The sequence below is a fragment of the Lepidochelys kempii genome, chromosome 7, assembly GCF_965140285.1.
Source record: "Lepidochelys kempii isolate rLepKem1 chromosome 7, rLepKem1.hap1, whole genome shotgun sequence".
Classification (NCBI taxonomy): domain Eukaryota; kingdom Metazoa; phylum Chordata; order Testudines; family Cheloniidae; genus Lepidochelys; species Lepidochelys kempii.
Window position 1 is genome coordinate 106,476,415 of NC_136386.1, and position 106,702 is coordinate 106,583,116.

The 106,702-nt window shown below is 40.8% G+C and overlaps 1 protein-coding gene across 11 annotated transcripts; it reads right to left on the bottom strand.

Annotated features, from left to right (window-relative positions):
* Window positions 1–12,307: 12,307 nt before the first annotated feature.
* On the bottom strand, window positions 12,308–94,792 carry PLEKHA1 (pleckstrin homology domain containing A1). Of its 11 annotated transcripts, none has more exons than XM_073354164.2 (15): window positions 94,543–94,790; window positions 92,699–92,788; window positions 72,980–73,140; window positions 68,765–68,821; window positions 66,806–66,851; window positions 60,670–60,767; window positions 40,309–40,440; window positions 39,152–39,295; window positions 35,105–35,173; window positions 31,507–31,695; window positions 28,249–28,313; window positions 21,774–21,837; window positions 18,250–18,339; window positions 17,006–17,046; window positions 14,531–14,843 (listed from the first exon to the last, which is right to left on the bottom strand). In XM_073354164.2, the coding sequence occupies exons 3-15, from the start codon at window positions 73,118–73,120 to the stop codon at window positions 14,621–14,623; spliced, it is 1,359 nt and encodes a 452-aa protein (XP_073210265.1). In that variant the 5' UTR covers window positions 73,121–73,140; window positions 92,699–92,788; window positions 94,543–94,790; the 3' UTR covers window positions 14,531–14,620. The 11 variants fall into 11 exon arrangements, with proteins under 11 accessions (XP_073210260.1, XP_073210262.1, XP_073210263.1 ...); XM_073354163.2 differs by having other exon boundaries at window positions 16,976–17,046; XM_073354165.2 differs by having other exon boundaries at window positions 14,639–14,843; window positions 16,989–17,046; window positions 94,543–94,792.
* Between the last annotated feature and the right edge of the window lie 11,910 nt (window positions 94,793–106,702).

Consider the following 106,702-nt stretch of genomic DNA (forward strand, 5'->3'; position numbering starts at 1 on the left):
GACCTTGGGGGTTCCCTTGTAGCCAGCTGAGAGCTTGGGGTTTCCCCATGACCCACAGCAGCTGGGAGCAGTAGGGTACGCCACTGGTGGTGGCTGGGAGCTGTAGGGTACCCAACCGCTTAAGAGGTTGCCGGAAGTCACCGATTCTGTGACTTGCACGATCTCAGTGACTAAATCGTAGCCTTAACCATCACAAATCTCACCACCTTCCGCTCCAAGGGCAAAGGGCTGGCGTCTTTGACCTTGCCTTCCCTAATATAAACACACAGCAAAATATGCAACAAAAGACTGCACACACACACAGAGTCCAAACCCATCTGAAACAAAACACTCCACTCTGTATGTAATTCTCCCGCTGGGGACAGGATGAGAAAGAACAAACCATAAGTGACAGATGTTAGTTATGTCAGTGCAATATTGAAAGGTGCTCAGATACCACCCCAATCACCATAGTATCAGGAATGGAATAGAAAAGACAAGGTGCTAAATTTTGTAAAGGATCGATTTAAAATTAATTTTAACTCATGCTAATTAATGGATTTCCTTACAAATTCTTAAAAAATTCATTCTGTATTCAAGGTGTTATAATTTTGGGGAAAGGTATGCTGTATTTTTCATACTTAAAGATATTTTAAGTGCAAAACTAGTGCAATTTAACTATAGAGTCATGACTGGTACCGTCATAATAAAGGATACATTATGCAATTGCCATACCATTACATGATACCTTCACCCATCAATACCAGACAGTTTCGGTCTCCAGATTCAGAAGAGATTGCTTAACATGTCTAAAGTAAGAAATTGAGCCAAACATTTAGGCCTCAATCCAGCAAAACAGTGGAGCTTGTGCTTAACTTTTAAGTATGAGAGTAGTCTCATTGACTTCAAATAGGATTACTCATACAACAAAACTAACACATGCTCCAGTGTTTTGCTAGATGGGAGCCTTAGATAGTTGTAAATAGATAGTGTTATAATACATATGAGTATTAAGGTATTAAATGTAGCTGGAAAGAGTCAAGGCACAAACAAAAGACTGCAATCCATAGCATCCTGTCTGGCAAGAACTCATTTATCAATAGCTGGGATGTGAAATCCTCATTTCTGTGTTGTTCTATCACTGTAGTCCCCATTTCCCTATTGTTTGTCTGTGTAATCTGTCTGGTTTTGTGATTGTTTCTGTCTGCTGTATAAGTTTGCTGGGTATAAACTAATTAAGGTGGTGGGATATAATTGGTTAAATAAGCATGTTACAATATGTTAGGATTGGTTAGTTAAATATCAGGAAAATGATTGGTTAAGGTATAGTTAAGCAGAACTCAAGTTTTACTATATAGTCTGCAGTCAATCAGGAAGTAAGGGAGGAATGGGAACAGGGAATGGGGGTGGGGAAATTGGAATAATGTTTTGCTAAGGGGGGGTGGAAATGGGAACAGGGACACAGTTAAGGCTCTGTGGTCTCAGAGCTGGGAAGGGGGGGACACTAAAGAAGGAAACTGGAATCATGCTTGCTGGAAGTTCACCCCAATAAACATCAAATTGTTTGCACCTTTGGACTTCGGGTATTGTTGCTCTCTGTTCATGCAAGAAGGACCAGGGAAGTAGATGGGTGAAGGAATAAGCCCCCTAACACCAAGGAAGACCGGAATTTATTTATTTATTAAATCTCATTTTCAGTTTTAGAAATACTACACAAAAATTTATGAATTTTTCTAGGGAATGGGATTTGCCAAAAATTACAATATAGAGAACTATTTAGCTAAGTATCACCAGAATTCCATTCCTCTCCCGCTCCCCCCACGCATGCGCACACACAAAGCAGTCCATAGGAGTAACTCTCTCTCTCTACCGCCCCCTAAAAGTCAGTCTCTTTAAAAAGACCTATCTTTCCATTGGAAAGTGAATATTTCCAGGTTGAATTCTGCTCAGGTATTTGCAGTGTTTTGGTTTTGACCTGGTTTAGAAACAAAGAATAGCCAGTTAGTTGAAGCAGTGTTTTTTTGTTTTTTGAAAGAGGTATTTATTATCTCTTGGGAGGTGAAAGAAGATAGTAGTGGTTGTATTTTAAACAAAACTCTGTTCTGGCTGCTGCTTTTTTGTAACTGCCTTCCAGAGTCTGCATTAGCTTCCTTTTCTGATACCCTTTCAGGCCATGTATATACTAGCAAAATTAATACCCATATTTACAGTAACTGCATAGTGTCACTAGTGGTGTAAACCCACTGCTATAATCATAGCTTGGGCATTTTTACCATCTTGTGTGGGATAATTATGTATTTTAGATTGTATAGAAAGTTGACAGCTAACTTTCAAATGCGAGTGGCAGATTAGCCACTGGGCCCATGGGGCCCCAGCTTCTGCTGCCTGGTGGGGGAAGTCCCTGAGCCCCCTGACCCCATCAGAAGCCATGGGACAGGGGAAGCCCATGTGGACCCCTGCCCCATCCCCATCAGAAGCCCTTGTGGCCCACCCAATCCCATCCCTGGCAGAAGCCGCAGAACAGGAGAAACCCCCTCAGCAACACTCCCATCCCCGTCTCAAGCCACGCGATGAGGGAAGCCCCCTCAGCAACCTCCTGATTCCATCCTGGCAGAAGCCACTGGGACAGGGGAAGCACCCCCAGCAACCCACCAACCCCAACAAAAGCCGCGGGATTGGGGGAAAGCCCCCACAGCAGTAGCCCCCGGGTGGCTCCTGACCCCATCCCTGGCAGAAGCTGCAGGGCAGCAGGGAAAGCCCCCATGCCTGACCCCGCTCTCCAGCAGAAGTGCTGGGTGGGAGAAACCCCGGCACCCCAACCCTGGTCCCCCACATAAGCGCGGGGGGTGGCAGGGGAAGCGCAAGCACCTAGACCCCTACTACAGCCCTGGGACTGCGCTATGCTGGGACAGAGCTTCTCCAGTCTGGGGGCTGCCGGAGTGGGGAGGGGTAGAAAGGAACAAATGGATTGTGGGGTGGGCGGAATGGGGGGAGCGACCCTGGATAGAACAGGGGTGGGTCACAGGGAAGGGGCAGAAAGGGGTGGGGCTGTGGGCGGAGCCACGGGCAGAAGGGGTGGAACTGCAGGTGGAAGGGGTGGGAAGGCCCCTTGCTTCCCCCCCACACACACACGCTGTGGCCCCGGGAAACCTTAATCTGCCTCTGTCAAACTTATCTTGAGTTGCTCAGTGATTTCACATGAAAGTATGGTGCTGTGAAGGATATTTGTTGCAGGATTGCAGTTTAACTAGCTGAGATGAGAGTAAATGTTTTAATTTTGCATATTTTTTAAACAGTTAGTGTGTGAAATCAGGGTAGTGCGAAGATCTGGGTGTTCCACACAGTCAATACTAAGGTTTCTTCAGAGAACCCTCTACCCAACAGTGTATTAGAAAAAAGATATATCCCAGTAGGTTATACTTCCCACTACCTAGGGACCACTGCATTTGCCAGTTATCTGAGTATTTGGGTTTAGTGTTTGACAGCTGAACTTAAAACCACAACAGTTGCAATTATCAAGATACGGCTAATTTGCACCAATGTAATCAAGAGCATATTTTGGTCCTTAGTTTGGAAAAGGTGTATCACCAAATATTCACTAAATGAAAATGAATAAATCCACAGACATTTGTAAAGGAGCTAAGACAAAGTATCTGAATCATGGAATGACAACAGATGTGACCTCAGAGGTCTGGAAGAGGTCAAGATTATTTTTAAGAAAAGCACAAGAAGGATAAAATAAGGGTGTTACCATACATACTGGAAGGAGAGTGATCACTTTAAGAAAGCTGAACTGATAGTATCTTTGGAATTTCTTAAATGTGCAGCAAGTTTATTCTTTCAAATGGCTAACGAAGCAATTACTGAACATCTATTGAGCTAGAAAAGCTGGATGAAGGGGAAGATTTTTGTGGTTTCCGTGCGGAACGCATTCATAGGTTCCATAAGACAAATTTGGTAATGAAGAATCAAACCGGTAAAAAAAATTTCATTCTGTTCAGTTTGTTATGCAGAAGGGCATAACATTGGCCCTTAAAGAGTAGAGGGGGGAGTCTCAGTTTAATTTTCTGTTTTTTTCTGGCCTTAGATTTAAGTGCTAAGAAGTTGTTGCACTTTTGAAGGATGTGTATTTCCCTAAGGCAATAGACCTACTGGGACAGCCTCCCAGCATGTGAGGCAGGATTTGAGCCCCACTGAACTAGGCATACCCTCCCAGTGAGGTAAACCTCCCTGGAGAGAGAATAAAATAAAGGGGACAAAAACAGCCCTCAGATAAACCAGCTACTAGCAAACACTAACTAAACTAAGAACTAGGATAAGAAACATCAAAGAGGCAAGCTCAAAGCAGACATTACTGAAGCTCCATCTCAGACAGGTAAGGAGGATCTCGGGGCAATTCACCTGCACAGCCCTCTATAACCTCAGTGCAGGGCACAAGGTTATGTAGAGCGCATGTGCAGGCTGAATGGGCACTGCTACTGAAAACCTCATTTCCTGGACCATTTAGAGGAATAAGAAGGTTAGTTTTCTCCTCTAAAGAGAGAAAATGCACAGTCTATAACTTTAACTGGAGTTAACTACTTCAAGTCAAACAACTATGGTTTGGTTTAGATTAAAACAAGCTTATTAACAAATGGAGATAGTATTTTGAGTTAAAGTATAAAAGAATAGAGTTATAAGCAAATAAAAGTGAAAAACACTTTCTATAATCTAAGACTTAACAAAACTACAATCTTGGGTCTATGTAAGATTCTTGCCATACTACCTTCCAACAAGATGGCGGACTATCCCCTGGGTCAGGATTTCCCACAAAGTCCTAAATGCTTAGTTTCTTTGTCTTCTTAGGTGAAAAATAACTTGGTTCTTTACCTCTCTCTTTTATAGTCCAGTGAACCTTTGAAATCAATTCTTCTGAAAGCTATTCCTCAAAGTAAATTTCATTCCACTATGAGGAAGGAGGTGGAGTCTAGTGATGAAAGAAGTTCCATGCTTGGTTTCTTCCTGTGCTGGTGTTTGCTAAAATGCAAAATTTTATCTGTTCCTGCAATCTCCTCCCTTGTTAGCATGATGGTTTTGTTTACCTTTTATGTAAATGCATTCCTTTTGTCTCTTAATTTACCTTGGAACCTTCCAGGTGGCAAAGCCACATTCCTTTTTGAGGATAAGGTAACTTCAGCCCTGCCTGGCAGACACACTTTAAGAACATAATTTCTGATATGTTTGTCATTTTGCATTTGTCCTCCATTCATACACCATACAGTAATATCAATGATCAGTATGTTATTAGCTTTCTGTTTTCATCCTGCATGACACCCTTTAGAGCAGGGATCGGCAGCCTTTCAGAAGTGGTGTGCTGAGTCTTCATTTATTCACTCTAATTTAAGGTTTCGCATGCCAGTAATACATTTTAACAAGGTCTCTTTCTATAAGTCCATTATATATAACTAAACTATTGTTGTATGTAAAGTTAATAAGGTTTTTAAAATGTTTAAGAAGCTTCATTTAAAATTCAATTAAAATGCAGAGGCCCCCGGACCGGTGGCCAGGACCCGGGCAATGTGAGTGCCACTGAAAATCAGCTCACGTGTCGCCTATGACATTTTTGACATTAGTGAGGTGGAGTACACAGAACTGGCTTTTTTTTTTTTTTTTTTTTTTTTTTTTTAACAAAAGGACCTTGTTTACTAAGTTGCCCAGGATGCAAAAATAAAGGATGTAAGACACCATTTGCTGATACCCCAGCCAGTCATGAGAGAGCTCCTGCAGCTGGCCTGCACACTCCACGTGCAGGGTGGCTTGGACAGGAAGAAACCCTGGAACACCTGTTGTGGTATGGTTCTTTTGGCCAAGCATTTAGAAAAAGAGATGGCTACCTTCTGCAGGTCTTGTCCAGAGTGCAAACAAGTGGCATCTAAAGAGAATGATAGGGGTCCTTTAGTGATACCTATTTGAAAAAGAGTAGACAGGGACATTGTGAGGCCACTGGAAAAGACTGCTAGGGGCCAAAAGTGTATCCTGGTCTTTGATTATGCAACGCGGTAGCCACAGACCATTCCCCTCCACTCCATAACTGCCCGATGGTTGCTAGGGAATAAGTACAGTTGTCATCTCGGGTAGGTGTGACCAGGGTCCTAGTGGGGGCTAACTGTGGTCACTCAATTAGGGTGAACTGCAAAGAATGGGGCAGCCAAACCCCCAACAGCTAGTGGATATTCCAATACTTAGATTCACCAAGCCAGCATAAAACAGCTTTTTTGTTACATTACTGGTTACTCAGAAGTCCAAACAACACCGTTCCCTTAAAGTGATCCAGCCTCAGGCCTCCATCCAGGTACCCACGTCAAATATGATGAAATTTTTTGTAAATCTTATTTCATCGTATAAAAGAAAAGGTTCTACCAATCCCAAAGGATTGGACACATTACCTCCCAGGTTAACGAATGTTTCAGATCTTGCAGCCAATTCTTATTAACTAAAATATATTAAAAACCAAGAGTATGGTTGAAAGATCAATATACATACAGACATGAGTTCAGTCCACTGAGGTTCAGATTCACAGCAGAGATGGTGAGCTTTGTAGTTGCAAAGAGTTCCTTTAGAATTCAGTTCATAGGTGATAGTTCAATGTCCAAATCTCATATTCAGGGCATACCAGCATAACTGGGACCTCAGTCTTGCAACTCAAACTTCCTCTGATGAAGTCTAAGCAGATCCGAGATAACAGAATCAGGACCCAAGGATCTTTTATACAATTTCATGTCCTCTTTGACAAGTTGACATTTCCTCAGGGAACAAAAGGTAATTAGGATGACTTTGAAGGAGGTCCATCATTGGTACTTAACTATACGAATTAACATAAGGCCATTTGCTTGTTCCTCCACCATTCATAGTACATTTCAAAGAGAGATTAATACTAAATACAACATAGACAGGGACTGTTGGTTAGACTGTCCACCCTACTCATGCATATGTAAACAAAAAACACAAACATTATCTCCCTACATGTCTTCTGTGGGCTATTTATTTTGCAGGAGGTTTAACCCCTTATAGCCATGCGTCACAGTAGGCTTTCCTACCAAGAGTCTAACGGACCATGGAACTAATGTTATGTCCGTCCTCCTAAAAGAAGTTTGGCAGTTTTTGAAACTGGTTTGTACTTCTGGCCACATCTACATTCCAAACTTTAGTCAATGCGAGTTACGTTTGCATAAAGTTACCATTAGTATATTGCTCGTTGTCAAGACTGATTCCCCACTCTGGGGCTTCGAGTGCAGAACGTGGGGGCTCGCAAGGATTCTAAAAATTAATACTGGCTACTACAGGCTGGTATTAAACTCCCAAGGTCACAGCTTCTCTCTTACCTTGGATGGGTAGATGCTGCCACCACCAAAATGCAAAGCCCCTTGGAATCCAAGAAGGTGCACTTGGGAATTCCTTTCTGTGGGCTATCCTCAAGCCCTTTCACACACCCCTCCGGGGAAGAGCTGAGAAAGGAAAACAAATTAGCTGTTGCCACCAGTTAACTAAAAAAACATGTGCACAAACCTCTTAAGAATCTTATCTACTTACATATCTGGGTTTCCAAATAAGCAATTCTAGGTATGATTCTGATGATTTTCATACCTGGCCTTCAGCTTCTCACAGCATAACTGCTGCCTTGTTCCCCTCTTCTCCGGAGAACCACAACACATAGACAATGGGAGTCTTTTTTTCAATTTTAAAAAGTTCTAGCCCTCCCATTGGCTCTTTTGGTTAGGTGCCCACTCACTTCCTTTTACCTGTGGACTTAACTCCTTACAGGTACAGGTAAAGCAAGTAGAGAACAGCTACTAGCAGGGATTTGTAGCTAACTGGCTGGCTGGCTGTCCATAAAAGGGAACTACCCCCCTCATTTATCACACTTTTATACGTGCATATTGACTCTCTGCCTTGGATCTGCATGTACTCACCAGGAGTGCTTGTATTGATGCACAGTGCAGGGCACCACAGATAAGTATTCAACATGCAAGCTGCCACCATCCAATGCACTGTCTTTTGGGAAGTTTTGCAATGCATGGTGCAGTGGAAACTAGTTGCAGAGGGGTGACTGGGAGCAAGGGGTCAATTTCCAAGCATTCAACTGTCTCTGCCCCATAATGTCATCTGTATCCCATAATTTTCATGCCTTATTTAAAAACCCCATTAAGCTGTGCGGTCCCACTTGCCGACTTCCATCTCTGACAGAAACACAGAGCCTGTACAGCTCCGCACTATTGTCATAAGCGTTGCAAACACAGGATGCACAGATTGCTGTGGGACATAGCAAGAACCAATTCAAGGTTGGTGGTGGTGGTGTTCAGGGAGCAGCTGCAAATGGGGGAGTACCACTTTTAGGCCCAAGAAACAAACACAGATTGTAATGAATGCTTGGGATGATGAGCAGTGGCTGCAGAACTTTTGGATGCACAAGAACACATTCCTGGATCCGTGTTAAGGCTGCCAACTCTGACTGAAGTTTATTCCGGAAGACTCTCCCCCCACCCCCGCCGGAAGTAATTTCATTTTCTTAAAATATCTCTTAACATCTCCCAGATTGCTTTCAGTAGTCACCGGGCGATGGCTGCCAATTCCGGGAGACTCAAGGCCAATCCTGGAGGGTTGGCAACCCTAATCTGTGTGCTGAGCACATCCTAATTCTCCAGTGCAGGTACAACAGAATGAGAGCTGCACTGACAGTGGAGAAGCAAGAGGTGCCTGCACTGTGGAAACCTGCAATGCCAGATTGCTACCAGGCAGTGGGAAATTGTTTTGGAGTTGGAAAGTCTACCGTGGGAGCCATTGTCATGCAAGTGTGCAGGGCCATTAATTGCCTCCTGCTACAAAGGACCACAGCCCTTGGCAATGTGCAGGACACAGTGGGTGGATTTGCAGCAATGGGCAAGGGACCGCAGCCCTTGGCAATGTGCAGGACACAGTGGGTGGATTTGCAGCAATGGGCAAGGGACCGCAGCCCTTGGCAATGTGCAGGACACAGTGGGTGGATTTGCAGCAATGAGGTTTCAAACTGCAGTGGAGCAACCAACAGCACACGTATCCCTATTTTGGTACCACACCACTCTGACACAGAGTACATCAACAGAAAAGGCTACTTTCCTACGTTTATGGAAGCACTGGTGGATTACCAGGGACGTGCCACCAACATCAACGTGGGCTGATCAGGGAAAGTCGTATCTTTAAGAACGAGGGATTGTTCACAAAGCTACAGGCAGGGACTTTCTTTCTCATCCAGCAGATTACCATTAGCTTTGTTGAAATGCCAATAGTGATCTTGAGGGACCCAGCCTATCCTTTGCTCCCCTGGCTCATGAAGCCATACACTGGCCAACTCAACAGCACCAAGAAAAGATTCAACTACCAGCCCAGCAGGTGCAGACAGATAGTTGAATGCACTTTTGGTAGAATGAAGGGACACTTGTGATTTTTTATTCACAAGATTAGATCTCAGTGGCAAAAAATCCCAGTGTTTATAGCTGCCTGCTTCATCTGGCATATTATCTGTGAAGCAAAAGGGGAAAAGTTGCCACCAGGATGGAGGTGGAGCAGCTCTCTGCTGAGTTTGAACAGCCGGACACAAGGGCTATTAGACAGTCTCAATTGGAGTAATACGTTTCAGGGAGGCTTTGGAAGAGCACTTTAACAGTGAACCACAGTAATATCTATCAGCCCCAGCTAATTTGGGGCCTGTTAGGAATTGTGTAGTGATTGGTGTACATCTATGATTAAAAGTCAATGTACCTATTAATTTTACAGTGCTTGCTATACATTTGTCACTGACCCTATACATTGTGTCACACTGTACAGTAACAAGTAGGTGGTTGCTTTCAGAACTGTTGTCAAAAATATTTTCCAAATAATTTTATTCAGTAACAAAACCAGTGCAAGAAAAATTGTGCAATTTAAAAGCAAATACATGAAAAACTTAAGTTAATGGAACAGAACTCAAAGAGAAAGGACATTCATATCAATTTTACCTTCAAATACAGCAACTGTGGCTTTCAGAGGTCAGCGTATGTAAAGCTGGGGTTATCCTTAATGTACCCTGGACTGGCATGGCAGAGGTAGGATGTGACCCCTGATGCCACATGGAATGTTGAGGAGGGGGTGTGACGGAGTTTTCTATGGACTGCAAAGGGAGGCAAGCCAGTGATTGTTAAACCTGGAGTTCCACAAGAGTCTGCAGCAACTGTCTGCGCTGCCAGAGAAGCCCCATTATGTCCTGCTGCATCTCTCTCTCCTTTTCCTGCTGGGATTTTATCCTGTCCGCTCTTTCCTTCTCCAGTCTGTTCACAATGTTCACCTTCCAGGTTCTTTGCTCTTGGTCTGATGCAGCACTGGCTTGCAGGATCCCATTGAACATGTCATTGAGTCCTCTTCTTTCTCCTCCTTATATGGCTCACATGGTCCACGGCTGTGGAGGGGGAACTCCTCAAGGCTGCAACAGCAGCAGATGAAACACACAAAGGTGCCATTGTCAATATAGTCACAATGGAAAGCAAAAGTTAAGATCAGAACTCCCTTCCCTTGCTTCACTGAAATTTTAACCAAGACATGCTTATTGACACTTCTGCTTATGAACAGTGCCACTCCCAGCACCAGCCATGGTGAGTATGGACTGCCAAAGGTGAGGGAAATAAGGAGGGAATTGCTCAGTTGGACCAAACTTGAGTATCAGACAACAGCACTGAATACTGGCCCCATTTTTCACAGGTGGTTATTTTAGCGGATAACTCATTCCAGAGGGTAACAAAGGGGGAGAGCACAGCTGTTGCTGGTGCACCGAAGCCTGTGTAATGCAGTGGTGCCAGCCAAAGTTATCACCAACTGGCATAGGAAAGCATCCTACCATGGAGAAGGAAACAGCTCACATCCCTAGAAACCTTTGGGAAAGGATTTCAGAGTACCTCCATGGAAGTTTCCTTGAAATCTCGCAGGAGGGAAGAGACATACTTGTGTTCATACAATGCTCCACATGGCCCCCTTGCCTAACTCTGCCGGGGATTATAAAGCCAATAACACTGCATCTTTGTTGTACTGCTACCTCTTCTAATAAGAATAAATTAATGAAAAAAAAGGCAATGGCTGTGTCCTGCTAAATTGGAGGCATCATTACTGTAATGGGAAATGTACACACTTACCCAAGGATCCTTTCCTTCCATCAAGCTTGCCCATGCTCAGTGGCTGGGACTGACTGGACTGAGGTGGAATTTCAAAACAGTCCTGGGTCATGGCATCACTAAGCCCCCTGGTCACATGTCCCCCCATCCTCTTCCTCATCTTCCTTGCTGTTCAAGCCAGGGGCCTGTGACCCAGACTCCTTTATGTATCCACAGTGGTCCGCAGGGTGATGGTAGAATCCCCAACAAGTCTGACATGCAGCTTTTTGTAAAAGTAGCAGGTCTGCGGCTCAGCACAGGATTGGCTACTGGTCTCTCCAGTCTTCTGATACACCTGATGTGGTTCCGTCACTTTCACATGGCGCTATTGCTGGTCCCTGTCCTTCCCCTTCTCCTGCATCCCCCGTGCACATACATGTCCACATTTCTACAGCTGGTCTGCAGCTGTGCTTGCAAACCGCCTCTTCCCACAAGCCCAGGAGATCCAATATTCTGTCCACTCCAAACTAGAGCATGTCTGGAGTGTGCAGTTGCACACAATGGAGAGCTGCTAGTTTGCTCACCAAACTGGACAATCAGGAAAAGTCATTTCAAAACTTTGTGAGGCTTTAAAGGGGTGTGTGACCTTCCAGTCTCTGACCCCTGGACAGTGAAGTTCACAGTTGCGACCAGAGTGTCGGTCATTGTGGGACAGCTGCTGGAGGATTGTTCGGGTTGACGTAAGTAACAGTGTCTACCCAGGCGTATCAACCTGAGTACACTGACTGTGGCTCAACGCCACTCAGGGAGGTGGTGTTACTGTATTGCAGTAACGGAGCATTTACATCAGTAGGAAACAAATTTAAGCACAGAAACATGCACAACTATGTCAACGCAATGTGGCTTATGTCGACCTAACTTTATAGTGTAGACAAGGCCTCAGTCTACCACCTACAAACTGATGGGTTAATAGAGTGATTTAACTGTACCTTGAAGTCAGTGCTCCAGCAATTCGTTAAGACAGGTGCTAAAGATTTGGGGCCAGTATACCCTATTACGTGAAGCCATTAGAGTGCTCAATCAATTAAACGTGGAAGAATGAAACAGAAGATGCAATGTACCAAAGGACAAGAAATCACTTTACTCGTATGCTAAGATGTATCCTTTTCTGGTAAATGGTCCAATAAAAAATGTCAACAGTTCTTTTAAGTTATCCAAACTCATTTATTGACAATTTAAATGTGACATATTTACAGGAAATAGCACTGGTTCTAAAATAATTTAACAATTTTTATAGATTTATAAAAGTACTGATAAATAGGAGACCCTGACAATTACCAACCACAAATATATTTTCCTATGCTACTGAACCACAAGAGTAGTTCTAATTTTAATAAGTCCCATAATGGAGCTGCTTTACCTCCACCTAATACATAAAACTGCCAATACCAAAATATAGTAAAATGAACATGCAGTGCCAAAGCTGTACCAGAGCAAGTGATTTTAAATGTGAGAACGATAGTAAAAATATTTCAATTCAAAGTGTCTCCCACACAGTGCGTACTTGTGAAAAATAAGCTTTCAAAGTACTGTTGTCTTATTTTGGTACAAGTTAAAAACTACACTACTTGTTTAGACTGCCACAATAATTTCAACCCTGCACTAGCTTTCACGTGATGTTGAAGAGTAAAATGAAAAAGTGTAATTTCCAAATACTATTGCCTAAAAACAGTGGTTAGTTTATGGATTAATAAGTTGAAGATGCTGACGTAATGGTTTTGAAACTAGATAATATTTAATTCTCACATTACACCAATTACTCTATCCTCGGATCAACAAGTTACTGTGGAAAAACCCTCTCTCTCTCAGGTCAGAAGTCAGTTTGGAAGCTGGAGCAAAGATGGACTTTTCTGATATGTACTTGTTAAGTTCCAGAAGACTAACAGTATTGCAACAGTGGGAAATGTGAATCACAATAAGCAGCAGCATATGGAATTTGTGGGGTTGGTTGGTTTTTTTTTTTTTTGGTTACAGCAAACATTTTTAAAACCTAACTATGAAACCAGTACATGCTCAAGCTAATCAAATATTTGAAATGTAAAAGTTCTTATATCTTTTGTTTGCATCACTGAACCCATAACAATGCACACATGTAACAAATATTCAGTTTTATAAAAATCACATATTGCACAGCTAGTAGATGCAATACCAGCATGCTGGTATCCCTAGCATAAGATTTTCTATTTTAAATAATTGTTTTGAACTACGTTACTCAAAATAATTTCACCCCAAGGTTCAAAACCATGTAAATAAGGTCCGTGTACACATAGTCTCAAAATGTTTAACAAGATGAGAAAAAACACAGGCACTTTAATAGATTATTAGTGCACCAAAATTACAGGCCACAATTGCATGACTATAAACAGTTCAGTACCAGTTTTGACATCAAACTAAATAAATGAGGTCTTTCACTGATCCAAATATAGAAACAAGAACTGTTCACAAAGTACTGATAAGAAAAAAATCTCTCAAAAAAGTAATCCTAAACAGTATATGTTTAGACACTTAATACAAAGTAATTGCAGCAAAGCTTAATGTAATGCAATATAAAACTGGTTTACTTCAAAGGCGTAAGATGTAGTAGTCTGATTTCCCACCCCCCATCCAAAACACCATTGTAGGTGGTCCATTAAAATCAAATGTGCAAAAAAATTACAATTCATCTTTAGGAGAGCATCAAAAATAGGCTTAATGTTCAAAATAGCATTATTATTCTAATGTGAATTTTACAGCACCATATACTTAGAATTCTAAGAGCTTAGAATTCTTAGTCTGGTAATATTTCAGTTAACAATATTGATCTGATAGGAACGCAAGAGACTTTTTGTGCATATCCCAGTATCTGAAAAAGTCATAACATTTTCAAAAGAGGAGAGAAATAATTCTCACATATGCATAAAGTCTTAATCTGGTTTATAATGAAATTAAATAATCACATTTGTAGGCATTACATTTTCTATAGTATAGCATTAAAATATTGAATGTAATTTTAGGTTTGCCAAATTGAGGATAAAGAGTTGCTGGTACCTTATTTACTGACAGCAGTACATATCTTAACCATGTAGTTTGGCCCCTTCCTATTAGAAAGTGATTTATTATCAGGCTGTGAGAAAAAAGCAGAAGGTCCATTTCTGACCCTAATTTGAAGGCAGTATATAATTATTTAATATATATAATTATATATGCATGTACTTGTGTATACACATACCTATGTTTATACACACATACATAAAATCAGTGTTCCATTCTCTTTGTTCTTTCTTCCTAAAATCTTCTTTGGCTACAAGTCTGACCAAGGAAATCAGAGGACCAAACAGATGGATCATTCTCCAAACACTTCCATTATTACACGTCACTGACTGGAAGGCTTGCATCATCCAGATCCACTGGGCTAGGATCCTGTTCCTGAGTGCCATTTTTACTTTGAGGTTCCAATAGGCTCTGTACAGTCACTTTGGAAGCTGGTTCTCTTGGAGGGACAGCCTGGACCTTGAAGTTCCCTGGCTTGGCCTTGGTAAAAGATTCGTGAAATCCTCGCTTCTCCAAGGCAAGGCGTTTGGCGTTAAGGTTTGAGACCAGAGCGTTGTTGTGAGAGGCTGTGGAATGTGAGGTGGCTGCGGTGTTGGCAAAACAGAAAGCATAGCTGGATTCTGAAGAAAAGCTGGAATGCTCCTGTAAAAGGATAAGTGTTTGTCAAATGGAGTCAGTTATTAATGGCATGTTAGTAACTCAGTTCCAGACTTTACTCTGTAAACTAAGAGAACAGAAAAACAAAGCAAAGCATCAGCCATGGCAGCAGGAAGTGGGTGCCTTCCCAAGGCAATGCATTTTTAAATGTGAGCTTACTGCTGTATGTGATAGCAAACATCCACTGCAGCGGAAGAAACTAAGTTAGGTTCCTGAAGTCAAGCTTGGCAGCTCTTTACATTTTGATACAAGAGATTAGCAAGCCCAAACTGATTTTTTACTAATATGTTTAATGGCAATTAAATTGTGTTCGTTTTCAATACATGTTAAAGCTCACATCTTCAATGTCATAGATGGAAAAACTAATTGCAAGAGAAAAGTGTTTTCAAATGATATTTGGTATACAAATACATATATTATATATATTCACATTCCAAAATCTGAAGCACTGTGGAACTCTCACTGCTCCCTCCCCTTAGAATACTCTGCTGAATCAAGTTAAAGCACGTTACACTTTTGTTCACTGACAACTGTTGATCTATTTCCTATTTTTGTTCCATTTTATTCTACTAAGCCACAGATCAAAATATGATGAATTAACTACTGTAAGAAGTTAAAGAATCCCTTTCTGGAATCCTAATTGTTGAAATCTTAGAAAATATACTTAAAATAATGCTTTTGAATCTAGATAAACAGCCTTTTTTTAAACTGCAAGAACAATACTGAATTTTTTTTTTTTTTTCAGAACAACTCAAGCTACAAATTGTACAGAAGTCATTTTCAAGTGCTTATTATGGATACTTGCCATTCCGTTGAATGAGAATTTTGGAAGAGTCAAATTCAGGCAATAAATCTACCACTATTTAAATACCTTCTTGTCAGAAAGGGGGCAATCAAACTATCCTTATCTATTACATTATGATTCAGGTAGGCTAGCGCATACTTATGCCATTTTTGACTTTAATATAATTACTTTGATAAATCACCATAATAGGTCTGTCAAAGAAAGAGAGATCCTCTATGTCAACGATCTGAAAACATTTTCATATCAATTGTCAGTTTAATTTAGCATGGTATTGGATAGATTTATAGATATAATTAAGTTTGCAGGGTTGATTTGGCCACATCAACAATATTACCCATATATTAAATAGCTAATATTTATATTTTCAGAGCTATTATGCATTTGTACATGCATCATAATAGGATATGTGTTAAGAATTTAATTTGTTGGCCTTTCACATTGTTTTTAGGAGCAATTCCAGGGAAAGTATTTTACATTATTTTGTCATGTTTTTATGGTCAATAGCCCACTTGCCACACCACTTATTTCTAATAGCAAACAATGTTTATAAAAAAGCAATTGTGCTATATGGTTCAGTGATATATCTGGCATTCCGATCTATTTTCATCGGTAACTTCAGTTACACAAATGGGAAAGCTGAATCATTATGCCAAGTTTTCTAATAAACTACTTTTGTTCAGATTTTGCTACCTCCTCTGATAAATTCCTAGTTTAAGACATTAAGCTGCTTTACTTTTTAAAATATTTAACATAATGTACAAGTTACAAGTAACAACCCCTTCTATATTCTGGCTAATAATTTCATGCATATGAGTTTTAAAAGCCATGCAAATCAGGCTGCAATATTATCCTTCCAATTATTGCAGTTATAAGATGCTTGTGTATGTGCACACATCTGTATTAGTTGGGGATAGCTTTTATTTGTATTTTTGCTGTTACAAGGTGTCAAATTTGTAAGGTAAAAAACGGAAATATGAACTCTCATGCAAATTAATCAAAGTTTTAATACTTTGCTCTTTAAATTGCATTTTATGTATTTTAAGGTAGTACATTTGTACTTTGAATGTGAAAAATGACTTAGCATCATTGTTTTTGCCATTACTAATTTAAAAAATCAAATTTATTTTAGAAATCAATAGGTAATACTTAACTGCAAACCTAATGAGTGGTGTGAAGTAGTTTATGAGTTAGTTTTCAATAACGGGAACTGAAAAAAGCAGTGGGATTAAGAGTTAATTTTACATAGTGTATATTAGCGTTTTAAATCCTAGCCCTCTGTTAAGAAGGCAAGTTTACATGAGAGCCCACATACGTGCTGCATTCACCAGTTCTTGATGTATACCTCTGTATACAAGGATTCGACAGCCTTCTGGCCTGCCGCATCTGGAACACAGTGCAAAGCTAAGATTAGAGTAACCCATACTTCAAGAAGGGAATAGAGGGAGGAAAGAGAGAGGAAGTGTTGCCAATAGTTATAGCTAGGTTGCTTAGTCAGCCCCACCACAAAGCATACACACACTAAGAAAATACCCATCTCCCTCTTTTCCTCTCCCCCAGAAAACTTTTAAACTGAGTCTATTTTGTGATAGCAACTTTTACTTAAAACATGAAGCAGCTATAAAATTACTAGCTGCAAATACTAGTGTTTCGATCAATTGATAGCAATCACACTAGCACACCATCTATGTGACTGCTGCACATTTAATAGCCAGATTTCAAAATGTAGATTTCCAATGTATTATGGGGGTAGATATACTCAGTTTATTACAAAATATCACATAGCAAAAAAGTGAAAACCATACCTTGCAGCATCTGAACTGTGAAGTATTCCATGATAATTTTGGACATACTTGATGACACGGACACTATTACAATCTTTAGCATGAAATACAATAATCTGTAAAAAAAATCTGAGCATTTCTAATGTAGGTCCTAATGGAAAAATATACATGAATGCTGCCATCCACATGCTTAACAACTTATGATTTAGGTCACAGTTGTACACACACAGTTCAGTAATGCTAGATGGTGTTCACACTGGGTCTCCAACAGCAAAACTTCTAATTCATACGAGGTATTTGCAATCCCCTTCTGGCCCAAAATGCATTCAGTTTGGAACCACAGCTACTAACGTGACATATGGCCAATAGTTAATCCCGAGGATGTGCAAATTGAGGACCCAAGATAATTTTTAATCAATCTTTTATATAATTTGATTGCAAAATTTGTAATTAGCAAAAAATCTCGCCAGAATTAGCGAAGTTTCACTGTAGTTCTTCAACTAGTAAAAGCTTAGTAGTAAGAGCTCATACTGAACTCAAAAATCTTCACACTCAGCACTTGCATTGTCTTTACGTTTAAGACAATGCAATGCGTACAAAGCTCCATACAGATAACTCTAAATGAGCACTCAATTAGAAATGCAAAATATTTTATGCAAATTTAATATGCATGAAAGTTCATGCAAAGGAGATATGTTACTACAGGACTGGGAGAAAGGGAGATGAAAGAGGAACAAAATAGAATTTCTTGTACTAGATTGACACCTCTTAGAGGCCATATATTATCTACATATCAAACACATACAGAAGCTGCTGATCTTCCCGGTCCCCGTTGTGCCACTATGGCCCCAGAGATCGCTTTTATCCAGCTGTGCATGTCCTCCGGGCTGTCTGCCTAAATCAAAATAAAAATTTTAAATTAACATTAGATGGCTATTTAAGCTGGGTGAAGATGCTGTTTGTTTATATGGGTAGTCTGGGAATACAATGACCAGCCTAGCTTTCTTTCCCATTGGCAAGCAGGGGTAGGATTTTTCTAACTACCTATGATGTTGGAGCACAAGTGTCCATGGTTTTCAGTGGAATTTATACTCCTAAATCACTCAGACACTTGTGAAAATCATCCAAGATTATTACATCATATTTGTAATATTCCTCCAGGTCAATACTCTGATAACATTTCCATCAGAACTGGATTTACATGTTGGTTTATTTTTTAAAGGTGATCATTGTAATTCTCACAGGATTTTCAGTGATGTATATAAAGGGGACTTGTCCAATACCACACCCTCATATTTCTTCTTCACTATGCTGTTTCCTATGAAACAGAAACTAACGTGGTCGGGTGAGGGATCTGGTGAAATACCGCACAAAGTAACTGATATGATTTATTGCTGGTGACATGCTATATATACACACACACACACACCCACAGAGTGAGTGAAAAGGTCTGATGTTTAAGTTAGGGATCAGCCAAATTTGCAGATAATGAAAATTGTTCATCTACCTTCTCAAAACACTACATAGAACACATGCCAACACACTGTACAAAAAAGTCTGTATTACACACACTTCAGATGATACAGAAAATAAATTGTGTTCTTACTTTGATTAAATTAACATACTATTTAGAAGAATCAACCCCCTAACTCCTTACAACCACCTTATTGGTGCACACACACAGCAACCAATTGATTGTTATCTCAATCCATACATTATAGGATAGGAAACAACTGGAATAATTAAAACAAGTACTATATTTTCCAGTTAACCACACTGGGACAAATCATTGCTTCTCAAACTCCACTATCTCTTCTTATTGAAAAGGGGTGGGTGGGTGGGTGGGTGTGTGTGTGTGTGTGTGTGGGTGTGTGTGTGTGAGAGAGAATTTGTAATTTTTTCTTTGCTTTTGTTGTCTGTCACTTGTTTTTAGTCATCAGTGAACCAGTATGGATTGATGAAGCTGTCAATTTCTGTTTTGCTCAGGGCACGTATTAATAGGTTAAAATTAAGGGCTTTGTGGGGGAGGGTAACTCAAACTACCCATTTCCATACTTTCACATGTATGGGGTTCTTTTAAATATAACTTAACTCTTAATTTCTTGGGTCTTAGCAGTTGAAATTTTTTAAAAAATTCTTGACAATATTTTAATTCTCATCACTAATTCCATCTTAAAGCTGTGTGTCTGGGATATAAACACAAGATCCCCATTCATCAATTTGCTTTCATAGGAATATTTCAAAATATATCTGAAATTGCAGAGTTTGGTACACTTTCTTTGCACATATGCTGACTACATTAGACTGAAATGCTATACAAATAGCTGCTGTAGCCTAAAAACAAATCTAAATTCAGTGTTCAATGATTCAACAAGGAGTCAAAATATGGCAGTAGTAGTGACTGAAGTAATATTACTGAAACAAGCACTGCACTAATCGCATTTTTGAGGTATCTGGTCTAGGGCTTTCACTATTACCAGGAATGTGAAATATGTATTTCAATTAGGATACTTAATTCATAGCAGCCCAATATTCACTGAACCATTTTAAAATGTGATGCCAGAATAAATATTCAGCAATAAACAAAAGAAAACCTTGCTAAAGCATACAGTGGGTTGACAAGAACATATTAAAACCTTCTAACCAAATCAGTCATAAAATAGTGTCTGGGAACTTGCACATTGCAGCGAGACAAGATACCAAGTTAGGAGTTGTTCTTAGAGCTACACTAATTCATTAAAAGAAAAAGAGTACTTGTGGCACCTTAGAGACTAACAAATTTGAGTATAAGCTTTCGTGAGCTACAGCTCACTTGGTATATGCTCAAATAAATTTGTTAGTCTCTAAGGTGCCACAAGTACTCCTTTTCTTTTTGCAGATACAGACTAACAGGGCTGCTACTCTGAAACTAATTCATTAGTATCTCTTGACAGCTGAAAGCCCAGATTCTATCTGGGTAAAATTAAATGAAGCTGGTATATGGTAAATATGTTCTCCACTACATTTAGCATGTCTTCACTAAAGAATTCTAAAAAGGCCTATGGTCTGCAGAACTCACAGTAAGCAGAAAAATGGTAAAAAGAAACAACTGCTCCATTATGTTCATTATCCTATTAAATAATTATTTAACCCTGAACTAAAAAGGACAGATGTACACAATGTGCCAAACAACTTTTTCTTCTTTAGAAATTCATTAATGTGATAAGACATCCAACTTCTGCATTAGCAAATCGACCAAGTTATTATAAAACAGCAGTTGACAATACCTCATATAAGAACAACAGTATCTTGCATAAAGGGAACAAATAAATAGTCATCATAATACCTTACTCTGGAGATTTTTATGTCAAGAACTTGCAAGGAAGAACCCCAATAGTGACAAGTTCCTACCAATGGTTTCACAAACAAATGATCTGGGGACAAATTTTTGCGAACTCTTTGGTTTCACCTCTATTTCCGAAATGTAACTTCCTCATTCGGGCATATGGGAAGAATGCTCTAACATATCATCATTAAAGCTACCTTGCTAAAGTCTACTTTCACACATCTGGACAGAGATTGTAAATTTGGTGGGTTTTGTTTGATTTTTAAAACAAGTAAAGTATGTATAGTTCTTAAAATCAGCCTGGTAAGGATATGTGAGCAGATTGTTTTGTGCATGTACTGTTAAGTGTTCAGTAAGATATGGCAAGAATCACTGAAGTATTTTCTGGTTGTGAAAGCACCACATACAGCCAACAAATCAAAGAACATTCAAAGTGAAAGTTCATTTTTAGAGATATTACAAACAAAGGCTATTGGCGCTACACTGCAGTAGTTCACATTCATCAGTTAAGGTTACTAGTTTGAATCTTTGACCATTAATCTCCTAGATCTCTGTAGTTTAAATCCACAGTGAGTTGAAAAACTAATTTTCTATAAATAAAAATGTAATAATTTAATTAAAAATACAAATTTTGTAAGTGTATTGACCTCACACTACAGAATTTAAATAACTTCATGCCAAATGTCAACTCAAAAAAGTATTTAAGTTAATAAATGACAGGCTGTTTAGGACTTTCATAAACTTCAATAGTAATTCATTCTTGCTTGCAAATCGGACATTTCTCATATGGATTTCAGAACAAAATTGCAAAGAAGAAAACCTACACTAACATGAAAAGACAGTTGGAGAAAGGTCTAGACTATACTATAGTATTTCACAACCAATGTATGTGCAACTGAGAGGAAGACTGAAGACTACTTTCTCAAGAAACAATTTTAACAGTAAAGTATTTATGCTTAATTTTCTTGCAGAATGATCTAGTTTTACCCAGAGTGAAAGATTACCTGTACATAAAAGGTTCGAGAAGTTGTTACAATTTCAAAGAGATTGTCTCTCATCATTATATCACTGCAAAGACAAAACAAAACAAATACTTAATAGGAATTTAGATTTTTAAACTGCTCTACTTAAAAACAATGTTATAACTAGAAAATCAGAGTATGCAGAACTCTGTATCTATCACCCTTCAAATTAAACTTTCATCTTTCCTGATGAGTTGGTAGTCACTATCAATGTAATCAAAGTAACTGAAATCAAGCAGTTATTAGAGGAAAAGTTATATGACTGATTGTGATGGGATGTATCAACCCTGCACTAGCCCAGCAAGGGTTAATCACTCACTGCAGGCTCAGGAGGCCTCACCCCTTCGCCCTTGCTGGGCATGCTCCAGCTGGGTATAAAAGAAAGCAATTTAGCTCAATCTGGGCTGATTGAGAAGGAGAGCAGACACATGGTACAGGTTCCTGCCAGGAAGCCACTTGAGCCCCAGACAGCGGAGGCCAAACACTCCGAGTCCACTGAGGACCCCCAGTCACCCGCAGAGATAGAGGGAGACAGACAGCAGCTGCTGCCCTGGAGGACTGCCAGAGCTGGAATCACAGGTAGAAAGCAGCTCAGGGAATGTGTTTGTGGAGGCTGGAACCTGAAACCAGGACTACTGATTTCACAGGGCACTGGGTTAGGACCTGGTGAAGTAGGGTGGGACCAGGTCCACCTACCCAGCCTACTGCTGGGTGCAGCAACTGCCCAAGGTATTAGGCACCACAGCCCAGAACTGTGAAAGTTAAGTATGACTGCCTGGAGATCAAGGACTTAGCCGCTAGGCCTCACTGACCTGAGGAAAAGGGAGGCCTCAGACTCTGGCTGCTAGGCCTCGTTCCCCTGAATGCGAGGGGTCACAGTCACCAAAGGTGGTAAGTTCTCTCTCCTCCACCCCCTTTTTCACCTCGACTCACATCCCGCAACAGGGTACATTACCCCCACGACATTGATGGAATGCATTTTACTTTTATTGGCAAATTCTTAACTTTGAATTTAATCTCAAATACAAAGAATAGTTACTTACCCTGTAGTAAATGTGGTTCCTCAAGATGTTGCAGTCAGTGTGTATCTGACATGAGATCAGTTTTCTGAATAGCCATGTCCATCAGGGCTGTGCATGAACACTGTGCCTCTTAACAGCATAAGGGAGGAGTGGCCAGAACCCTCCCTCAGAATTCAAATCCTACTTTTTCTGAGGACTCCAAAAAGTGGGGATGGAAGGTGAGTCACAGGATCCACACTGACTACAACATCTTAAGGGAAGGTAACTTTTTTCTTCAACTGTTTTTCAAGATGTGATGCAGACATATATTCTACTTACATGTGTGCCCAGCTCACTGGAACCGAAGAAATTTGCTGAGCAGTACCTCTCGGGGTGACAGTCACCCTGCAGCCCTACCCCAACCCCAGCCAGATACGGGCTGCACTGCCCTGACCCCCACAGTTCCTTTGCACTGAATGTCAGATGTACAGACTCCTAAAGAGGATGGATGATGGGTCATGGAATACACATCTGCATCACATCTCGAACAACAGATACAGATAGGTAACCATTTTTCTTTTGAGTGGATGCAGCCATGTATTCTACTACAGTGATTCACAAGTGATACTCATAGGAAGTGGGGCAGGAAGTCTATTTAAAGAAGGACTGCAGGATTGCCTTCCCAAAGTTTGCATGCGATCTCGATGCAGCAGTAATTACATGGTGTTTTATAAAAGTAAGCACAGAGGATCAAGTGGCAGCCCTGAAAATATCCAATACTAGAATGTCACTTAGAAATGCGGTCAATGTTTCCAGTGCTCTTGTGGAATAGCACAATATAGTGCTCCCTTTGAGAAGGTATAGCCTGAGCTACTTCATACACTGTTATGATACAGGAAGTTCTCCACCTGAAGATGGTCTAAGAGACTGCTTGACCCTTCATTTGGTCTGCATATGAAACAAACAAACAAAAACAAGATGAGGAGCTGAAAGCTTTGGTGCTATCTAGATAAAAAGCCTAAAATCCAATGTAAAAAGACACTGTTCCTATGGGAATGAATGTAGCTTAGGGAAGAACCAAAGCTTGGTTCAAATGAAAAGAAGGAAAACCACTTTGGATAAAGACTTTGGGTGTTGCTACAGGGCTACTTTGTCTTTAGAAAAGTCTGCAAGGGGGCATTGCCAATTAAAGCCTACAGCTCACCCACCCTCCTGGCAAATGTTATTGCCACAAGAAAGGCAGTTTTCTGACACAGAAAGGAGAAAGAGGCTGGAGTGGAAGCCCCACGAGAGCTACTAAGACAGTGTTAAGATCCCACAAAGGAATTGGTTCTTTAACCAGGAAATGGAGATGAGCAACTCCTTTCAAGAACCTCATTGTCAGAGTTTGAAAACACCCACGTCCCATGTATGGACTGGTGAAAAGCCGAAATCGCCTCCAGAGGAATTCACAATGAACTAAGTGCAAGACCAGAAGACTGAAGGTATAACAAGTACTCAGGGATATCCTGGATACAAGCCAGCTTCAGATGAACTCCCCAGGCTAGCTCCTGTATTGAAAAATACTCCCACTTTACCAAATGAGCTTGACACGGTCCAAATTCAGCTTGGGAATGACTTGTGGGATGATCAGAATTGGAAGAAAAAAGAATTGCTGATTCCCAGTGTAGGTGAAAAGCATTGGTGAAGAAGCCACAACTGAGATACCCTAAGCAGCAGAACAGCTGCCATTTCTTGTTGTCCCTTGTGGTGAGCAGATCAATTGTCAAGATGCCCCAAACTACAAAATTGGACCACAAGAGGCTGGTCTTCAGGGACTATTTATGATTCTGGGAGAAATTTCTGCTGAGGTGATCCATTACATGATTCTGGATCCCAGGCAAGTGATTGGCCACGAGGGTAATGTTTTTCCTGATGCAAAACTGCCAGAGCCTGATCATCTCTTGACACAGCATGCTTGGAGTGTGTGCTTCCCCTCCCCCACCACATCTATTCACAGATTGCATTGAGGTGGTATTGTTGGTAAGGAAGTGCACTGAAGCAATCTTGAAGGGCCGGACAGCCATGATGGATCGCACAAAACTCCTGGACAGAGATATGCAGAGAAACTTCTTGTTCTGACCACAGGCCTTGAACTTTCACAACTCCAGATGCACTCTGCAAACTTTTAAAGAATCATCAGTGACAACAGTCCTGGCCAGTGGGAAGCGAGCAAAGCGAACACCTGGCACACATTGCCCTGAACCGTTTACCACCGTAAGGAGTTCAGGATCAGCAGAGGAAGTCTGAACCGTCTGTCCAAGGAATGACTATTTGTATGACAGGCCAACTTCAGACACATCTGAAGAGGACATAGGCGCAGTCTGGCATACTGGATTACCTGTGTGCACGCAGCCATATGGCATAGCAATCTCAGGCATACATGGGCCAGGCCTAAGACTCCACCTCCAGACATAGGTGGTGAATTTCCTGGAGACAATCAGTTGGCAGAAACTCTCTCAAACTCAGTCTATCAGGGCCTGAGTGAACTCAATTCTTTGAGGTGGAATCATTGTTGACTTCCCGCTGTTTAGGATGAGATCTCGACAACTGAATAGGTGCAGTATGAAGTGCACATGACTGAGGACTTCCGCTCTGGACCTGCCCCTCAGTAACCAATCATCCAGATACAAGACAGGAACTCCTCTCTTCTTGAGGTATGCTGTTACTACTACCAGACACTTGTATTCAGAAAAAAACCAGCATGCTGAAGATAGGCTGAAAGGCAGCATGGTGTATTGGTGGTGCCGGACAGTCACAACAAACCTAAGGAACCTCCTGTGACTCAGAAGGATTGTTACATGGAAATAAGCACACTGAAGGTCCAGGGTAGCAAGCCAGTCATTATGATTTAAGGTGGAGAGGACAGTTTCTAGTGTGACCATACGGAATCTCATGTACATGATGTATTTGTTAAGATTGCAAAGGTCAAGTATAGGTTTCATCCCTCCCTTGGACTTGAGAACCAGAGATACGAGGAGCAGAAACCTTGCCCCTAATGATGCAGGCAGACCTTCTCTACAGCCCCCAGATGCAGTGTCTCTTCAGGGACCCCTCTCAAAAGAGATAGGGTGGGGAGGCGGTATGGAAAGTAACTGTATGGAATAACCTGATCTGACAGTGCTTAGGCCTAGTTGTCCAAGGTAATCAAATCCCAAACACTGTAAAAACCAAGGCCAATGGGGGTGAGGAGCCAGCTGGTTAAACCCAGAACTGGCAAGCCCCTGACCTGTCCCCTGATTTTTACTAAAATACCCTGGGGCTGGGGGACTAAGTCAGGCTGACCGCCACTCCTCCAGCCCCAGGGGGGGCTGGCCCACTGCTCCGGCGTCCCTGGGGCTCACTGCCAGCCCGCTGCTCCATCACCGCCGCTGCTCCTGCATCAGGGGTGAAATACCATTGCTCCAGCCCCACTGCTGTTCCTGTGACAGTGGCTGACTGCCACTACTCTTCAACCCCAGGGGGGCTGACCCAATCCCAGCTGCTGTTTCAGCCCTGGGGCCACTGCTCTGGCGGCCCCAGGGCTGATAGCTTCTCCAGCCCTGCTGCTGTGGAAGAAGTCACGGAGGTCCCAGAAAGTTACGCAAGCTATGACCTCAGTGACAGAATCCTCTAATTAAAAAGCCTGACCTTTCAAACACAGCTATGTCTACAAATAACCAGAGAGTCTGCATAGTTTGGTTCTGTCAAGTAATAAAATAAGGATCTGGAGACATCCAGAGTCTGAAGCTTCTTCTACTCTCAGCACTATCTGTTCCTTGTGAAACAATGTAGGGTGGCTCAGCCATGAGTGCTTGAAGCTCTCTAATCCTTCTAGTTGAGGTGACCGCAACCAGAAAGGGTGAGGGTAATCTGGTGCAAAGAGCATACTGAAAGAGGTTCAAAGATGGGCTCCCTAAGATTCAGGATGACAATATCAAGATCCCATGCCAGAAAAGGGTCCCTAATGTCGCTGAGGACTGGTCTGACAGGAGCAATTAACTTCTGGAGTGAGGCGTCATTTCTTGTAGGATAGAATTAGGGAGGTAAACACATCATGAGGCTGAAAACAGAACATTTGTGCTAAGTAAGTTAACAGGTCAGTAATCTGAAAGACAGAATGTCTGAGCCTGCTAAGATAAGAGGGAGAACACTCAGGAAACCATTTACCAACAATTGGCAAGAGGAGTTAGGAATGTAGAGATGATGTAAAGATCAGATTCTACGTGAACAGAACGGGATGTACATGGATTAGTTTCTGACAAGTAACCAAGCCAATCATGAGGCACATAATTCAATAATGTGTAAATGTATGTAAAGGAAGAGGTTTTCTATGTAACTTTGGATGTATGGTAGGCCCTATACCCATGCCCTATGTTTGAGTCCGATCCACTCAAGTGTAGCTTTGCTGTGTGCCAAACAAAATAACCTGAGTGACGAAATCTGGAGTCGAACCGAGCATTTTGGACCCAGAGAATTGGATGAAGTCTTCTCCCAGAACTGGGCAAGGTGTTCTGGATAAACAGAGTTGGAACAGCCTTGGAGGGAATCCTAGTGCATGCCTGGCAGTAAGCATGCAACGGGCTCGTGAGGAACCTGGGCACAGATGAGTCAGAGAAGATAAAGCACGACTGCACTAGAGGGTAACAAGTCGAGACTGTCGTAAGGTGGACACTGACAGAGCTGAACAAGAGGCTATTTTTAAATGCAGCAAGTAGTAAAGGATCTTTGGCAACAGAAACTGCAACGGGTCTAGACTGTGTTGGGAAGCTCCTCCGTTTTGAGGCGCAAATCTTTCAGATGTTTTCCGTTCTGTAGAAGAAAATCTCCTGAATCTGCAAGGAGCAGTCTCTTTCAGTGGTACTCTGCTTGCCAGCATCCATGGAATCAGGAACAGAGACTCTGCGGTCTGCCACGAGTGGTAAGAAGGAACTGAGGCAGGGTCACATTATTGCTATCACAAGGAGGCACAGGGCACACGCATGACCCTGACACATGCTGCTATTCAGAAAGACTCCAATCTCATGTATGTGAGGTGCAAGCACACCTACAGCAGAATCTTCACCAACACATACCCGAAGTAGACATTTCGGTTCCAGCCTCACTTCAAAATATACTGATATTAGTGGTTTAATTGTTTCCTTGATTTTGTCGTTTATGGTTCATTCTGACCTTAACTCACTGCTAGGGATCACGCAGTGCAAGCCTCAATATCGAGATCTCATATTATACATCATACATTGCACTGTTTAGATACAACAGGGTACTTAAACACAAAGCTATCTTTTGTCCCTAAATACACCAACTATCACACACGTATCTAAATTAACTAATTGGAATTAAGCTACACATCTTTTGGCTGATCCTACATTCTAGCCCCAACAACACTGTTTACTGTGATACTTCAGAATTTTGCATCAATGGTTAATTCTTCTCACCTTTGTTTACATTCCTGAACTTTATGGACCTCTTTAAGAGGTATGATCCGGAGAGGTTCCTTTTCCTGCAAAAAAGGAAAAAAGGTTTCAGTGGACTAATTTCTTTCAAGATTCAAAAACCAGGATTTTGTTACTCAGGACTGATTTGCAATAACAGAGAGATCTACAGGGAGACTTCCAAGGCAGCGATTCATTATGGCTTTCTCCAGCTAAGACTTTGTTCACTCTCACAAGCATTGAACTCCTCCGCAAATTCTAAAGCATGAAAGCATTATGAACTATTTTTTAAATTATTATTTGGAACTTTGTGTAGCTACCCATTATACTCAACTGGATAAAGTCCAAGAGGATCTCCATGACTTAAGCCACCTCTTTCTTTCCAAAGCATGGCGCAGTAATCAGAGAATCAGAATTGTAGGACTTGAAGGGACCTCGATAGGTGATCTAGTCCAGTCCCCTGCCCTCATGGCAGGACTAAATACAATCTAGACCATCCCTGACAGGTGTTTGTCTAACCTGCTCTTAAAAAAATCTCCAGTGATGGAGATTCCACAACCTCCCCAGGCAATTTATTCAAGTGTTTAACTACCCTGACAGTGAGGAAGTTTCTTCTAATGTCCAACCTAACCCACCCTTGCTGCAATTTAAACCCATTGCTTCTTGTCCTATCCTCAGAGGTTAAAGAGAACAATTTCTCTCTCTCTTTATTATAACATTTTATGTACCTGAAAACTATTATGTCCCCCCTCAGTCTTCTCTTCTCCAGACTAAACAAACCCAATCTTCCCTCAGAGGTCATGTTTTCTAGACCTCTTTCCTAGACCTTTTTTTGCTGCTCTTCTCTGGACTCTTCCCAATTTGTCCACATCTTTCTGGAAATGTGGCAGCCAGAACTGGACAATACACTCCAGTTGAGGCCTAATCAGCGTGGAGTAGAACGGAAAAGAATTACTTCTCATGTCTTGCTTACAACATTCCTGCGAATAAATCCCAGATTGATGTTCATGTTTTTTGAAACAGTATTACACAATTGACTCATACTTAGGTTGTGATCCACTATGACCTCCACATCCTTTTCTGCAGTACTCCTTCCTAGGCAGTCATTTCTCATTTTGTATGCATGCAACTGATTGTTCCTTCCTAAGTGCAGTACTTTGCATTTGTCCTTATTGAATTTCATCCTATTCACTTCAGGCCATTTCTCCGTTATACATAGGTCTATTTCCTGAACATTTAAATAAACCTCAGCACTGGCCTTTCAACTTCCAGTTTCATGTGCCACCATGTGGCTGTTGGAGGGAATAGGAAAGTTTCTCTCTCCTTACCTGAAATTTTATTTTTAATACTAAGGTTACTTATAGGTATTTCTGACAACTTGCAGCTTCAAGGAAGAACAAGACCTGTCTCTCATTGGCAGCAGGGGAATGCCCTACCTCCTGAAGTTACCTTCAGTGAGAAATTGCACAGCCAGGATGATTCAAATCTACTTTCCCTAAACTATAGATTGTTAACTATACTTTGCGGAAAAGCACAATGATTTCTCTTACAGAGCACACTAAATTCCATTTAATAACAAAAACACCCAAATCCTGGGATGCTAATTTCCATTCCTTATCTGTTCAGGATGATCCATTTGTCTACACGGAGGGCCAGATCTGTTAACCTTATTACTCAAAGAAAGGAAATTTTCAGGTAGCACAGACAAGTTCTCTTATTCTTTCTGCTAAGGCCCACAGATCCGTTACAATGGAAATTTCATAGAAATGTGCCTCCACAGTGCCTGGGAAGCAAGATCTTCCATTAAATATTGGCATCTGAAACAGATAAAATATCTCCTCTATCTTCCCCTGGGCACTAAGGCATGGAGAAGATTTCTGCCTTTTCACAATCAACCTGTGGAACTTGTTGCCAGAGGATGTTGTTAAGGCCAAGAGAACAACAGAGTTCAAAAAAGAACTAGGTAAGTTCACAGAGGATAGGTCCATCAATGGCTATTAACCAGGACAGGCAGGGATGATGTCCCTAGCCTCTCTTTTCCAGAAGCTGGGAATGAGCAACAGAGAATGATCACTTGATGATTACCTGTTCCATTCATTCCCTCTGGGGCACCCAGCACTGGCCACTATCGGAAGACAGGATACTGGGCAAGATGGACCTTTGGTCTGACCCAGTATGGCCGTTCTTATATTCTTACCAAAATAAAGAAAATGGCATTGGCTATGACTGGATGACCAAACAGCAAACAGCTGATTGGTAGCAGGGAGTGGGGGAGGGGAGGGAACTTGCACCCTCAGGGAAGAGGCGGGGGAGGCGCTTGGCTGGCAGCAGAGCCTGCCCTGCTGCAGCAGGAGCCGGCAGCATCAAGCTTCTGCCCTCACAGGAGAAAGCAGAGGGGCGAAAAGCAGGCCGGGCCGGGGCCCCTTTGGATTGTGGGCCCAGCGCCATGGCAAATCTAGTACTGACCAGAACCCTATTGAGCGAGGCATAATACAAACAGAAGAAAAAGACAGTCCCTGCCCCAATGAGCTTATGCTTCTTCCAAGTGTTTATTTCAAACATCTTTGGTCCTGGATGGAGGACTGATTTTGCAACAGCAGATCTCTATGAGAGCTGAAGATGCCACTTGTTTTCCGTTATGGAAATCATAATCTATTAACCTTCTGAGGTGAAACCTAGCACTTGATCGTATTCAATGTCAGCCCAGGCCTATGACTGACTTTTCTGGCACCATGCATCTGTCCTGAATCCAAGATACTTCAGGAACCGTTTCAATGTGTTTACTTCAGCTTTCTCTGTGTACTTAATCCTTCTCTCTTCCCAGATAATTTTTCTGGTAAGTGAATTTCCTTCTTCCCTAATGCCAATATTATTGCTGCCATGATCCTGGAGAAAGACCCTGGCAGCACATGTAATTTCAAAAGATAATGACTGACTATGGGAAGAGAGCTGCCAGACAGCTGCAAAACATAAGAGTTGTCTTGAGGATGGTAAAATGGAAATTCTTTGAAGACAAGCCTCCTATAGAAACTTACTTAGATATTTCATGCAGGGCCCTGTTCTGTTTGTCCCCAAACCTCTAAGGCTAGAAATAGAAATGAGGAGCAGAGGTTGTAACGTGCCGATCTGAAGTAGATGAATAATTTAATTCATGTCATGGCTTTTTCATGGGTTACTCAGACTGGGAATAAGACAAAGATATTCCTGCAATTCTTGTATAACTACATGAGTACCTCCTTTGGGCATAGGGCAGTTACTTACCTTATTGTGGAATTCTTTGAGATGCGTGGTCCATATCCGTATTCCACTGTGAAGTACAAGTGTATGCCATGCACCTGAGACCGGAGAAATCTTGCAAGCAGTCTCCAGTGTTCCACCTGTGCCCCTGCACCAAAGATATAAGGAGTCGGGCAGATCGACTACCTCTCCAGTTCCGTCTCTACCATGAATCTTGTCATATTCCGAAGCAGAGGGAAAGGAATAGGAATAGTGGAATACAGATAGGGACCTCACATCTCAAAGAACTCCAGTTAAAACTAGACACTTCCCTTTCTTCTTCGAGTGCTGGTCCCTATGTTTTATTTCACCACAGGTGACTGACAAGCAATACCAAGAGAGGAGGAGGATGCAAAGCTCCATGTTGTACAACTGCTTGTAGAACCACTGTCCTGAAGGATGAGTCAGCAGAGGAGCCTTGAACCAAGGCATAATGTCTCATGAATGTACGGATGGAACTCCATGTAGCTGCCCTGCAAATATCAAGCGGAGGCACTTCCTGAAGTGATACTATTGAGGCTCCCTATGTACAGTGAGCCCTTACCCCATGTGGAGGAGGAAGCTGTGCCAACTGACAGTAGATCCACTTAGACTCTCTGAGAGAACATAGTTTATCCATGTACTCGTTCTATGGCAATAACAACGAACAGTCTGGGTGAGTCTCTGATCTGTTTCATTCTCCGCAGGTAAAATGCCAATGCTCATCTCATGCAGAGGGAATGAAGTTGCCTCTTCTCAAGAGACACGGGGCCATCCACATTAGCATTGTTTGTGAAAGCATGTGGGGGCCCTTAGAGTGTTACAACAGTTCACCGTTTGTTTTTGATTAATCTGATGCAACCTGAGAGTTTTCATGCCAAAAAGAAAAGGGGCTTAGGTACTCGCCTGAACTTGGCTGCCTGTGAAGGGTGGAGTGTGAACTTGGCTGCCTGTGAAGGGTGGAGCAGGAGAGTGAGTTTGTGTATTTGGGGGGAAAACCTGGATTTGTGCTGGAAATGGCCCACCTTGATTTTCATACACATTATAAGGAGAGTGGTCACTTTGGATAAGCTATTACCAGCAGGAGAGTGAGTGTGTGTGTGTGTGGGGTTTTTTGGGGAAAAAAAAGGTGGGGGGGGGTGAGAAACTGGATTTGTGCTGGAAATGGCCCACCTTGATTATCATACACATTGTAAGGAGAGTGATCACTTTAGATAAGCTATTATCAGCAGGAGAGTGGGGTGGGAGGAGGTATTGTTTCATGGTCTCTGTGTATATAATGTCTTCTGCAGTTTCCACAGTATGCATCCGATGAAGTGAGCTGTAGCTCACGAAAGCTTATGCTCAAATAAATTGGTTAGTCTCTAAGGTGCCACAAGTACTCCTTTTCTTTTTGTGAAGGGTCTGTAGAGTGACAAGACCACTCTTACAGGTAAATATCTCCCCCAGTTAGAAATGCTACGTTCCTGATCACCAGGGAAAATACCCACATTTATGTCTGGTAGGGATCCCAGTCTGATGATGGGAATGACAGTCCGATACCGTCCTAGACTTTTAGGTGCGACAGGAAGACCCAAACCCCCTTCATTATACCTTCCCAGGGTGAAGGAAGGATATATTACCATAAGTTTGTCAGAGGCAGCTGCAGACCTCCTCAGCATAGTTTCACAATATTCTGTACATCTCTGCCTGAAAGAGTCTATACTTCTAACCTAAGTTCCCTCTAAGCTGCATGCCTGCCAGAGGAGAGGCACCCCTCCATACCAGCCCCAGCATGGGCCTTGCCCGCGACCAGGGGAGAAGCGCCCCTTCCCCAGCTCACCGGAGTAGTTGGGTGAGAGACACCCCTCCCCACCGGCCCCAGCAGAGACCTACCACAGCCAGGAGAGGCGCCCCGCCCAAAGCCCATCGGAGCTGCTGTCTAGTGGAGCCCCTCCCTTGGCCCAGCCCAGCCGGAGCTGCCACGGTTGGGGAGAGACACCTCTCCTCTGGCCCCGAGCTGCTGCAGCGAAAGAGGGCTGCGGGGAGTCCTCTCACTCACTGTAGCCCCAGGGCAGCCTGAACCCCAAACACCTCATCACCTCCATATTGGTGCACATAAAATTCATTCTGCACATGGACGTAAAAAATTAAAGGGAACAGCTTCTGATCTGGACTGCTGGGCTTTGTGGGTATGTGCGCATGCATGCCTAGAGGAACAAGCATGTCTATGATGTGGTTTTTTCAGAATTAACCTGCCCTGCTGAACTCCATGAAGGTGAGCAAGAGAACTCGACACTGAGGATTATCCACACTGCTGCACTCTATGAAGGTGAGCAGGGGAAAATGCAATGGTTTTTCCCCCCCTTCAGGAGTTTGTCCCAGTAATCATGCTTCAGAAGTAGGAGCAAAACTGGGCTCAGCGATTGCTAGCTATTGGAAACATTTGTGGAGCAATCAACCCATCCTCAGAGAGGCTGGGCTTATTTGTCTCCCCTTCCCCAACATAGGCCCCTTGACAATCTCTCATGGAAAATACTGACCAGATGCTCAAGAATGGGGCTCCCTAGCAGCTCTACCCCACTGTTGCATGCGGGATCCATATGGGCCAGATAGATCTGTTTCCCCTGAATGTCACAGCATAGGACATGAGTAGGTTTCTTTGGAGCAGGGTTATAGAGATGACAGGGGGTGAGAGCCGAAGCCAAATGCCCCTTATCACACACTGGTGTTGGCAGCATCCATGTGGTCTCTGGTGCCTTCCACCCAGGATCACTGGTGAAGAGGACTGGCAAGAAGAGAAAGCAGCTAAGCTGATGATCTGAGGTGTGGCTGCTGGTACCTATAGGGATTCTGGTACAGTCTTTCGTCTGGCATGCAGCCCTTCTAGCTTCACTCCCTCCTGATGGAGATTGACAAGAAGCCCTTCCTTCCCTGTCAGTTCTTTTCCAATCCTGCCTGCTTCCTTTCTTACCAGGGGGTGAGGAGCTGAGGCAGTCCCATTCAGACTGAACCAAAAAAGGCAGAAAGTCCACTCTGCTGCGAAAGCCAGCTGACCTTCCCAGTGAGAGAGGAGATTTGTTTCTTAGCTGCATACCTCTGAATTTGCTTTTGACAAAGGCCATGTCAAGGCAGGAGAGGAAGCCAGGAGGAACTGTGCAGCTATGCAGGGAAGCTTAAATACAGCTTTGTGCTTCTTTTAACATTTGCTTGGACTCTATTTCACAATCAGCATTTCTTAAGACAATCATTTATAATGCAGTGAACATCCACCAAGCATGAGAGGAACAAAATACTGATGCAAAATGAGTGATGCCTGTTGTGCATATTTAGAAATTCATTCTATTCACTATTACTCCTTACTGGAGATCAATCCTCCACAATACCATATCAGCCCCAAAAGCAGCAGATTGCGAGGTCAGAGAATTAAACTTCCAAAGAAAGAGATTACCTATTTTCATTAAAAAAAAATACTGAAAACATAGAACAGAATTACAGAAAGTTACAAAAGCAGCACTGAACTTTTTCAGACACCAAGTAGATCATTAAGAAACCTTCAGTGTGTATTTTTGAAATTTACTTCCAGACATCTTTTGAAAGCTACATATAACATTTGGGAACATACCTGTTCAGATTTGAAATAGCCGATTGTGTTTTCATCTAACTGAAAGTATCTTCTCTTCCAGTTCTTCATCTATTAAAGGAAAAAAAAGAAAATATTGTAATCCAAGCAATACATGATTCCCTTTAATTTACACTCAGTCTAGCTAGGTTTTTTGAAAAATACATCAGTGAACCATTAGCAGTTATATGGAAGCTGCATTTTCCAATTTTTATTTTTGAAATTACTTTTAGCAATTCCTACTAAAAAGCTATTGGATATTTCTTGAACTGCCACACTTTTATTTCCAATTATTCCTATTCATCGGAATAATGTTTCCTACATTCATTACTCTAGATTATTTTAAAGCCACATATCCTGTTCTCTAAAGTCTAAGATTTAATTTCACAAGAAGTACACTTGGAAAGGATCACAATGCCGCTAAGTCTGTGAAATCAGCAGTATGGTAATTCAATTACTCATCATTCTGTAGAAAGTGGCAAAAAATGTTTAGATGCTCCTTTGGAAAAAGAGTGAGAACAGAAAAAAGGTATCTGGGGAAAATTTAGGGAACTACAATCCTATACAGGACAAATTACCACTGATGAAGTGAGGTCCAAATTCCTTGATTTAGGGAATCTGTTCCAAAAGTGCTGTGGACAAATCTGAAATATGCACTTTCTATCTGACATTCTACATACAGGTAGAATGAATCAAACGTGTACTTTATTCACTTCATACACATCAAATGACCTGGAATAACAAATGGGATTAAAGTGATACGATTACTTGAATGGAAAACTGGGATAAGGGTAAACTGAGAGGGACAAAAAATAGAAAGACATGAAGACCTCTGTGTAAGATTGAAAGCTCCTCTTGGTGAAAGGGACAAGTTGGTCCATTACAAGGTACTACTTCACCCACCTTGTCTCTAATATCCTGGGACCAATACGGCTACAACAACACTGCAAATATGAATAAGCCAGAAATATACCTTATTCTGTTCAGAGAAATATAAAGAAAACTAGGGAATATGCCGCCAGCCAACCATGAAGACAGTAAGCAGGAAAGTACATTGAATAGTGGTGGTGAAGAAAGTATGTACTTCTATTACTTAGCGCTTAAACTATGAGTAAAAAAAGAACGAATATGTTTGCATATAAATTGGTATATCAAAAAGTAAAATGTTTAATATAACATAGGGGTTTATATTTACACCCTTCCCACTAATAATGTGATAATGGCTTAATAGATTTTTTTACTTAAACTGCTTAAACAGTATCGCCTCATATATTTGAATAATTTGGCCAGTACTCATATACTACAAAGGCAATTTGGCTATGAATTTATGCAGCCTATAAATGAACAAATTTTCACTGTTATTGTAAGTTGCACACCTAATATGGACTGTATTATACATATAGTTCACGTAATACTTTACATATTACTTCAGTCTAACGAACACAGTATTTCTGCGTACACATCTCAGATTAGAAAATGAGTTTTCTACATGGTGTTTGAGAAACAAGATAATGTAAATACTAACATAATGCACACGCACAAGAGCAAAGTTTTCACGCAATTGTAACGGACATTCTGATTTGAGTCTAACCATGCAACCTAAGCATCATTTTAAACTTATTTGTGTGTGGCATTTCTTTGGTGTCCTTCTAAAATAAAAAGGAAGAAGAACAAGTTCATAAGAACAGCTGTACTGGGTGGTCCAATCTAGTTCACTATCCTATCTCCTAGAGTGGCAAATACCAAAGTTTCAGAGAGAGTGTACAGAACAGGGTAGTTGGAGTAATTCAGCCCTGTCTTTTCTTCCCAGCTTCTAGCAGTGAGAGGTTTAGGGTTGCCCTGAGCATGGAGTTACATCTATAACCATCTTGTGTAATAGGCACTGATAGCCCTATCCTCCATGAATTTATCTAATTCCTTTTTGAACCAAATTATACTTCTGGACATAATACCCTCCCATGGCAATGAGTTCCACAGGTTCCTCTTGTTTATATTAGATCTGTTGCCCATTCTTTTCATTGGGTGACCCTTAGATTTTGTACCGTGGGAAAATAACACTTCTCTATTCACTTTTTCCACACCATTCATGTTTTTATAGACCTCTATCATATCCCTCACCCCTTAGACATCTCTTTTCTAAGTGGAACAGCCCTAATCTTTTCAGTCTCTCTTCTCTGAACCTTATTCAAGGTATGATACTTTGTCTTATTTTTTATCCCTTTCCTCATAGTCCCCAACATGGTTAGCTTTTTTAAGCATTGCTGCATACTGAGCTGAAGTTTTCTGAGAACTACCCATGGTAACTCCAAGATCCCTTTCTTGAGTGGTAACCGCTAATTTAGAACCCATCATTATATACATATAGCGGGGATTATTTTTCGCAACATGCATTACTTTGCACTTAAACACAGAATTTCATCTGCCATTTTGTTGCCCAATCACCCAGTCTTGTGAGATCCCTTTGTAACCCTATGCAATCAACTTTGGACTTAACTATATTGAATAATGTTGTATCACATGCAAACTGTGCCACTTCACTGTTCACTCCCTTTTCCGATCATGAATATGTTGAACAGTACAGGTCCCAATACAGATCTTTGGAGGATCCTGCTGTTCACCTCTCTCCATTGTGAAAACTGCCCATTTATTCCTACCCTTCATTTCCTATCTTTTAACCAGTTACTGATCCATGAGAGACCTTTCCCTCTTATCCCATGACTACTTAGTGTCTGTAAGAGTCTTTGGTGAGGGACCTTGTCCAAGACTTTCTGAAAATCCAAGTATACTACATCAGCTGGGTCATCCTTGTCTATGCATCTGTTCATACTCTCAAAGAATTCTAATAGGTTAGTGAGGCACGGCTTCCCTTTACAAAAGCTGTGTTAAACACAATTTGTTAGGGAAGAGTTATCTATGTCTCTGATCATTTTGTTCTTTGCTATAATTTCTACCAATATGCCTGGTACTCAAGTTAGACTCACCAGCCTATAATCATTAGAACTGCATCTAGAATCCTTTTTAAAAATCAGCATTAGCTACTTTCCAGTCATCTGGTACAGACTTGTTTATGAAATGGGTTATATACTACAGTTGTTAGAGCGGAAATTCCATATTTGAGTTCCATCACAACTCTTGGGTGAACACCATCTGCTCCTGGTAATTTAGTGTTTAATTTATCAAATTGGTTCTAAAACATCTTCTATTGACACATCAATGTGGGACAGTACTTCAGATCTGTCAACCAAAAAGGATAGCTCCGATATGGGTATTTCCCCCACATCCTCTGCAGTTAAGATTGACAGAAAGAATCCATTTACTTCTTCCACAATGCCCGTGTCTTCCTTGAGTGTTCTTTAACGGCTTGGCCATCTAGTGGCCCCGCTGCCACTTTGGCAGACTTTCTGCTTCTGATGATAAAAAAAGTTTCAAGCTCCCAGACTTCAAATGTTGCAAGTTTGCAGAGCTTTGAATATAGCATGTGCTAAATCCCTTAATCTTGAACTGTTTGGCTACACACCAATCTCCTTCACACCTTTGGAATTGCACAATTGCTCCTCCAAACCACACAGAACACCTAAAATCTTTCCCTAACCACTTCACACTTCATAAATCCTGCATGCAGTAAACTCTTGCTTCAGTCCAAATATCTTCTATACACTTTTCATTACAAAAAATAGCTGCATGTTCTCATGCCAAAGAGCATCCCTTAATTACACACTTAGCCTAAAACCCATGTGCAGCAATGTTTTCCTCTCCAAAACGTCTTAAATTTTAAACTAATACAAAAACAAGTGGAAGCACCAAAAAATCCCCACAAAAGTTGAAATACCACCAATACAGAGATAAAACACATACTACTACTACTGAATCACCACCCATTTGATAAAATTCTAATTCTAACTACCCTCAATATTTTAACAACATTAGTGTTATTTGGTAAAAACCAAAGATCAGTATCAATTGATCTCAGTATAATATGCAAAGTAACCGTAATAACTTTGGGGCCTCTGTTCTTCACAAGAGGAATGCATTATTCTCCAAATCACTTACCACAGCGCCTTGTTTAACACAATAGCCAGCTTTGATAACAGCATTGTCTGGGGGAGGTTTAGCAGTAAAGTAAGGAAGGTGGCTTTGTGACCGTTTCAAGTAATTTCTGTCATCTTCTTCCCCACATTCATTTAATTCTTCTTTCTAGAATGAATCAGAGAAAGGTTCAGGATGTTCAGCGTTTGCTCCAAAGTCCAGTGATATAAGAACAGAAAATGAAAGTGTATTTGGTTCCCTAAACTTGGTATTTGGTCCACCCTGTACCCACAAACCCCATCTCTGATTTGTTTAGAAGCAGCAAATACTTGACACTGCAGTACAGCAGTAATATCAATGTGACAATTATCTACATAAGGCCTACTGGAGTACTCCAGGTACTGCTCAAAACTACACAGTTTGAAAACAGATTATGAACACATTAAAACAGATAAAGCAATTAAAAATAGTATGTTGAAGACCTAAGAAACAAAATCTTTACTCCCTTTAAAAAAAATTAATCCATGGAATGACTTTGTTTAGGAGTACAACAGTCTAGATAATTCCAAAACTATGATTTGGGCCAGTCATGCAAGTCTTCAGAACAATCAATCCCCCAACGTGACCTAAAAGCATAAGATAGTACACAGAGTGTCAAGTTCAGTAGAATGACAGTGCATCTACTTTTAGATCTAACCATTACTAACTTTTTATTTTCAATCAGGTTTCTAGCACACCGTTTATAAAAATCTTGGCTTTCTGAGCCAATCAGTATCTTTCCTTTCTCCACTGCAAAACGCAAAAACAAATATATCAGTTAACTTCAGTAATCGACTAACTTGAACAACTTTGACATTGCTCATGTCAGAAACTCATTTCATGCCAAGAAATTCAAACTCATATAGGGGGTCTAATTCTTGGAAGTAAAAAAGTCAACACTTAAAAGTGTAATCTTTCATACAGTCACAGAAAAGTAAAATAGTTGAAGAGACACCTAGATACCATATCAGGTAAACAATTTAAAAAGCAAGCTTATGAGAGTATGAGTCTTCTGGATGAGGATGGATGGGTTGACAAATTTATTATTGATAAAATAATGTATCTCAGAGTATCCTGACAAGACAGACACATAGCACAACTCTTCCACTATAACATTTCCTTACTTGGTATGAAGCTATTACCTGAGTAGGTGTAATGATGGGAACACCACCAACAATTTCTGTTCTGTAAGACACTTGTTTCTTTCCACCCGGATTTTCAACTTGGCGATTTGAGCTATCAGGTTGACATAGCAGATCAGACTGCTTTGGTACCTGAAAAGTTAGACATGATGAATAATTTGATGTTTTCCCCTGTTTTAAGACTAAAAATAAAGCTAGTAATCCCCATGCTTAGGTACCTAAAAAGCCTCAGTTATTATTCAAGCACTCACATTCAGTCTCCAGAAGGATTTCTACAACTAGTTTTTAATTCTAAAGAAATATCTCAATAGGTAACTGTTTGCAACAGATTTGTGTTCGATATCAGAAAAAAAAAAAACCTGATCTGTGGTTAAGACACTTGACTTTGACTCAGGAAATCAGGGTTCACTTTCCAGCTCTGCCACAAACTCCCTACCTAATCTTCAGCAAGTCAGTTTCTCTGTGCCACAATTTCTCATCTGTAAAGTAGAAATAGTTTCTCCCACCTTGTCATTAAGCTCTTTGGGGCTAGGATTCTTACTACATGTCTAAACTTTGCTTAGTACAATGGGACCACAAACCTTGGTGTCTAGGTACTACTGTAATGCAAAGAGTTACTATTCATACAAAGCTATCGTGTCGATGTTTGACAAGTGTCTTTGCTGCTTGATGCAGCATTTTCACCCACAATTTAATGCTTAGCATGAAGGTATTTAAATTACTATGAAACAATATGAACTAAACTGAAACTTTGCTTTAATTGTAATATCTGGAGCAAGGTGAAAAAAGTTATCCATACTGTTCAAGCGGCTTTATAGAATGACAAGATACAGGTTTGTACTTCAATGCAAAATCTTCAGGGCTAAAGAATGCAATGGTTAATAATCATTAACATGTTTCAGAGTAGCAGCCGTGTTAGTCTGTATTCGTAAAAAGAAAAGGAGGACTTGTGGCACCTTAGAGACGAACCAATTTATTTGAGCATAAGCTTTCGTGAGCTACAGCTCACTTCATCGGATGCATTCAGTGGAAAATACAGTGGGGAGATTTATATACATAGAGAAAGTGAAACAATGGGTGTTACCATACACACTGTAACAAGAGTGATCACTTAAGGTAAACTATTACCAGCAGGAGAGCGGTGGGGAAAAAACCTTTTGTAATGATAATCAAGGTGGGCCATTTCCAGCAGTTGACAAGAACATCTGAGGAACAGTATGTGTGTGTCCATTTATTCTTTTACGAAGAGACTGTCCAGTTTGGCCAATGTACATAGAGGGGCATTGCTGGCACATATCACATTGGTAGATGTGCAGGTGAACGAGCCTCTGATAGTGTGGCTGATGTGATAAGGCCCTATGATGGTGTCCCTGAATAGATATGTGGACACACAGTTGGCAACAGGCTTTGTTGCAAGGATAGGTTCCTGGGTTAGTGGTTCTGTTGTGTGGTTGCTGGTGAGTATTTGCTTCAGACTGGGGGGCTGTCTGTAAGCAATGATTGGCCTGTCTCCCAAGATCTGTGAGAGCGATGGGTCATCCTTCAGGATAGGTTGTAGATCCTTGATGATGCGTTCGAGAGGTTTTAGTTGGGGGCTGAAGGTGATGGCTAGTGGTGTTTTATTTGCTTTGTTGGGCCTGTCCTGTAGCAGGTGACTTTGGGTACTCTTCTGGCTCTGTCAATCTGTTTCTTCACTTCAGCAGGTGGGTACTGTAGTTGTAAGAATGCTTGAGAGAGATCTTGTAGGTGTTTGTCTGAGGGGTTGGAGCAAATGCGATTGTATCGTAGAGCTCGGCTGTAGACAATGGATCGTGTGGTGTGGTCTGGATGAAAGCTAGAGGCATGTAGGTAGGCATAGTGGTCAGTAGGTTTCCGGTATAGGGTGGTGTTTATGTGACCATCGCATCCAGGAAGTGGATCTCGTGTGTGGACTGATGCAGGCTGAGGTTGATGGTGGGATGGAAATTGTTGAAATCATGGTGGAATTCCTCAAGGGCTTCTTTTCCATGGGTCCAGATGATGAAGATGTCATCAATGTAGCGCAAGTAGAGTAGAGGCATTAGGGGACGAGAGCTGAGGAAGCGTTGTTCTAAGTCAGCCATAAAAACATTGGCATTCTGTGGGGCCATGCAGGTACCCATAGCAGTGCCGCTGATTTGAAGGTATACCTTGAATAGAGACTGGGAGTGGATGGATCATTACACAAAGTAAAACTATTTCCCCATGTTTATTCCCTCCCTCTCCCCCACCGTTCCTCAGACGTTCTTGTCAACTGCTGGAAATGGCCCACCTTGATTATCACTACAAAAGGTTTTTCCCCCCTGCTCTCCTGCTAGTAATAGCTCACCCTACGTGATCACTCTCGTTACACTGTGTATGGTAACGCCCATTGTTTCATGTTCTCTATGTATATAAATCTCCCCACTGTATTTTCCACTGAATGCATCCAATGAAGTGAGCTGTAGTTCACGAAAGCTTATGCTCAAATAAATTTGTTAGTCTCCAAGGTGCCACAAGTCCTCCTTTTCTTTTTGAGAATCATTAACATGGAATTTTGGGGAGAGGAGTGTGCAAATTGTAAGATGAGTTTAACAATAGGATCCAAAGATTAGTGTTCCACAGCAATTTAAGACAGACACATTAAGAACTGTATGCAGATTATGCAAGTTACTCAACTTGATACACTACTATAAGAAATCTCTGGACATTAGCTTACCTTCAAGCAAAAATTGGCACTATTTCATCAAGAGAGGGGGATAAAAGGTGAGGTGTGTTATACGAGCTACACAAAAGGCAAATGGGACTATGCTGAGTAATACCACTTACCTCTTCATACTGAGTACTGATAAAGTAGATCACTGTATCACAGGAGCACCAAAGAAAGGAAATAGGAGATCTAGTACTTTCCAAAACAAACAGGAAGTGCTGAGGGAACTAACTTTTAGGAACTCTCTCTGAAAGTGTCTAAAACTGACACCCAACCTTTGTAAATAGGATTACCTGGTGAAACAACATTTTCAGGTAGTTTGAGAAATACCTTTGAGAAATACCGGAAGCAAAAGCAGTTCATGTTCCGCCTTAGCTATTTTCAAAAATGGCTATGTTTATCCCAGTTTGTCAGAATCAAATAGTTCTAAACCATCTGCCCCAGCCTCCACATCTGAAAAACCTTTACAAAGGTTTGTTACTTCACACAAAATCAAGTCATCGATGGTTGCAAAATAAGCATCCATCTATTAGATAATCAGGAGAAGCAGCTACTCCTTTTCTTCTTCACCTTGTTTGACTGTGCTCCTTGCGGCTCAGTAGGAGCTGCAGTCACAATGGTGCCTCTGCCACTGAATGGTCTCCCACAGCATCTGACAATAAGCCCTCTTGCAAAGTCTCACATCAAGACACAGTATTTCCAAAATATTTTTAAATATTTGAATGCTTTTGAATACGTCAGTCTGCTAAAGCGGAGCTAAAAGGTGCCGGCTCTTCAGGAGCTTGATTCTGCCTGTTCTTGAGTTTGTGCCAAATCTGAAAACTGCATAGTTTTCTATCCTTGGAAGCAATACAAAGGCATTCTATTCCAAAAGGTAACATCTTTATGACTTGGATTAGCCTGCTTTCAAACAAATCAGAACCCCAGAACAAGGGTCAAGAACGTCCAATTTAGGAAAGGCAGAGCAATTCAAAAATATCAGATGTATGGCTGATCTAATAATTTCAGTATTGTATATCTTGGTCTGGAGTATAAATAAAGAAGCAACTTCTTTCTTGTTCTTCAAAAGAGAAAGTATTTTGCTTTATGAGCTTTACAATTCTTAAATCTAGTCGAATCAAAGTCTCAGTTATAATAGTTTTTACTTATAAACACAAATGCAATGGGAAAAGACAACTACTACTTCTGAGTGGCTTTGATGTTTGGGTACTGGAAATAATCTACTGAAAAGTGGATGTTAAAAGTTTCCAAGAGCCGTGACAGAAAACTATTACCTAGGGCAGTTTGCTTGCAGAAAGTACAGCTGAATTATTCACTGGATAAACAGCACTAATTACGAATATGCTTAATTTTTTTGATAGCTGTACTCCTAAAGCACAGTAAGATACACACAAAAGAAGAAAGGCGATGCAGCTTGTGTCATTTTCGATTGAAGTTTGTTAGCATAACCCAAGGCACATTAAAGTTCAATAATCTGAGGATTAAGTGTGAAGTCTGAAGGATTTATTAACTGACTATGCTATAGACAGAGGTTAAAGTATAACCTTTGTATCAATCTAATTGCTAAAAATCAGTCAAGCCTTCTACAAATCTTGATTAATTGGATTCCATTCCATTAAATCATATATGAACTTAATTCAGTGAAGGTTCATATTTTCAAGATTTTGAATAATTTCATGATGTTCTCAATGTAATTTACAAGAATAATAATAAAGGTGAAGTTAATTTTAACTTTGTTCAAGTAATTGGGGGGCTCAACGTCTGAACAACAAGAATGTACACTTCTTCAATCCTGTATCCGGCCTGTGTCATCTTACCTCTCCTATGAGGAACAAAATTCCTTTCGACTCCTCTTTGGTACTAGTTCTAAATTTTGTAGTTGGCAATTTTAGGATGACATGGCAATGTGTGGTTCATTTAGAGTTGCCATAGAGAAGATAGAAATATTTTTCATAGAAGAAAAATATTTCTATGGAAATATCCTTAAATATATGGTGGGAAATTGTGGGCCGGATTTGTTGGTCAGATCCAGTTCCTTTGTTCCACTCTGGAGGTGCATGGGTCTGTAATGCCTATGGATCTTTTTGCTGGGAATACTCAGAGTAGCCTATACCACCAACTCCTGCAGCTCCCAACAAAGTGGACATATGTCAAGAATAAGGGCCTCAAAGTTACTGCAGTTTAGGTTTCATGACTGGCATAACAGCCCTCCAGAGCTACTATATCTGGCCAGAGTAGTTTACAGCAGTCCTGGAATTGGCCTCACAATCAAGAAGTTGCAACCAGTTCCTCTATAGCACCCCACCACACACTGCACCCAGTCAAATCTGGATACTAGAAAAACTTGTCCCCATATATTAGACTCCTTTATTGCTCATAAATAGGGCCCTACCAAATTCACTGTGCATTTTGGTCAATTTCACAGTCATAGGATTTTAAAAATAGTAAATTTCATTATTTCAGCTATTTAAATCTGAAATTTCATGGTGTTGTAATCGTAGGGGTCCCGACGCAAAAAGGGGGCTGTCACAAGGTTATCGTAGGGGGTATTGTGGTACTGCTACCCTTACTTCTGCGCTGCTGCAGGTGGCAGCGCTGCCTTCAGAGCTGGGTGGCCAGAGAGCAGCTACTTCTGGCCAGGAGCCCTATTCTGAAGGCAGTCCGCTGCCAGCGGCAGCACAGAAGTAAGGATCGCATGGTATGGTATTTCCACCCTTACTTCTGTGCTGCTGCCTGCAGGGCTGGGCCCACACTCTCCAGCCACCCAGCTCTGAAGGCAGCAGTGCAGAAGTAAGGGTGGCAATACCACAATCCCCTGTAAAATAATCTCGTGACTCCCCCCAACTCCCTTTTGGGTCAGGAGCCCCAATTTGAGAAACTCTGGTCTCCCCCAGGAAATTGGTATAATACAGGGTAAAAGTACACAAGACCAGATTTCTCTATGATGCGTTTTTTGTGGCTGTGAATTTAGTAGGGCACTACTCAAACCGTATGAGCAGAACTCAAGAGTGGAGGAAAGAGAGTCAAAGTGTGTACAAGCATTGTGTTTTTATGTGCTGTAGTCACATGGTCTTCCTATAAAATGCTATGTCCGCTCCCTTCTCTCTCTTGAGCACACTTTCACTGGTCAGGATGCATTCTGTGAATGTGCAGCCGAAGAATTTTCCACAGAATCCTTTGCCACTGAACAATGCTCCAAAACCTAAACTTTCATTTTCGAAAATGTGTCATCTACTAATGCTTGTGAAGAAAAAGCTTTTCAAAACATGAACTAAACATGAAGTAAAAGAATGTTGCCTTCCCTGATCTTTCACATAACCTTAAACAGCTCAGAGAGAGAGATGGCCTGTCTTCTTTATCCCAATTCCTCCAACACTTCTTCAGATATTAAGAGCTCCATTTGTTCCCATTCCACTGCCAAAATTCCCTCTCTCTTCTCCCACTGTCAGGGCTTCTATAATGCAGTTATCTATAAGGATTAACATAGCTCTGTGGCATGTTAGAATCAGAAATGAAAATAGAGACAGCATAAACATTTAAATAAAAACAGGGTTACTGTATAGATTGTATTCATTTTGTCTGAAGTTATTAAAAATCTATTTTTTAAAAAACTGAAAAGCTGTTGCAGAATTACCAGTATGTCACATTAGAACATTGTAGAATCCAAGTATGTTGTGACAAGTTGGACCTAAATTCTGCAGCAAAAACATGAGGGGCCTTGACTACAGTCCATGCTTTAATCCAGGGTTTCTCAAACTTTATTGCACCACAACCCCTTTCTGACAACAAAAATTACTACATGACCCCAGGAAGGGGCACTGAAGCCCAAGCCCCTCCACCCTGGGCAGAGGGGCCAAAGCCCGAGCCCCACCCCCCTGGGGGAGGAGGGGTGAAGCCAAAGCTTGAGAGCTTCAGCCCTGGGCGGGTAGGGGCTGTAACCTGAGCCCTGCCACCCAGGGCAGAAGCTCTCAGGGTTTGGCCGCAGCCTTGGGTGGTGGGGCTCAGATTTTTGGCTTCAGCCTAGGCCCCAGCAAGTCTAATGCCAGCCCTGGCGACCCCATTAAAACAGGGTTGTGACCCACAGTTTGAGAACCGCTGCTTTAATCTAACAGAAAAAAAAAATCAATTCTGCAACCCAGCTTCTCCCACAATTCTGGATGTCTGGGCTGTTCCCCTCCATTTTGCAGCTCACAGAGGCAGATCAGTGTTTTGGCACCATGTGTTCTGACCTCTGTTCCCATTTGTCAACAGATTTTCTGCCTCTGCAGCAGCAGGCTGTTCAATTGCGCCCACCCTTATTCATTATCTAATTTTTTTTTTTCTCAGCTTGGGCAGTAGTGAGCAGTTTCATCTTTTCAGCTTACTGATCCTCCCTGGGTCAGTTAACAGTTTGGTGGTTTAACCCAGCCTGACCCTCTGCTGCAGCATCTCCCTGTCTGCTCCTCTGCCCCTATTCAGGTATGGCAGAGAAGTCAAGAAAGCACCATGTGAAAGCCAAGTGATGCTCTATTTGCAGAGCAGGGAGAGGGTCAAAAAACAAGAACCACCCCAGGCAGTCAATTCAGGGCTAAGTCTCAGGTGACTCCTGAAGAACAAAGAGGAAAGTTTGTAGGGTCACAAGTCTGTTCACCCTACTCCTCACCACAAGTCTTAAAGAACTGGGCTTCTACCCTTCCCTCCCAATTTACCCAAGGGGGCTCTGGTGAGTCCCCTCCACCCTCTTGGGAGGGAATGGCTCCCAGAGAGGGAGTATTCAGACACAGATCTTGAGGGCTTCAGACCCTAAGGAAGGCAAGTTTTAAAATGCCTCAAAAGCAAAAGCAGAACTTCTACCCAACACATCCAAAAACAGCTTAAAAAAACAACTAAAGTAAAAAAAGGGAGTGGGGGGAGAGAAGAACCACAGAAAATCCAGGAGGTACAAGTTCTGACTTCTTCCTCTTCTTCTCCCTCCCACTGAGGAAGGCAAGCAATTGAGTTCAAAGAATATATCAGATGTCTTCCCTTCATGAGCAATTCCAGACTATGTGCAGTAAGGTTATCTTCACAATTCAAATTCAACCTGAACAGGATTTCAAGAGAAAGCCTCAGAGTAAATTCTCCCCTTAAAATCCTCTCAGAACTGCAATACCCTTTCATCCCTCCATGGAGGAAGTGACTGAGGATTAAAGGAATAAGCCTGAAAAGGGCAAGCACACTAACTAACAAGAGCAACCCTCAGGCTCTACATCAATCAAAATTGAAGGACTCTATTGCTGAAATGCCGCAGGTTGAAGCTGCTGTAGCATCTCTTGCAAGGGATATGGTAATTCCCTCAAAAGGCATGTTCTACCCCAAGGACTTCATAGATACAAAGAGGGAGGCCACTCTCAAAAAGGAACTTTGAGGCCTCCTCTGCCACCCTCAAAGCATCCCAGGTAGCTATCTGCTTTGCAATAGCATCTCTCTCCTGGCTAGATCTCAGAGTCCTCAAGGACAGAGATCACCTTAACCTTGGTTCAATTTTAAAGAAAGTCTCCCTAGCACAGGATTTGTAGTTGACACCTCAAAGGATGCAATGAAGTTCTCAGCTTAAGCCAAGGATTCCAGCCCAACAGCCAAGCACCACCTACGGTTCCAATCCTGGAAGGTGGATATCCACTCCAAGCAGGTCCTATGCTTGGCCAACTTTAATTGCTCCCTCCTTTTTGGAGAAGAGCTGGAAAGGTGGTGGCTGACAACGTTGCAAAACCCATGCACTAGAGACGACAAGCCCTCAAGACAGAAATGCTCCTCCTGGCTATGTATTCACAGAGGTATCAGAGAAGGAACAGACTCTCCAAAGGAAAACAGGGGAATTGAGGTCGGGAGGTGGGGGGGGGGGAAGGGGGAAGGAGGGTAAAGAGCGGAAGTCCACAGGGACTTCAGCCCTTCCCCTCAATCCACTCCTGTGACAGACTGCATAGCTTCAGTCCTGGGTGAGAACGAAGGAGCAGAATTTCCTATTTTCTAGAAGAATTGTTCACACTGACTATAGACAAGTAGGTCTGGGAGATAGCAAGCCAGGGATACTCCCTCAGGCTCCAGTCCCTCCCTCACCTCATCCAGTCTTCATCCTGTCACCCATTTCTAAAGACCCTATCAAGGTTCCTTCCCCACTCTGAACTCTAGGGTACAGATGTGGGGATCTGCATGAAAGACCCCCTAAGCTTATTCTTACCAGCTTAGGTTAAAAACTTCCCCAAGGTACAAGCTTTGTTTAACATGCTTGGTGGTGGCAGCATACGGTTCAAGGACAAGACAAAGAACAGGGAAAGAGCCCACTTGGAGACACCTTCCCCCAAAATATCACCCCAAGCCCTACACCCCCTTTCCTGGGGGAAGGCTTGATAATAATCCTCACCAATTTGCACAGGTGAACACAGACCCAAACCCTTGGATCTTAAGAACAATCAGGTTCTTAAAAGAAGAATTTTAATTAAAGAAAAGGTAAAAGAATCACCTCTGTAAAATCAGGATGGTAAATACCTTACAGGGTAATCAGATTCAAAACATAGAAAATCCCTCTAGGCAAAACCTTAAGTTACAGAAAGACACAAAAACAGGAATATACATTCCATCCAGCACCACTTATTTTACCAGCCATTAAACAAAAGGAAATTAACGCATTTCTAGCTAGATTACTTACTAATCTAACAGGAGTTGTAAGGCTGCATTCCTGATCCCTTCCCGGCAAAAGCATCACACACACAGACAAACCCTTTGTTCCCCCCCCCCCCCCAGCTTTGAAAGTATCTTGTCGCCTCACTGGTCATTTTGAGTCAGGTGCCAGCGAGGTTATCTTGGCTTCTTAACCCTTTACAGGTGAAAGGGTTTTGCCTCTGGCCAGGAAGGATTTTATAGCACTGTATACAGAAAGGTGGTTACCCTTCCCTTTATATTTATGACAGACCCCATAAAACGAAATTTGATCCAGAACAAAATCTCATACTCTGGATATGGGAGTGATAAAAATAATTCCGTCAGAAGAAAAAAGGCTCTGTGGGTTCTACTCCATCTTCTTCACTGTTCAGATGTGCACTGGGGAGGGGCTGGTATCAGAGCCATGCTTGACCTCAGAAGGCTCAACAAGTGGAAGAGGGAAAAGTTTCAGATGAAGACTCTGGCCTCTATAGTGTTCTCTCTGTCCAAGGGTGGATTGGACAAAGCATTTCCTAACTTCAGTGGATCTAGCAGATGCATACCCACACACCCTATCAGGCCATGTCACTGCAAACTTCTGAACTTTGTCTATGGCCAGAAACATCAGTACCAAACACTCCTGTCCTCAACCCCCAGGGTTTTTACAAAGATGCTGGTAGTGATTATAGCCAGACTGAGATCACAGGGAACCCACCTGTACCACTTCCTGGACGAAATGCTGATCAGCACTCCATCACCGTCATCAGCACATAGAGCTACGTCTCGGACACAATCTCTTAGAGGTGTGTGGCTTCATCATCAATGTCAAGGAAAGTTCCTTGATTCAGTCGACCAGAAAAAACACTCACCAAGGGGTAGAAATAGACACCTTGGTAGCAAAAAAGTCTATTCATTAGAAACATTCATGAAAATTCAGGATTTTATCATCTTGCTCTGGAGCACAGAAGGCTTCCCATAGCACTGTGTCTTCAACTGCTGGGCCTCCTGGTGTTGTATGACTACCCATGAGGTGATCCCTATACACATCAGCCACCTTTCAAGCCTTCACCCAAAAAGCGTAAGACCACTCCCCGAAACACATGAAAGATCAAGCATAGGTTCTGACACAAATGATCAACTCCCTACACTGGTGGTCAGCCTACAACAGTGTTCACAAAAGCATGCCACCTGTCTTCCAGATCGTCAAGTTCCACAATTAATGCCAGCCTGCATTGCTGGGGAACACACTTAGAGACCCAAACAGCTCAAGACTCCTAGAAGCTGGAGAAAAGAGCTCACAGCATAAGCACCTTAGAGATGAGTGGTCAAGCTGGCTCTGCAATGGTTCCAGTCTGCCCTAAAAGGGAATCATGTTCTGGTTCAGTCAGACAATACAACTACAGCTATATATTTAAATAACCAATGGAAAACAAGGAGCTCGGCACTACCCGTGGAAGAAAATAAGGTGGGTGGATCAGTTTCTCCTTTCCTTCACAGTTATCCACATAAAAGGGAATCTCAACTGAAAGGTAGACAGGCTCAGCAGGTGCAGGATCAACAACTCTAAGTGGTGCCTGAATCAGAAGGTTTTCAATCTCATCTTTCAGACATTCAGCCTCCCTTCAACCAACCTGTTAGTGAATCATATGGACACAGAGAAGCTGAAATACTTCACCAGGGAGACCATCCCAGATTCATGGGGACAGATGCCTTATCACACAGCTGGACACAGGACCTACACATTGCCACCCTTTCCACTACTGTTGAAGGCAGTCCAGAAAACACAAGTATTGGTTTTCAGACCATATAGACCTGAAATTGGAGCCTCTACTCAAGCCTCTGTGGAAACCGGACAGTTTCTCAGAAGGTCATCTTCTTCATCCAGACCCAGAACAGCATCAGCTAACAGCCCGGCTATTGAAAGCGAAGTGCTAGAAGATCTGGGTCTGTCCTCCAGAGTCATTAAGACATTGCTTTTCTCTAGTACACCTCTAGGACAGTATCAATACTGAAAGCGTACTTCTCTATCAGATCCAAAGTCAATATCTGCCAAGAGCACAATGCAAATCCCAGAAATCCAGGAAGCCCAGACATTTTGGATTTTCTCCAAGAAGGTGGCACAGACAGAGGGCACTCCAGTACCATTGCATGTCAGGTATCTGCTCTTAGTAGCACACTCTTTCGCAGGATCCTTGGGCTCCCTGGAAGACAACCCTCATGTACTCAGATTCCGCTGAGCAATCGGGTTAGCCAGACCAGGGGCCAGGTCACTTTTTCCAAAATGGGGCCTACAGCAAGCTTTGGGGGCCTCAACAACCATCCCTTTGAGCCTTTGACTTCCATGTTGGCATTTTACTCATTAAGACTTGTTCCTTAAAAGCTGTCACGTCCACCAGACAAGTGTCAGAGCTGGCAGCCTTATCTATACAGGAGCCTTATTGCGCATTCCACAAGGACAAGGTAGTGCTCAGGATGACAGAATCCTTTATCCCTAAAGTTAATTTCTCCTTCCATGCTTTCAAAAAGGTTCTTCCTTTGTTCTATCCAAAACCACTACATCCAACTGAAAAGACATGGCACACCTTAGATGTCAGAAGAGTGTTGACAGTCTCTCAAGTGTACAGAGTCCATGAGATCATGCTCTGTGTCCTTCCACCAAAAACGCCAGGGACATAACCTCCAAGCCCTCCACTGAGAAGTGGATTAGACTGTGCACTGAGGAATTTTACAAAGCATCAGAGGCTCCTGTTTCAAGGTGCACCCGAGAAGATCCCTAGCAATCACAAGGGCTGAATAAGCAAGTATGCCCTCGTAGGAAGTTTGCCAAGTGGCAACTTGGTCTATAGCTAGCACCTTCATTAAGCAGTTTAAGGTGACTTGTCGGCTTTCTGCAGAGACAAACCTCCTGCAGGCAGTAACCCAGAAATAATGCAGACTTTTGAGCGAGCTTATGAAAAGGAGAAGGTACTTTCTTTCCTACCAAAAACTTTTTTCTTAATCCTCCCTACATCCATTCACTGCTCACTACTTCCCAAACATCCCAGAATTGTGTGAGACCTTAATAATTTCCTTTCTACTAGCAGCTCCCACACTTCTACCCAACCTCAGTGGCTCGTGAGCCAAAAGCCAGATATTAAATGAAATCATTACCATGACAGTCTTTCTTGGTCTAACATACAGAGTTATTTCATTACATTCAGAGTATTCGTTAATAATGTGATGTAAATTTATAGATTTAGCATAACTCATCTGGTGGCAAGTGGGAAAAGAGAAGGCATGGCCATAAGCACGCAGTGCCAAAATGCTGATCCACCTCCATGAGCCCAGACGTTCAGAATTGTGGTAGCCACTGCTAGCAGACAGGAAATTATTGGTAAGAAGTCTTCCAATCATACCAACTTGATCAATAAGAAAAAGTTGCCATGCCCTCTCAGCTGCCTCTGAAATCTACTTTCAATGAAAGTGACCCTCTGGAACTAAACCATGAGATCCTAGGTATCAGGGGTTTTCTCAAATTCAAGGTATTTTTGTGAATTCAGAAAGGTCTGCCATTAGCTAAACATGTAGAGAAGTTTGATCCAGCAGGACTTATCTCAATCAAGTCTTTCTTCCCACATTCTCCAAGTATTATTGCAGCACTTAGGAACCTAGTCATGGATTAGGACTTCATTGTGCTTCATGGAGCTGTACAAACACAAAACAAAAATATGATCCCTGCCCCAAAGAGCTTACAATTTAAGTATAGAGACAACAGATGGATTCAGACTGACCAACAGAGGAGTACAAGGAAACCATGAGACAGTATTGGTCAGCATGACCGTTCTCTCAGCAAACTTGCCGTCTAACCACTGCCAAGATTTTAGTAGGCACCATGACAAAGAACAGTTTTAAAGGAGGGAACTGAACGAGAACAATTAAATGGCTTTGAGGAGGTTTACAGGGAGCTCTTCCCAACCATGAGATGTAACATGGGACAAGGCACGAAAGCGCTTGTTTGAAAATTTAACTGGTGGGTGAAAGAGGCTGGCAGTGTGAGTCAATCAGAGGTAGGAGTCAATCTCACAATAGTGAATCAAAAAATAGGTAGCATGGGGATTAGCCGTAAAGGGCCTTGAAGTAGACTAATACCAGGAGCACAAAAACAGAGCCAATTACCTGGACAGATGGGAAACAGACAGACATTCTGCCTTTATTTCTTTTACACTCTTACTGTATGCAACATATTACCCAGGTGGGCCATCCTGAACCATGTAGCAAAATGATTTTTACAGATGCAGTACCCCTGATCATTGGGTGCCCAAGGTTGCGAAGGCATGTGGAGGTGTATTTTCTGAGCAGGCTTGCTCTTCGATCCTCAAAATATCTTGTAAAAGTGACTTAAACTTCTGCCACGCCCTGTGGTTCTGAAGCTTGATTTCCCCTAGGGAGTCTTTCAAAGAAGAGTATTTTTAAAGGAAATATCTAGTTTTAAACACTAACCAATCCAGAAATGAGTGAGTGATAACATGGTTTACCAGTTTGGTAAACATTCTACTCATTTGCAGACTAACAAAAGTAGAGGAATTATACATTTGGGAAAAAAAGATTTTCTCAATTTTCAAAATCAGCTTATCTACAGTATACACAAGAAAATTAGACCTAATAGCAATTATACAAATCATACACACAATGTAACTAATAAAGCTAGCAGATATCAGCACTACAAGACTTGGATCACTTACAATTATTGAAATTTGGGCTTTTAAAAATGTATATTTTTTTGTATGAAGAATGCCATCCCCAGAATATTTTTATTGAGTACATACACTGGAAAAAAATCAAATATTTGCAAAGTAATTTTTAAAGTGCCACAATGAAGTGTCATACTAGTCTTTTCCACAGTACATTTACACACAAATATACCAGCCATAAACCAATATACTTATCTGATAAAACCAGTACGTGGTGTGCACATATACATTCCTCTTTTGATGCCTGGCCAGCAATGCACTTGAGTCAGACTTTTGCCAGAAGTACCACTAGGGGGCACACACATCCCTGCTCTCCTCATGCCCAGCCAAGACTATAAAAGGGGCCTATCTACTGCCTCCCTCTCCATTCCTTCTCACAGCTTATGCCAGTATTAACCAAAGTAGCAAGGAGGGTCTTGGAATGCATACGTGCACAACACATCTCAAAGAACAGTTACTGTAGGTAACTAACCATTTTTTTCTTCAAGTGATAGTGCACATATACATTCCACCTTAGGTGACTGTTGCACTTCTCTTACAGGTGGTGGGACTTCAGATAATCTGAACAGCAACTGCAACATGGACTTGCCGCAGCTTGCATCACCACCAGAGGCTTAAGTGAAGGCATAATGTCAGGAAAAGGAATGTACAGCCAACCATGTCACCACTACACCTATGTACATTATGGGAACGTTAGTCAGAAAGGCTGATGAAGTGGAGTTGGCCGTGGTGGAATCAGCTGTTACTCTAGTGCAGAAGATCACAGCAAAGCTTGAGACAGTCAGAGATCCAGGGTGATATATACTGTTGTTAACACTGGCTGACCTTTGACCCTCTTGGCATAGGCTACATAAGGCTTAGTAGAGAGGTTCTGAACACCTTAATGGTGTTGAGGTAGAATGGTAAATATTTAAAGTATAAAGTGTTTCCTCTACTTGGAAAGAATGAAGTGTGATCGGAGCGAAGTGTCGCTGGAGGGGCTACATTGAGAATGCTCAATCAGGGAAAACCGCAAATAATAGGGCAGACAATTCCCAAAACTGGTGATCTATTATTCTAATTAGATTCACCAAGTACAGAAACTGTTTTGTTACTGGCTATCTTACTGGTTACTCAGAAGCTAAAATACATTTCCCTTTAAGCAATCCAGTCTTTGGCTCCCATCCAGACAGTCAAGTCCATAAACTGAGGGTTACTTAAAACCTTATATAAAGTTCTACCAATCCCAAGAGAGAGGACGCCACACTACCCACCAGGTCAATAAATATTTCAGATCTAACTCAAATACACAGCTATAGCCAATTCTTATTAACTAATCTAAGATTTTTTTAAAAAATTAAGAAAGTTACTAAATTTAAAAGATTATACATACAGATACGAATAAAATTCTTAGGTCAGTTTCATAGCAGAGATGGTGAGGCTGCTGGTTTGTATTAGTCCTTCCAGAAACAGTTCAATAGATTATATATGGGCAGTCCATGTGTAGAGTTTGTTCAGATTCTTCCATGAGAATTTGCAGGGATAACAACAGAACAGACCTGGAGACCTCAGTCTTGTGACTTGAACTTCCCCTGACAAAATGTAAGCAGATCTGAGATAGTAAGGATCAGGTCCCAAAGTTTTTATAGCTGAAGCTCAGCTCATAAACCTTTTGGCAGCCAGTGATCACAGCAGGCATTTCTTGGATGAAGAATAGGTAATATACATTGTTGCTTTGAAGTAAAACAACTTCTTAGGCACACACTGGTAACTAGTTGCCTTCATTAGCATAAGGCAACTAACTATTCAAAAGGTAACCGTTCATAGGTAGTTTACTACAAACTTCAAAGAGAAATAAAGAATGATATTACACCACAAGTTTCATCTAAATGTGAATATTCCTTTAACTCTGAATATGATATAGTAATGAAACATTAAAGGCAGGAACCAAAGTTAAGCTTCTACTAGTTAATTAGATCACACTGTTAAGCTTCTAACAAGATATAGGTAAACAGACAAATACAATTAGTATTTACTTCTGATTCTCTGACAATACAGTCTTACATTTAAAGAATGCTACTTTTTTAGCATGGCTTTGCTAACTATCTACAAGAAATGGCCTTGTTTACCATTTCAGTACTTTTCTAGTATGTCCTTAAAGGTTGATTTTGGGTCATTTAGCCTGCTGGCTGCTTAACCCTCACTGGCTCAGTGTCACCTGAGGTTTAGGAAAAAAAAGACTAGAAACAGAACAGATTGATTCAATTCAGGTAAAGATCTTTGGCATGAACTTTGGATGCGGTCCGAGAGGCACATTATCCTTAGGGTAGCCATTAATTGGACCTTTCAAAAATCTGGAAGCCAGAGGGGGAGAGAACTCCGAGAACACCTTTATTGGCATGTAAGCTGCAGAAATGCAAGCCAGGTGAATCCTCATGGAACTGACTGAAAGGCCTGACTACTTCAGTTGTATCAAGTAATCCAGTGGAGGTGTAATGTCCATGCAATGTGGTGACAGAAAATCTCTTCTACTTTGCTACACAGGTAGTTCTAGAATCCTGTTCTGATAAAGAGCAGAAAGCTTGGACATCTTTGGACACAGTTTTCCCACTAGCATTTAGCCAGAGATAATCCATGCAATGGAGGTGGAGAGATTGAAGGTTGGGGGGCAGAGACTGATCTTGATTCTCAGACAGAAAGCCCTTTAGCAGAAGAAATTCATAGGTAGCCTGACAGAAAGTTAATACAGGTCTGTGAACCAGCACTGTCTCAGCCAAGCCAGTGCTACTAGGATCAACATTGCCTTCTCTCTCCAGTTTTCTGACTGCCCTGGGGATTAGAGGATCTGAATAGAATACATATTAGCAGCTGACCAGACACAGCAAAAGAAAAGCATCTGTCATGGAACCAGGAGCAAGGCCAGCTGAAGCAAAACCTGCACTTGTTGTTCAGGTTGGTGGTGAATAAATCTATCATCAGATATTCCCCACTGCTGGATGATCTGGAGAAGGATGTCCCCTCTGACAGACCACTCATGATGGTCAACAAAAATCCTGTGTTTTTCACTTCACAATGGCGTTTTTCACTTCCAGAATATAGAAAGCTTTCAGCGTCACTCCATTTCTGATGCATAAGTTCCATAAACAGATTGCCTCCTGACACAACTGAGCTGATCTGGCACCTCGGGTCTGTTGAGAGGACACATGGCACTGGAGTTATGTATAACCACTTGCACTACCCAATTCTTGATGATGGGCATAAAGGTCTTGAACACTGGCTCATAGTGCCAGCACGTTTATGAGGAGAGAGACTTCTTGAGATGACCACAGGCTTGTGCACTCAGCATGTCAAGATGAGTGCCCTAACCACTCACTGAAGTCATGGCTGGCTCAAAGGGTAGAAAGGAATACCCTTGCAAATGTTTTATGGTCTCAACAACCACTCCAGGGACTGAAGCACTTGTGGGGTACGTAAATCTGCATGATGATGAGGTGAAGTCTGCATGCAGTCACTTAAGTTCACGATGCCATATGCTGAAAAAACTATAGGCAGGAATGTTCTGATGTGATCAGCAGTAATCCTATCAAGTCTGAAACAAGCCTGAACTAAGAACTTTGCAACTGTTGTATGTATTTGATTCCATTTAACCAATTTTAACTCTCATCTATATTTCTTTCTTTTTATGAATAAACCTTTAGATTTTAGATTCTAAAGGATTGGCAACAGCATGATTTGTGGGCAAAATCTGATTTTTATATTGACCTGGGTCTGGGGCTTGGTCCTTCGGGATCGGGAGAAGCTTTTTTCTTTTACTGGGGTATTGGTTTTCATAACCATTCATCCCCAGAAGGAGTGGTGCCTGTGTGATACTGGGAAACTGAAGCGTCTGAGGGAATTGCTTGTATGACTTCTGGTTAGCCAGTGGGGTAAGACTGAAGTCCTCTCTGTTTAGCTGGTTTGGTGTGCCTTAGTAGTGAAGGACCCCCAGCCTTGGGCTGTGACTGCCCTGCTCTAAGCAGTTTGTCCTGAACTGATATTCTCAGTAGTGTCCCGCCAAAGGCTGCTTTGTTATAATGGCCAACTTCTCTTTTCAGGTACTGAAAGACCTTGAATTCCTCTGGTGGCGAAGAAGTGGACTCAAGTATAAGAGTGTCCTCCAGAGAGGAGGAAATACGTGGAAGTATTTAGGGGTTTAGGGGTTCCTCCATGATTCCTTCTTCCTTAATAGGGTCCAACCCTGTGGTGAGGTGTACAAGCTGATAAGCCTACTCAATAAGTTCTTGTACAAGAGGATGAGAGAGACTGATGGGGCCTTAAGTTCCCTTGGGACAGGCCACAACCAGCAAGGCCATGGAAGGTATTTTGCATCTGGGTTGTTCAAACAGGAGGACATCATATGAGGGCTTAGAACCTGAGTCCATGCTCTGTGGCCAGTTCAGTGATCTAAAGAGTGTGAAGGCAATATCTGTCCCTCAGGCTCTGAGCCCAATGAGGAGATGTAGGACTCTTGTCAATAATGGAGACACTCCATAAATTATGACAATAAGATCCTTATGTTGCAGAGTATTTCAAACTCAATGAAGTCTACCTAGTTGGCAAAGTTTAACCCCAAATTTGGGAAGTGGTACTGGTACTTGATACCTAGAACTAAAACAGTCTAAACCCAATAAAATTTAATTTCAGGAATCCTGACTCCCTGTGCCAAAAGAATATTCTAATCTGTAATAGTAACTACAGAATACACTGAACTACCAGATATATGTTCACAGGTTACATTTTGAAAAAATTAGTAAATAAAATGCAGTAAAATTCAACACCGCCTAGAAGGTTAGCAGTTCCAACAAGTAATGCCACTACCTACATACTTATGAAAAACTAGTCAACTGTTATGACTCCATATTATACTTGGGATCTTCTCCTTAAGTTAGGTAGAATTCTCAGATAACTCTTATCAAATAACTTTAAAACAAACTAGCACAAAACAATTGGCCAGTATTTAAACAATCGGACTTGTTTTAGGCAAATGAAGCCTACTCATATATTCAGCCCTTTTGAAATGCAAATTTGACACGTTATAATCACCTCTGACAAACTAAATTCCTTGATTTTGAACTGCAATAAAGTACTCAACAATTAGTGAAAGCTATGCAGCTTTTAACATAAAAAATCCTACTAAGTTTTAAGTGAACATATTTTACTCCATTTTAAAAATGCTAACACTGTAGAGTACTTGTGTGTGTGATATCCTCAAAGAGTTTCTATTTAAGTATTTTTTAAAAATAAGGATCAAATACTATCTAATACATTGCTTTGATACAGTTTATTTTCTAACTGGAAAGCAACAGTAACCAACCTAAAGTAGAAACAAAATATTTTTACAAATATATTTGTAATTCCACAAAAAAATGAGCTAAATCAAATAGCAACCATGTCAACAATTAGAAATGCCACTTCCCTAGGCACCCTAAAGAGGAGCAGGTTACTGAAAACTGGGAGCTGGAGTACAAATACACATACTGTGCTCAGTCTGAGTCCCTGTGTGTTTATTTGGAAGCACACTTATGAAGTTTTCTCTCTGAAACAGCACGAAGGAAAATAGGCTAAAGTAACTTCTGCTTCATGAAGAGATCAGACGTAACCTGTGGGCATTTTTGGTCATGTGGTAACAAGCTGGTCTGGTGCAAAACAAAAACCTCTATAAGAACAACTTATTTGTTAAATTAACCCTTCACTGTCAGGATCTGTGGAATGCCATGACATACAAGCAGTTTGCATTAGATGCAACTGAAAATCAAAGCCCCCTATAACATAAACTTTATTCTCTTCAAATATTGCTAAATTAAACTCAGAAGGGACCAGAAAACAACTGCACTGGTTAAACTACAATATGGTCGTATCAACCTCTTCCACAAAAGGAGAAAAAAAGAAAGACCAAATACTTTAAAAACACATTAACTAAAAAGTACACTTCAGTAATTTTGTAAACTATTGTTACTATTGAAAAATTAGATAAAAATCTATTTTTGTCAAATTTTCTAAGTAAAAATAAAATATCTTCAGTCTGTTTCCCTCTTTCCCTTGTAGAGTCAGTTTCTTCCTTTTGTATGGGGCTTAGCAATAGGGGAAGAGAACAATTTTTAAAAGACAAAAAAAAAAATCTACAAAAATCAGCAATGATCCTTGAGGGCGATGTAAAATTTGAGATTGACTAGATTTCTATTTGACAATGTCTCTTTACAGATGATTAATGCTCTCAATTGTGGAAAAATTAATAGAACTACTTACTGTGATTTTGATAGCTTTGTTCAGAACATTTACCCATTCTACTAGGTCTTGCTGATCATTGGCTTGTAGAAAATACTTTCTCATCCCCGCATTCATAACTGTTAAGATATTAGAAAGTAATTAAATTGCACTGAAAAAATAATTGAAATCAGACAGTTTAAATACTCAACTTGGATTATTCCATCTTCCTCTTTTATGCAATACTGTCACAGAAATCTCATGAAACTTACAGCTACTTTAAGTTTATCTTGTTTTACACATAGCTAAATAATTTCAGATATGAATTGTGTTTTTCAAAAACTTTCCAGTTAATACTTTACTACCCAACATAGGAATTGCTGTAAGAAAACAGCCATGAAAAAAACCTTGTTGTACTAAGAGGTCGCCATCTTATGCAGTCCCTCCTTGACTCAGTTTAGTCTAAATTTCACACTACATCCAGCTTTCATGCTTGTTAGAGTCTGGGTATTTCCCTTTCCAGTCTGACCAATTCTCATCTTTGGCAACAAGTTCTCCTCCCCCAACTATTCTTTTGTGTTAAACACGCTATCCACCTGGACTAACCTGTTTGGGGTTGGGATAAGCTCAAACCTACTAAGTGCAATCAAGACTATCAATTATTACTCCCTAGCTATCGGTTTTTAATGACTTCTAATCACTCTTTTGGATTTGTCTATTGTACTATTGGAGAACTGATGCACAATTTGAATTGTTAATCTGTCTAGGCATGTTAGTGCCACACTTCAACATTACTGCTCCCCAGAAAATGGCTTATTTCTCTATCAAGTAGGATTTTCCTCTGGATGTTTTCCAATCCATTACACAGAGTACTGGGTTCTTTTCTAGCTTGCACATAAAAGATTACTGTTTATTTCTATCATCAGAGTACCTAGGACCACTCAGTCATGGATCAGAATCCTATTGTGCTAGGTGCTGTACAAATATGGGGAAAAAAGACATTATAATCTAAGTGTAAGGAAAGAGACAACAGATGGGTACAGACCAACCAACAGCGGAGAACAAGGAAACAATGAGACAATATTGGTCACCATGGTAAGCTGTGGTCTCATCATAACAGCAGCCTAACCATTGTCAAGTTTTTTTGTAGGCTTATTGTGAAAGGAAAGTTTTAAGGCAAGGGCGGGCAAACTTTTTGGCCTGAGGGCCGCATCAGGTTTCTGAAATTGTAAGGGGAGGCTGTGCCCTCCAAACAGCCAGGCATGGCCCAGCCCCCGCCCCCATCCAACCCCCCCCCCCGACTTCCCGTCCCCTGACAGCCCCCCTCCTGCCCCATCCAACCCCCCCTGTTCCCTGACAGCCCCTACCCCACACTCCCACCCCTGATCTCTGTCCCCTGACCGCCCACCCCTAACTGCCCCCCCGCCGCCCCATCCAACCCCCCCCTCCTTCCTGACTGACCCCCCAGAACCCCTGCCCCATCCAACCACCCCCTTCTCCCTGACCACTCCCGGACCCCTCGCCTCTAACCCCCCACACCTTCCTGACTGCCCCCAGGGACGACTGCCCCCATTCAACCCAGTTCCCTGCCCTCTGACCACCCCGACCCCTTATCCACACCCCTGACCACCCCCCGAACTCCCCTGCCCTCTATCCAAACCCCTGCCCCTACTCCCTGCCCCCTTACCATGCTGCCTGGAGCGCCCATGGCTGGCAGCGTGGCTGTACCAGGACACGCAGCCACAGAGCACAGAGCACTGGTTCAGGCTGGGCTCTGCAGCCCTGCCACCCAGAGCATTGTGCCACGTGGCGGCGGGGGAGGGAACAGCCTCCCGGGCCAGGAGCTCAGGGGCCGGGCAGGATGGTCCCACGGGCCATAGTTTGCCCACCTCTGTTTTAAGGCAATATTAGAAGAATGAGTTAGTTTTGCAGATATTTACAGGAAGTTTCTCCCAAGTGTTAGGGGCAGCATTGGAAGAAGCACAATAGTGCTTCTTTGAAAATTTTACAAGTGGGCAATAGAAGCTGGCACCATAGGCCAATCAGAGGTGGGAGTCAACCTTTCCAATATTAAATGAGAGATAAGTCATGAAAAGCACTGAAAATGAAAGCCAGTGGAGCATGCAGAATGGGGTGACATAGCAACAGGCTAGAAAAAAAGGAGCTTTGCAGCAGCATTCTGAATGGATATGAATGGGGCAAGATTACAATTGCTGAAGCCAGAGGAAAAAATGCTGTGGTAATCAAGATATGAGGTAATAACTGAATGAGAGTTTTAGCTATGAGGATCAATCGGAAAGGCTGTATCTTAGTGAAGTTATGCAGAAAGAATCTGGAAGATTTAGACATAGCCTAGATGTGAAAACCTAGAGAAAGGTCTAACAAGCATGAAAGCTTAGACTCGGGTCTAAGATGATATTCAGGCTATGGGCTGAGTGACGTGCAGGATGGTGATGTTGCCCACAGTGATTGAGAAAGGAAGTAGCGGAGAGGGCTTGGGGGAGCTTGGTTGCAGTCATGTTGAGCTTGAGCTGACTGCTAGACATCCATGGGAAGATGATGCGAGACAGGCTCAGAGTTTAATTTCAACAAGAGACATGTATCTGAACTGTTAAATTGAATGCGTGTGTGTGTGAGAGATTTCCCAGAGATAAGGTGCAGAAGGAAAGAGAACGAAACCAAGGAATCCCTACCTTAAGTTGGAGGAGGATTCTCTGAAGGATATGCTCAAGGAGCAGTTAGAAAAGTAGAAGAACCGGGGAGGACAGAATTACAGAAGCCAAGGAAGGATAAGATTTCAAGAACAGCATAGTCAACTGTGTCGGAGGTGGCTGACAGCTAAAAGAGGACAAGGATGGAGTGCTGTTTCTGAGTTTTGGCTACAGAGAGATCACTAGACACTTTGCAAAAAGAAAAGGAGTACTTGTGGCACCTTAGAGACTAACCAATTTATTTGAGCATGAGCTTTCATGAGCTACAGCTCACTTCATCGGATGCAACCGATAATTGTAATTGGTAATTGTGTTTTCAGTTGAGCAGAAAGGGTGAAAGATTGAAGAGGGTCTAGGAATTCTAGACAGCGATCGTAAACACCGTGTGCAATTATCTTAAAGATGGAACGGGAGAAGAAGATGGGGAAGTAGACAGAGAGGGAAGTGGGGTCGTGAATGGGTATTTTTAAGATGGGAGAAACTAAAATATAATTGTATTTTCAGGGGAAAAGAACCAGAGGAAAGTGAAAGATTAAGGAAAATAATAAACGTTGCACAATTTACATTTAAGTTATAAAATAGACATTCAGAGTACTACTATTAAATGTAGACAGACTAATATAGGTAAGTCTGGTCTAATTTGAAAACGTAGCATTTAAGGGACAACTTAACTTAAGATCAGACTAATATTTCTACTTTTTGTCCTGGGTAGATGCATGATCATGAATTGCATGAACTTTGGGGCTCTATTTAATAACTGGTTTTATTTAAACTAAAATTCGTTTTTAAAGAAAATATTCAAAATGTATACAAAGATTCTTATTTTACTATCAGAATTTAGCAGTCTATTGACTCAAGCCAATTCTTATTTTACTTGGCAGTACCAACACTACCCAAGACTAATTACACCAAAGGAGAATAAATTACACCTATCTTTTCAACAGAGGCTGTGTCTAGGCTGCACCACAGCACAGACTATGGAGATGTGAATTGCAGCACGCATTAAACTGCTATGCTAAATTTGTTCTGTGTGAATGCTGCTAGCGCAAACCCAAAGATACCCAGCTCTTGTTAATGTATCCCTCTTCAAACAGGACTACGTAAAAGCAAAACTAGGTAACTTTTAGTTCACACCAGCAGCATCTACACAAGGTAGTTACAATTCAGCTCTTCAGCATGTGTGCTGCAATACACATGCCAATAGTCCAAACTACAGGGCTCCCAGAGTAAAGGTCAAGGCCAATACATTAACATAAGCTAATAATCAGTAGAAAAATATTTATCCTGAAGTAGGAACAGATCTGGTTTACATTAAACATTAGTCACGTTAAATCTTCACTCAAGATTGAAAACTTAGGCAGAATAGCAAAATCAACGTATTCTGTCATAACGCTCTAGTCCATTGCTGCCCACGTTGTTCAGTCAGTTTGTTAGTCTAAGGTGCCACAAGTATTCCTTTTCTTTTTGTTCAGTCAGTGACATTCTTAATGATCCATTACATTTTCACAAGTTGGGCTAAAACTGACGACAGTAGTGTCAACTATCAATCCACAACATCCAAGACTGTGGAATGAGATTGTTAAAAATTTGATACAGTATGTAACACTTGCAGAAAAAAAAAGTCCAAACTTATTTAAAATATAATTCTCAAAATATTTTGATAATTTAACAGAGCAGATGTGCATAAGCAAAATGTGCATAAGCTTCCCCCAGTCTCTTTCTTTCCTATTTTACCTGGCAGGACCAACAATACTGCCAAAGACCAATTACACCAAAGGAGGACGAATTACACCTATCTTTTCAACTGAGGCTGTGTCTAGGCTGCACCACAGTACAGACAATGGAGATGTGAATAGCAGCACGCACCAAAGCAGTCCCTATAAGGGACTGCTTTGAGCTGACCGGGTAACACAAACCCACCGTAGAACTGGGCTACTTGGTCAGCTGGAGATACCCATGGTGCTGGGAAATCCCCAGGTGGCCCCATAACCTTCAGACTGCAGTGTGAAGTACGCAGTCATAACACTGCTATGTTCTGGAAGTCTCCAGCCATCTCTTGGGGCTATTGTAGGCAGGTATTAATTGTACAGCAGTCCTGAAGCTTCCCTAACTTACAGAGCCCTCAGCAGCCTCAAGAATTGGGGGAGCCACCTCGCTGCTGTCCATCCCTTCAGTTTCTGTACTGAACATGGGTAACTCAGATGTGAGGATCGAGACCAAAGTGCGTAACACGCTCTTCAGAAAACAAATGCACAAATTGTACAAGTCTATTTTCATATTATGTTGTTCTTGTTACATAATTGTATGGGATCTACAGTCAAGTCTTGACACATTAAACACATCAAAAATACCAGCTTTTAGCTTCAAAGAACTAGTGAGAAAAAAATGCATACAGGTGTTTCCAGTGACAGGCCCCAAGATCAACAGGAGTCGTGCCTATGTATGGTAATAGGAACTGTCTAAGCATCTGGCCATGCAATCTGCATTTTACAACTGCACACAGTAGGCTACATATTGAGAGGAAGCAGCATAGAGGACTACTAGGTTGCCTTTTGGATCTATAGCTGTGCTCCCATAATACAAGGAATAGTTAATAGAAAGGAGAAACAGGCTTAACATATACTTTTACCTAGTGTGTTCGAGAAAGTATAACCTAGATATATCTCCAGCAACATTTATTGAACAGCTGTGTCAAAATATTTCTTTGAATGTAGATATAAGGCTAGATTTTCAGATTGGGATGAATAACTGCTCTGTTTTTGCAGAGAACTTTCAAGATCCAAATTGCTTCTGTCACAGGATTCTAGATTATGATAAATTCTGGACAAATGCCATTTCATACATTAAACAGTGGAAGAAAAGGAGAATAAATGTGTGCTTTTAGAAAAAGAATCAGAGCTATAAATTCACTTTATGCTAAAGGATTAAACTGCCAGTAAACAGAGTAAACAAAACGTTTTTCTTAAGCATAACATTAACCATTAGACCAAAGTTTAACACAACAAACAATTTGACAGGCATCATTAATATTGGTGTATCTACAATATCAACATAACTTTTCCCTCTATAATACAGATTAAAATAGTTCACTTACTTGCCTTCAGAGCTGAATTATCTGTGTCAGATACCCTGAGAACAACCCATCTTCTTTATTTAAATTAATTAGTTTACCTACTGATTCAAAAAAGCCCCAAAACATCCCAGCAACAGCTGCCAGCTAGTCACTTGTAGCTCAGTAAGCTGCAGTTTTTAAAAAGCCATTAAAAACTCATAAAAGAAACCAACGTTCTCCCTTTATATTAGGAAGGAAATCAGGAATATAAATAAATTTAGAACTAACAAGCACTACCGGTAGTACCTAATATTAGAACTGCAGAACATACCCTGGTTTCAATTTTTTATTTTTTTTTTTTATTTTTTATTTTAAAAAGAGCAATTTGACAGATGTCGAATACACTAGAACTTACCAAAACAGAATTCTGCCTTTGGCCTTAGCTTAGTTGCATCGCTAACCTAATGAGAAAATTAACATGTATAATAAATACTGTAAGTGACATTACATGTACAATATCTAGTGTGTACATTATATAACATACACATTCAGTTTAAGATTAACAGTTCAACATTACATGGAAACATAAAATATATGTTTCCATTCCTTACATTTAGGGACCCATCTCATTCCTGGAAAGTGAAAGCCATTCCTTGACACTTGTTAAATTCTGCCAAGCATCTAAAGCACAAGTGAAGAAAGCTAGTCTCATCTTTATTTTAGGATTTTAAATTGCTACCCATTAGTAGTATTTCAGCATAATGAATGTGAAATCAATAGCAACAGCAAAGTCCCTACTGGACTTCATGAACTCCAAAAATTTTTTTGGGATAAATAAAAGTCTGGAATAAGGATTTTGTTTTTGAGTTTTGATTTTATTAACCCTCTTCCTCCGCTAATGCATTTCTAGTGTCTCATCACCGTAATATTCCTTCAACCCAAACCTGATTTGTGCACCTTTTCAGATTTAGGACTTGAAATTTCAAGAAGAGCTGTGTAATTTAGGGCAAATTAAGCAAATACGAGATGAATGATGATAGTTGTAAGCACATCGGTGGTAGTGTCCCTGGACATCTACCTACCCTTATGACCCAATGTCACCCAAAGTTAACCAGAAGACAAGAAGATTGCAGAATGGATCGTAGAAGATAGTAAAAAAGGAAAGTAAAGGTATCAAAATAATTGGAGAAAGGAAGAACAGGAATGAGATGTATGGACAAGAGAAGGCAATTTCATTTTCCCATTCTTTTTATTTCTTACAGGACATTGTAATATTTTCTATCAACCTAACCTCAAAATTTGCTTCCTTCTGCTCCATTTTCTATGAATTTTTGCACCCCTACAAGTATTTAGTTTCTGATTAAATTGTTTCTAGAAGTTTCCTGCGTTGCTCTTTAAGAGATTATACGATCTGCAAACTATCATATTAAATGAGTATTCTTTCCTTTGTAAATGGCTTCAGTTTCTCAGAGGCAAACTGGAACACAGATTAATAGGTACAAGTTCAAATTAGAGTTCAACCTGAATCCACAGTTTAGAATGCTAATTCTATTACATACAAGGACGAATAGCTGGAATTTAATTTTTTGGAAGCAAATCTAGACAAGTATCACCAAGAAGCCGGTTAAAAAGAACACCTAGACGGGTTTCTGCATTCCCTACTGCTTTGACTAGCTCTAATGCTTTTAATGTTTCTTGAAACTTCAGGAGCAGTAACCACATTAATTCCCCCCCCTAGTATATCATCAGATATACCCCACAAATCTACTACCTGTAATTTCACAGGTAAGGCCAGATGAGACCACTGTGACCATCTAGTCTGACCTTCTGAACAACACAGGGCACAGGATGTCCCTGAATAAATTCCTGCTTGAACTAGAGCATAACTTTCAGAAAAAATCCAATCTTGATTTAAAAGTTGTCTGTGACACAGAATCAACCACAATACTTGATAAATTGTTCCAGTGGTTAAATAGCCCCATTAAAAATTCATGCCTTATTTCCAGTCTGAATTTGTCTTGCTTCAATGTCCAGACACTGGTTCTGGTTATACCTTTATCTGCTATACTGAAGGCCCATCAAATATTTGTTCTCCATGTACATACTTACAGACTAATCGAGTCACCCCCTCCCCCACATAACCTTCTCCTTGTTAATCTAAATTGTTTGAGTTCCTTGAGTCTATAAGATATGTTTTCTAATCTTTTCATCCTTCTTCCAGCTGGTGTCTTAACTCTCGTCAATTAAAATTATTCAGTAAGGAGTTCTGGCAATTTCATAAAATCATAGCTGCTAGTATCACCAAAATCTACTGATAGAATTACAATCTTACACATAGACAAGAAGTATATCACTTATAGGTCAACTGACATACCTTTGAAATGTAGGTAAGTTTAATAGCTCCAACAGGTGGAGAGCCAGAGGGAAGGTTCTATTAAAAAAAAAGCAAAATAATATGGCATGAAACTAAATTATCCTCCTACCACATAACACGTTCTATATATACATGCATCATGAATCTAATCTAAGCTTCATGAACAAAAAAAATTCTATACACTTGCATTCACAATACAACATCCAACACAATGTATGCTTTAACAGGATTTAAACTATTTGGTTTCATTTATTAAACAAACATCTGGTAATCAACTAAAACTGAATGGTTGTTGGAAATAATGCTGGTGTTAATTGTTTCAGAGATTTATGCATTTTACTATAAGAAAAAGAATTCTTGCAGATTTGTAACCAGGAAATGCTCCTAAAAGCACACTTGTTCCTTAACAGATGTTGAGTCAAGATGATGGCATCTTACATATTTTGATAGAAAAGGGACATTCAGCTACCTCCAAGAATGCTTTCCTTATGTAACAGTACTTTCTAAAATACATTAGTATTGTTGCAAAAGACTGGGATATTAAGTCAACTGGAGGAAAATGGAAGGTGTACAAGTTCCTTACCAGCAATGTTAAGTCTACAAGCCTGATTGCAGTTTGGATTGTGACAGTCTCTTGATACTAGTAACAGCAACAAGTACCACGCACTGGCCTATTAGCATATTAACACGTATTTGTGTTATTTTTCATAGCAAGTCTATAGTTGGGAATTGCAATTTAAAGGAGCAAAACAATTATGTACGTTTTACTGCATTCAGTGGTAAAATATGGTGAACTTTCTATTTAATTTGTTTCCAGTGAAACTTGCTGTGCATCTCTTTATTTTATCATTCCTTCTTATCTTCAGTTTCACTTCACTTCTGTTCCATAATAGGACAGTTTATGTTCAAAATACATAGGTACGGACAAAAAAGAAAGTAGCTAACAAGAAAAGCTACGTCATGACCTATTTTGGGAAAAAAGAGGGAATGAAGCCATGTTTGTCATGTACACATTTCCCTATATTTATTCTCCTCCCACCACAAATTCTCATTCAAGATAGTCTTTTCTAATTTATGCTGTCACTCACTCTCTTACCCTTGCACATCCACACTGGTTATTTTAATAGAATAGACTAAGTTTTGCAATTAACATCCACAAGTAATAACTAAAACTAAAGAGAATTAAATCAGCTGGAATTTAAGTTGAGCTCCCAGACTTAATCCCAGATGCTCATGTATGCAAGTAGTTCCAGTGACTTCAATGAAGTTTTTTGTGAGTGTTAAGCAGAAGTAAAAATTTCATTTTAAAACATGCCTAAAAATCTTGCTTCTGTATTAATCTTCTAAAGGCCAAGTTTAAGATCTCATGCTTCTCAATGAGACTTAACTGTCACCAAAACATTTCACACAACATTTTAACATATGATGCAATTATTTCCTACCAAGTATCACAAATCCCAGGATTATTGGTCTTGGGACAAAAATGAAGCAAAATTTAAAGTATGTATTCGTCTTTTTTTTTAACCTACAGAAATCCCATTATTGATTTAGATTTTTTTTAAAGAGACAAATTAAAACTTTTTTTGGAGGTGGGCATGAGCGAAGGTTAAACTACAATGTTTGTAACTAATCTTCTACAGATGAGGTTGGTAAAAACATTTGGTACTAAGACTGCTGAAAATTTCAACATATTCCCGCAGCAGGTGAGTACAGGGGGCATCCTTTCCCCACCCTCACTTTCGGCGGGAAGCAGAGCGCCGCATCTGGGAAGTGGCACAGGCTGGGGCCGCATTGCTCCACTTCCCGCTGCTGCCGGTGACAGCCTGTCAGGGGGTGGGGGGGTCAGGAAACAAGGAACTGGGAGGCAAAGCAAGTTCTATAGAACATGGTCTCACCTATAACACGGCAAGATTTTTTTGTCTCCTGAGGACAGTGTTTTATCGGGGTAGAGGTGTATATGGATACACAATGCATCAAGATGTGTGCATCTTGAAAATATGGAAGCAGAGTTAAGAATTTAGTATTTTGCACTTACGTAACACCTTTCATCTAAGGATTGCAAGTAGTTTCCAAATAAACATCAACACCTCATTAAGAAAGGCAAGTATTAAAATTGAAAAATGCAATAGCCTAAAGACGCAGTACTTCAATTATAAGAAGTCCTAAACCTGCGCCAACGCTACTTTAAGGGACCAACAGTTTTAAGGTCCAGGGACAACTCCAGTGGCATTAGTTCAGCATCATCCATTGCCAGGAGAAGGATTTGATAGCAGCCTTCAACTACCTGAAGGGGGGTTCCAAAGAGGATGGAGGTAGGCTGTTCTCAGTGGTGGCAGATGACAGAACAAGGAGCAGTGGGGGAGGTCTAGGTTGGATATTAGGAAAACTATTTCACTAGGGGGGTGGTGAAGCACTAGAATGGGTTACCTAGGGAGGTGGTGGAATCTCCATCCTTAGAGATTTTTAAGGCCAGGCTTGACAAAGCCCTGGCTGGGATGATTTAGTTGGGACTGGTCCCGCTTTGAGCAGGGGGTTGGACTAGATGACCTCCTGAGGTCTCTTCCAACCCTAGTCTTCTATGATTCTATGTATCGGGTTTGCAATCTGGGGATCTGGTTAAAAACTTCAAACAATTAGAAAAGTAAGAAGCCAGGGGAAGATCAGCTTCTCTCATCCTCATTTATTTCAGATGCTCCTCTTGCAACTCTAATCCATGTCTTTGTCAGTTTGATATCAGACAACTGCAATATACTCTCCATGGGAACACATCTTGGATCAATCCAGAAAATGTAGCTGATGCAGAATCTGGTAGACTGCTTGTGAAACAGTGAGTCATTTAGTGAGCAAATTGAATATATCTCATCTGTAGTAGCTGCCTACTGTTTCCTGGATTGATTCTGAGGTATTGGTTTTGACCAATGAAGATATAAATGGTTTTGGAACCTACCTATTTAAAGAGACTACCTTTTTCTTCAGGAGACACTGCCACAGTTGCAGTCAGCAGAAGTACATGAATTAGAATTTCACTGGTATAACGGAAGGGGTCACTGGTAGGACATTTCACTGTTTTTTGGCTATACTCACATTATTCCCAGGGTAGCACACACACTGAGTTTTGGAAAGAGTGTTACGTACTAATTGTATTTCTAATAGTTTGCCAAGCATGCCCAGAGTTTGGAATGGTTGCTCTTACGCAATAATTCAGATCTCAAATAAAATATTTTTAACTATGAGGACTAGTTCTGAAAGTTACATCCTTTTTCCTTATTTTTGTGGTGGTATGTCATTTATTTCTAGCCCTATTAATTTGCAAAACAAGCCTTAAAAATGTAATCAATTAGTTCTTGTTAACAACTTGCCCTTCCTCTCTCACACCACTTATAACTTGATTTTAGGGGCTGTGGTTTCAGACCATTAGAGATAGGAAGCAGAAAACTGGTGTAACTGCATAAAGCACTAACCTATAATTCTAACATGAGATATTTTATTTTAAAATATAGTAGAATTTCAGTTGAGAAAAGCAAGAGGGTAATCAAGAGTGTAATTTAAAAAGCAACGGTATAATTAAAAATACTGAAAAGTATGTTAGTGGATGTTAGTTCTGTAAAAACTGAGAAGTGCTGTGAAACTGAAGTTTTAACAGTTTTTATATCTGAGCTTTAAAGTTTCCCCAAGCCTTGGTCCTGGATCACAGACCAAAAAAAGAAAACAAAAATAAGAAAACCAAACTTGTTCAACATAGAGAAAAGGCACCATGCTTAAGTACTTACTGATAATGATAGATGTGCATGCTGTATACTGTATTATCCAATACAAGTTGGATTTGATTTCAGGAGTTTTCTGAACTTATACCTGTATTTCAAATCCCTTATCTATGCCACTACAATGCATGTTATACTGAATTCAAGATCTGCTTGAATTTTCCAGGTGTGACTGTGAACTCCAAATGCTAACAAAATTATTTAAACTGTGAAACATTAATTACAGTTTTCCCCCTACAAATAGAGAGTTTCACAGAGTAGTCTAATCGAGGAAGTGGGATACAAATGATTTAGCTACATATTAATATTTTATGTAAAAGCTTTTATTTAGAGCTGCAAATTTGATGAAATTCATTCTGAAACCCTCTTTCATGTATACAATAGATTTGCTTTAGGTCAAAAAAATATTTGACTTCTGGTAACTTCCACAATTTTATTCCAGATGTTGTCATACCTGTGGATTATCCATGTACCATACCAAATTGTCTTCCCTAGTGTCCAGGATAAAGTACCTCCGCAGAAACTTCCCACTGTTCTCATTTTCTTCAATGTCTAGGAAACCACAAATGCGATTCTGACGATCCACATAAGGCATTTCTGAGCCTGAACATTACACTGCAAAACAAAAACAATGACTAAAACAAAAAGTTTACTTTCACTGGTTATAAAACTGCTCTGTACATTTTGAGCACAGCTTCAACTACTAGAAGAATTTTCAGGAAAGGAGCTTCCACATAGGAACAAGTCAAATTAAGATCAAGTGTTTTTTCCCCACCACAGGAGTAACTTTTATACATTTCTTTGAAATACAACTATTAAGTACTTAAGTTTTTATATACCCTGAGTTGAGAACCTTGGTGTGTGTGTGTTAAATACTGGTAGAACAGCATGCCTATTAGTTTACACAAGATCAGCATAGGATAATCAAAGATTCTTTCACTAATTTGCACAAAGGGTTAGATAACAGATTTACATTTCTTCTCACTTTTAACAAATAGGTCTTTTGCAGTTAAAAAAGGTTATTTATCAGCAGCCCGACTGTCTGAGATAGCTTATCATACTCTGTTTAGGGAAAACAACATGGGTTATAGCCCACAAAAGCTTATGCCCAAATAAATTTGTTAGTCTCTAAGGTGCCACAAGGATGCCACATTGCTTTTACTGATACAGACTAACAAATACCCCTCTGAAACATGTTTAGGGAAAGGAAATGCAGATGAGGGGCTTCTGGGCAGCCATCTTTATATGTGAAAATCTTGTACAAAGCACACTAATTTCAGCCAAAAATCAGAAATCTTTCACTCTTGATTACTATTAAAAGGTGAGGAAGATTAAGTATTCATGTACAGCTATAAGTAGTTATGCACACACTATGTAAACTCAAAACTAAAATCTTTGGCATTGATTTGTGATACCATCATGTGTTTTTTTGGAAAATCAGCTCTGAGTCTTTATTTATACTGCTGACCACTGTTTCCATTTTGTCTGCTTCATCTTTTGCTGTTCCATCTCACTTACAGACCATTCCATCATCCTCTTCTGCTTTTATGCTCAGGAGCCAGGAAAGTCACTGGCTCTTAAATATGACACTGTAAGCAAGCAAGTTTCCATCCTTTTGGAATAGTGGTCTAAAAATCCAAGTAAAACCAACATTAAAAATTCACATACGAAAATTCATCATATTCCTGATGTAAACACATTTTAAAGCAGGATGGGAAGCATTTATAGTCTTGCATTATGCTTCTATACTTTGTCAGAGACAGTACAGATTAAAAATACCAATTTTAATTAGCATCTCAACTCTGTACAATTAAGTTTAGGTATATAAATTTTTTCACCAATGGGAGCTTTCAGACTACTCTACTGAGCAACATGGTGAAGTTTACTTTAAAAGTTTATTAGAATGTTGTCATCCATTTTTTTCCACTGTTTATATCCTTGTCTAAAAGTCATCAGGTAGTCTCTCTCCCCCTATTTATACTGGGGTGGGGGGAAAGGGAGGAGAGATCTACTGACATTATCTATATCTACACACACACGCATCATGGCAAGACGCGAGGTACTTGTAGTCACATTTTTAATTACATATTTATATTTGGGATCACCTGCTTGGGTGTGATTATCTACAGCTTCCAATTTCTGTATGCCACTAAACCCTTGTCACCATGTACACTAGTCCACAGTTTTATTCACTTTAAATCAGAGAAAAATAAATCTAATTTTTATCACTGCCATCCCACCATTAAAAAAGTGAACGTACTAGGAATACTTAAGAACTGAGAAATATGGCAATGAATTTAAAGATGGTGAATGAAACTTAAGCTTTTAGTAAGCAGAAACTTGGAAGGAAATGAAATACCATGGTGATGGGTCACCTTATTAAAAAAACAGATAAAAGACTTTACTGTGAAACTAGTATTTGCTCAAGCAGTGTACAATTTACAGATCAACATCTCAGGTCAGAGACATAGTATATGCTGCTGATATGACTAACTGTGGAAATAGATGTATGGTAGTCCTTAAGACAGCCTCATCTAGTAATCATACTATTAAGAGTTCACACACAAGTTCCTGGGATCATTTTAGAGTGGGGAGATTTTTCCCTTCTGCAAAGATAACTAAATAATGGCAAGATCAAGAATGGCGGTTACATAAATTGTGTCCATAATTTGGCCACACTTAGCACCAGGTATATTTTCATTTAAATAAAGCAGCAGCTTTATGATACAGGGGTATCCTATCTCCTAAATTTCACCATTTATACCCCCTAGAAAACTGTGTCACACTATGGGCACAATTACAACTTAACTGTTTGCTAAAAAGTATAGGCAGACCAGAAAAATGGGAGGTCTATAAAAAGCAAATATTGGTAGTGGATTTCCTGTCAAAACAGGTTGAAACTCTATTCTCTGCAGAGACTCCACAGAAACTGAAACAAGAAAAATTATACCCATTTTTTCCAACAAGGTAGAGAATGAAGTTTCAAAAGCCCATATTTGAGATCTGCTAAATAAAACTATTAGAGAGTCTTCACAGAAAATTGTTTCCTATTACATTTTTAAGAGAATACAGAAGAACAGCAGATGAATGGTTGATGAGATGATCCAGAATCTAGAACTGACTTTATAATACCCACAGCTGAAGAAAGGTTAAAGTTTTAAACAGTAATGGGATTTTAAAACAAATATTTCTGAAACTGCACATAAGTCTGAACAGTTCTCAAGGACCCCAATCATGCTAAGATTTATTCACATACTGAACTTGAAGTATGTGATTAGTTCCACTGAAGACAGTGCGACTAAGCCTAGGCCTTAAGGCTTGGCAGAACTGGGGCCAAAGTGCAGAAGGGTTGTTGTACTTGTCAGTATACTGGATTTAACAAGAGAAAAATGTGTGCTTCAAAACTTCATCCTCTAATTTTTGGCTTACAAAACTATTCCACTTCTGATTCCTGTACATCTTTTGTTGAAAATCCAACAAACTACAGGATGGTTTACAATATTGAGTTTCATAATATATTTTTTCTGCAGAACACTAGTTCAAAATTAGTAATTGTATTAATAAGACGCTCTATTGTTTTCTTTAAAAAACCCACAGAATATGAACATGTAGCAGATATAAGTTTGACTTGAATCCAGGCTAAAATCACAGTAGAACACTTTCAATTGTAAAAAAATTATCACCATTATATTATGCTATAGAAACATTCCACTTAAATAAATTAATATTAGTTCTAATCCAATTCAGGTTGGTAGTAGGCAAAAGTGGTTACCATCAGATGGCAGTTTGGTGGACTATGTGACATGATTTAGCAGCTGTGTTTCCACTGCTCAGGGACAACTAACTCACAATGCCATTATTACTACTGGCATTCTTAGAGAGACAATGAACTACCATACTACATCTAAAGAGATCCTTCAAGAGTGGCATGACAGTTGTCCAAGTCCTATACTATTCCTCTTCTTTGAATAAGGAGTTTGGTTCCAAGGCCACCAATCTAACATTTCACCAGCACTTAAGCTAAAAAAAAAGTTATAATGCAAATATAATTTCATGAATATTCAGTAGATGTATTCAAGTTGTACCCATAAATATTACAGGGAGTTATGGAATACAAGTCCCATTGAAAGTCTGAGATTTTTACTCCTAAATCACCTAGGTGCTTTTTAAAACCCTATATGACTAAGGTCCCAATCCAGCAGAACATTAAGCATATGCTTAAGTAATGCACTCACATGCCTAAATGTTTTGCTATAAATTTATAAAGCAGCATATGAACTCCTTTGCCTTCCTTCTAAAATCCAATACTAGTTTTCTAGGATGTAAAAAGTATTCCTGATTTTCCCCATACCTTCAAATAGCTTGTATTAAGTCTAGCATTACTAAACCTAATCCAGTGAAAAACTAGGAAACGAAGCATTTCTTAAGCCATGTAACTGAGACTGGTCAGTTAACGTTCTTCATATTTGTTTACATAAGTCCTAAGTAAAATTAGCTCCTGCTCTCTTGGTTTCTTGTTTAGAGTTAGGCTGGCTTCTTCTGGGTGTACTCTTGCACACATTCCAGTAAAAGTGTCCTATAAAATGTAAGGAAGTACCAGGTGTTTCTAACAATTTCCCAGTCTGATACCTCATTTGCCAGTTAAAGCACCAGTCCTGCACTGAGAACAATGGAAGCAATGATGATGGAACCCACATGGAGCACCCCGGAAGTCAACCGAACTCCACATGATCAGAGCCTAAATTATTAACTCTGTTAGCATTAGTACTGTTATCTTTTGCTAATAGTACTAATGCTAACAAAGAGAGATTGGAGTAACAACCCAGTACAGTATGTAAGGTTACCTTTCCCCACCTCCATGCCTTGCAAGTTCTCAATTTTCTTCAAATCTTTGTATTCTCATGTGTAATATTAATATACAATTTTCCATTCTTGTGATTTTTGTGTTAGCATAATCATCACTTCCGCTTCCTGCCATGTTTGAGTATGCCAGAGTGTTTGAACTTTGTGTTTAACCTTTAACTCTCTCAAAAGCCTTTTCCTGAGAAGTAGCTGATAAGAGTACCGGAAGGTACATTGCTACCAGAAGTCTTTTCTATAAAATGTTGCACTGGCATTTGAAAGGGATTTTAAAATATTAACATGATGTAAATCAGGAGTCTCAAACTCCTGGTTCGCGGGCCATCTGCGGCCCGAAAACCTTCCCAATGTGGCCTGTAGGGCTCCAGCAATTCTGGGACCGGGTCTTTCCCTTGGCCCTGCCTACCGCCCCCGGGCACTCCCCCCGCCCCCTCCAGGAGATTTACAATGGCCAGGGGCTCCACACATCACTGGCAGCGCAGTGGAGCTGAGTGGCTTCTGCCTGCTCGCTCCACATGTGTGCCGGCCCCAGGGCGGGGCTGTGTCTCCACATGCTGCCCCCACCCCAAGCGGCCCTGTAGCCAATGGGAAGCTGCAAAGATGGTATCTGGGGGCAGCAGCACATGGAGGCCCCCTGGCCCACACCACCTTGGAGTCCCAGGTGGGTGCCATGCCCTCCAACCCCCTCCCAGAGCCTGCACCCCCACCCCACACACCCCCTCCCACTCCCAAACTCCCTCCCAGAGCTTGCCGCCTCCCCTTTCCCACATACCCCCTCCCACCCACAAACTCCCTCCCAGAGCCTGCACCCAGCACCCCCTCCTCCTGCTCCCCTGCCCCAGCCCAGAGCCTGCACCCAGCACCCAAACTTCACCCCAGACCTCCTCCCCCACCCAAACTCCCTCCCAGAGCCCAACCTCTCACCCTTTCTGCACCCAAACTCCCTCCCAGAGCCTGCACCCCAATCCCATACCCCAGATCTCCTCCCCCACCAAAACTCGCTCCCAGAGCCTTACGCAGGTGGGGACGGGGCTGGTTCTGGGCAGCATGAGTGACATTATTGGCCTGCTGACAGGATTTGAGGACTGACACTGGCCCTAAGGTAAACTGAGTTTGAGACCCCTGATGTACATTAAAAGTACTAAATACTCTCAAGTTTCAGAGTAGCAGCCGTGTTAGTCTGTAACCGCAAAAAGAGAAGGAGGACTCGTGGCACCTTAGAGACTAAAATTTATTTGAGCATAAGCTTTCGTGAGCTACAGAGCTGTAGCTCACGAAAGCTTATGCTCAAATAAATTTGTTAGTCTCTAAGGTGCCACGAGTACTCCTTTTCATTTTGTGAATAGTCTCCGAAATTTTCATGTACATACTTCACTTCAAGGACTAAGATGTTCTTACTATAAAAGATGTTTGCAGACATTAAAATCATAATCCGAAAGTGCCCTATCTTTAAAGCTATTACATGCACAACAATTTAACACAGAGAAAGCATAAGTTAAAAGGAAAACTTCACAATAGAAAAGGCTAGAAGCAGAGTTTACAATTTGTGAATTAATCATTCATCATCATCAGTGATATCCAATCTGTGGTCTTCAAAGCTCTTAATTATGGCCCTGGGGAACTACAGTACTATGTTCAAAATAACTGTACTGCATTATAAACTCAAAGTGTTTTACTTAACCTGCTCTGTGATTTTTAAACTCAGTTGTTTGAACCAGCTTCATCACTGCTGGCAGGAGCTAGGCAGTGCCATCTCCCAAGCTGCCTCACACCATTTCCCTGGCAGCCCCAGGAGCAGCTCTAGTTTGAAAGCCAAGAGTGCTCAGAGCAGCTGTTGTCCCTTACTTGCTGCAGCTGCTCAGCAGCTCCCCTGTTGGTCACCTGTTCCATTGCAGGGAAGGGGGAAAGTTTCTGGCTACTATATTGACGGATTACCTGCCAGCCTCTGGGAGGAGCTCAACTGGCACTTCATGAGCCATGGGGAGTGTCTAACAAAGGAGATAGCTCCCCTTCTCCCACTTTACTACCTGTGGCAACCCCTATTTTGCTGATGGTCAAGCAAATCAGACAGGAGCTCTTCAGCCTGGAGTTAAACATCCTCGAGATGGAAAGAAACTTGGAGAACACACACTGTTAAAATTCAGCCCATTTTGACAAATGAGGGAACTAGTAACATTAAAGAAATTTGTTCTACCGCCACCTCCCATTTCCTGAGTCTATGTCCCCTGAACAGTCAGTGAAAAGAGAATCTTTGCCCAATGCGAACAAAAACAGACAATGACTTTCTGAGAGAGGAATTTTATGAACACCTTGAAATACATGAGAAATCCAAGCTCAAAAACCCACAGCTGACCTCACTCACTAGCATCCCATCCCAATCCTTTTGTTTTTCTGCAAGATTATTGAAAAGGTGGCAGTGGCAGGCAGAAGCCACTCAGCTCCACTGCGCTGCCAGTGATGTGTGGAGCCCCTGCCAATACCAAGCAATACCAAGCATCCACTCTAGTTTGAAGCCAGGTCATAACCCAGAAATGGCACTAAGTGACCTTCTTGTGGGGTAAAGCCTATGCTGAAATTCTTAACTCTCCCCCCACTCCCTCCCATATACTGCTGACTTATATGTATGTCCTGGCAGAAGCTATCAGAACAAAGTTAAACTAAATATTCTCTTGCCTTTTCAATATGCTCTATAAAGTCATAAATAGCTGTTACTCTTCACCTGCATCATTGATTTTTTCAAATCCCATAGAACTCACTCTTGTGTTGCAACAACTACAGTTTCTTGCAAGATGAGACATGTTATAATACCAACACTACAGCAACCATACATTGTTTTACATATTTTCATTCAGTACAGATAGCACAGTCTCCTAGATCCCAGGGAATACCTGAAATTGAAGAACAGATAAACAGTTGGCTCAAACTGAAGCTAGGCGAGATGTAAGTGATATTAGCTGGTTAAAGGATGCATGCACTACCAAGAACTAGGAAGCACCACCATTGCACACTCAACTGAAGTCATCTGCCCTAATAATTAAGACTCTGCACAACCTTGAAACCACTCTGGACTCGTTACTGATTCTGGATACACTCTACTAGGAAGAAAATGCCATTCACTCTGCCTGGATGGCTGGACTGCTCATCTTAGAAAAGAGACGAGTAAGGAGGATATGACAGATCTATAAAATCATGAATTGTGTGGAGAAAGTGAATAGGGAAATGTTATTTACCCCATCACATAACACAAGAATCAGGAGACACCCAAGGAAATTAACAGACAGCAGGTTTAAAACTAACACTAGGAAGTACTTCTTCACCCAACACTAAGTCAACCTGTGGAACTCCTTGCCAGGGGATGTTGTGAAGGCCAAAAGTATAATTCAAAAAATTATATAAGTTTGTGGAGGATAGGTCCATCAATGTCTATTAGCCAAGATGGTCAGAGACATAACCCCTTCCTTCGGTTATCCCCAAACCTCTGACTGCCAGAAGCAATAAGGGATGGATCTCTCAATAATTGCCCTGTTCTACTCATTCTTGCTAAAGCAACTGGCACTGGCCACCATCGCAAGACAGGATACTGGGCTAGATGGACCATTGGTCTGACCTAGTATGGCCATTCTTATGACCTGGCCCTTGTATATCCATTCGTTACCTTCAGCTGGACTATGGTAATTCTATCCGGGCCTAAATAAGAACTTCTGGAAGAGGCTACAGTTGATACATGGATTAGTGGCCTCTCTCATAAGTGGGATGCTTCATGACCTAATTTGGCTCCTCCTCTACACTCAATCCATTTCAAGTTTCTAGAGCTCATCTACAAGTGGGGAAGGCTGAGGTTAGCTCAATAGCCTCTTGTTCTGGAGCCAGCCAAAGCAGTTATGAATATCTGGTTCACTTATGCTAATTTAGCCCTGGTACGTACAAACAAAAGAAATGTCCAAGGCTTTGGAACACCCTTCCACATTAAATCAGAAAAAGCCCTCCCATGATGTAAAACTTTTCACTGTCATAACATTCTTCAAACAGCTAAAACAAAAGACAACGTCTATTAAGACAAAAGCCAATAATTAAAACAAAGATAAAGACTTGATTGTGCCCCAGTACATAAACCCAAGTGCATGTTACAACCAATGCCCTACTGCTACAATAAGACACTCTAGAAATGTTTGTCAGTAGATACTTATGGATGCAGCACTCTCTATAGGAAACAAGTGGCAAACAGATACCACTCTCACCCATAAAAGGCTTAAAGTCTAACAGCACAAGTGAAACTAGGTACTACACATACAGACTAGAGTGTGACTTCAGTTCAAATGCTTCACAATAAGGAGGGTTTGGAAGTTTTGTGGAGGAGAGGCAAGAAGCTTTAAATATAATAGCAAAGAGGCTATTCTAGGCTTAAGAAGAGACCTGAGTCAACAGCAAGTGAAAAATAAACAGGGCACAAAGGGGGACACTTTGGTGGAGCATAAGAAAGGGTGGAAAAGAAGGTGATGATGTGGAATTATGGGAGCTTTCAAAGTAGAGAAAGCATTGGTTAGAGCAGAGAGCTTAGCAGCTGCATTATCAATCCATCTTGGCTGCAAAGATCATGTAAGTACAGACTAATGTCCTGGAAATCACTGTGCAGAAGAAGGAATGAAGTACTCTGAAGATATCTTGGAGCCCTGTAGTGGTTAAAGAAAGAGGAATGAGTTAGACTGGAAGACAAAATGCTGTAATATTGGCAGTGACAGAAAAGGTGGATGGAAGAGCACAGAGTTTTACGAGGAAAGATCAGGAGTTTACTTTTCATCATGTGAAGTTACTATATTTGGTTTAGTGATGTCATTCAAGATGAACTAGAGCAAGTGGAGAACTGGAGTTGGATAGATAAATATGAGAATCAATGAAAAGGTCATAAAAATCAGTGGCAGGGAATGAATGAGATCATTCTGGGAAGTACAAAAGAAGAAAGAGGAAAAGAATGGAGGGGAACAAGGAAAAGAAACAAAGCACAATTGAGAGATTTAAACCATGACTGAAATACCTTGATTAAAAAAAGCCTTCATTGATTTAAATCCAGTCAAGGCTTTGTAAAACTAATCTGAAAACTGGTGATATTGCAATTTTCAATTAAAATTCATAGTATATTAAAACATGAAAGCTTTTTTTCATAATACTATCGGTAGATCATCATAATTTTGTAAAACTGCTGTATGCAAAAATCAAAATATTGAAAATTAAGGCCCTGATCCTGCAAACACTTAAACAGATACATAACTTTCCTCACAGAAATAGTCCCATTGTATAAAGTTAAATAAGTGTTTGCAGCATCAGGGACTCAGTATATTTTTATTAAGAACCTGTCACGTAATGGCATAAAATCTGTGTCACTTCAAACAGTGAAACAATTTTGTTTTAACAATAAAAAGTTATTTAAACTTCCGGTAATTTACAACAACAATTTTTTAATACAGGCCAAAGTTTTCAAAAATTGGAGCCTGTAATTAGGCTCTTCAGCCTGCTTTTAGCATCTAAGGGTGGGATTTTTAAAGAGTGCTTAGAGCGTAAGTCCCATTGACTTCAAACTGCAAAACCTGATGGTTGAAGCATTTCAGCTTTTGACCTGTGGAAGTACAGTAGAGTGGATGGTGATATTGGCCACAAATAATAATATAATCTAGCTTTTAGACATCGCTTTTCACTAGTAGATCTCAAAGCTCTTTACAAAGGAGGCACAGAGCATAGGCTACTTGCTTTTCAATTTTGTGTTTGCATAGTCTCATAATAGGGGATATTAATGAGGCCTTTGGGCTTGTCTTTTCCAGCACAGATGAGCATTTTAAGAGTGAAGTTTCTTAGTAAAAAAAAAAAGACAAAAACAAAAAAAAACTACATAAAATCAGAAATTTTATTAACAATTAGGAAACTTTAAAACTTTGAAAATTTAAGACCATAAAATGGAAGTGAAGAACTAACAATATGTAAATAAGAAATTTGATTTAAATTTAAAAAAAAAAAATTAAGTGATAATAAAAATGTTAGTCATGATTTTTATCCACTCTAGAAAGTGGAGCTCCAAAAGGGTGCTGATGAAAATGTGGGCAGATAGGAGAACCATCAAAACAAAACCAAGAACTGTTGCTTGAAAACACAAGGAAAAGGAGAAAGTGACGACACTCAAGACAACTGAATTGCAGGAGAGAATTACTCTTGCCTTTTGTTGAAAGCAACCTGAGCAGAAAGAGGAGGGTGAAAAACAGACTGCAAGGTACTGAGAAGAGTTGGGAAAGTGAAAAATAAAGGCCTACTGGTCCGATACAACAGTACCTTTGATCCTATATAAAATATATACATTTTCAATTCATATACATTTGAGCTTTAATGCAATTTCTATATAGATAGGGTCTGAAAGCAAAACAATTTAACACATTCTAAAACTGGAGCTGAACAGTTTATAGTTTCTGGTAAATCTCATCTATCTAGTGAATTTATATATTTTTGTTATCAATAGAGCACCTTATGCTATTACAAGATACTTGAATACAGGAGCTTGGCACTGACAATATAGCAATCTAACACTCCTGTCTATACTGATCTTAGAATAGGTGTTTGATAAATTTATATACAGAGTCCTGTATACTTTACAAATGTGAAACAAAAAATAATGAAACAGAATAAAAAATAAGAAACAAAAAACTCAACCTGCAGTGGCAGTTCCTATCCCATGGGGCTGGGCCAAGCTACACACTCCAGGCTTTGCAACCTGGCACATGGGGTCGCAGCACAACTGACTAATTTGGCCTGGCCAACCTGCTGTCATCAACACTGAGGAATGGCTGGGTCAGATCTGAGTGGTGCTAGAACCCTGTGCACAAGATTGCAAAACTGGAAGTGGGGAACCTGGCCCAGCCCTGGGGGGACAAAAGCAGCCACTGTGGGGGAAGTGAAGGGCAGGCTCTCTCTTAATCTCCCCTCCCCGCCCAGGGTCTCCCAAACCCGGGACGAGGACCAGACATCCCAACCCTCAGGCCTCTCACCTCTCTGGGGGAAGAGGGTTAGTGGGGGAAGCTGGGGTTCCTGGGACTACTAGGGGCCTGGAGCTTGATGGAGAATATTTAAGGGGGTAGGAGAGAGGTTTCTGGGGTTAACATGAGTTTATGGGAGCTGAGGCTCAAAAGGAAAGGGGGGGAATACATAAGGGAGGATAGAGGTGCCTAGAGTGGGGTCCCTAGAAACACAGAGAGGGGGGACTGGAGAAGAAAGTAGCAGGGGTTGGGAAGATCCATGGTGCCCCATAGGATTTATCTCACTAAGTGGGGACAAAGAAATGGGGATTATCTGGGAGCTGCAGTACTAGATAAATTTCAAGGGGGAAACTGATCTGTCCACAGTGTCCAGGGTATTTTGGGATAGATGACTGTGGTAGGGGTTGGTGAGTGTCTCAAGACATGGAATGCTTAATGCATAATTCTAAAGAAAAAAATAATACGGTATTGATAAACTGGAATTTATTCAGTTTTTATTTGTATACAGACTTAGGTATTTTATTTATGTAAATAATAATGGATAAAACAAAAGAAATACTCAAAAACAAAATTATTAAAAAAAATAAAGAATTTAAGAAAGCCCTACTTATATATACTTGTAACCAAAGGGGAGTTCTAATACAGTGGGCTTCCTAGCATTAGAGCATGAACCAGAACCTCCATCTATTCCAACAGATTATAGGTCTCATCCTAGCTCTGACTAGCTTTTGAAGTCATGCTATTATCACCTCAGGTACTATAGTGATAAAGTTCATAGAAGTAATAATCAGGCCTGGCCTACCTCATGCTATTTGGATCACTCCATAGTTACATTGGCTCATACCAATCCATTTTTTGGCACATGCTGAAGATGAGGAATCCAAGCTCCCTTCAACCATGACCAAATTTTCATACCATTACTTCACTCCTGTTCTTTCACCTCCCTTAAATTCACAAGTCAGTTTCCTTCTCTGAGCCACCCATAATAAGAGAAACATTTGACATATAGTGGAAAACAAAAATCCCCAAAAAATAATTAACTCCTATAGTCTGAAAGCATTGACATAAGTACAGAGTTCGTTACACAGTATGAAAATAATATTGACTGCATAACTGACTTAACTGTGTATAAGCTGAATTAGCTTGAAAAGTCTTAAAGAGCAGTTAAGGTAACTTTTTTTAGACCCTGCCAAAATGAGAATTCACGTACCAAGAAATGAGAGCACTGCTGAAGCAATAGTTCAAACATCCATGAAACAGTTCTTTTGAAATTCTTGATGCTAGTACATAAAGCAGTGCACAAAGGAATACGGTTGACTTATGCTGGGTAAGAAAAACAGTCTGCCAAATCAACTGTTGTAATAAAGTTCAGTTTATTATATATCCTCCTCCAAGAGTTAAATATAATTGACAGTATTCTTTAAAGTGTAATATTTTAAGACTGCTCATTTTTTAAAACAGACTTGATGACTAGTAACTGTGTTAGTACAAAAAGAAAAGGAGTACTAGTGGCACCTTAGAGACTAACCAATTTATTTGAGCATAAGCTTTTGTGAGCTATAGCTCACTTCATCGGATTCATTCAGTGGAAAATACAGTGAGGAGATTTATATACACACAGAAGATGAAAAAATGGGTGTTATCATACACACTAAAGCTTATGCTCAAATAAATTGGTTAGTCTCTAAAGTGCCACAAGTACTCCTTTTCTTTTTGCGAATACAGACTAACAGGGCTGCTACTCTGAAACCTGTAAGGAGAGTGATCACTTAAGATGACAGGTTTCAGAGTAACAGCCATGTTAGTCTGTATTCGCAAAAAGAAAAGGAGTACTTGTGGCACCTTAGAGACTAACCAATTTATTTGAGCATGAGCTTTTGTGAGCTACAGCTCACTTCATCAGATGCATGCCGTGGAAACTGCAGCAGACTTTATATATACACACAGAGAACATGAAAAAATACCTCCTCCCACCCCATTGTCCAGCTGGTAATAGCTTATCTAAAGTGATCATCAGGTGGGCCATTTCCAGCACAAATCCAGGTTTTCTGAGAGATCATTCCTGGCATCTGATTTGTGTCCATTTATTCTTTTACGTAGAGACTGTCCAGTCTGACCAATGTACATGGCAGAGGGGCATTGCTGGCACATGATGGCATATACCACATTGGTAGATGTGCAGGTGAACGAGCCTCTGATAGTGTGGCTGATGTGATTAGGCCTATGATGGTGTCCCCTGAATAGATATATGGACACACAGTTGGCAACGGGCTTTGTTGCAAGGATACGTTCCTGGGTTAGTGGTTCCGTTGTGTTACTTGTCTGAGACAGTTAACGTATTTTACTATCATGTTTTCTTGGAGATAGAAATTTAGACTGCATTGGTCCGAAACACCACACCAGAAAAAGCATGTGCTTCAAAATAACCACATTTAACATGTGAATGTATAGCATATTTCAGCTCAGTCAAGAGTTTACACCTGAGGCAGAGTCTTAACAATTGAAGCTCATGTTTGTAAAGTTTGATAACTCTATTCTCTGCAAGCGTATACTATACACATTTAGTTTATAGTATTAGTAATATTATCTTACATTTATATAGCTCACTTCATCCAGAAAGATCCCAAAGTACTTTATGTACTGTATAGAATTATTTCACCCACCTCTAAAACACACTGGCCTTTACATGTATTTTTGTCTTGGGGGAGAACACTGATTCCCTTCCTACAGTCTTTCAAATATAGGGGATTCAACAGATCACATTTTATTTCAAAGTTTTTTGGCTATCAATCCAACAGAGCTAGTAAAAAAGTTGCTAGCTAAAATCTGAGCTTTAATACCCTAAATGTAAAGTGCAGCCCAAATGCAAAAAAGGATACATTTATCATCACCACCACCTTACTCAGACTGCTGCTTATGTATTGAGATCTGAATGTTAGTAATGACAGTTTTTAGTGTTTTCCTCTTTTTTGAAAAGACCTATAAAACTGCAGAGCAAACAGAGAGAGCGCTATAGTCTATTCCTTCTATGCATCAGATTTGTTTACTAAGCTCTAATCACTTGCACCTGTGCAACCACATTAAGGTCACTCAGGGTTGCACAGGTGTCAACTCAAGGCACAATTCAAAGAAAATGAATGTGCATAGCACCACTGAGGTCAAAATTCAAGATACAAAAACTAGGCAACCACAAGACCAAGTCTTCAGGACTGAACAGAAGTAAAAATTATGCTTTTCTAATGAACTGAGCATATTTGATAGTACAAATACACACAACGGAACTGCACATCATTTTTTTAAAAATAGAATTGCTGTTCTACCCAGCAAAATATTTTAAACAAGTTTGCCTTTATTTTCTTCCCTCCTACTGTAGATTTTCAGTCCATGCCCCCTTGTTTGCCCTTTCCCACTTTGCTGTCCTATCAGCCTTAGTGGTACCATTTCCCTAGCATGGTGTGTCCCCAAAGCCCCAGTTTTTGTGACCTCATGGATTCCTCCGGCCCCTGCCCTCTTCCTCTGCTTCTTGCAATCTAAGGTACTTATCTGATCTTATAATCTTTAATGTATTTATCCTCAACACCCCTTTGAGGTACTACTATCCCCCTTTTACAGATGGGGAACTGAGGCACAGAGACTAAGTATCTTGCCTAAAGTCACACAGAAAGTCTGCAGCAGAGCATGGAACTGAGGCAGTCTCCGAAGTCCAAGGCTTACTCCGAAACCACTGAACCAACCTGCTTCATGTAATACCTAAAACTATTCAGATTTTTTCTAGGCAAAGACAGGCTTAGGTTCCAACCTGGAAACTGTTTAAATTGTTGAAGGCCATAAATGTGCACAAGGCCTACACCTCCCTATCCAGACAACTTCAGGTCAAAGCTAAATGGCTCATGTAATTCTTTCAGTCATAAAACTTAATGCAATTCCGCCAACATTAGAGAAACACCTACACATTCTAGATGCTTCTGCAAGTCCTTTAAAGGGAAAAGTACTCTTCAGTGTTAAGATAATGAACCAAGTTTCCTTCCCTCATAGTAACAAAATCCTGGTGCTCTACCTAGCACTAACAGGAAAGTCTTTTTGGCAAAATAGAATATCAATTCATACGTAAACGTTTACACAAATAATTAGGTTTCATCATACATCAAGAGTTCCTTAAACCTATATGCAAGTTATTTTAAATAGTTCTTCAAAGCCATAATTTCAGAGATCCCCTAAAGAGTATGAAAATTTATTAGAAATAGAGCCTTGCTCATACCTCTTGTATGTATTCATTTCAATGTCTGTACACAAATCCGATTTTCACTTGAAAAACTGAATTTGAATAGTAAAGTTCTGACCTCTCCAATTTACATATGAAATAAAATGAAAACACATTAAAGCAAAGCAAAAATTAAGATTAAAAATTAACTGTAATATGAGTATTTTAAAACCCTGCTTGTCTGACTATAGACGCTAGGATTCTGATACTTAATTGTTATAGGTCTAATCTAAGCTCATTCACTTTTGAAAAAGATCGCTACCCATCCGTTTCCAGAGCTGTTTAATTATACTTCAGTTATAAAAAAAACTCAAAGCATGAATTATTTTCAGACTGCCAGCATAATTTGGACCTTAGTGACGATATTTTAACTATTTGCTCCATTTTGCACAATAGTAGTTATATTCTAATCAGCAAATATCTGAGCTACCATATTTTTTGGCATCAAGGATCGTGAATTAATTATACTGTGTGTTCTCATAGACCTATAAGACAAATGAGAACAAGGATTTGTAGGGCTCCAAACTGCACTGTAAAGGTATTTTTATATTATGCTAATTATTCAAACAGTTTTACAGAAAAGACACTGTCTTTCATCACAAGCTACTGTTAAAGTCAAACGCTGACAAACTATTATTTTGACAGATTGTTGGAATCAAAGAAAGTGCACACTTCCCCAGGCTGAAAAGTTTCCTTGCTGTAAGATTTATTGACTTTCCTTCCACAAAGCTCCTGGCTTGCTGAAGAAACTGTTTGCTGTTATGTGCACCATCAGTTCTGCAAAACTGGGCCCCAAAAATATGAAGTAACAATTTAGAGACAGTCATGGAGTTTTCAGAAACACACTACATTTTGAATGTTTGACGTGCTTGGCACTACTATAACCAGCATTTTATTCTCTATTAAAAGCAGAGACTTTTTATGCATATAGGCAGTGCCCTAAACTTTTCCTATACTACCAGAAAGCTACAAAAATTGTTCTGTTGGCTTATTATATATTTATCCTGTGGTATAGTCACCCTTTGTTTATTATTCTGGAGATTAAACCTCCTTTCCTTTTGTAATCCAGTCAGAGCTACTAAGAAAAGTCACAGAATGCACTTGAATATCCTCTCCTGCCCCACCCCCGCTTTTCCCTTTTACAATTAATAATTAAGCCAGGGAATAAAAAGACAGCCCTTTTTTCATACGTGTGGCTCAATTTTCCCCATGGCCTAATGAGGACATCAGTAGTTTATTTTTACTACAAAATTAATAGAACACCACCTATAATTTCGCAATTAGCCTTTACTATTGGAAGTAGCAGTTTTTCACCATCTCAAACATTTAATCCTGTGCAGTATCACCATATATATTATAATCAACTGCTACATACCTGCATGCCACTAAGTCTTTCATTTACATAGCACTGTCTATTCTAAAATATCCCAAGATTCTTCACAAATTTAGACTGATAAAAGATTTCCTTGGAGATACCTAGAGGTGGATGAAGTTAGCAACCAAACTGTAATAGCACAGAGGAACATACCAGCTTAAACAAAGAATACATTTTTCTAGTAAAACTACCAGAGTGACTTTAGGTAAATAGAGGTATTACCTTGGGTAAAAATTCTACACTTGCACAATAATGTTAAATGATCTTTAAAGCCCTTCATTTCTGGTTTAATTCTAGAAGTTTATCAGCTTTTATTCAAAAAAATTAAAAACAATAGAAAATTGGTAAAAACAGAAAAAGGACAGCAGATGCGAGGAGGTACTCATTATGAGACAGCTGAGGAAGCCTTCTGCTCCCTACAGCAGTCAGGCCACCTCAGCTGCCAAGACCCAGCTCCCTGCCCATCTTGCTCCCACTGTACCAGGGAAGCGAATGGGACTGCGCTGAAGGGCCAAAGTCAGGTACGGAGCAGAAGACTGCACCTTTTGAGTACTGGCCATTTTGCAGGACAGTGCCTCCTCCTTACTCCGCCAGCCCTTCAGCCCTGTCCGCTTTCCCTGTGGAAAATTTCTGGGTCCCAAAAAAGTCAAAATTCACGTTTAAAAAACAAAACAAAAAATAGAAAAACCCAAAGACTGGCTTTTTCAAAAATCTGGGAAATTTTCATTTAAAAAAAAATAAAAAAAGGTAAAAACTAATAATGAAGGGTCTTAGAGATCATTAACAGCAGCAAAAGCAACACAAGGACCATAAACTGTTTTAAGTTTTAGCCCAAGCAGCCTCCAACAATATAGTTCCCCCCAACACCATGCTGAGGAATTAGTTCAGTACTGATTCAAAGGGAATAGCGACAACTATTGAATCATTTTCTGCAGCATATAAGTGTTTCTGAGGCTACATCTACACTACAGCCAAGATCGACACTCTGAGATCGAGTCACCGGCGGCCGATTTAGCAGGTCTATTGAAGACCCCCCCCAAATCAACAGCCCATCGCTCTCGAGTCAACCCCTATACTCTACCCCCAATGAGAAGAGTAAGGTAAGTCGACAGGAGAAACTCTCCCGTCGACCCCCCATGGTGTAGACCCCACAGTAACTCGACCTAAGGTACGTTGACTCCAGCTACGTTATTCATGTAGCTGGAATTGCGTAGCGTAGATCGACTTACCACAGTAGCCTGAGAAATCTCCCATCCAATTATTGACACAGCTAGTTGCTGCTAACACAAACACTATCAAGTTTTTTAAAACCACACCTGTCCAACCTTTATTTATCCTACTATTGTTATATTGAAGATAAATTTTTCTTAGTCTTTTCCAATTCAATATAGTTTTTCTTTTCTGCTTGTTTACTTAGTGTAAATGACAGTATATAAGGTACTGTCAAGTTCACAGTCTCCCCTGTACTGCCAGTTATGCCTCTGTGTGAATCTCTCTCTCTCATCAATAAGAAAAAGAAACATTTCAAAAATGGGATTTTGGTTTCAAAGCCATAACAGTTGGCAGGGACTAACAGGGACAGGTGAATTACCTGCCACTACTTTTAACTCACTTTTTGGAAGTTAATGACAGACTTAAAACGCACAGCATAACTGAAAGGAAGAATTCTAATCTAACTCTTAACAACAGGTTTCAGAGTAGCAGCTGTGTTAGTCTGTATCCGTAAAAAGAAAAGAAGTACTTGTGAGCTCTAGCTCAGGAAAGCTTATGCTCGAATAAATTTGTTAGTCTCTAAGGTGCCACAAGTCCTCCTTTTCTTTTTGCCTCTTAATACTATCTCTGCAGACTGTTGAATATAGTTTCTAATTAACTGAAAGCCCGTTGGTTGGGGTGACGGTGGGGGGGAAGAGGGGAGGCAGGGGGAGAAATCAACTGATGGACAAAATAGGTATAGACATGGGTCCTACCTTAATTAAAATGAAAATTAGCTTTCAAATCTCAGACATTGCAGACAAGCTCACAGTTAAGTGTGTTATAATAATTTAGTTTTTATGACAATCAGTAAAATAAACTAAGACCAGTTTTACCTTTAATCGTACAACAACTGGAAGTTACAGAGCAAAGCTTCATCTCAGTTAGACAGTTTTGTGCTGCACTGTGGTAAAGTGTAGCTTAAGTCTATAAAAAGAAAGTAGACAAATCCAACAGATTCACACTGTGACTTAATTGTCCAAAGCTATTGCTTTCACTTGTGTTGTCAAAACTGTTCAAATATAGCGCTGTCTTCCAGCATAAAATACATATTTAGCAGTGCGTAGAACAAGGGAAAGAATAGAAACTTATCTCTTCATTAAAAAGGACTACAAAGTTCATATAATGAACTCAATAATCCAATGACAAAACAGATATGGTGCAGTTGACTTCAATACAAGTATAATGGCTTACTAATATCTTTGGAAGTGACTATGCTCTTGAGATAAAGTTACTCGTGGACAAAATCTAAATGAAGGGAAGTTGCCAAAATTAGTGCTTTTACCTTAACTTTACTTTTGAATAAGCAACTGAACCGTCTTCACAATACCGTTATCAAATTCGAATAAATGCAATAACTACTAAAACCTCATCCACACTTGGAACTGAACAGCATTTGTTTAAATGGCTTACACTAAAATGGTGTGTCTGGACAATGAAGATGAAGCACAATGTTTTTACAACAGTTTGACTTTCATGGTTTAGTTCTCTTGTAGATGGAGCCTTGAAAGAAAAAAAAAAAGCAGTTTGAATAGGACAGCATTTTCTTTCCAGAAATGTCAACAGGTACTACATGCCCTTTAGGAAAGTTTTGTACTATGTTTATTTAGGCTACCATATATGCTTTCTTATTCTGACTACTTAACTATATTGTAAAATTCCAACAAAATTGAAATCTATATGCTTGTTAACTTAAATTGTAAATAAAATTAAATTAGATTAGTTATAGTCTTACAGCCAGATGTAAATTTACCTACAGTCAAACAGGCAGGTAAATGCATCATCCATTCAAAGATATTTTGCTTAGCTAAATAATCAGCCCAGATTCCAATCAAGTTACAAAATCATATCTACAATCCTGTCATGACCACAGGATTCTCTTGCCAGTCTACCAGATACATACTAAAGAAAAGTTTTTTTCCTAATGCAAGACAGGTCCATGTGAAAGCCAACCCCTTCAAAGCTACACCAATCTGGAAATTCAATGAGTCAATCACAATTTTCATCTTATCTTTAAACTGCAGTTTGAGATTTCAATGTCAATGTAATACATATATGCAAATTTTTGAAAAGCTACATGAGTTGATCCCAGCATGCATACCTCTCTCTCACACACAGACCAGCCAACATGTGCTTCAAAGCAGATAACATCAGAGTGTGTGTCACACTCAGAAGACAGAAGTTGCAAAGAAAAATGAGATCAGCCTCTTACCTCTGGGGGTGTTACAGAGTCTCAAATGCTTACCAGGTTAATTATACCATAAATGCATAAGTTTTCCCCAGGGTAAAGTCACTTTGAAAACCCTCACCAAGGCAGTGATTGTTAAGAGTGAGCCTGAAATATGTCTCATACCATAAAGCTACTAGAAAACAAAGCCTTTCTTCAAAAGACTTAATAGTAAAATAAGGTATTTTTGCCCAGCAGTGAAAATAAACTCCCTCCAGACACACACAGGTGTGCCATACCCTGGATGTCTCCACACCACCCACACTCTACTCCTCTTTCAACCCCCTTCTCACCACACCCAGAAATACCCCTCTGCCCCTCATATCATACCCTCAAATACCCCCCCACACCTCATCCCCAAATGCTCCCACCCAGACACTACACCCCAACCGTCAGCCCCATCCATGCACCATACCCAGAAATACCTTTCACCCGCTGCCCCCCACACCACACCCCCAAATACCCCTCTGACCCACACCTCACCCCCAAATGCCCCCACCCATTCACTAATCCCAAAATGCCCCCGCCCCACCCCCATACTCTGCTCCTCTTTCAACCCCTCCTTACCGTGCTTAGAAATACCCCTCTGCCCCCCATACCATAGCCTCAAATACTCCCTATACTTCATCCCCGAATGCTCCCACCCAGACACTACAAGCCCTGACCGCTCTGCCCATCCACGCACCATACCCAGAAATACCTTTCACCCCCTGCTCCCGCACCACACCCCCAAATACCCCTCTGCCCCCCCATCCACTACACCCCGAAATGCTCCATGCCCCCCCAAATACCCCTCAGCTTCCCACCCCGGCACCAGCCCCTCAAAGACACCCTCACCCCTCTGCCCCGCGCCCCCCCAACCCCAAACCCGCAAAGGCCCCCGCAAATAACCCTCATCTCCCACTGCCTCCTGCCCGCCCCACCGCCGGGCCCTCCCCCCACCCCCGGGCACGGGGGCCCCACACCCCTTCCCGCGCTCGGGGAGCGTCTGCTGGGGAAGCCCGGCCCCTCCCGGGCGGCTGCTACTCACTGGAGTCCAGGGCAGGTCCAGAGGCAGCCCCAGTGAGGAGGGGGAAGGGGGAAGAGCACACAGCGCGGCTCCCCTCTGAGAGCCGCCGCCGCCTCGCCCACTCCGCGCACAGCGCAGCGGCCCAAGGCAGCGCAGCGTCACCGACTGACTTTTCTTTTTTTTTTTTTTCTTCTTCTTCTTCAAATGAAGAAACTTTATCCGTTTCCCGCACAAACAACAGCAACGGGAGAGCAACTGGACCTCAACCACTGCGCAGGCGCCGATGCCCCTCCACCTCCAATCAGGCCGCCTAGAAGCACAGGGGCGTGCAATTCTCCTAAAGGTATTGGTCAATGCAGGGCGGGAGGGGACAGGCCATTGGCCGCAAAGCATCGTGGGACGTGTAGTCTCTAGAAGGGCAATCCGGCTGAGCTCTCGCCACTGAGAGGAAAGGGGAGCACTGCATTCTGGGACTTGTAGTCTCAGAGCGTCGAACCACAGCGCTAAGGCGACTGCGTGGTGGTAATACCGCGGCGTGTTTGCCGAGGGCGGGCAGTGCCTAGTGTCCAAAAATCACGAGGCAAGTGTCCTGAATAATGCACTGGCCGCAAAACCCTGAGATTCTAAAAACAGTAAATTCTGGGCTGTTTTTTATTTGCCTGGAGGTTTTCGAGCTGATTAAGGGTCCCCTTTCCAAGCTTTTCTTTACAGGCACGCGGGCAGGGCATCGATTATGTTAAATGAAAGTTGACATTCTCACATAAGCAAAATCATGACAGTTGGCAACAGTCTGGACCTACTTGCTGGGCAGGGCCACATTTCTGTATTGGATGAGGGCAACGCTTTGCCTGTTTTGAGGCCCACGGTCTTCACAGGGCTTCACCTCTCTACTGGAACTGGAAGGAGTTCTGCATGAGAACAAGTGACACACACTCCTCTTCAATGGATGTGTAGATGTTTAGAGAAAAAAAAGCTGCACAGGGCCTTACCTCGAGGATGCATGAGGGAAGGGCTTTGCATGCTGGGAAGCAAATTCTTTGTAAAGCCATAGCTCAGATTTGGATGCTACACAGCCTAATGAGGCCTGCCATCTCTGACTGGCCACTGCTGTCAGTTGCATCATTATGAATCACAGCATACTACAGCCCCTCCTAGGGTAATCATATGTCCCGGTTTTATAGGGACAGTCCCAATATTCGGGGCTTTGTCTTATATAGGTGCCTATTACCCCCCTCCCTTTGTCCTGATTTTTCACAGTTGCTATCTGGTCTCCCTAGCCCCTCATCTCTGTGGGGTCACACTGTTGTGTTATGTTACAAATCAGAAAACGCTTTCAAATGGTAAAGTATTGTATAACAGATATTAATGCACAATAATTTGATAGTTGATGTTTTCTGTCATTTAGAGGCTATTGAGGGGTCAACAAGCATGTGGACAAGGGGGAGCCAGTGGATATAGTGTATTTAGATTTTCAGAAAGCCTTTGACAAGGTCCCTCACCAAAGGCTCTTATGCAAAGTAAGCTGCCACGGGATAAGGGGGAAGGTGCTCTCAAGGATTGGTACCTGGTTAAAAGATAGGAAACAAAGGGTAGGTATAAATGATCAGTTTTCAGAATGGAGAGAGGTAAATAGTGGTGTCCCTCAGGGGTCTGTTCTGGGACCAGTCCTGTTCAACATATTCATAAATAATCTGGAAAAAAGGGTAAACAGTGAGGTGGCAAAATTTGCAGATGATACAAAATTACTAAAGATAGTTAAGACCCAGACAGACTGCAAAGAGCTATAAAAGGAAATCTCAAAACTGGGTGACTGGGCAGCAAAATGGCAGATGAAATGTAATGTTGATAAATTTAAAGTAATGCACCCTGGAAAGCATTATCCCAACTATACATATAAAATGATTGGGTCTAAATTAGCTACTACAACTCAAAAAAGAGATCTTGGAGTCATTGTGGATAGTTCTCTGAAAACATCCACTCAATGTGCAGCTGCAGTCAAAAAAGGCGAACAGAATGCTGGGAATAATTAAGAAAGGAATAGATAATAGGACAGAAAATATGTTGCCTCTATATAAATCCATGGTACGCCCACATCTTGAATACTGTGTGCAGATGTGGTCGCCCCATCTCAAAAAAGATATATTGAAATTGGAAAAGGTTCAGAAAAGGGCAACAACAATGATTAGGGGTATGGAACAGCTTCTGTATGAGGATAAATTAATAACACTGGGACTTTTCAGCTTGGAAAAGAGACGGCTAAGGGGAGATATGATTGAGGTCTATAAGATCATGACTGGTGTAGAGAAAGTAGATAAGGAAGTGTTGTTTACTACTTCTCATAACACAAGAACTAGGGGTCACCAAATGAAATTAATAGGCAGCAGGTTTAAAACAAATAAAAGGAAGTATTTCTTCACACAACGCACAGTCAACCTGTGGAACTCCTTGCCAGAGGATAGTTGTGAAGGCCAAGACCATAACAGGGTTCAAAAAAGAACTAGATAAATTCATGGAGGATAGGTCCATCAATAGCTATTGGCCAGGATGGGCAGGAATGGTGTCCCAAGCCTCTGTTTGCCAGAAGCTGGGAGTGAGCAACAGGGGATGGATCACTTGATGATTACCTGTTCTGTTCATTCCCTCTGGGGCACTTGGCATTGACCACTGTCGGAAGACAGGATACTGGGCTTAATGGACCTTTGGTCTGACCCAGTAGGCCATTCTTATGTTCTTATTTATCTAGTACCTACAAAGGAAAACTTATTTTTACCATTAACAGTAAAACTCCCAAATGAAAGACTATAACTGGGTATTTCTACAAAGTGCAACATCTTACGTGGTCAAATGGTGGTTCATTACCCTAACCCCTTGACAGTCCCATAGATCCATGATGGGCTGCTCTGAGAAAAATTGTAAATTTCCTCTAGTCATTTTTCCTATGAACAGCTATAGTATAAATAGTCACTGCATACATAATACAGTGAGAATCCCGGGGACAGACTTCTTCTCATTAATAAAATCTCCACTTGTCTCCTGCTGCAGCACACACACACACACACACAAGTCCCTGGATACTAACATTGGAATCATGATGACCATTCATGTGAAGACACATCAGCCATATTACTAGTACTGGCTGATGGTATCACAATGCTCAGGTGGTCAGTTTTACCAACCTTAGGAGTTCAAAAATCATGTCGTATCCCAAAATCATCAGATTGGCTTAAAATCATGAGCTTTTACAGATATTTAAGGTTCTTTTTATTTGTCTTCTGGTTTATGGGCTTTGGTAACTTTTTTGGTTTCTCTGCAACCATGATAACTATAAACTTTCCTTCTTTAAAATAAAACCTGAGATGGTCATATAATTACCTGATTTCAGGAGCCAAGGCTTTAAGAAAAACATATACTATCACAAGACTCATGATAAAATCATGAGAGTTGGCATCACTCAATATTATAATTAACATTTATGTTGCCAGATCACTTAAAGGCCTCAACAAGGTTGAGGCTCCATTATGATGACACTGTTCAAATATATAGTAAATGACAATGCTCAGTACAAAAGTTTTACAATCTAAAAAACTGAAAAAGTGCTAGTTTCCTGGGGATCTCCCTGCCTCACCATATTAATTCATATGGAGGGAGAGATTTAGGAAATAAGTACATGGTTTGAGATGCTACCACAGGTTCTTTCACAGTGTATTTGACAGAAAATTCCAATTGTAATACTTAGCATTAATATAACACTTTTTATCTTTAAAGTATTGCATGATATAAACATCCATTCATCCTCAAGACAACCAGGTGAAGCATCTATGTGCAGTAATGGTGTGACACATGTGTGGTGGTAAAAATATGCTTCTTATTTCCAGGCCACAGACACATGATAAAGTCACCAATGGTTACAGTTACAGTAAATATTATTAACCTCATTTTCTAGATGGGGAACTGAGTCAGAGAATTTTCAGGAGCCAGGGTGAGAGACAAGATCACAGAGTCAATTCATGTCTGATCCAAAGCCCACTGCAGTCAATGGAAAGACTCCCATTGACTTCAATGAGCTTTGAGTCAGACCTTATGAGAGTCACTGTTAGAATGCAGGAGCTCTTGGCTCTCAGGATTATGCTCAGACCACCATACGTCTTTCCCCATTTTTGGTAGCCCTGTGATTTGTCCCATTTTCATCCTGGACTGACATAGTCAAAATCAAGTTATTTTGACTTCATAGTCCAGTAATATTTAATAATCCCATTTTACAAAGTAATTTACCATTTACTGTAAAATTACTCTCCCCTAGTACTAAAAAATCTATTGCAGTCAATTGCAGGATGGGTGCCCATATTATGAGCTTTTGTGAAATCTACTCTAATTTTATATCATATTAATATACTGGCTACACACTATACACACTTTAAAACATCAGATAGTACAGGAATCCAAACGAATACATCTAGTTTCAATAGTCTCTCTGCTATTATTTTCATTAACAATAAAATTGATTTTTTTCCCATGTCAATGACCGAAGAGCTCTTATTTTTTAGGAATATAATAGGAGGAGCCAGTAATTAAGTAATGAACACTCTGATCACATGCAAGTGTCTCTCTCTAATACAGAAGGCTTATAAGTTCAGACATTACAGCCAAGCTTTTGGAAGCCTCCAGACACCAGTGACCAATAACAATTTCCAATAATGATGTTTAATTAGTTTTAATGATAATCTGCTTCCACTCTAAACACAATCATTTCTACTGAAATATTGAATGTGGTCCAAAGTAGTAATAAAGAAAAGCTTTTCCTAGCTTAGAGCAGTGACATCTCTAAAAATAGAATACATTTGAACTCAGTCCTTGCATGTAAATACATCTTTGTTCCAGACTGGCATTTAATAACTGTACTTTACAGTGAAACAAAAGCTATAATCAGAGTACAACAATGAAAGCTGAAGTCAGCTCTCTGAACAATGCGTTACAATTCCCATGGCAACTTTTTCCTATCAAATCCTTGATAGGTCACACAATTTGCAGCTGTGTGAGCCAGAAGCCTTTCAAAATGAACCCCATTCACAATTATTCATACATTTTTAAATGATTTTTAGTTACCAGTATTTTACTGAAGTTAATATAAGGCAATCAACAGTACAGTAGCGGGGATGGGGGGAAACAGACCCCCAATTCAGCATTACTTGTGCACACAAAATTGCCTGGGGAATATTGGTCATGCAAAGAGTACGGGATGTGGCACACAGTTGTACTGTGTGCAGAATGAGACAGGGGTCCTGTGGAAAAAACAGTTTGTGACCACATAACAAAAAATTGTTTAATTATGCTTATACACAAAGAGACAGAATTAAAATTGCACAAACAATCTAAATTCTGGCATTTTTTAACTTTCAGCTGCTTGACCCTGCAGTCTAAACAACTTTCTTTTAACATAGCTCTTTTGTATATAAGGTTTTTTTTTTAAAGGAAAAGGGTAAAAACAAATTCTAATATGTGAAACTTTAACAATCGCCACCTTATGAATCACCAGTAGAGTCTGAACCTGAGCTTTCAGCACTACAGCAACTGGAGCTACAGGATTCACATTAGCTGGCAGCAGGAGAAGTCTGTTAACCCCTTGGATGGGGACAGAGGGAGAAGGGCGAATGGATTATTAGGGCTATAGGCTGCGTCTGTGGGCAGCCTAGACCATCTCTTTCTCCACCCTCCCCAGGAGGTGGCAAGATCTCCTTCCATAAGTGATGCCCTCAGAAGAGGAGACAGGCCACTGTGGCCATGTGCTGAGTCCAGGGCTAGTTAGTGGGGGAACCAGGCCCTGCTCTCCCTTCCTTCCTCATATTAGCTCTGATCTCCTGGGGTTCCCAATATAATTTCTTCTTTTTCTTTCTTTTCCTCTTTGAAGTCATTTTGTATTGTAATAATACTTTATTTAAATTTTTCAAACCTTTCTTCAGATAAATCCTGGAGTATTTCTAAATTTGCTGTAATCCTCTCCATATCTCTTAGCCCTTTTACATTTAGGAAACACATAGGGGTTAGCTAGACTATTGAAATGCATTAATTGGCAGCTGTGTCTACAATGTCTGGATATATACTAATCTCAAGTTGGGCAAATAAAAATAGTGGCCTTTTTTGAAAATGTGGGCCTGAGTGAAACCCATGGAAGTAGAATCCCTACAGGATTGGATCAGAAATGTTATAGCTAATTACTCTGGTTTGAAATTTGGCTCATTCGGTGCAGAAAAATGAAGTATTCACACAACACCTGATCCTTTGAGCTTCAGAAAACTCACAGATTTTAAAAGGAGTTGTGAGGTATTGAGCCCAGGCTCGTAGTATTTAATAAGTCCTTTTAACTTCGCTCTCTTTTTTTCCCTAATGGTTGTGACGGATAAGAAGAGACCAAGAGGAACAAAGGCAAGATTTTCTTCCCCCACAAATTACACAGAGTGCAGGTGGGCACAACAGGGTCTCTGCACACTGAACCATTAAAGTATCAATCTTTGCTCTCAAAGACCACCCTCTGTGTATAGAAACTTAAATATAGTCATCTCTAACCCTCTATTTAATGCAAGTGTTCCTTTCAGTAACAGACTGTTGATTGTTCCAGTTCTCCAGTATTTTACTGTAGGCTACTGGTTCACAGATTATTAAAGTTTCAGCTGAACTCCCTGAAATATTTGGTTTAGATTAGAGGCCAGTATTTTCATCATTCTTTCCTATGAAGTGTAGAAATTAGCAAGCCTAAATATATATTGGTGTGAAGGCAAAGATGTAGGATCTTCTTTTTTTATACTGAAAGTGTATCTCACACGTGGATGCTTGCCCATCCTTCTGCTTCACCAAGTATATATGCCAAGAAAGACTCCTTATTTAGGAAGGATGGAAACTTTTTTTCTGCTAAGTATCTATCATTTTCCCACTCTCTACCTCCCAGAACTTTTCTGGGCCAAATTCTGCACTGGCTTAAGACATTGACTTCAGTACAGAATGTGGCTCAGATCCCTGTGTTCTCCAGTGGAATTATAAGACAGGCCCTTATTTTTCTCTACAGATGTTACTATTTATAGCTTTCAAAAGCCGATAGGTATTCCCAGAGTAGTTCTTGAGGTCATGGTAAAATGCTAGCAGACCTCTTTTGTAGTCATCCTTTATGCAGAAATTGTTGATGAATCCTGTCATTGTGATGGGAAAGGGAGTCTTTACACATAATCTTAGCAAGGTTCCTATTACTAAAAATAAAATCTGTACTTATTAATAATGCTTGCAATAATAGTGACCGTCAAGCCAATACACATCTGCAGATGACAGCAAATTGCATGACTGAAATATAGGTGAATGTGGTTGAAGCATGAACATTATAACAACCCTTCTTGCATGTTTCTCTCTTATTTAGGTTTTTTAAGTTCATGTTTCTGACTTCTTTTGAGTTGTTTTTTCCACCCTTTTATAGTCTTTCACTGCTACTTTCTTATTGTTCGGGATCTTCTGTTAGTCTTTAAAGTGCCATAATGATGGATGCATAGCAGTTCAATACCCATGTATAACTATGGTCAGCGTAGCAAAGTTGTTTGTTTGACTTGGGTGGAGGTTTGCCCTGTAATAGCAGGTTTGCCCATTCTATTTTTTTAAACAATTACGTATCCTTGAGTTATTTCATCATATTTATGTCAGTGCATTTGTGCTTACAGGCATTCGTTCTACACAGAAAGATTCCTTGTAGAGAAGGAATGTTGTCTCTGTAGTCCCAGCCCTGTTAACAAGGGAGGGCAAAGTGCCTTAAAGGACCATATTCTGGCTGTTAGTAGTTAGGTTAAAGTACTAGACTTGGGAGAGGAACTGCTGTTCAAGTCCAGGCATGTGTCATTTTCTTGGTATTTTAAATAGGAAGGTCTGCTTAACTCTTACCTTTGTGCTTTCTACCATTTCACGAGGACATTGTTAATGAGAGAGGAAAAATGGTAGATTTTAAGAACATTTTGTTTAAGGGGCTGATTTTGATCTCATATCTGTTTTACACCTGTGTAATTCCATTTACTTCAACGGAGTGAAACTATTGCTGATTTACAAGTGAGATCAGAATCATATCCTATGGGTAAGATTCTGACCTCTGCTCCAACCACTTTACACTGTATAAAAGGGCTAAAATGTGGTAAAAGGGCTCCAAAAACCCTGAATCCTCCTGAGAGAATTCTCCTGACACAGGAGCTGCAAAAGACAGTCATAAGAGTCTCTTCCAGGGACACTCTTGCAAGACCTCACATGGCGGGCGGGGATGACAATCAGGGCCCAGACACCGCAAAGGGAGAACAGGGAGCTTGAACCCCAAAGAATAGGCAATTGAATCAACTGATTGTATACTGTGTTATTGATTAAGGCCTTTATGAAAGCTTGTAATGTTTTAGACTAAATAATCACATATATATATATATATATATATATATGCAATCGTTATGAATTTATGTATTTGTGTATATAGAGAACTGTGCTCAAAACTTTGACTCCACCTCATAGCAGGGCAGTGAATGATCAGACAGGGGGAGACAATCTCCAAGCCAGATGTTACACAAAACCAAACTCAGGTAATGATTCATTGTACAACACAGGAAAAGACAATGATGGGCCATTAAAGTTAATGGAAAGACACTGAGAGAATTGGGGATTTCCCCACTTTGAGTATCTTTAGTGACTGTAGGGAAAAAAAAACCCTAGAAACATTTTTAAAATGGAAGGGATTTGAAGTGAAAGGCATCCAGAAACATAGGTGTCGACTTCTTCTGGTGCCGGTGGGTGCTCAACTCCCCTCTGCCCCCAGCCCCGCCCTGACTCCACCCCTGCCCTGCCCCCATTTCAAACCTTCCCTAAATTCCCTGTCCCAACTCCGCCCCCTCCCGCCCCCATTCCAACCCCTTCCCCAAAGTCCCCACCACAATTCCGCCCCCTCCCTGCCCCTATTCGACTCCCTCCCCAAATCCCCACCCCGGCTCTGCCTCTTCCCCCCTCCCCTCCTGAGCACGCCACGTTCCTGCTCCTCCCCCTTCCTTCCTAGAGCTTGCTACAGCTATTTGGTGGTGGCAAGCGCTGGGAGCGAGGGAGGAGCCGAGACGCAGCACGCTCGGAGGAGGCAGAGACGAGGGTAGGGGCGTGAGACAGGGAACTTGGCTGCCGGTGCGTGAAGAGCACCCACTAATTTTTCCCTGTAGGTGCTCCAGCCCCAGAGCACCCACGGAGTCGGTGCCTATGTCCAGAAACTGAGGGACAGCCTCTAGAGGCGGGAAGCTGTCTGCAAAATTCTGGATCCCTCTGGGAAACTGTGCAAAGGCAATAGGTAACTTGTATTAGAAAAGGGTGTAAAGCCTGAGTGTGCATCTTTATGCTTATTTTCTGTGTAACTTGTACACGTTTGCTCTCCCTTACTATTTCATCTTTGATTTTGTGGGATTTTTTTGTAAATAAACCTCTTGTTTACCCAAAGCAGGTCTCTATTGTGCCAACTGTGTGGAGGCCAAAGTAAGCTGGTATCTGGGGGGCTGGTTTCACACCTTTGAGGGTGATGAACCAGAGGGAAAAAGTCTGAGTGTCCGGTAGTTAAGAACTCAGAAGGGACGGATTTAGGGAGACATGGGACTGGAAGGTCTGTTGGCGTCACCCTGCAAGTGGTAACTCGGCATGGTGGAAGCCAGGGTGAGGTCTTGAGCTCGTGGGCAGGCTCCTGGTATAACGGACTTGAGCCATAGCAACACAGCATCATGGCACTCCAAGGTTACAAGGCAGGCAGTGAGAGAACCCCTTACTGGTCTGGGCGATCTCCAAAATGTCAGAGGGTGGGTGTCACCGTGGGAAGGTAGTAGGAGGGACAAGGTTCCTGCATGCAGTGCCCTCGAGCAGCACTACCACAAATAGGGTGGCCTGAGGAGGTTGTAGTAACTTAGGGTATGTCTACACATAGGGCAGGTCTACACTTAAAATGCTGCAGTGCTGCAGCTGCACCAGCGTAGTTGTGCCACGACAGTGCTTCAGTGAAGACACGACCTACGCTGGCAGGAGGGCTTCGCCCATTGGCATAGATACTCCATCTCTGCGAGAGGCGGTAGCTATGTCGACAGCGGAAGCCCTCCTGTCAACACAGCACCGTTTACAATGCGGGTTAGGTCAGTCTAACTGCGTCACTCAGGGGTGTGGATTTTTACACCCCTGAGCTATATCAACTAATTTGCTGCTTCCGCCATATATTTCACTTTAATACAATTTGCTCTAAATTAAGTTTAAAACTGATATTGTAAAAGTTATGAAAAATCTCCTATAGACAAAGAGATCCAACATTAACATCACTGGGAAACTCCTTCTCAAGTACACTTTAATGCACCTCCAGTATCTGGGGAATGAAGTAGAAATGTAGAAACTAATCCCCAAATACCTTTCTAACACCATGTTCATGATTGGATAGGTAACTTTATCCCATAGCGGAAGCTGAACAACTTTGCATATACATAGAAATAAAGAACTATGACCAAAAATCCCTTCACTGATATTAAGACATTATTTTGCAGCAGACAAAACATTATTGTTAAAACTAGCCATTATATTACAGTGGAAAACAGGGAAGGAGTCAGGGCAATGAATTACTAAGTGTACAACAGAGTGCATTCACTGAAATCCTTTGATTCTGGGTCCAATCCTGCAAAGCCTTTGGCCCTATTCAACAAAGAATTTAAATATGTGCATTACTTTAAGCACAAGAATATTTCCACTGAAGTCAATGGGACTACCTAAGTGCTTAAATTATATACTGTGCTAAATCAAAGCCTCTATGCCCAGAAAGCCTTCAATGCATGCAGTCAGCTTGTGGAATCAGGATCAGACCAAGTATGAACTTCTCCTAGATTGTTTTGCTTACTGTTACAATTTTTCGGAACTGTTTTCACAAACAAAAGCTTGTTTGCCTTAAAAATCCCCCATCGATTTTCAACAATTTGTTGAAAACTTCAATTCAGATATATTGAAACCTACTTCAAAAATGGCTTGTTATGACCCCTTCACACTTTCCATATAATTATGTCTCCTTGCAAATGCATCCGGCAGCAGTATTTATAGAAAAGAAATTGTTACCAAGTTACTAATTGTTTTTATTGTGTTTAGTTTTGTATTCAGTCCTGTTCCCATTGGTTCCAGTAGAAATTTTTGGTCATGGATTTCAAATGGGAGTAGGTAGGAGTCCGAGCTATAATAAGTGTATATTTGCTTTTGCTTATGCTCTTACAAAAAGCGTAAGGGTCATTCTAAAACTGATAGTTAACAGCACTCTTCCGTAGGCTCAAAAGAAGGGGTGTGTTTTTTAAGTAATAGGACCAGTGTTCTAGTCTGTGCGCTGCAGATGTATGTGGTTTGAGAGGAGGTGCTCAACATTTGCAACTAAGGTTACATTATGAAGCTAATTAGAAAAAAAAAATCCTCACTCAGAAAAAAAATCCTCATGCATTCACATTTTTAGACACTGTCAGTACAATGTTATGGCAAAGTATTTTTAGTGTCTGTTTCTTGTGACTAATGCTGTATTCTTAGTTTAATAGGAAAAATGAATAACAGTAGCAATTTCTAGTAAAATTGTGTATGCATGTAAGCTTGCATTTGAGACCAACCAGTATGTAGTCATTTTCTCACTAGATGATACCTTCAGTCAAGGCTCCTTTCCTTTCCTCTTTCCTACTTACAATCTTTTCCCTAGAGGCCATTTGAGTGTCTAGTCTTATTTGAATCTTTTCTTTTGCTTATAGTCAAAAAGAGCCCTTTACATGCTTTATTTTTCCTCATAAATATTTCTCTGAAAGATATTTTCCTCATTCCTATGTGCACATAATTTAAACTGAAAAATATCTGAGTCCTTCTCCAGTAACTACCAGACTACATTCCTAGCTTTCTTCCTGTGGTTTGCTTGATACAATATTTATTCTTTTAAAAGAACAAACAAGCTACCCTCTTTTCTGTTCTAGCCAAGAGTCATCCTGGCTAACAGCTGGGCAAATTCTCTTTAACGACTATTTTTGATACAAAGTTTGAAAATCTTTTCTTGGTCAAGGGTTACTGCCTTCTACTTCCAACATTTGAAAGATGAAGGTTTAGTCTCTGCTTGAATGAGGGGCGTATTTTCTGTTCTGAAATACGTGCAAGTTGCCCAGAG

What these genes read in the sequence shown, in the direction of transcription:
- PLEKHA1 (XM_073354159.2), bottom strand. Translation starts at nt 73,120, where the DNA reads ATGCCTTATGTGGATCGTCAGAATCGCATTTGTGGTTTCCTAGACATT. An exon ending in GCTATTTCAAATCTGAACAG is followed by an intron (nt 31,696 to 35,104) that starts GTATGTTCCCAA and finishes GAATATGACAAG; the next exon opens with ATTCATGGTAGAGACGGAAC. An exon ending in GTTCAGGAATGTAAACAAAG is followed by an intron (nt 21,838 to 28,248) that starts GTGAGAAGAATT and finishes TTGTCTTTGCAG; the next exon opens with TGATATAATGATGAGAGACA.